This window comes from Bos javanicus, chromosome 15 (assembly GCF_032452875.1).
Source record: "Bos javanicus breed banteng chromosome 15, ARS-OSU_banteng_1.0, whole genome shotgun sequence".
Classification (NCBI taxonomy): domain Eukaryota; kingdom Metazoa; phylum Chordata; class Mammalia; order Artiodactyla; family Bovidae; genus Bos; species Bos javanicus.
The window spans coordinates 37,421,478-37,565,656 of record NC_083882.1 but is presented as its reverse complement, the minus strand read 5'-3'; the positions used below and the strand labels follow the sequence as shown (position 1 = coordinate 37,565,656).

Genomic DNA, 144,179 nt, shown 5'->3' with positions numbered 1-144,179 from the left:
CTATCTTATCTTTTTGATTATAACCACTCTAACAGGTGTGAGGAGATATCTCATTGTGGTTCGGATTTGCATTTTCTGATGATTGCTGTTAACCACGTTTTATTTCTGGGCTCATGATTCTTTTCCGTTGGTTTCTGTGTCTATTTTTATACTAGTCCCATATGGTTTGGATACTATTTGTTGTTGTTTACTTGCTAGTCGTGTCTGATTCTTTTTGTGACCCTGTGGTCTGTAGCCTGCCAGGCTCCTCTGTCCATGGGATTTCCCAAGCAAGAATATTGGAGTGGGTTGCCATTTCCTTCTCCAGATGATCTTTCTGACCTAGAGATCGAACCTGCATCTCCTGCATTGGCAGGAGGATTCTTTACCACTGAGCCACCAAGGAAGCCCTTGGATACTATAGTTTTCTAATATAGCTGGAAATCAAAAAGTGTGATGCTTCTAGCCTTGTTCTTTCTCAAGATTGCTTTAGCTATTTGGGGTCTTTTGTAGTAGGATTAAAAAAAAATATCTCTTAAAATTCCATTAGGCTTTTAGTAGAGATTACATTGTCTGTAGACAGCTTTGTGTCGTATGAACATATTAACAATGTTAATTCTTTTCCTCCATGAACATGGACCACCCATTTCTTTGTGTCTTCTTCAGTTTCTTTCACCCATGTCTTATATTTGTCAGCGTACAGATCTTTCACCTCCTTGGTTAAATTTATTCCTAACTATTTTATTCTTTTTGATGCTATTGTAAATGGGATAGTTTTCTTTATTTTTTAAATGGTTTGTAGTTGGTGTTAAAAAATGCAGCTGATTTTTTGCAAGTTGATTTTGTATCCGAAAAAAAAATTTACCCAACTCATTTATTATTGTAGTTCCAACAGTTTTTTGGTGGGGTTTTTAGGGTTTTCTATATGTAAGATTATATCATCTTGCAAACAGACATTTTCACTTCTGCTTTCTGATTTGAATGACTTTGTTGTTGTTGTTGTTGCTTAATTGTTCTGGCTAGGACTTTCAGTATCATGCTAAACAGGAGTGGTGACAGTGAGTACCCTTGTCTTGTTCTTGACCTTAGAAGAAAAGCTTTTAATCTTTCACCATTGAATATGATGTTAACTGTGAATTTGTCATCTCTGACCTATTATGTTGAGGTATTCACCTTCTATATTCCATTTATTGAGAGCTTTTCTCGTGAGAGGGCAACATATTTTGTTAACTGCTTTTTCTCCATCTATTGAGAGAATCATATGGTTTTTATCCTTCATTCTATTAATATGTATATTATATTTATTGATTTGTGTATGTTGAACCCTCCTTGCATCTCAGGATAAATCCCACTTGATCATTCAGACTGAATTTAGCAGCATATTAAAAGGATCATATACCAGGTCTTCTTAATTAACCTTCCATTTCTCATTTTCAGAAGCTTTCTCGTATGCTTGTCCTGGAGATGGGCTAGCCTTTTCTGTCTGCAGAAGGGCTGTCTTAGAGCAACCCTCTTATCTGTTTCTCTCTAGCAAAAACCAGCTCAGTCTTGCTCTGGGGCAGTAAGTGTGGGCAAGAAGGAGCTCTCCCCTAACATACCAGGCAGGAGCTATGGTGGGAATCACCCCCAACCCTCCCCAACTCACTTTCTGCTTATGCTTTGGGATATGAGTGCTCTCTGTCTATCTCTCCTGTTTCCCCCTCCTCTGTCATTAATCAAGTTTCTATACTTGCTTTAGTCTATTTTGGAGCGCCTATTCAATTCTCTAAGTTTATTCTAGGGTCAGTATCACATTGTATTTATTATTTGAAAATAAGTCTTTATTCTCTGGCAAGAAAAGTGCCCTGATTTCTTTTACTTTTTCAGGAATAATCTTGGGTTAACTCATCAAGTCCTAGGAAAAAGTTTTGTGGGGATTTGATTGGGACTGTGTGGAACCTCTAGGTCATTTTATGGTGAATTGACATTTTCCTGTCTATATACATGAAAAACTTCTTCATTTATTTTGGTCTTCTTTAGTATCTTTTAATAATATTTTATAATTTTCTCAATAAAGAACTTACACATTTTTTCATTTTTATATACTTTATATATTTTTGTTGCTCTTGTAAATACCCTCTCTTCTAAATTTCACTTTACTTTTGTGCTGGTGTCTAGGAATATATTATTGTTTAGTCGCTAAGTCATGTCTGACTCTTTTTGCAACCCCATGGACTGTAGTTCACCAGACTTCTCTGTCCATGGGATTTCCCAGGCAAGAATACTAGAGTAAGTTGCCATTTCCTTCTCCAGGGGATCTTCCTGACCCAGGGATCAAGCCTGTGTCTCCTGAATTGGCAGGTGGATTCTTTACCACTTAGCCACCAGGGAAGCCCATCTAAGACTCTACTTGACCTTCTTATATCTATTTTTAGCCCTCTTTCTAAGCCCTTTCATGAATTAAAATAATCTCTTTGTACATACTTTGGGTCTTTCTACATTGACAAGGAGAGTACCTTGCTAGTTCATGGCACATTTTAATAGAATAGGGCAAGATACCTTTTCTGGGAAGACACAGACCCATGGAGCTTGGGTTTGTCAAATGGACTTCAGGTTTGTGTGTGGTAGACTCAGCCCTGTGTAGGGTATACTGCTGGGTAGACACAGCAGAGACCAGCTGTAGCCTTCCCTCACCCCACTGGCTGTGTGCAATGGGGAAGCCCTATGGAAAGTCACACCAACCGTGAATAATGACAGTTTTGTTTCTGTTCTTACACATTTTCTTTCTTTCTACGCGAGCTAAGATTTGTAACACAATAATGAATAGAAGTTGGTGGGAGCTGGCATTTTAATTTTGTTTCTGATCTCACAGGAAATGCTTTCAACATGTCTTCATTACATATGTTGTTCGTGTGTATTTTTTCTTGATAGATGCCCTCTAATCAGTTTAAGGAAGGTCTCTGTTTTCCTAGTTTTCTAAAAAGTTTTGTTACAAATGGTTGTTGAATTTTATGAGATTATTTTCGTTTATCTGTTGAGGTGATCATAAGGTTTTTCTTCTTTAACCTATTAATGTAGTGAGTTTCATTAATTTATTTTCTAATGTTTAGGCATCCATGTATTTTTAAGCTAAACCCAACTTGGCCATTATTTATTATTCTTTGTATATATCTATATCTATATACAGCTGGATTCTATATTTAATATTTTGTTATATTTTTGTCTATTGTCTATACATGAGGTTGTCCTATATATGTCCTTTGTGTATTTTAGTTTCAGTATCAAAATTATGTCAATCTTACAAAATAAATTGAAGTATATTTTCTTTTAATTTTTCATAGTCTATTTTTTAATTGAAGTTATATTTGATTTACCATGTTGTGCCTATCCCCTGTTTTCTGTAATTCTTATTCTCTGGAAAAGCTTGACAAAGGAAGAGTTATCTTTCCTTTGAATGATGGGAACTGCTCTGTGAACTTCTCTGTGCCTGGTGGTTTTCTTAAGGGAAGAGTTTAAACTATTGGTTAATTTATTCAGTAGTTATAGATCTATTTCTTCCTCAGTCAACTTTGGTAAGTTGTATTTTCCTAGGAATTTGTCTAGTTTATGATTTCAGTAATATTGCAGAATACTTGTCCGTATGATATTATCCATCATATTCTCTTATTTCTGCTGCATTTGTAGTAATAAACTTGCTTTTGTTGTGAATATTGATTATTTGTATCTCCTTTCCTTTTTCATTTTTAATTGGAGGATAATTTCTTTACAGTGGTGTGTTGATTTCTGCCATACATATTGTTTCCTTTTTTCTGATCTTACCAGTAGTTCATCTATTTTATTTGTTTTTAAAAACTAATTTTAACTCTGTTGAGCATTTCATTTATGCTTATGTTTTGCTTTGCGCTTTTGTTGTGTTTTGCATAATGTTTGCTTCTATCTTAACTATTTTTCTTTTTTTTTTTTAACTTAAAAGTTTTTCTTCAATTGACTTTTGGTCATGCTGGGTCACGGTTACTGTGCATGGGCTTTCTCTAGTTGTAGTGACCGGAGACTACTCTCTAGTTGCTGTGCACAGGCTTCTCATTCAATGACTTTTCTTGTAGAACATGGAGTTTAGGGCATACAGGCTTCAATAGTTGCTGTGCTTGGAGTAAGTAGTTATGGGCTGTGGGCTTACTATTTGTGGCCCACAGGCTTAGTTGCTCCACAGACTGTGAGATCTTCCCAGTAGAGGGATTGAACCCATGTTCCCTGCATTGGCACATGGATTCTTAACCAGTGGGCCACCAAGGAATTCCTTAACTATTTTTCTTTTGCTACTTTCTTTGAAATTATTATTTTCTTTTTTAAAATTTCTTATGTTGTTGCTGCTGCTGGCTGCTGCTGCTAAGTCACTTCAGTCGTGTCCGACTCTGTGCGACCCCATAGGTGGCAGCCCACCAGGCTCCCCCATCCCTGGGATTCTCCAGGCAAGAACACTGGAGTGGGTTGCCATTTCCTTCTCCAATGCATGAAAGTGAAAAGTGAAAGTGAAGTCACTCAGTCGTGTCTTACCCTCAGCGACCCCATGGACTGCAGCCTTCCAGGCTCCTCCATCCATGGGATTTTCCAGGCAAGAGTACTGGAGTGGGGTGCCATTGCCTTCTTCCTTATGTTGTTAGAAGTTAGAATTATTCTAATTTTCATGTTTTCTAATTTAAGACTGCAACCTTTGCTCTTAATCCTGCTTATCAGCATACCATATGATTTTTATATACATGTTGTCATAATCATTCATATTTATTTTCTAATTTCTGTTTTAATTTCTTCTTTGACCTATGATTTGTGTGTTTAAATAATTGAGGATCTTTATATTGGGGTACAGATTATAGTCTATAAGATAACAGTCATTGGAAATTTGCTGAGACTTGCTTTAAGATCCAGTCACTACTCATTAGAAAAAAAATAGTGAATCACAAATCCTCAAAAAGATTGTGTATGCCTGATAAGTTGAATGCAGTGTTCTATTCATAACTCTAACTTTTAATTATGCCATTCATATCTTCTTTATCTTTACTGATTTTTTTTGATTGATTGAGCTGTCAATCAATGACAGAATTACATTGGAATCTCCATCTGTAATTCTTGATTTGTTCATTTCCTCTTCAAATTTTATCAGTTTTTACTTTGTATATTTGTGTTATTGTTTTTCAGTACATCCTCATTATTATATTTTCTTCTTGTTTGTTGTTTCTCCGAAATATATTTAGGTGCTAATCTGGCATCTCCCCACAAGTCCCCCTTTTTATGCTCTTCTTTATCCAAGTGTAACATACACTTCTTAAGTAGTGATTTCAATCTTCTTGATGGGCTAAATTGTTTGTTTTTATGCAGTGAAACTCTTCTCTGTAATGCATATTGTCTTAGAGTTTGTTTTGTATCATATGAATATATTAACACCAGAATTCTTCAGTAAATATTCCTATGTCCTATCATTTGTAGCCTTTAACTTCAAGCTGTTTGGGTGTTTTTGTTTTAGAGATATTTCTTATAGCCAGCACATAGCACACTTTCTTTCCTTTTCTCTCCCCCTCTCTCCTCTTTTGCTTTCTCTTTCTTTTTCTCTTTCTCTCTGTCTCTGCCTATAATGCATGTTTTATAATATTTGCTTACAAGTGGCTAGTTTAGTTTATCTCACCTTGCTGCTGCTGCTGCTAAGTCGCTTCAGTTGTGTCCAACTCTGTGCTACCCCATAGATGGCAGCCCACCAGGCTCCTCTGTCCCTGGGATTCTCCAGGCAAGAATACTGAAGTGGGTTGCCGTTTCCTTCTCCAGTGCATGAAAGTGAAAGGGAAGTAAAGTCGCTCAGTCATGTCTGACTCTTCGTGACCCCATGGACTGTAGCCTACCAGGCTCCTCCGTCCATGGGTTTTTCCAGGCAAGAGTACTGGAGTGGGTTGCCATTTCCTGCCGCATATCTCTCCTTAATCTGGTGGCTATAATTCATTGATACCCCCTCCACACTTTTGTCCCCTTTTGACTTTTTTCCCATCTACATATTGAATTAGAGATACCAAGGGAACATTTCATGCAAAAGTGGGCACAATAAAGGACAGAAATGGTATGGACCTAACAGAAGAAGAAAATATTAAGAAGAGGTGGCAAGAATACACAGAAGAACTATACAAAAGAGATCTTCATGACCCAGATAACCAGGATGGTGTGATCACCCACCTAGAGCCAGACATCCTGGAATGCGAAGTCAAGTGGGCCTTAGGAAGCATCACTATGAACAAAGCCAGATGAGGTGATGGAATTCCAATTGAGCTATTTCAAGTCCTAAAAGATGATGCTGTTTAAATGCTGCACTCAATATGCCAGCAAATTTGGAGAACTCAGCAGTGGCCACAGGACTGGAAAAGGTCAGTTTTCATTCCAATCCCAAGGAAAAGCAATGCCAAAGAATGTTCAAACTACCGCACAATTGTGCTCATCTCACAGCTAGCAAAGTAGTGCTCAAAATTCTCCAAGCAAGGCTTCAGCAGTACGTGAACCATGAACTTCCAGATATTCAAGCTGGTTTTAGAAAAGGCAGAGGAACCAGAGATCAAATTGCCAATATCCATTGGATCATTGAAAAAGCAAGAGAGTTCCAGAAAAACATTTACTTCTGCTTTATTGATTATGCCAAAGCCTTTGAACTGTGGATCACAACAAACTGGAAAATTCTTCAAGAGATGGGTATACCAGATAACCTTTCCTGCCTCCTGAGAAATCTGTATGCAGGTCAAGAAGGAACAGTTAGAACTAGACATGGAATGACAGACTCAGGAAAGGTGTACATCAAGGCTGTATATCGTCACCCTGCTTATTTAACTTATATGCAGAGTACATCTTGTGAAATGCCAGGCTGGGTGAAGCACAAGCTGGAATTAAGCTTGCCGGAAGAAATATCGATAATCTCAGGTATGCAGAAACACTACCTTTGTGGCAGAAAGTGAAGAAGAACTAAAGAGCCTCTTGATGAAAGTGAAAGAGGAAAGTGAAAAAGTTGGCTTAAAACTCAGCATTTAGAAAACTAAGACCATGGCATCTGGTCCCATCACTTCATGCCAAATAGATGGGAAACAATGGAAATAGTGACAGACTTTATTTTTGGGGGGCTCCAAAATCACTGAAGATGGTGACTGCAGCCATGAAATTAAAAGACACTTCTTGGAAGAAAAGCTATGACCAACCTAGACAGCATATTAAAAAGCAGAGATATTACTTTGCCAACAAAGGTCCATCTAGTCAAAGCCATGGTTTTTTCCAGTAGTCATGTATGGATGTGAGACCTGGACTATAAAGAAAGCTGAGTGCCAAAGAACTGATACTTTTGAACTGTAGTGTGAAGACTCTTGAGAGTCCCTTGGATTGCAAGGAGATCCAACCAGTCCATCCTAAAGGAAATCAGTTCTGAATATTCATTGGAAGGATGGATGCTGAAGCTGAAGCTAAAATACTTTGGCCACCTGATGTGAAGAACTGACTCCTTGGAAAAGACCCTGGTGCTGGGAAAGATTGAAGGCAGGAGGAGAAGGGGATGACAGAGGATGAGATGGTTGGATGTCATCACCGACTCAATGGACATAAGTTTGAGCAACCTCCGGGAGTTGGTGAGGACAGGGAAGCCTGACGTGCTGCAGTCCATGGGGTCACAAAGGGTCGGACAAGACTGAGTGACTGAACTGAACTGAACATATTTGAATGGTAATGTCTGTTTCTACCTCTGTGTATATTCTTTTGGTTGGTTACGCTAAATATTACAACATTAATAATAACCTAATAATGCTAACGTTAATTTACCTTTCTATTTTCCTCCTTCCAAATATAAGATTATTAGAATGCTTTAACTTACTTTAGTCATCCCCTTCTGAATTTATGAAAAGGTTGAGGTTTATCTTTCTTTCCTTATCCCACAAATGAAGTATTATGATTGTTTCTTACACTCAGTGTTTGCATTTACTCACATAGTGAAAGTAAGTTTGCTCATCATCCTTTCTTATATTTCAAACTCTCCTTCTGGCATTACATTCTTTCTGCCTGAAATCAATCTTTTAGAATTTCCTTTGGTGCGAGATTCTTACTGGTTTGAAAATGTATCTATTTCCTTCTTATTCTTGAAAGGGTTTTCCTGAGGATAGAGTTTAAGGATAATTATTTTCAGTAATCAGAAATTTTTCCACTCTCTGCTCACTTTTATCATTGTTATCAAGTGGTCACCTATAAGTCTGATTTCTCTTCTCTGTCTCTTTTTTCCTCCTTTGGATGCCTTCAAAGCTTCTCTGTCTTTTGTGTTCTTTCAGTTCAGTTCAGTTCAGTCGCTCAGTCATGTCCGACTCTTTGCGACCCCATGAATCGCAGCACGCCAGGCCTCCCTGTCCATTACCAACTCCCGGAGTTCACTCAGACTCACATCCAGCAAGTCAGTGATGTCATCCAGCCATCTCATCCTCTGTCATCCCCTTCTCCTCCTGCCCCCAATCCCTCCCAGCATCAGAGTCTTTTCCAATGACTCAACTCTTCGCATGAGGTGGCCAAAGTACTGGAGTTTCAGCTTTAGCATCATTCCTTCCAAAGAAATCCCAGGGCTGATCTCCTTCAGAATGGACTGGTTGGATCTCCTTGCAGTCCAAGGGACTCTCAAGAGTCTTCTCCAACACCACAGGTCAAAAGCATCAATTCTTCGGCGCTCAGATTTCTTCACAGTCCAACTCTCACATCCATACATGACCAGTGGAAAAACCCTAGCCTTGACTAGACGGACCTTTGTTGGCAAAGTAATGTCTCTGCTTTTGAATATGCTATCTAGGTTGGTCATAACTTTCCTTCCAAGGAGTAAGCGTCTTTTAATTTCATGGCTGCAGTCACCATCTGCAATGATTTTGGAGCCCCCAAAAATAAAGTCTGACACTGTTTCCACTGTTTCCCCATCTACTTCCCATGAGGTGATGGGACCAGATGCCATGGTCTTCATTTTCTGAATGTTGAGCTTTAAGCCAACTTTTTCACTCTCCATGTTCACTTTCATCAAGAGGCTTTTTAGTTCCTCTTCACTTTCTGCCATAAGGGTGGTGTCATCTGCATATATGAGGTTATTGATATTTCTCCTGGCAATCTTGATTCCAGCTTGTGTTTCTTCCAGTCCAGCGTTTCTCATGATGTACTCTGCATATAAGTTAAATAAGCAGGGTGACAATATACAGCCTTAATGTATTCCTTTTCCTATTTGTGTTCTTTAGTCTTATGAATTATCTAGGGTGTGTGGATCTTTTGCATTCTTCCTGCTTGGGATTCATTGGGATTCCTGGATTTGAATGTTGTTTTGTATTTCAAAAATTCCGAGAAATTCTTCAGCCACTATTTTTTTGGATATCACTTTTCCCCTCCTATTATCTTATCTCCTTTCAGAAACCTGACTAAATACTTGTGAGTCTATTTTACTTTTTATTCCTTAGTTCTAATTCTCTTGTATTTTGTCTTTCTCTCTCTGGGCTACATTTTAGATTATTTCATTTGTCCTACCTTTTAATACACCAATCCAATCTTAAGCTGTGATTAATCTGTCCAGTGAGTTTTTCATTTTAATTATTGTATTTTTAATTTATATAAGTTCTATCTGGTTCTTTCCAAAATCTGCTTGGTCATATTTTACAGCCTCTGTTCCTTGAAAATGTTTCCAAGACTCTTTTTTATTTCTTGAAGCTAAATTCTCTAATTGAGTTTTTTCTCCTCATAGATAATGTGAATTCAGGCTGCAAACCCTTTTCATATTGTGGTCATTAATTCTCAGAAAAGATTTTACTTCCCTTTAACCCAGCACCAAAGTTGGGATAGACAGCTTTTCTTACATTGTCTATATAGGAGATTTATTTCTCATTCACCCTCGCATTGGGTTTTTGGCCTTCTGGACCACTATTTTATTGTTTCTGTAACCTCCTAGGCTTTGTCCCTTGTCTGCTCTTCCCCATACATGCATGGAACAGAAGCTTGGGGAATGCAACATTCAGCCGATGTTCTCAGGGCAAAAACTCCCTTCAAGCCTTGCTTGTTACTCCTGTTTCCTGCTTTTGCTTTCCTTTTGGTTTCTCCAGATTTCTTACATTTTTGCCAGTTAAGTGATATATTTTAAAAAACACGGAAACATCTTTATCAATCCTTTAACATTCTTCTTATGAAGAATTATGTCATAATATATGTTGTACCATATTGCTGTATATAGAATTCTTATGTGAACTTTCTCTGTAAGAAGTATAATCAGTTATCAAATAATAATCACATGCTAAAAGATAGTGGCATAGTATAGATTTTCTTAAAGAGAGGATACAATCATTACCCTAGCTCAACTTACTAGATATGTATCATAGCAAATTATTGGATCTCTGGATCTTCATCTCCATGTCTTCAAAATGAGGATAATAGTAGTACTAATTATTCTGATGCTTTTTTGTGAAATAAATTTAGTTTTAAAAAGAACCTAGAAGTGTACTTGACATACAGTTAAGTGCTCAATACCATTTCATTAAAGTTAAGATGCCACAGATTGTATGATGCCCTGTGATTTTGTAGAAAAGCAAACATGTTTTCTTTTTAAAGTAATTACTTAATTAATTAATTTTTGGCTGCCCTGGGTCTTTATTGCTGCTTGCAGTCTTTCTCTAATTGTAGCAAGCAGGAGGCAGGCTTAGTGGCAGAGGGCAGGCTTCTTTTGTCATGGAGCAGGGACTCTAGGCACGTGGATTTCAGGAATTGCAGAATTCAGGCTCAGTCGCTGCAGCTTGCAGGCCCTAGAGCTCGTGGGCTCTGTAGATGTAGAGCACAGGCTGAGTTGACCTGTGGCATGTGGGATCCTCCCAGACCAGGGATTGAACCTGTGTCCTCTGCATTGGCAGGTGGATTCCCAACCACTGGACTACCAGGGAAGTCTAAGAAAACATATTTTCAGTTAAACTGTGACACAATACAAAGATGCCATTGACTGAAATTGCATTCCAGTTTCATATATTAAAATACAAAATAATACATCTTAGAACCATCTGACAATACTAAATTTTGGCTATTATGAATGGATACATATGAGCAAAGACAACAGTGAGTGAGAAATGGAACTTCAGTCTCAGAATTGGTAGGACCCAGGTATTTATATATTTGTAGGTATTTATTTCATTCTACCTCCTAACCTCATCTACTTCTGGACTCTGGCTGTTCTGTGCATGAATTAGAGTCAGTGTCCAGAAGGCTAATTGTCAGTAGACAAACACAATATTCCACCATCTTCTCCAAGACTGAGGAGGAAGGGGAAAAAACATATTTATTGAGAGACCTCTGTACCTAGGACACTTATGAGTACCTTAAATATCACATTTACTTTCATTCTCACAATTAGGTTAAGATTAATTGGCATAACAAACAACCCCCAAATATTAGTGGCTTAGCACATTTTGTTTAATTCTTGCTTGTACATTGACTGATGTGAGTAGGGTGGTTCTACTTTAAACTGTGATCCACAACTCACCTTATTCCATCTTTTGGCTTTGCCATACTGTGGCTTTCTAGTTGCTCTGTTATCACTGAGGAGACAGAAATGGGAAGAGAGAGGGACCATGAAGAAAGCATATGTTTTATTATAATATAATTTAAAAAATTTCAGGTTGTCAGAGTTTGATTTATTCCTAGGAAACCTGTTGGAGGGAGAATTTACTGTAGGTTAGGGTGGTTGGAAAAGGCCTCCCAAATGAAGTAGGATTAAAGCTACATCCTGAAATATCGATATTACCTGGAGATAGGTAAAGAGTGTTGAGATTTCCGTCTGGATGTGCTGAAGTGGCATGACCAATGCATAGAATTATGGAAGAGCTAGATGTTTTTGGAGAACCATGCAACCCTTTCTTGGAAAATAACCAACATTTATTGAGCTCCTATGCTGTGCTAGACACTGTTCAGATGCTACGGTGATACATGGCTTCCTAAACATCATTGAGCCTCCATAAGACAACATTCTGGGAATGGGCTCTTTTTCATGTTTGAACCACTCTGTGGCTGGGTTGATTCAAATAATCATATTTGGAACATGTGGTCCAAGTACCTGACACTGTACTCCCACATAAAGGATCTTTATCTGAGGATGTTATGGTAATGACAGCAGGATTTGTTGAGAATCGTGTGTTGAACTCTCACTCTGGATTATTCTGTCTACATTTGGTAGCCCTGAAATGGGTTCTCGTTCTGTGACTTTGGTGCCTTTTTTTCAGTGAGCTGCTGAGAATCCTTTGCCCTTGTTGCTGAATCAAGGTTCTGGTTCAGTATGTACTCTCTTTTGAATGCCCCACACTATTTAAGTCACACAGGGTGTGAGCTGGGATGTTAATTGTTTCTTCATGGCCAATGTTACTGATTATGGAAAATGTCTTCATGTTGTTATTTGGACTTATTCAAAGCATAATCTTTGTATATGAGATCTTTGTCAAATCTCCAGGGAAGGCTTGTCTTCTTCCCAATATATACAGTATATTCTGCTTTTTAATCCCTTTCAGTTTGAAGCAGCTCTTTGGGCCTGAGTTCTGGGTGGGAAATGGATCTTTCATTGGGTACAATGATAGATATCATGAGACTTCCTATGTGATACGGTTAACTTAGTTCCCTGGGTCAAAGTAGCCTATGGTATTGTTATTTCACTTGCTCTTATAAGTATCATGCAGGATACATGATCTTATGTGATTCTTATAACAATCCTGAGAATAGATTAAATTCCCATTTTACAGATGAAGAGGCTAAAGGTCAGAGAGGCCTGGTAAGAGACAAAATTGGGGTTGGAATCCCAATCCTGAACTTTTGGATTTCCATAACCTTATCATGCTACTTTCTAGATGTTATTGAGCATCCTCCAGTTTGGAGGATTTAAGAAGGAAATAAAATATGGGGAGGCTAGATTAGCATGGTTGTTGATGTAGTACTCTTGTCTACTCATGGCTTTAGAAGTAAGAGAAAATGGTATTTGTGAAACTACAAAAGATTGTAGTCTCTCTTCTGTCCTCTTTCCCAAGGGTATGTAGACCCCCCTCAATGCGGGCCCTCGTCATGACTCAGAGAGGGAAATAACTTGCCCAGCCTGACCTCCAAGAGTGATTTATGAAACAGGATATATCCAAATTTTCACCACATTGGAGCTATTCAATTTTCTCTAATGGCCTTTATCTGAGAGTTATGTCTATTCGTGGCAGCCACGACCAGTAAGTCATTAGCTTAAAGTATACTGATTGTTAATTTTAGCATCCTGGGACCTGGGCCCAGTGAGAGAGGACTCTCGCTTTTGCGAATCAAAGCTGAAGAACGTTCGAGCAGTTGGCTAACATTTATATCAGCAGAAGTTAGAAAGTAAGAAGAAATAATTAAAAAGTTGAAAAGTAAGAAGCAGTTGACTAGCTTGACATAGTTCAAGAGGTGGCAGAATGGCTTCCATTTGTTGGCCTCCCTACTGCTAGGTACTGTCCTCATCAGAAGAGAAAAATGGAACCAGTCTTTATATCAAGCACCCTTGGGTGCCAGGTACTTCACATATGTGATCTCATCGATCTGAACAGCAGTGTTATGAGGACGGGACCACCCCTTGCATTTTATCTTTACAATATACAAACCCCAATTTATAGACAAGGGCACATAATACCCGAGGTCACACAGCTAATAACTGACGGAACTGGGATTTGAACCCCGACAGTCTGCATTCTTAACCAACAGAATTCTGCATGGTGGTGGCTCAAAGGCCCAGCCAAGCCTCCCTTGAGGACTGCATGCCACTTAAGGTCTTGGAGGTCTGATGTACCATTTTCTTACTTATGACCCTTAGAAAATCACCAGCTCAGGGACAGCTCCCAGATGCCAGTAACTGCAGTTTCCTTGTGTGGTTCAGGGCTTGGGGCTCCTCTCATGGGCAGCTGGGCTTTGGGACCCCAGAGCTGGAAGGAACCTACCCTAGGTCACAAGATGGGAAGCCATGGCTTTCCTGGCTCCAGGAGCCTGTGTCCCCCTGCAGGATTGCTTCATATGCTCCTTCAGGAGAGGCTGCTGGGGTTTGGCTCTGACAAGTTGAGCCATTTGGGGGATGGGTGGTCGTGTTAATCAGGAATTGGGGCACATGGCCTCAGCCAGGAAAGTTCGACTCTGGGCTTGTTTTCCTCCAACTTTGGGGGACTCATGGACACTTCTGAGTCAACCTGCCTGTCCCATTCCAAGGCTGAGCCAAATTAGACCAGGAATCCCTGGAACCTCCCTGTCCACTGTCCATTCTTCTGTGCTTTGTAATTACAGCAAAGGAGAGAAGCAGCTGTAACTATCCCTGTTTTACAGATGGGGAACTGTGCTGCCATCGATTTCCTAGGGTAAATTACTCTGAGCCTGGATGGGGCTCTCTGAGCTCTCACTAGGACAAGACTTCTTTGGATTTCCCAGGGGAGTTTATGGGAATGCAAAGACCTGAGTGCTGGCCCCAGGAATAGCTCAGCTTACTGTGTGACATCAGGCAGATTTCTTCCCCTCTCTGGGTCTCGCCATCTGTTCACGCTGAGCTCTTTGTGCTTCAGTTTCCTCATCTGAAAATGGGGGACAATAATAGTAACTTAATTCATAGAGTTATTTTGAGGATTAACTGTAAAGCATTTAGAAGAGTACCTGGTACAAAGCACCTAATAAGTGTTTCTCCCTCTACTCCTCATTTTCTTATCATCATCATTATTATAAGGGGGTCTTCTCTTATGCTTTCCATTGGTTCTTATACTCTATGAAGTAAACTCCTCCAAGAAGCCTGCCTAGATTTTGACTGACCCTGGGGTTTATGGGGTCCCTCTGGGAGCTTATAAGTGTCTCTTAAATGAACTCCTGTTGCTAGTCTTACTCCTGTAAAGTTCACGGACATACTTGTGCATAAGTACATCCATGAATTTCGATGTCCTATTACTTTCCAGGACTTTGGGATTCTTGTTACTTTCCAGGTTAGGGCTAGAAAGTGTCAATAGACATATTAGGTTAATCAGGTGGAGGCTTGGGACCTTGTCTGTGTCTTGCTGAAATTGTTCTGGCTCCAGAATTGAAGAGCAGGGCTGAAGTCTGGGTGGACCCTCTCTACGTGATGCACAGGCCACCTGGGTTGTCCAGCCAGGCTTTCCAGGGCCTGAGGGGACAAGGCCAGCAATATGAGCCCTGAGGTTTGTTCTGCCTACTTGCTGGGCTCTGTTGCCTGACAGCTGTGAGGGGCCCTCAGAGCCTCCTCCAGGGAGCCAGCGCTCTCTATATTTCATGAGACTTGGTCCATTCAGCAGGGCTGGTGGCAGCTTGCTTGAGTTCTTGCATCTCCCCTGGGAATAAGGGTTTTTAGAGTATCTGATTGCTGCAGGAGACTGGCCGCCACAGCTAGCAATGCACAAGGATCTCTGATCCTACTGCCACCTGTGGGAGACAAGTCACATAGAGGCCCAGAGTGGGGAGGGGGACCCATTATCCTTACTTCACAAAGCTCACTGAATCCCTCCTTTCCACTGTGGGTCTCTACTTCTCCAGCCCTGGGGCTTTCGGGGTTCTGCTAGGAGCTTGTGTTTGTCTCTTGAATGAATTCCTGCTGCTGGTCTTGCTCCCTGAGGCCTGTCCACTCCATTGGTCACGATGGAAGTGGAAATTCCACTCTGATTATTTTACTCTCCTGCTCATATACCTTCAGTGGTGCCCACCATCTACAGGATAGAATCTAAGGAATCAGCTCCTTTTTTTCCCTTCCCCACCTCTCTGCCCACTGCCTCCGCCTCCCCTCCCCACAACAGGAGAGACCTGGGTCTCTAATACCTGGTCCATTTTCTGGTCTCCTTGCCATGGCTCTCCTGGCACTGAATGTCATGTCCCATCTTCACCTGGCAAGATCCCACTCTGCATTTAAGACTCAGGTCAGATGTCTCCTCCTCTAAGAAGTCTGGCCTGTTCTCCAGCTGAAAGTGACCCCTTTTTTTCTGTATTTCCTTGCCACTGGGACAGCTTACTCCTGACTCCACTACCAGCCCTGAGGTCCCCAGCCTTTCTAGAAACCCTTCAAGTTCCCTAAGTGTATCATGCTCAGGATTCTGTGCTTTCACACGCCCATCCCTCTGCCTGCATGCTCTTCCTTTCTGCCCCTTCTCCTTCCCACATTCTTCTCTCAGTTTTGGGGTCATGTCCTGAGAAACTTCCCATGACCCCCTCGCTCTACCTTCCATTCTCACCTACTACTGCTTGGAGGTCCTCTGGACTCCTTTTAGCACGCCCTTGTGTGTGTGTGTTTAGTTGCTCAGTCATGTCCGACTCTTTGCGACCCTTTGGAATGTAGCCTGCCAGGCTCCTCTGTCCATGGGATTTCTCAGGCAAGAATACTGGAGTGGGTTATTTCCTCCTCCAGGGGATCTTCCCAACCCAGGTATTGAACCTGAGTCTCCTGTGTCTCCTGCATTGCAGGTGGATTCTTTACCCACTGAGCCATCAGGGAAGCTCTTGTTATTGTAGTTTTTGTGCAGTTTTGGGATTGTCTATTCATCCATCTGTCTTGAGCATAGAGCTGGTGGGAGGGAGGGAAGGTACCACCAGGCAGTGAGGACAGCAAGAACTAGAGAGGGGCAGGTGGCTCTTTCTCATGGATTTAGGAGGCAGAGCCCTTTCCATGCAGTGTATATGGTTGCAAAAGGCCCTCCCAACTATTTCACTGAATTCTTATAACCATGTGGTGAAAATAGGTACCTTCATCTCTGGTTTCCCAGTGAGGAAGCTGAAGTTCCTTCAATAAGAACTCACCTAGTCAATCAGCAAGTGTTACTTGATCTATGTACCAGGCAGTGTGTCAGGAGGGAGATGGTGTGGTGAGGAGTGGCGAGGAGACAGAGCCGTCAACGGGGCAGACCTAGTCCACACCCCTGGTAGGATCCTCAAGGGAGAAAGACGCTAAGTGTTAATTTCGCAGTTAATTGTTTAATTACAATTGTGATAAATTCCATGGAGGAGAAATAATGAGGGGATAGGGGATGGTGTAAGGAGGGACTTGACTGAATTCCTGGGTCAGTGCCTCTCCTGCCCACCGCCATGCCCAGCTCCTATTTCTCTCTCTATTGGTGCTGCTGCTGGAGCTTAACTGCTTCCCACAGTAGTTACTGCCCAGCTCCTGTTGACAGCCCTAATGGATTCTTCAGATTAAACAGTCCCAGCCCAGCCTTGGCTGTACTTGGATTGGCCCATTAAACAACAGCAGAAGCAGCCCCCACCCCCCCAACCCCCGCCTTGCTCCTGGTTCTAATTGAATAATTTACTGTAAATAGCTTCCATTTCCTCTAGAGCCTAAGCTGGCTCCTTAGCCAAATGGAGGTGAGCAAGGGCTTCCTCTAATGGGACGCAGGAGCAGAAATGAGCTGTCCAAATGAGCAGTCGTCGCAGCAGGCGTTGAATTAAATCAGAGACACTTAAGACTTCAAATCCTTCTTGTAAACGAACCACTGTGGTGGGGAGACACCACCAAGAGCCCTGCAGAACCCAGGCTGCAAGCTCCAGGGTAGGATTTCCCATGAATTAGAAGGCCCTTGGGCAGAGAGTGGAGGTAATGGAGTTTGCTGTTTCCTGCTCACCCCTACCTGTGTCCTTTTCCCATCTCTCATGAGCAAGATAGCATCTCTCCCTGAGATATATTGGGTTGGCCAAAAAGTGTGTTCAGGTTTTTCCATTACACCTTGTGGAAAAACCCAAATGAACTTATTGGCCATCCCAGTATTTCTCAGCTCTTTCTTCTATGAGGAAGAGTGCTCCTACTCTGAGGCTAGCATGTGCCAAGCACAATATATATTATTTTGAACTAAATTATCTATCAGAGAATTTTATGAGTGATCTCATTTAACCCTTATGAGGCTTCTGGGAGGCAGGTATGATTGAGGAAATCGCATTCATGCAGACTGATGCTTTTCCAAAGGTCACATATTTATCAGACATGGAATCAGGATTTGAATCCAAATCTATTAGACTCCAAACTTTAAATTCAGTCTGCAATACCAGTGAAGACAGATGGCGTACCGCCAAGGGGTTACTTTGAGTCCATTCTTGGTTTCCTGACATGCTCAGCAGCTTCGGAGGGGTTCTATTCTAACTCTCTGTTCAATAGGATGAGTCCAGCTTAGGTCAGTGGGAGGGGGAAACCACCCAGCAATCTGTGGAGACCTCCCCGGAGGCTGCGTGATTGAAATGGATCTCTCTGCAAATCTGGTGACACTTTAGACTTTAGCTGGGACTGTCGTTTCCCATCCCCTGACCCCTTTGGGACCCGTGTGCATGTGCTAAGTCACTTCAATTGTCTGACTCTTTGTGACCCTATGGACTGTAGCCTGCAGGCTCCTCTGTCCATGGGATTCTCCAGGCAAGAATAATGCAGTGGTTTGCCATGCCCTTGTCCAGGGAATCTTCCTGACCCAGGGATTGAACCCACATCTCTTACATCTCCTGCATCGGCAGGCAGGTTCTTTACCTCTAGTGCCACCTGGGAAGCCCTTTAGACCCACAGCTTTGTCCTAATGACTCACTAAAGGAACCAACCAATGAGGAACAGGAGATCTGCTCCCCTTACTCCCATTGGTGTCCCATTTCCTTCTACCACTTGGTGCAGTGTTTGGGGGCTTCCTTTTTCCAAGGACTCTTCTGTCCTCTGACCGTGTCACTGAGGTCCGATACTCAGTGAAGCTGCTGATCTCATGGGTTGGGAGGCGCTGGTGAGAGGAAGAGGGCTCTGCAGTGTGTGAAGGGTGAGGGCCGAGTGTGGCCCCCAGGGAACGGAGTCAGACTTACTGTTGCAAACGCTGGACTTGTGTTGCAAGTCCTTTGTTGCGCTTATCATCTTCACCTGCTGCAGCACCTCACCTCCTGTCTGATCATAAAACCCAGAGACCGGTCCTCTGTCACCTACTAGCTGTGTGATCTGGGGCAGTGCACGTGCTTCCACTGAATTTCAGAGGTCTTATCATCACAGAGGGATGCTGATAGTTTTAAAGGTGCTAATACTATATGAAGCTCTTAGGTGCCTGGAACATAGTACACACTCAAAATGATACAAGCAATTATTAGTATTCTTTGCACTTTATAAACATCAACTAGGCTTATTCTTGATAGTCCCCATTTCATCTTCCAGATCTTCCCAGGTGGCTCTAGTGGTAAAGAGCCTGCCTGCCAGTGCAGGAGATGTCAGAGACGTGGGCTCGATCCCTGGATCAGGAAGCTCTCCTGGAGGAGAGCAGGGCAACCCACTCCAATATTCTTGCCTGGAGATTCCCATGGACAGAGGAGCCTGGCCTTCTACAGTCCTTAGGGTCACAAAGAGTCTGATACAACAAACGACTTAGCACACATGCATCTTCTAGATATGCCCTTACTTGTTCCCCGTCCCCAGTGATTATGAGCTGTGGCTCCTCTGAAAACTTATCTGACTCACCATCTCAGCTTCACCATGTAGGTGCCCAGCTTCTCACTGAGCAAGATGGGGCTTCAGACATCCAGGAGTTTGTCCCACTGGGGAAAGGAGGCATGAATAAAATAGTCTATGCAGAGGGCAGTGATACATGTCTTGCCTGGATGTCCCTAAGCAGGCTCTCCAGCCTCTGGGAACGTGCATAGTCATGTGAACCAAGGTTTCGTTAGCAGACAGCCTCCACTGGCCTAGCTCCTGAAAGGCTGATGAAATAGGGCAATGAGGATATCTCAACTGGGTCTTTCAACAAAATCAAGATATATTAGGTTTATTGCATCCCCCTTCAGCTGAGAGCCCAGTGGTTTCTAATGAAAAGGAAGAAATTGTCTGAGCATGATTTGTTCCATCTGGGCTCTAGCTGGCTTCTGCCTAAAGGGCTCACAGATCAGTGATTAGGAATCTGTTTTAGAATTTTGTGGTCACCAAGTGTTTCTAGAATCTCTTGGAAAGTCAGAACATTCTCCTGCCTTCAGGGACCCTTTCTCAGCGTCCCTCAGATACAACTTGATCAGATCTACACGGGTTCTCTAATGTTCACGGGTGTGCTCACAGAATCCTAACTCGTTCACACTTTCAAGGGGCTTGGAGCTTTGTGTGTCCTTAAATTTCCCTTAGTGTCGCCTGCCTTAAGCTGATTTCCTCTTTAACTTTTACTTTGCCCCTTTCTTCTCCATGATGAAGATGGAGCTAAAATAAGATCTGCTAGCTCACTGTGCTCTGATCACGTCAGAGCATTCACTCTGAGATGCTGGTATTTCCCTTTTTGCTTCTTTCATCAGAGATATCGAAAAGGGAACAAATACCTCATTTTGTTGTTTCTAGCTTTTTTTTTCTTTTGTGCCTTTCTTTTCAGGTTGCTGACTCACTGGGTTCCAAAAATATACCTTCTCAATAATGAAAATAATAAAAGTAATAAAAATTGTGATGCTCCTGATGATAAAGAGCCCTCATGGAGCACTGTTATTGTCCTGGGTTCTTTAGATGCTGTGTTTAATAGCATCTCCCCCGGCAAAGCTGACCACAGGGCTGAACACACCACAGACTCTTAGGACATAATAATAACTATTTATTTAGCTCTCCACCTGGCCTGACATTTCTGCATTCCTTACCCTATGTCATTGTTATAATAGCCCTGTAAAACAGATACTATTATTCTCTGTTGCAGATGAAGAATTAGGGCTCAACATAAATATATTAAGAATTCACTCCACTCATTATTTCTATAGACATATCGAATGTTTGCTAAGTGCCCAGCCCTTAGAACCAAGTGGTTCCTGCCCTCCACGGTCTCACAGTCTAGTGGGGCCCAAAGAGCAGGGAGCAGGCAGTGGAAGTGAATCTCTGGAATTATCTAAAGCCCTAATTTGTTCTGGGCTCCTGCCTCCCTATATTTTCAGATTCACTCTTTGTCTTTTGTTTCAAGCATCACAAGGGGGCTTCCCAGGTGGCACAGTGGTAAAAAATCTGCCTGCCAATGCAGGATGCTGGAGATGTGGTTTGATCCCTGGGTTGGGAAGATCCCCTGGAGTAGGAATTGGCAACCCACTCCAGTATTCTTGCCTGGAAAATTCCATGGACAGAGGAACCTGGTGAGCTATAGTCCATAGAGTTGCAAAGAGTTGGACATGACTGAGCACTCATCACAAGGGGTACTTCATGTCCAGCCACATCACTATTAATTAAAGTCCTCCTCCATTCTTCTCTCATAAGGGTCACTTGTAACCATAAGAGTTTAATTTTTCTGGACCTGAGTTGCTGCCCTCCTCAGCTGTATCCTCCCACAAGTTCATGCCTGTGTTTTCTCTGAGGGTCTTGATCTGTTGTTCTCAAGCTCAGAACATGATAGGTGACAGTCAACCCTGTCTTGACTATTGCTTTACTCAGATGAAGGGGACAGAATCTTTATTTTCACCAAGGAGGGCTTCTTATTGGCTTGGAAAAGGAGATGACAGAGAGAGGAGTGGGAAAGGACGGGCGAGGCAGGAGACAACAGGTGGGCAGCTGATTTTATGGAGGAAGAAGGACACTATTTGAGTTGGTCTAATCTGTGAGGCACAGGCAAACCAAGTAGGTGCTCAGTGCTGGGACTGGAGGCCCCGGAACCTGGATCACTTTTATTTATTAGACTATTTATCGAACCAGAATCCTCACTGAGACAAGAACTTTACTATCTTACATACTGGGAAGCCCAGAGGTGGGCCAGACCCAGCACTGGTTGATTCAGTGGCTCCGTGATCAAGGATGCAGGTTTTTCCCTGTGTGCATCCACTTTCTTCTCTAGCTGGGTCCCTTCTCGATGGCCAGGTAGTCTCTGGCAGCTGTGGAGTGATGTGCTTCCTTGTTCAGGTTCAGTGGGAGAGATACTATCTCACCTTGCGACTGGCTTGTAGTTAAGGAGAAAGTAAATTTTTCCTAGAAACAGTTCTTTCATGGCTCATTGGCTTGAATTGGGTCACATGCCTATCGCTGAACCAATTCCTGGCAGTTTGGGTGAAATGACATCATCTAAAGTGGAACAGATTTGGGGAAGCAACCACCGTGCCATTACAGGGTCACATTTCCCAGACATAAGCAAAGCGAAGAACCCAGTACTGTGACAGTATATGGTTAAGGAATTAGTATGCAGAGTCGCCAGATTTAGCCAAGAATACAAGGTGCCCGGTAAAATGTGAATTTCAGGTAAACTACAAACTTTTAAAGTATAAATATTTCCTGTGCAATATTTGCTGGTCTGTATGTCCCAACATTTGGTACAAAGCAAAATGGGTTAAGTATGTGTTTGGCGATGAAACCTAAGAAAAATTCTAGGGGTTGATGGTGCATCAGGGACTTAGAATCAAGGTCAGATCTGAGTCTTGCATGGAGTGTGAGGTCAGTGATTCAAACAGCAGAGGAGGGCTGGGGGGCCTTCTCTCCACACATAAGATGACCCCCTGTGGCCAGGATTTGGGAGAGGAAATGACTGGGCCTCCTCACTTGGGGGCCCTGGTTGACCCCATCCTGCCTTCTGTTTGTAGGGCCTCGATCGCTGTCGGCAGGCTTTGCTGCGGATTGGCGTCAACATGATGGCGCTGCCTGGAGGCTGCCACCTGGACTCCATCCCTCTGCCGGGTCAGCGGTAAGTCCCACTGCTGTGTCTCAGGGCCTGGCCTGCCCCATCTGGACTCTGGCAGAGGCCCAGACCCAGGATCCTAGGGTTTGCAGGTGGCCCCATCTCTCAGCACACTGTGCTGGGAGGAGGCTTAGGATGAGGTATCTGGGATACTGCAGTCACTCAGCAAATACAAATGGAACTGGGCTCTGAGACACAGAGGAGTCAGCCACATCCTGCCCCAAGGGGCTACTTTAAGATCCAAGCAGACAATGAAGCAAAGGATCAAGTGGGAAGTGCTGCTCACAGAAGGGGCCCCAAAGGAAGCTCTGGATTCTGTTAGCGACAGGAGGTTGGAGCCACTGGGGGGACTTGGCCTCTCCAAGCCTCTTGGAAGACATCAGACTACCATTAGATGTCTTTCTCTCGAAACACCAGTGGGAGGAGTGGGCACAGAGCTGATCCTTGGGAAACGCTTGTTGCCCTGAGTTGGGCAGTGTGGTGAGGGGGAGGAAAGAATACACCAAGCAGGGAGTGAGGCCTGGATGATGGGCGAAGGAAGATCTAGGGTTCCAGAGCTGCCTTCACACAGGTGAAGGGGACGGGGAGGCAGGTGGAGATCTGACTGGCTGGTCCTGGTGGCCCTAGACAGAAGCAAAGGTTGAGGCACCAGGGCAGCAAATCTCTGATGACAACTATCCCAGTTTGCCTGGTACTGTGCTGATTTTGGCACTGACAATCCCATGTCCCTGGAAACTCCTCGGTCCTGGGCAAACCGGAATGGTGGGTCACTCTAACTTAGGTTTGGTCTGTGGAGGAACTTTGCAGTTTGAGGCTCAGAGCTTCCTCTTAACCTCTCACTTCCTGCTTAGACATTTTGATGGGACTGTTTTGAGGCAGCAGAATCCAAGTAGCCCTTCCAAGGTTGTTAAATCATTGTTTTTTATTGCTTTATATATTGGGGGTTGGCCAAAAAGTTCATTCAGATTGTTCCATCCAATATTATGGAAAGACCCAAACAAACATTTTGGCCTACAAAAATATTCTGATACCACTACCATCTAATCTCTCTTTTCAACCCCCGCTTGAATTATAGGGGCTTCAACTATGTACAGCATTCATTGCTACATTGTTTGTTCTGTTTTTGAGTATTTTGGGTGTGTGTGTGTATTGCTTTTAAAATCAGAAGGATTTATTAAATATTTGCTAAGAGTCTACTGGAGTTGGATTAATCTCTATGACAGTATCGGTCTGCTCCCCCAAAGCCATTATCATAAAGAGGTTTAAGAAGATGAACATTCCTGAGGGCTGAGAACACTGTTAGAAATGCAGTTAAGAATTTCCTGTGTGGCCTGACACTGGGAGTAAGGTATAATATGAGACCCAAATATTTTTCCACGTGGACTGTAAGGTAGAGCTCAGAGATGGTGTGATGCAAACCTGTAAGGATACATGCATAGTCTCAGAGATGGGATTTCATGATTTGAGCAGATGTTATCACCTCTGAACACATGACTGACTGGCTTCAACTAATTGTGTGGTTTTATGTGAACTCCTCAACCCCATGGCTTCTTGGCTCCCTCATGTATAAAACAGGGGTAATAATAGTATCTAGACATAAGGTTGATGTGTGGATTAAATGAGCTAATAATACATGCAAAACGTCTGCCATCAGGTGAGAGCTATATAAGAAGGGCCCTTGTTTATTGGGTGCCTGCTACATGTTGGAGGCCCTCTGTGTCTCTTCATGTAGGTGATCTTAGGGGGTTCTTCTAGAAATACTTCGCTTGACCCCTTACTATAGGCAAGTTACCTCTTTGAGAAAATAAGAAATCATGGGCAGACACTCCCATCAGCCTAATATTTTATAATCAGAAAAGAGTAGAAGTGTTCTAGATGCAGAGGAATCTGTCTTTCCATCATCTGTCCTGCCCAGGTTGAAAACCGTATATTCAGATGAGTAGCAACATCTGTGGCAATAGGGCTTTGGGACCCCTCTACAGATCTCACAGGGTTGGAATTGTTAGACCAGAGCCTGTGCTGGGGTTCGGGAAACTGACATCACAGGGCAGTTTAGGACAGTGGTTAGGAATCTTGACCCCCCCCCACCCCCCACAAAAATTGATTCTTGGTTCTGCTGCTTATTAGCTATAACCTTGGGCTTCAGTTTATTGATCAATGAAATAGAGATATTTATGCTTACATCATCGGGTTGTGATGAGCCTTTAATATGTATATGTTGTTACTATTCACATATAAACTGAACAACAAATTGTTGCTGTATGCAAATAGCTATTATGCTTTATTTTTGTGTAGAAGAAAATGCTTGAAAATAAATCCAAAGATTAAAAAAAGAGATAATATATAAAGTGCCTGTCTGAAACATAGGAACTGCTCAATCAATATTACCATCTCCTTTAGATAAAGAATAAGACCCTGGAGTAGAGAATATGAGCCAAGGTAGATCACATTCTGGAACTCTGTCAGCCCCTGGGAACCACTGGTCTCTCTCTTCCAAGCTCCTCAGAATTTTTAAAAATAAGAGAAAATTAAATTACATAAAAATGTTTAGGAATCAGATCATTATGCTTTTGGAGTCGAGACAGGCTTTCTAACTGACATTGTACAGCAAATATTGATACCTTGGGAGGAAAATACCAGACTAACATGATTCCACAAACACTGCAACCTGCAAAATTGTTTGTTTAGAATGTCTTCAGTCTTATTATTCTGGTAGGGGAGGCAGGCTGCAGAGAGAAGGTGGCAGCGCCTTTACTGTCATCACAATCTCATATTGCCGGGCCAGGCCTACCCAGAACAGTGGGGGAATATAATCCTATTAATCATCTACCACCCTGTTAATTGTCTGTGTTCTGGAGTGTGTGCCTGGGCCACATTCACTGTTGGGGCTCATGTGTATTTACAGCATGTCAGAGGAATTCATTTGTCCAATCTGATGCTTCATTATGAGCAGACAATAGCAGCCGCCTCTTCTTTCCTCTTGTTCCAAGCTGCAGAGGCCTCTCTCGTGGGGAATAACACCATGGTTATTGTCTCCAGATAAATAATTAATGCTGGATAATTGACTTCTTTCTGTTGTGTTCCACTGAGCCTGAATTTCACTCTGGAGTGCCATTGTTCACATCGGTGTACAAAGTAAATAAATATTGTCAAGTTGCATGGGATCATCCCACAGCCTGGGTTAGACCTTTGGTGTTTGAGACCCTTTTGAGTAAATAGCATCAGAAGAGCTTTTCTAGGTATTGGCTCCTGGAAGAGTACAGAAGGTGGGGAACAGAGGTGTCTGAGGCCAGGGGTTGGGATTGTGAACTGAATTGGGTGATAGGAGGGGGTGTGATGGTTGTCAACTATGACCATGTCTGAATATCCGGGGAGGTTTTCATATTTTAAAAAATAATATAATAATAAAAAGCCCATACTGCTGATTCATGTTGCTATATGGCAGAAACCAACACTGTATTATAAAGCAATTATCCTCCAATTAAAAATAAATTTTAGAAAAGCGATAAAATAAAATAAACAAGCCAAAGAACAGGACCCTATTCTTGAAAACTTTAATGTAGGAACCTGAAGATGTTGAAAGCATATAAGCCTTGGGATCAGACTTGGGCTCTAAGCCCAGCTCCACTTCCTACCAGCTCTGTGACTCTGGCTGCTGCCTAATCTGTCTGAGCACCAGTTTTATCTTCTATAACAAGGTGACCGTGGTCATTGCTTTAAAAGGTCGTCTAAGTGCTGGGGTCTAAGAAGGAAGGTCTCTCTAGGCCTCTGGATGCCAACATACATTTTACAAGGCCATCCTGGTAACAGTAAGGCATCCCCCACCCCCAATCTCCCTCCCTCAGCAGTAAAAACCCTTGCAAGCTTAGGTTCAGATACTTCCCCAGAAGTTCATGAATTTATTGCTGGCAGTAAAGGGGACAGCGGATCGGCTCTCTGGGTAGCTAGAGACTGTGGTGCTGTGTCTCTAGCTGATTTTGTTCTTCTCGGGTCTCTGGGCTCCCATCTCTACGATTGGTACATCAGTTCTTGCTGTTGGCTCTGAGCTGCGTGGTAGTGGTTCGGGGATCCAGACATGGTGGTCAGGGTGCTGCCACCTGTCTGCCTGCTCCCAGGATTGTGCCCGCCATCATCGTGCCTCCTCTTCTGCAGGAGGCCCAGGCCTTTGAATTAACAGTCTCTATGGTGCGGTTCCTGCAGGGTGGACTGGAGGCCAGTCTGAGGGATGCACACAGGGCCACATCCAGACATGTCTCCCGCTCCCCCTCCCTCCCACCCTCCCTCCCTTTCATTGCTTCTCTTACCCACAGATCAAGCTGAGACACTGACATTTTCTCTTTGGTTTCCTGCTTGTGAGGGTGGGAATACTGATGAAAGGACTTTACTAACCCCCGTAACAAAATTGGCTCACTCTCATTCAGCACTTGCTATGAGCTGGTTGCTTTTACACATAGCAATTCACTCAGTCCTCATCACAGCCCTTGTGTATACTTACTATTATCTCTGTTTTGCTAATGAGGGGGCCATAGGTTGGGTTCCCTGGGAAGGAGTAATTGAGATGGGGTTGAGAGTCCAGAATGGTCGTTAGGGAGTGCCTTTGGGATTGACACTTGTGGCAGGAAAGGAAGGAAGCAGGCATGGCCGGTGGTGTGGGAGTGAGGTGGGGGCAGGGTGCAGATGGTGAGCTGTGATGCCGGCTTGATGACAACTCAGCTGACCTCACAGGGACCTTTGGGATCAGAGTTGTTCATTGACCAGACAGGCCAGGACCTTCATATCCCACCTTCATTCTGTCAGAGTGGGCGACTTTGGGCAGAGCATGACCTCAGGTAAGGTAGCTCTGAAAGTCCTGCCAGCTGGGGACAGCAAGTCTTTCCTTTGAGGAAGAACCCAGATGCCACATACAACATCCGTCCCATGAGAAAACTGAGGCTTGAGGAGCTGAAGCTGCTTACTTGTCCAGGACAGGCTGACAAAGAACAGAGCCAGGATACATGTCCTCAGATGGTGCTTGAACCTGAGTGCCAGCCAGTACTCTATTCCAGCTGTCTTTTCCATGATGTTCTTGAGGGCATCACATGAAGAAGTCATTCATTCATTCAGGTGGTTGTTTATTCATTGTTGTCTTTGTTTAGTTGCTAAGTTGTGTCTGACTCTTTGTGACCCCATGGACTGTAACCAGGCTCCTCTGTCCATGTGATTTTCCAGGAAGAATACTGGAGTAGATCACCATTTTCTTCTCCAGGGGAATCTTCCAACCCAGAGATTGAACCCGTGTCTCCCATGTCTCCTGCATTGGCAAGTGGGTTCTTTGCTGCCAAGTCACCAGTGAAGCCCCGTTTATTCATTAGTATTCATTAAGTCTTCCACAAAATTTCTCTACGAGTACGTATTAAGTGCAGATCACGTCTCTGTATGGGGCTGTGTGCTTAAGGACATGATGGTGACTGAATCAGATGTGGTGCCTTTCCTTGTGGAACTTGTTAATTTATCTCAAGTGATCAGGCTTGGATTGGAAGCAAGTATACAACTGGGAGCTTTTCTTTGGGATGTCTCACTGGGAGGGAGAGATGTCTCACTAGGTTTCTGTTCAGCCTGGAGTCTGAGATGAGTCAGCTGAAGCCTGTGGCAGGCCGGCGGCCTCCTGGGTCACCCCTGGGCTGCTGGCGAGGACCCGCCCAGCTTCCCTGAGCCAGTGAGGCTGTCGCGGGCCAGCCTGTCTCCAAGTAGATAATGGCTTGCATGTGTACGCCCTTGCTCTGCGGCTGGTTTTCTGCTGCCGGTTGCTTTCTGTGCCCGCGGTGAAATGTGCAGACTGTAATTGTCAATGGGATAATTGGATATTTTCCTGTTTAAACCTAAAGGAAGGCTAGAATCAAATTCCCTTCCTTCTCCCATCTCCCAAGAGAAATCCACAGAAACGTAGGGTGTGACCTTGTAAAGACATAGGAATAATGATTCCATTTTTAAGAGAGGAGGTTGGATTTAAAATCCCTTATAGTGCCGGGAACTGGGATCATAGAGGTATCGAATGTTGTTGCTGGAAGTTTCCTTAGAGCTCCCTGTATTACGAGATGGGGAAATTGAGACCCAGAGAGGGGAATGGAGCTGCTATAATACTCTCAGGCCCCCTGCTGCTCTCTGTGGAGTCCTGCCTTCCCTGAGCTGTGTTTCTTAAGTTTATTATCCCAGCTAGCCTCCAGTGATTTCTAACAGCTCTGTGTCCTAGCTCCAGTGGAATCCTCTTATTAGCAGTGATCTGTAATAGATTTCAATTTCATTCATTCACCCGTTCATTTGAATGAAATTTACTTTAGGCTAAGAACTTACTTTGGGCCAGGCCATGAGTAGAACTATAATGAATTATGTAAATGTCATCCTTCTGACTCAATAAATATCCTGAGGGTCAGTCATTTCTGATTCATATTTGTGCTCCTGTGGTTAAAATGCACACGAAAGAAGCTCAAAAACTGGTTGTTGAATGAATAAATGTTTAATAAATGACAAGTGACTAACCACTGAGGCGTCTCAGGTGACTGTGAGAAATTTAATTCCTTAGCTCAAAGTTTGTTCCTTTCTCCAAGCAAGCTGTTTTCATTCTTTATGGTAGAAAACTGCCTCATGGAGGGAAAGGATAAGCTAAAGTTTTACCTTGATTAATTTAAATACTGTTTCTGAGTGGCAGCCAAAGATTTAATTGGTTGAAGAGTCAGATAGTTGGAGAGACTTTTTCTTCTCCTAAAGGATAGCAATTCAGAAATATTTTTAATCTTTTGGTTTTATGTTCATTGGAAAAAATGTCTCTGCGATTTCATCATTTAATGTCTTGCAGGAGAGCACGGTGCAGTGGGGAGCAGTGACCAGGGGCCAGAGGCTGGCCTTCCTCCCACCCTGTCTTCCTTCCTCCCTTCCTTCCTTCCCAGCCCTGGTTCTGCACTAACCTGCTCTGTGTCTGCAGACAATCATTTCCCTCTCTGAGCTTCGTTTTCTTCATCTGAGGATGAGGAGGTAGGCAAAAGTTTCCCAAGGACTCTTCCAGTGCTAATGTTTTAGGACTTTGTGAGTGAGTTTTGGATGGTCTTTTCCCTTTTCTGGACAAAAAGGATCCCACTTTAGTGCCTCAGGGCTGTGAAAGAATCTCATTGACCAAAACAAGCAAGGTCTTATTCCTTTCAGTGAAAAGCATGAAAAGGTTTTGTGTTGGCCTTGTAGCTGGGAAGGAAATTGTAAGACATTTTAGTTTGGGAGCCCCTTCCAGCATCTGAGGGTGTGCCTTGTCCAGGTTTTATGGAAGCCCCATGGTATAGCCTGGAGAAGTGCTTTATGAGGGGGTGGGTATAGAGCACCCAGCTTCGCTGGAATAAAATACAGATAAATCCATGAATCCCAGCATTCCAACACGCTTCTTGATTTGAAGTTCTTACTTTTGACTGAGTCCATTCCACCCCTCTGACTACTCTTAGCAACTCGCCATCTTCCCAACATGTGGCTCCGTGTCTCCACTGCTTTGCACACGCTGATTCCTCTGTTTGAAATCCTGTCGCCTTCCAACTCTGCTGCTTCTAGTACACTTGAGGGCATCCTTCTAGCGTTAGCCTGGGACACTTTCTCAGATCCCCTAGCTTGAGCTGAACTTCTCTGTGCTCCCCAAATTCCTTCTGATTACTTCAAAATGCCACATGGAACATACTGAGCCATAATTGCTTATTTAAAACCGTTCATTTATTCATTCAGCAAATGTTCGTCGAGTGCTTATGACACGCCAGGTGCTGTGCGAGGTCCAAGGATCATGTCACACTGTGATGGAAGGTCCTGCCCTCTTGGAGATCACATTCTCACTATCTCTCCTATATAATCCCAGCACCTAGCTTGGCCCACTGGGATGCTCAGTGGAATTTGGAGGTCATTACCAAGTGTTCTTGGCATAGAAAAGTATTCTTTTACAGAAAAGTCTCCGCTTCACATTAGCAGGTAGAATAGAATAAGGCAGATCGAAATTTCAGACTTAGAAGGAATAATTGAAGTTTCAGTCCGAGTGAAAAGAATTTAAAAGGAGCCAACAAGAATGTAGACAGAGATTTCCATAAACTATTGCCCCCCGGTGTTTTGGGGGAACCCTGGATGCCAGACCTACAGGATTATCTGGCAATGAGACATTGATATCAGAAGTTAGGGGCCAGGGCATGGGTCTGCTGGACTGCGGAAGGCTGTTCCCTCTGGCATCTGAATGGTGTGGTGCTGTTACCTTCCCCCAGTGATGGGCTTTGAAGAGTGAGGCAGGATGCCCGAGGGGCAGGAGCAGAGGCAGAGCAAGGATGGGGAAGAGTCCTCAGAAGGGCACTCCTCACTTTGCCCCATCTCCCTGGCTTCCCACTCTGGCAGTTCTTCTGGTGCAAACTTGTCAGAGATCTGTGATGATGGGGCCAGTGGCCCAGTAGTTCTGTCCTGAATTTAAATAACATACACCTCATTCTGTCTCAGAAGGAAATAAGGCAGGATTTGAAAAATGACTAGGCATACTGTAGTCTTTAAATGATCATAAGCTTTAAAAAGACTTATATACGGTAGCAATGAACCTCTTTGCAGGGCAGGAAGAGAGGCATAGACACGGAGAAGGGACTTGTGGACACAGAGGGGAAAGGGAGGGGGGGACGACTTGACAGAATACAGTTTACATGTATATAGTACCACATGTAAAACAGTTAGTGGGACGCTTCTGTATAACACGTGGAGCTCAGCTCAGTGATGATCTAGAAGGATGGAATGGGGGTTGGAGTTGGAGGGAGACTCAAGAGGGAGAGGATATATGTATACATGCAAGAGAGTGGAAGTGTTAGTCTCTCAGTTATGTCCGACTCTTTGCCACCAGATGGACTGTAGTCTGCCAGGCTACTCTGTCCATGGGATTCTCCAGGCAAGAATACTGAAATATGTTGCTGTTCCCTTCTCCAGGGGATCTTCCCAACCCAGAGATCAAACCCAGGTCTCCTGCATTGCAGACAGATTCTTAAACACTATCGCCATCTGGGAAGCCCATACGTATATTTATGAAAAAAAGGCATTGATAGTCATGTAAGAACGATTTAACATGGGAGAAAGAGCCCCAGCTATGGATTTGAGGGTGTGAATATCAGTAAAATTGCTGAAGACTGTTAAAAAACATATTATTTAGGAAAGAGCAAAGCTCTGGTCTCAGACTGCATAAATTCTTGTTTCCACTTAACTCAAGATCTCCACCTTGAGATCTTGGCCTAGTTACTTCACCTCCCAAATCTCAGTTACGTGACCTTCACTGGATTGTTTTTGTTTGTTTGTTTTAATTTTTACCGAATGTAGATGCTTTATAATGTTGTGTTAGTTTCTGCTGTACACCAAATTGAATCAGCTGTATATATAGATATATCCCCTCTTTTTTTGTGATATCCTTCCCATTTAGGTCACCACAGAACATTGAGTAGAATTCCCTCTGCTCTATAGGTTCTCATTAATTATCTATTTTATACACAGTAGTCTGTGTATGTCTATTTTGAGGGTAAAGTAAATAATTAAGATTGGACCAAGCATTTAGCACAGTGTCCAGAATTTAATAAGCACTCAATTCTAACTTCATTATGATTATTAACAGTGAGGTCTTAGGCGAGTTAAGTAATGCTTCTAAGCCTCAGTTTTTACCTCTGTATAATGGGTGGGTAATCACCAACCATCGAACCACTGTGTGGGCTGAAGGAGAGAGTTCTTGGTTCCCAGAAGGTGTCCTATTGTTGGTAATTCTTCCTGCTTACTGTGTGGGTAGTTAATTCCTTCTGATTTTAGACACAGCTCAGGGAACCCATTGTTTCATTCTGTAATTCTTTGGTATATGACTATGCTACTCCCTTCCCCTACTCCAACTCTACCCTGGATAAATTCCAGCTTAAAAAAACCTATCTGACCAGTAGCCTGGTATGTGGAGATAACTGTGGTTACATCTGGCTTTGGGTTTTGGAATCTGCCAGACTCCACAAAACCCAGATTTGGGGGCTCAGTCACCTCCTTCCAGATGTCCAGGAAGGCCACCATCCAGAAGCAAGGAGCAGGGCAACTGGGGGAGTAGGCAGCTCTTGGGAACTCTGCTGGGAACTGCACAGGCTCTTGTGAGCCTGGTTCACTGCTGGGATGCCCGCCTGCTCCCCGGGCACAGGGGCATCTTCCTAGCATCAGATTCCAGCTCACCATGGAGACAGAGGAAATCCAACCTCGGTCTTGGCCCCTGGCCCCTCCAGCTCCTGACTGTGGCGATTTCCACCATGAAGGGTATGTGACTCATTGCCAGTCCATCTGCTTTGACCTTGGTTTTCATTTCCTCCCTTTGTATGAGAAGTCAGACCATCTGTACTAGGAATGGGAAGATTTCATGTCTAGTGTGATGGCAGCTCCAGGTTCACAGCTGAGGATGGTTCAACCACTGGGAGCTGCGAGGTGTGGGGCAGCAGACAGTCCCCACTGCACAGCAAGAGCTGCCCTGTTCAACCAGACTTTTTATCTTGGGGGTCAATCAGCAAATACAGTAGGAAAGGTGGCGCCCTGGGAACCGGAGAGCTAATGACACAGAATCTGACGAGCTCTGCAATTATGGGATGCTCAGTCCAAACCCTAAGGAGCCGCAGTCCCCGGACTCCAAAATTGAGAAGAACATCTCATTATGTGGCGGCACGGTGACCGCGGCTGGGAGTGGACCGCCCTGTGGCGGGGCCGTTCCGGGCTCTCCAGGCCTGCTCTCCTCCCTGGGAAGGCGTGGGGCTCTTCGATAGACCCCTCTGTGAGGCCCCACACCCACTTCTGCTCTGACCTTGTGAATCCTGCTTGTCATCGTGCCCCACCCTGAAACCAAGCAAGATGAAAACTGACCCCTCCCTGGATGGGTTTCCCGTCAGCCAGGGCAGCACCGGGCACCCAGACCAGGCCCCAGGAGCCAGCCTTGCTCCTTCTCCTCCTTCACCCTCGCATCCTCTCGCCTCGCCTCACCATCCACTTCTTCCTGGCCCATGCCATGGTCTTTGTGCAGCCTGCTGTCCTCTCTCGACTGTACAACCTTCATCTCCTGGCAGGTCACCTCCTGTACAGTATTTAATCCACTGTGGTCCCTTTTCTACTGAGTCTCTGCACAGTTATGTCACTGCCCTGCTCTGATATGTTTTGAGTGGCTCCGAATTGCCCTCAGGATTAAATCCAAATCCCTAATCATGGTATTCAAGGTCTTTAATCAACTGATCCTCCTCTCTATCCTTAGGCCCCTTCATCGGGCCCTGAATTGAGTCTAGTGAAACTTCTAGTTGTATTACTATTTCTGTGTCCCCAGGCGTTTTTGCATTTATGTGGAAGCCCTTTGGCCCTTGTCATCCTGGCCAACTCCTCTCCTCTAAGAACCAGGGCAAATGTCATTTCCTTTGTGTACATATTCCCAGGCGAAGTCAGGCCCTCTGTCTCCTGTGATCCCAGACTCTCCTGCTCACAGCTTCTTCCTCTCAGTGTGGTGTTTAGTTGATATGAGGAGAAGGTCTGTGCTCTAGAGCATGGGTCTGAGTCTTGGCTTCACCACTTACTGACATGTGACCTCTCCCAGAAGAAGTCTCTTTGTCTGTAAATGAGATTAATAACAGTCTTCTCTCCCAGGGCTGTGGGGAGGATTAAGGAGATAATATATTGAGAGAGCTTAGAACACTGCCTGGCTTATTGCTGGAACTCAATACATGAGCTACTGTTACAATTATGACCAGATTGGATTCTTAGTGCTTTCTTCCCTGTTCAGGGTCTTGCCTGAGCTGTGTGAGCACTGGGATTTTCTTCTATTCAGCTGTGTCCTCAGCTTTTAGAACAGACTGGTGATGAGAATGCACACAGAAGACACCAGGGCACTAGGGCTCCCAGCCTGGCCCCAGCACGTGCTGCAGGACCTGGTGGGACAGGCAGCCTCTCCTGACCTCTGCGTCTAGGGTCCTTTTGAAGCCAAAGCCTAAGGATGCCTGGAGTCTGCCCAAAACCAGGGACAGAGGACTCATGGTCTCAGCCTAAGGCTGGAGCTGCTGTGACAGTGGTGGAAGAAGGGGGTCAAGGTGCTAGGGGCTAGAGTCCACAGCGATGGTATAGATCTGCTCTTGGAAGCCCTCTAGTGGTGACTTCTGGACTCTCACCTCCCTTTCCCGGAACCCCATGGAGGTACCAGGATGGCAGCTGTGATGTAGGATCTGTGAATTCTCCTAAATGTTTCACTTTGGCAAATGAAAATACTCTCCTTAAAGTGAAGAGGAGAATACAGTGGGAAAGATAAAGCTAAAACCGTCTTGTCTATACTTCAGGTCCTGTGTTACAGCCATGAAACTTGAGGCCAAGCAAGGACTCCGCTTGGGGATGTGAGAAGGCATTTATATCTTTACCTGACAGTCCTGAACATGCCACCTGCACAGAGCATGGCCTTCACAAGGCGGGTTAGAGTGGCATTTAAGAAAAGACAGGGTCTAGAGTCTAATGGGCTGGGTTCTGAGCCAAACTTTGCCACTGACAATCTGAGTGATATCTGATAGTTCATGTAACCTCTCCGAGCTTCAGTTTCCTCATTTGTAAAAATAAGATAATTATGGCGCCCTGCCCTCAGGGTCACAGTGAGATCTGCACAAAGCCATCCCCATGGTAGCTTGGCCCAGGGCCCAGTCTCAATAAATGTTAGCGGTAATGGTTATGGAGCTTATCACAATAACCCCGTGAGACGGTACAGCAGTGCAGGTCATTGTTATTCCCATTTGATAGATTTTTAAACTTAATTCAGTTCCATAAATATATACACTGAGCATTTTCACTATATCAGGTCCAGTGCGAGGGGAAGCGTGGAGGGCAGGCATGACAAACAGAAGCCCCGCCCTGCTATGGACTAGTGCAGGGGTCTCCTACCCCTGGGCAATAGACAAATGCCAGTCAAAGGCCTGTTACATGGATTTCACAGCAGGATGTGAGCAACAGGTGAGCAAGTGAAGCTTCATGTCTATTTATAATTGCTCCCTATCGCTTGCATTACCACCTGAGCTCCACCTCCTGTCAGATCAGTAGAGGCATCAGATTCTCATTGGAGAGGGAACCCTACTGTGCTTGAGTCATCCTGAAACCATCCACCCCTCACCCCCAGTCCATGGAAAAATTATCCTCCATGAAACTGGTCCCTGGTACCAGAAAGATTAGAGACCTCTGGGCTAGTGGATAAACAGATAGTTGAATAATTGAGACCTGTGTCATGATGGGGGAAAGACAGGGTGCTTCAGACACACAGGACCCATGGGAGGTAAGCTCATCTAGGAGTCAGAGACACCTGCCCCAGGAGAGACATTTGGGACAAGATTTCAAGGATGTGTGGGCACCAGCAAGGTGCAGAGGAGACAGGGCGAGAGGGATCAACAGCTGCAAAGGCTGGGGGGCTGGAAGTCTCAGGAAAGGCACTGAAAGAACTTGGTGAGGCTGAGACAGTGGTTGGGGAATGAGGGGGAGAGCAGGTCAGGGAACTGAGGCTCAGAGAGGGCAAGTGTCACATGCAAGGCCACACAGCTGTTAAGAGGTGGAGTGGGATGAGGACACGTGATGGAGCCTCATCACGTTTTCTTGCTGTGAGCAGCATCATGCCAGTTCTTATATGTGTGCTGACAGTGTGCACACATACATGTATCCTTTTAAGAGGTTCAAAAATAAGTTGTTCCTGAGTTAAAGAAAGACCAGGGATTATTAGTAGCATCTTTCTCTGGGGGCTTCCCTGGTGGCTCAGATAGCCAAGAATCTGCATGCAGCCCAGGAGACCCCGGGTTCTATCCCTGGGTTGGGAAGATGTAGGAAATCCCTGAGTAGGAAATGGCAACCCACTCCAGTATTCTTGCCTGGAGAATGCTATGGACAGAGGAGCCTGGCAGGCTAAATTCATGGGGTCACACAGAGTCAGACATGACTGCAGGACTAACAACAGTTTCATTCTCCGAGGGCGTCTAAAATGCCAGGGTTTCATAAAGTTAACAAGATGGGCTTGCAATCATCAGAGAGGAGGCAGCTGTGAAATGTACACATGAAATTGGCTGCCTGGACTGGAAATAGTCACCTGGAGACAAATTCCTGTTCTTTGGCTTTCTGAAAGAGAAAACAGCAGTGCACCCCATAGGTGCTGGACAGACTAGAGGGGGTGAGTCTCAGTTTTCCTCCTCTGTAAAATTGGGGATGATAAAATAGGATCCTAAAACTGCAAGACGGGCTTCCCTGGTGGCACAGCAGTGAAGAATCTGCCTGCTAATGCAGGAGACATGGGTTTGATTCTTGGGGCAGGAAAACCCCCCTGGAGAAAGAAATGGCAACTCACTGTAATATTCTTGCCTGGGAAATCCCATGGACAGAGGAACCGGCAGGCTATAGTCCATGGGGCTGCAAAAGAATCGGACACTACTGAGAGACTAAACAACTGCAACAAGTGCAAGACAGATACTGTACGTCAAGCACTTGATATGTGCCTGGCATGCAGAGGTACTCAAAAAATATCTCCTTTACAGCATGCTTGGAACGAGGCCAGACTTTTTAAAAATTGACTTAATGCATCCAAATCTCTTTCGTACCTTCAAGTCCTTCTATAGGTCAGTGGAAGCCACAACCTGGAGAAACAGATGGGACAGAGTGACTGTAATGCCATTATCCACGTCCCCTTCACAAATTACTCCCTGGTATTAGCTTCAAGGTATATTGGTGGGCCATTACTCCTGTGAATATCTGAAAAGTAGGATCAACTCTCTAACCATGTTATACTGGACAGTTCAATTAACAGAAAGAGTTGTGGAACACATATGTCAAAATGGCTAGGATGAATAATGAAAATGAGAACATCTCTACCCTTAAAATGTGAACTAGGAGTGGTCAGGGATGGAGAGGTAGAGAATTGTCTGCCCCTTTCACAAAAGCCTCAATGCACAGAAAGGCCTGTGCTGCTGCAGCCCCTCGTGGGTCAGAAGCAGGGCGATGAAGATGCTGGAAGACAAACAAGATCAGGGAGCAGCATTTCCTTGGTCTCAGCTGGCTGGGCTTCACTGGTTCACCAGTGCCTTAGTAAAGAGGGACTGGAAGTTAATCTCCTAACCATACTGTAAATTATTTACAGTTTGTTACCTAAATAATTATGCTTGAATTAACTGTTTAGTAAACAATTTATAGTTTACTGCATAGCAGAGGTTGTCATTCTAAATTAATCTATGTGTTGTTTTTATAAAACCCTTAGTGAGAGAGTCTTCCGGGTTGGGTTGTAGAATGGTGTGGGGGCCGGGTAGACCCAGCTGATATCTGATGACAAAACTCCTCGGATGTCTCAGGAGGAATCCTCATGTTTCCTCAGAGTGAAATCCCAGAGTGCCTGCAGTGGCTTCCAGGGGCCTCCAGGATCTAGCTTGAGTCCCTTCTCACCTCTTCCTGATCTTTCCTTTGTTCACTCCATTCTAGCCGTGTTTATTTCTGTGCCATTTCTCAAACACCCAGGCCTACTCCAGCAGAGGGTCTTTGTACCATCTGTTCCCTCTGCCTGGAATGCCCAGTACCTGTATTTAACCATGGTTGGTTTTCTCTGAAGCATTTACTCAAATCCTACCTTCTCAATGAGTCCTGCCCTGATCCTTTAAGTGGCAGTTACCTTTCTGCTTCCCACATGAACGATCTCATCCCCACGTATTCTTACATCTTTTGAAAAGAAATTATCTGCGTTTGATGTACTGCATGTGTCCTTAGCTGTGTTTGACCCTTTGTGACTACATGGACTGTAGCCTGCCAGGTTCTTCTGTCCATGGGATTTTCCAGGCAAGACTGCTGGAGTGGATTGCCGTTTCCTCCTCCAGGGGATCTACCAGACCCAGGAGTCAGAGCTGCATCTCCTGCAATGGCTCTGCACTTTTAAATTTATTACAATTTATTGCTATTGTCTGTTTTCCCTGCTAGAAAGTACCTTCCATGGGACAGGGATGTTTTTTGGCTTTTTCACTCTGTATCCCAAGTGGCTAGAAGAATTCCCAGCACATTGTAGGCACTAAGGAAATATTTATTGAATAAATATTCAGAGTTGAACGTGTGAGGGTATGGAGGCCACGCACTCTGCCTGGAGGCTGGAAGTGCCCAGAATTTTGGAGAATGAAGTTCGATGGGAGGAAGTCCAGTGAGAAGGATGAGCCCTCTTCAAAAAAAGAGACAGTAGGTCCATTGGATTCAACTAGTCTCAAACTGAACCCATCTTCCTATTTTCTGACCTGGTTTTGCCTGTCCATTCATCTGCTCAAGTCAAAAATCTGGGTCAACTCTTTGACTAGTTCCTGTCATTCTTCATCCTTATGATTTGGTATCGAAGTCATATTGATTTTATCTTAATTGTTCTTGAGTGATTGTCTTCCAACACCACTGCTGCCACAGGAATCAGGGCTCCTTCTTATACTTGAACGTCCTTTTGGCTAAATATAAAATCCTTGGTTTCCCTTAGTGTTTTGTGTATGTTACTTTACTTTTTTTTTTTTCCTAGTAAAAAGGATTGCTCTAAAAATATTATTATAGCCTAATTTTGGTCCTTTATAAGTAACATGGACTTCCCCAGTGGCTCAGCAATAAAGAATCTGCCTACAATGCAGGAGTCACAGGAGATACAGGTTCGATCCCTGGGGTGGGAAGATCCCCTGGAGGAGGGCATGGCAACCCACTCCAGTATTCTGACTTGGAGAATCCCCATGGACAGAGGGGCCGGGTGTGCTACAGTCCATAGGGTTGCAAAGAGTTGGACATGATTGAAGCAATTTAACATGTACACAAGCATAAGTTAACATGCACTTATTTCTAGATGCACAAAGGATTTTCTTTTTTTTAAATAAAAGTCCAATCTTCCTAGGATGTGCTTTGTATGCTTGTTTTCATTTATGTAGTATACTCTGTATCTATAATTTTCTTAAAAATTTAAACTCATTTTTGTAATGGTTACTGAAATAGTAAGTTATAATTTCCTTCTGTTTTGTGAGTACATTCTACTGGCATTTTCTCATTGTTATTATTCTGCTCTTTATTCTATTTCTAAAATAATTGTACATGGGATGATACTTCAATAAATTTTTGTTGCTCATTTCTATGTCAAATTAGATTTATGAACATTTGCGGGGGGGTGGGTGCATTTAGGAAAGCTGTTCTAACTTCATAGAGCTCCATCGTCTTTTGTTTTTGTATAGGGTTCAAAAAACATAGTGATCTGCCTCCTAAGGTTCCTAGCTCTGTTCTGCCCTTCACGTTGGACTGAACATCTCCTCCTCTGTCTCTGTTGTCTCTGTCTTGCTCAATTTTGATCTTACTCCCAAAAGTTTCTTCTTAACGTGGCTCTGTGTAGAAGAGATTCCTGTTGGTTCCGTTTTAAGAGTCTAGTGTAGTTGCCTTGCACTCACCCCAGAGAGGCAAACCCCTTCTGATTTCAGTTACTATTCCTAAATTGTCACACTGTCCTTTGCATTAAATACGCAGTGGCTCATCCAAGTTCTCATCCTCTCCAGATGCCTCCTTACTGCTGCTTCTCGTACAGTTTTGTAACTGCAGGTGATTTGTCCCCAGCCGCTTGCAGTTTGAGTTTTGTAGGAATCCTTTACCGTCTAGTTTTGTTGTAAATATTATCCATGGGGTTTTGGCTCTCTTATCTAGTTACTCTGCCAGTTTTTATATGGGGAACTGGAGTGACTGAAAAACTATACTGCCACAACTGTCATCTTTTCAGAATTCTTCCTTATTTCTCTTACTTTTAAGCAACTAAGTTCTGATGATACAGCTGCTTTAATTCAAATCACTCCAGAAATAATGAACACACACAGTATTGCCTATCAGAAATTATTCTAAGCAAATATTTACATATAGTTATAATATACTTATTACACTCTGGATACTACAAAAAACATGATAAAAAAGTTTTGTGTTTTAAATAGAAATACTTAAAGCAGATATCAGCAGAAGATAATTTTCACTTATTAATCAAAAAATGCCTAGGAGTTAGGTACTATCATCACTCCATCTTGCTAGTGAAGAAGAGGAAACTCAAACATAAAGAGGCTTTCCCAAAGTTGTAGTTAGCAAGTGGCCAACTAGTAGTTAATCCAGGCAATCTAGCTCCAGGATTCATACTTGGAGGGGAGTAGTGAGTAGTGGTACCCAACAGAAGCCACCTGATGCCTGGAACACCCAGTGTCATGCCAGGCTCTGATGCTGGCACAGTGGTACCTAGAAGATGCAGCAGTAAGAGAAGAAGCAGTGACTGTGATAGTCCGAGATGTCTAATAGAGATCAGAGAGCATGACGTTGCCCAGAAGGAAAGGCAACCATGCTGGATGGACCTGGCAGGGCCTGGCAGTTAGAATAACAGCCAGTGGAAATCTGCTGAAGGAAGAAAAGATGACAGCATGATCCAATGCTGCCATGTGGTTGACTGAACCTGTCTTTTTTTAGGGGGTAAGGAGGAAATATATAAGAGTGGAACTCTAGGGATGCCTGGAAATACTTGACACTATGGTACATCATGTTGGAATGAGAATGAAGTTGGCTGTATTTGTTTATGTCTGTTTTTCTCTTGGGCAGTGTAAGGGCAAGGGTTGCCAGAACAAAGCCTGGTATATGATCAACATCTGTAGCGTTTCACTGAATTGACTAGGGATTGTTTTAAATCTTATGAAACTGGTTGAGACTACTTTATGTTTATTACAGGTATCATATGGGGACAGGCACTTCCTATGGGAGCTCAGACCTCCCTTCAGCCACTTCGCCAAGGCTTAGATATATATCCCCATTCCTCATTGGAAAGCCATTTGCCTGTAAGTTCTGAGAATCTGGATAATGGTTGGTTAGGGTTCAAGCTCCACCCAATCAGAGCATTGCTTCGTGGAATATAAGAATGTCTGCACAATGCCTTTTACAAAGGTCTCTCTGATTCTGCTGACATCTGCTTTAAGTACTTCTATTTAAAACACAAAAATTTTTATCATGTCTTTTGTAGTATCTAGTTACTTGGTCAAACTCAAATTTTAGCCATAGGTTGATCTACACTTTTTCTGACATCTAAGCCAAAGACAGAGTAAACATTGTCTGAAATATAGCCCCAGAACAGAAGATGGAGTGATGTCATGGATTCCAGTCTATGTTCCCAGTCAGGGCACTCATGCTTATCTTGCATGACACTCTGCAATTTCTGGAAATATTTTTGGTTGGCAAGGCTCATAATCTGTTTTCCAGAAACTCTTTGGTTTACTTGATTCAAATAAGTATTTATTAATACCTGCTGTGTGCTGGATACTGGTGATGCTGAGATAAATCAGGAAGTGCCTACTTTTGAGGGGAATCTCAAAGTCTAGTGAACAAGAGAGACAGGTGGAGAAACTCTTTAGTATGGCCAGGGTGCACACTGTCTATGAAATCAGGCTGCCTACATGGAGTTCTGGCTCTCTTAAGTCTTGTAAGTGTTGTGCACCTCTATTTTCATCTGGAAAGTAAAGGCAATAAGAACATTCACTTAACCAGGTTACTGTGAAAATAAAATACTGCATGATAATTGTACAGCTATGGGGCACAGTAAGAGTCCAATAAATATTAGTTATAACTGGTGGATTTTGTCTACTTTCTCTTTCCCCGTGACTTCAGAACTGCTTTCCACCCAATTATCTATTTTATTTATTTATTTAATGCGATTATATATTATCCCAATGGCTTAGTTGTAACTTGAGTAACTTGGGGGCAAAGCAAGCTGAGTAAAGTCAGGCTTTGTAGGTATATACATGCCTTGATCTTCAACCCATTTTGACCTCTACCTGCTGGTGGGCCAGAGCCTCCAATGTCCTCCCATCCCTGGTCAGAGTTGGCCTTGGACCTGAGTGGGATGTGCCTGCTTCTTGGGGCCTGGGGATGAGCCACGGAGTGGGGTTAGGAGGAGGCAGGAGGCAAGGATCCATGGGCTTACTAATCTGCTTGTTTATTCTTCTCTGTATGTTCGGTTGCTGCTGGGAGAGAAAGAGGAGGTATCTGTTTAAACAATCTCTAGAAACGGAAGTTATTTTAAGTTCATTCTTAAAGAAAACCAGATTCTTCTTGCCCCGCAGGCGCCCCTTGTCTGTCTTCGTCTCTGAGGCTGTCACCCGGGAAGGCAGCTCCTGGAACTGCGTGGCCAGGAGTGGGTTTGGCCTGAAAGCAGCAATTCCCTCTCTGGGGCCCGTGATCCTGGTCTTCCCGCTACCCAGAGCTTCAGGCAGAGCCAGTGGCTCACAGTTTCCCTTCATCTTCTTGTTGCCAATAAGCAGTCCCTGAAGTTCTTCCTTGAGAAAATAGCCCCACTTGTCTTCCTGGGTTGAGGCATCTCATCCTACTCTCGGATCTTCTTCACATTTTTTGAAGGGGTGGGCAGAAGGTGAAACAGTAAAGCAGAGCAGTGAAGAGTAGACTCTGGAACCAGAGAGACTAGGATTTACTGCTTTTGACCTGGGTGACTTTACTTCTCTGCATCTCAGTTTCCTCATCTGTAAAATGGGGATGATGATAAGACCGGACTCAAACAGTTGTTCTGAGGAGTAAGCCGAATAATTCATGTAAAATACTCAGCACAGCTCTCAACACATGAAATGTGCTCACTAAATCCTCACCATTATTATAGTTATTAGAGGTGCTAATGGAGAAGGCAATGGCACCATTCCAGTACTCTTGCCTGGAAAATCTCATGGATGGAGGAGCCTGGTATGCTGCAGTCCATGCGGTCGCTAAGAGTCGGACACAACTGAGTGACTTCACTTTCACTTTTCACTTTCATGCATTGGAGAAGGAAATGGCAACCCACTCCAGTGTTCTTGCCTGGAGAATCCCAGGGACAGGGGAGCCTGGTGGGCTACCATCTATGGGGTCGCACAGAGTTGGATACAACTGAAGCGACTTAGCAGCAGCAGCAGCAGAGGTGCTGAAGTGTTGCATGTGGGGAAGGGCAGCCAAGAGAATGAACATTTTTGAGCATCTTCTTTGTGTTATGCAATGTCCTTTCGTGTTCACCATTTAATCCGTCCATCAACTCAGTGTGGCAGGTTCTATTATTATCTCAGTTTTACAGATGAAGAAATTGAAGCTCAGAGAGGTTAAGAAACTGACTAAGAAGGCTAATGTATGTTGTGAGGGTCAGAACACTGGTTATTGTGGTGGAGGAGTGACCAGAAAGGGGTGCAAGGGTGACTTCTGGAATGCTGCTAATGTTCTATTCCTTTGTCTGTTTTAGGATACCAGGGCACATTGATTTTATGAAAAGTCATCAAACTGCAGCTTGATATTATTTGTTTACTTCTAAATACATATGCTGGGAAAGACTGAGGAAGGGAGGAGAAGGAGGCAACAGAGGATGAGATGATTGGATGGCATCACCAACTGAATGGACATGAGTTGGAGCAAACTCCAGGAGACAGTGAAGAACAGGGAGGCCTGGTGTGCTGTAGTCCGTAGGGTGGAAGAGTTGGACACGACTGGGCGACTGAACAACAACAAATACGTATGTTACTTCAATACAAATATCAGAAAAGGGGGAAGAAAGCAGCAGCAGGGCCAACCTGGCTTTAATCCCTCACACAGATTATGAGCAGCAGGCCCAGCTCTTTCTACCACCGTGTGCAGAAGTGCAAGCCTTGTTGGCCTGGGCCTGCGGAAGCCCCTCTTATGCTCAAGGCCTTTACACAATAGGCTGTTCTGTCTGAGGAAGCTCTGCTTCAGGGTCTGTTCAGGCGATTAAGGAGGGATCAGGATCTTCCTGAGCCAGTCTGTGGGCCTGGCTGCCAGAGTGAGGCCTCCCTGGGATCGTTAAGTGCAGAAGGCTCAGGTCTAAGAGTCTGGCCTGGGATCCAGCCATTGCTGGGCTCTAGGGTGGGTGATGGGGTCGACTGAAGACAGAGCCAACTAGGCTCTCCCTGTTTCTCCCCACTAAGAGGACAACTTCTGTCTCCTAGCTGAGCCATACACCCTCTCTCCTTTGGCTTCAGCTTCGTAGCCAGCTTCCATCTTCTGGTCCTCTGGAGCTTGGATGCACTAAGGCTTCCTGCTGTGAAGCTCAGGACACAAAGTCAGAGAGACGTACCGTCTCCGCCTGTGTTTCCGGTTGGGGAAGAAGCACGGGAAGTGAAATTCTTTCTAGAGGGATGGGGTGGAAAATCCTTTGGCTTGTCATCTGAATTCCACCTCCCTGCCAAACCTCATCTTTTAAAAAGAAACTTAAATTATTTTTTGCTTAATAGTTTTGGATTTGCAGAACGTTGCAAAGATAGTACACAGTTTTTCTATATCCCATATACCCAGTTCCTCTGATTACTGTCTAATACCCACTTGGTCCATTAGTCATGACTAAGGAAGCAGCATTGGCCCTTTACCATTAACTAAATTCCAGACTTTATTTGGATTTCACTAGTTTTTCCGTGAATGTATTTTTTTTTTATGGTTTCAGGATTCTATCCAGGGTATCCTGTTACACTTAGTCATCACCGCATCTCCTTGCTCCCCTCTGGTCTATGACGGTTTCTTGGTCTCCCCTTGCTTTTGGTGGCCCTGAGGTTTGAGGAGTGTCACTCAGGTCTTCTGTACATGTGTGCCGTGCGCTTAGTTTGTGTGCAAACCCTTAGGTTGGTTCCCTGTTGTTTTTCCCATGATGAGACTGAGTTACGGGTTTAAGGGGAAAATTCACAGAGTTTGAAGTGTCTTTTTCACATCCAATCAGAACTGTGCTGAGCTGTGCTGTGTTTAGTCACTCAGTTGGGTCCGACTCTTTGCCATCTCATCAACTGTAGCCCGCCAGGCTCCTCTGTCCATGGAGATTCTCCAGGCAGGAATACTGGAGTGGGTTGCCATACCCTCCTCCAGGGCATGTCAAGACTGAAAGTGAAAAGTGAAAGTAAGTCACTCAGTCGTGTCCGACTCTTTGCAATCCCATGGACTGTAGTCTACCAGGCTTCTCTGTCCATGGAATTTTCCAGGCAAGAATACTGGAGTGGGTTGCCATTTCCTTCTACCTGCTATCAATGTGGCTTATCAGCAGTGAGGTTGATCTCCTGGTTAAGGTGGTGTTTGCCAGGTTTCTCCATTGCAAAGTTACTTTTTTCCTCCACTTTCTGTTCTCTTTTCTTTGGAACTGAGTCATCAGTCGCAGCCCACACTCAAGTCTGACGCCACCGCCATCCATTTTTAATCTTCAAGTTTCTCTGACACAAGACCAGTAAACACACAAACTCATCTGAGTATTGACTCAGGTAGGGATGCACAGACTGTCACCCAAACACCAACACACAGATGATATAGACAGACACCGAGGTGAGTTCATATCTGCCAACACGGACAGACACAGACACAAATATACAAACACCGGGGAAATCAGTAGTTTTGTCATTCCATTTCTCTTACCAGCAGAGTGATAAATCAACTAGGATTTTAATCAGCAAAGCTTCTGAAATCCCACTTTCCTTCTAATTTCTAAAGACCTTAAAGAGCAAGAACTGAGTAATAACCTCCATGCAAGTTGGGGAGGAAGCGGGGAGTGATGAAAATCTTGGTTTGGGGATCTCATCAGACTGAGATGGGTTTCAGGGAAAAAGTGACAGAGGTGAAGTGTCTTCATCATATCAGAAGTACATGCTATCAACGTGGCTTATCAGAAAGGAGGTTCCCTTGTAGATGGGCCCAGGTCATTGGCAAGTGGTGGCTTTGTCTTTCTTTTTCTACCTGGTTTTTCCACGGCCCTTTCCCACCCAGACCAGAAGTGAGGGGTGTGCGTATCTCCCCCTGAGGACCCCAGAGCTCTTCCATGGGGAGATGTGCCAAGAGCCCATCTTAGCACTGTGGGTTTCCTTTGTGCTGGGTGCTGGTCTCAGCTGCTGTGATTTAGGTAGGAATCTTTCAACTCCACTGGTCTCCTCCTGTCGTTGCCTAGCCTGCTGCCCTTGAATAGCTTTTTGGGGCTTTCAGCATAAATGCCCAACCCCTACTCTGGCTTCAAAGCTTCTCAAGCTCAGGGCTTTCCTCCTCCTCCAAGCTTTTCCCTCTCTTTGCTCCCTCTCTTTCAGAATGTTTAACTCTAACCCCACTGACCTACTCATTGTCCTTTCATCTGCCACACCCTGGAAGATGCTCCCACTGTCTTTAGGTGTTCCAACTCTGTTGCTAAGTTGTGTCCCAGCCCTACCCATCTCTAAAGCCACCTTCTACATGAACCTACCCTGATCTCCAACTGGAATGAAAGGCTCCCAGAAAACCATTTTTTTAAGGGATGGCACTGACTGAACTCTGCTTAATTATCTGTGAACTTGTGCTTCAGAAAAGATTCTTTTGCTTGCAAGCAATAAAGATTAACTCTGGGCCTTGTTCCCCAATCTTCAGTTGATGCTGGAGTTCCTCATGGAACAGCTGAAGTTGCCGTCATGGAAGTGACTCACATCCGGCACCTCCAGTCTGTTGTTAACTCTTGGTTCTAAGTCTCATAGTTTAGGGAGAGGGAATCAGATTAGTGCAGCTTGGTTCAGGAGCCCACCCATGGATTAACTACCAGCCGTGATGAAGAGCATCTTCACGAAATGCAGACAGGGCTCCTGAGGGACCACCTTATGTTTGGGAGCAGGGGCCCGCCCAAATGCTGAAGCCTACATTGCCCCACCAAGAGGCCAGGCAGCTAATGTAGCTTGCCTTTGCCAATGATGGAAGGAGGGAGGGTGCTGGGAAGACAAAAACAACAGATGTCCCCTCCTAAGTATTTATGAAGAGAATGAGTCAGTGAGTGAGTGATTGGTTTATTTGTTGCCCCTTAAAAGCCCCTACGTCAGTTTGCCTCCCAGGTCTGTATCTCTAGAACATGATGGGCATATATTTTTCCATCTCCTGTATCCCCTTTCCTATCATGTTGTCATGAATGGAAAATGTTGCCAGTGTATCAGTAAACAAAGGATGCTGCAGCCATCAGGCCACTATAGCCGCCCCTGAAAGTGAGCCCCGAGGGAACTCAGAATGGAGACAGATGGGCCGCCTGCTGCCACGCCCTCAGCCTCTGCAGCCTCACTCTGCAGCCAGTGGGCTGCCCTGGGGGAACTCAGGATAGAAAAGAACAAGGTACCAGGCCTAGATAGCTAGATAGCTGAGATGCATATCAAAAGAACGATTTCAGGGAGTCCTGACTCTTGCATCTTCCTATACATAAATAGTGCTATATTCATGAACTTGAGATGTCTGGCTTTCTTTATTTAACAGTACTGTTTTGATGTTCTGTCTACTTGGCCTTTGTTGCAAAACCCCCTATATATCCTGGCTCCTTCCTTACCTCTTCGGAGCAGTCCCTTGGAGCTATTCTGAAAGGCTACCCCCCAGACTTGAAGTGCTCAGTTTTGTCTGTCAAATAAAACATAATTCTCAATTTTTCAGTTGTGCATTTTTTTGTCAGTTGACCTTGTTCTTGATGCCGTTCCCTGGGAGGTGGAATAGTGGAGTCGTGGAGAGTCCCCCTGCAGAGGTAGAGCAGTAGATGCCTGCCACTCATTCTAGGTGGAGCTGGGATCTGTCAGGCACTGGTGAGAAACCAGATATGAGGGACTGTCCCTCATAGGATGTACAGGGTGCAGACAGATATACAAATTGCAATAGAATGTTATTAGGCTCCAATGGAGGAAGCATGGAGAGGTGGGAGCTGCTGGGGGGCAGCTGATGAACTCTGACTGAGGCTTTTCAGAGAAAGTAACATTAGAGTCCAGTATCGCAGAGTGAATAGGAGCTTGCTGGGTCAAGAAGAAAGAAAAAAGATTCCGGTCTAAGAAACTATCTGTGCAAGACAGGGGTATGGATTGTAAAAGACTGCCGTACTTGGGAAACAGGGAGGTTGAGTGTACCCTGAGTGTAGTGTGTTTATGGTGAGAGTGCTAAGATTGGAGGGAAGATGGAAAAGGGAGCTGTATAGAAAGGAGGCTGAGGCTAGATCTAGGAAGCTCCCCATCTGAGCCTCGGGAACTTTAACTTATGGAAGGAGGCGGTTGGTAGGGGGGACTCACATAGGGGAATAACAACATATATGTATAGAAAGTTCTCCTGCATTGTTGGGGAATGCATTGCTTCTTTGGGGACCTAATGTGGCAACTTACTGAACTTTGCTCCTTCCTACTCCTGGGGTCTATGGCATAGAATGAAAATACTGATATGTAACGGCACATGTATAATGGGGTCTGTAGTGGTCAAGAACTAGAAACAAATGAGTGCCCAAGAATGGGAAAATGTTTAATAAATTGTGGTATATCCATAAAGTGATTTTTCATCCATCTATCTTCTATTAAAATTCTTTACAAAATATAATAGCTATTTTTCATGAAGGGAGAGGGAGATAGAAAGGTCATTGGTAAGCTCTTATTTTTAACAATTTAAAAAGCTGTAAGGAACCACATGTATAATTTGCATAAACAGTGTAAGTCTTGTAGTTAAAACTTACATTTAAAAGCCTTATAGACAGCTGCATCATTGAGAAAGTCCTAGTCCTTCTCATTAAAAATGAAGATGTGATTTTAACCATGATAATTGGAGCATGCCTTTATCATTTCAGTCCTCCTTGGTACCTTGGGCCCACCTATCCACTCTCCTCCATGCTTTCTGTGTGCTGTGATAACTCAGAATAAAAGCCAAGTCCTCACCTTGTCCTATACAACTCCTCAGGGTCTGCCCACCTCCACCGTCCACTCCCCTCACCTCAAGTCCTCCGTCTCTCTCCCTGTCAGGCTAACTCTGGCCTCCTTGCTGTTTCTCACACATCTCACAGACATTGTGTGCCCCAGGGCCTTTGCTCTTGCTGTTTTCTCTCCCTGAAACAATTTGCCCCCAGATATCCACACGGCTCACTCCCTCATGGCCTTCAAATCTTGGCTCACATGTCCCTTTCTCAGACAGCCTTCTCTGATCCACCTATTTTTACAATGCAGTAACTACTCCCCTTCCACCTCCACAACTCTCCAGACTTTTTTCCTGTTCTTTTCCTTCATGGTACTTACTACCTCTAGTATACATTGCTTATTTATTTTTGTTTATTTGGAAATTGCTTTGGAAGTTGACTCTTGTCTCACTTGAATGTAACTTTCACAAAGGAAATGGCTTTTTTCTACCTGTTGTTATAGCCCAGAGCTTGGACAGTACTTGGCATGTAGTAGACTCTGAGTACTTACTTGTGGGATGAATGAATGACTCGTAGTAGATGGAGAATGGCTGGAGGCAGGTAAGATGCATGACAAAAGACTAATTAGAAGCCTGTTACAAGCCAAGGGCTAAGGGACTCAAACCCAGCCTTAAAGTTTAGCTGTGCATATCTTTTTCTGTTGTAACTTTCAAATGATGTTGAAGTCTATTATTTTTTAACTTCTCATTAGTATGTCTTGTTTATTTAGGCAGATCCAAAACTCCAGGAGAAGGGAGGCTTGGCATGTTGATCTCCACTTTTCCCACAGTGCCTGGCAATTACATGCTATTAAATATAATTCACTCAACCAATGCTCAAAGCTTCATTAATGATCTGATGTTACTTACTATTATTTGACTAAGTGATTTTTAGAGTGAACTTTATTTGACAAAGATTTTAGGATCTAATTGATATTCTTATGCTGTTGTATTAAATAGAGTTAATTTTGTTCCATTAAAAATGTAGGATGGGACTTCCTGGCAACCGGGTAGTTCAGACTCCATGCTTTCAAAGTAAAGGGAGTGGGTTTGATCCCTGGTTGGGAAACTAAGATCTCACATGCTGCATGGTGAAGCCATCAAGTAAGAAAAAATAAAAAGAAAAATATCTAGCTTAAAAAAAAAAAAGTCATATACATGCTTATGATAGAAAATTTAGAAGTTAGAGAAAAGTTGAAAACAAATGAAAAATTTTTTTCATTTCACTACCCATAAAGAACCACTCACATTTTAATATTCCTTTTAAATATTTTTCTAGACATAGCTTTTTAACATAGTTATAATAGCTGTGTTTACATTTCTGCATACTGATTGCATACTTTGTGTTTATTAATGCTATAAACTTTTGGAAAACATTATTTTAAATAGGTTCACGTTATATAATTATGTCACTGTACTATAGCTTATTTGACATAACCAGTACTTGATACTTAGGGTTTTTCTGTTTTCTTCTTACTGTAAAAGTTATTTGTTACTCTGTCAGACTTCATGGCCTGGTTTGTCTGGTCATCTGCCCTCAAAACATCTTATTATCTATAAGATGGGCATAATGAGGAGCAAGAAGTTTAAGGTAAGTGAATGCAAGAAACAGTGGTGAGCATAGAGTAGGTGTTTAGGAAACATCAGATGGCTTGGGATTGAAACTGTGGGAACTTGAGGAGTGCTAGGAGCCTTCATGATGCTGTGCCCTGGCTGCAGGCCGCACCTGATGCAAGTGGACTCAGTCCAGCGCTGGATGGAGGACCTGAAGCTCATGACGGAGTGTGAGTGCATGTGTGTCCTGCAGGCGAAGCCCATCAGCCTGGAGGAGGATGCCCAGGGTGACCTCATCCTGGCAGGTGGCCCTGGCCCTGGAGACCCCCTGCAGCTGCTGCTCAAGCGGGGCTGGGTCATCAGCACTGAGTTGCGCAGGATCGGGCAGAAGCTGGCCCAGGACCGCTGGGCGCGCGTCCACAGCATGAGCGTGCGTCTGACCTGCCATGCCCGCTCCATGGTCAGCGAGTACAGCGCTGTCAGCAGGAACTCTTCGCAGGAGATGAGCCAGGTCGGTTGCCTGGCCTGGGCATGGGTGGGCACTCAGAACTGGGAGTGTCTTTTAAAAGAGTGGGTCTGAATTGCTTAGAGTCTGAAGTCTTCCTGCCCCAGGGACCTTCCTCCCCTTCCAATGAAGCAGGGAAGACAGTGAGGACCTTTACTGAGTATCTGCTTTGTGCTAGGAACTGTGCTAGATGTTTTTATACACATCTCACTTAACTTATACAACCTGTGAGGCCAACATAACTTGTGAGGCCACAGTGCAAGACACTGAAATGGTTAAATACACCCACTTTAATGCCAGACTCCCTGGGTTCAAATTTCAGCTCTGTGTGCTGTGTGACCTCAGCAAGTTACTTCTCTGTGCTCTAGTTCCATCATCCTGATGAGTATAATAATAGAATTTATTTCATAGCTCCGTTGTGATGACTGAGTTCTAATTAAATTAATTAAAAATATTAGCTAGTATTATTGTCCTCATTTTATAGATGTGGAAATAGAAACTCAGAGAGTCTAAGTAACTTGCCCAAAGTTACGCGTGAATGGTATAAATGGGATTCAACCTACAGCTTTCTAGTTTCAAAGCCCATGATTCTGAATCTTCTTCAGGTCCAGAGTGAACCACTGAAAATCCCCCTTCATATCTATTTCCTCTGGCATCACTTTGCACCTTAGTTCTCTACTCTTTTCCTTGCTCCACTTTGCACAGTATACTTCTCTTCACTCTTTGAAACCCAGCTCAAATGCCTCTTCCTCTCTGAGACTTCCCAGATCCCTCAGCACAGTTAATCACTCAGTTTTCTTTCCCTGAGCAGCTGACGATGAACTCTGTTGCCATCCATTTCGCACGGTTGTAGTTTATGTGCCTGTTTTCCAAATCGGATGATTTGATTCTTCATCTTTATGCCGCAGAGCGCCCAGCTCAGCAGTTGGTCTTCGACCAATGCTTATTGAATTGAATAAAATTGATCTATTTTTCTGCAGATTGAGAAGCTGCTAATGGAGAAGTGTTCAGAGCTGTCAGCGGTCACAGAGAGGTAAATCTGGCCCCTGGGTGAATCTGGACTGCGTCTGCCATCCTTAGGCAGAGGAAGGTCCTGGCGTCTGTCTCCTTCCATGGGAACAGTGGGGCTGGGGAGGGCTGGTGGTGACCTGGGAGCTTCCTTTTGCAACCTTAAGAGACTCCCTGGGGATTTTCTGCTCTGTTTTCAGGCATGGGAGAATGTAGAAGGCAGAGGAGAGGCCTGGCCATAGGAAGAAAGAGGATTCATGAGGGTTGGTAGCAAGGAAAGGTTTCTCACAGCTTTGAGAAGCCCCCTGATCTCCATGGTCAAGGCAAAGTGAAAGTGAACACACACACCTTATCCTCACATCCACACTGACCACTCACACAGTCACAGGGGTACACTCACACCTTCTCCATATCTCACATACATAAACCCGCAACGACACTCAGACACATACACACACTCAACCTGGCCTGTTTACATACCCAAGAGTGTGTTGACACTCTCCCTCATGCTTTACAGCTCCCAGGCCCTGGAAGAAAAACCTGCAACTTGACATTCCTAGGGCTGTGTGGGCTCTTTGGACTTCCAGCATCAAACATTCTCAGGCCTTAAAGGTGGATTTTATCTTGATCTTCCTGGGTGAGGAGAAAATCCTCAAGGCTCCTGTCTGCACTGCTGCAGGCAGCCATTTCTTAAAGGGGCACGGGCATCGCGATACACCTTCAGAGTGAGCATGGCACACCAGCATCCCTCCTCTGCAGCTCTCATCCCCCATCTCTAGACACTGATGGTTGATTCTCCCAGGGAGAATCCCAAAGGTATGGATTTAGCCACTTTTGGGTGGCCTTTCTTCCTGGTGACTTGCACTGTTAGCTCCCATTCTAGGCCAGCTCTTCTCGGAATGCTAGGAAGCCGGAGGATGAGCCAGTCTTGGAATATTTCCATTTTGGACTCCCCTGGAGCTGATATCCTCTTCCCAGGCCACTTGTTCCACCACCAGGCCTGCGACAGGCCCAGATTTGGCCCCGGAAATGGCTATGACCGTCTGCTCCTTCTGGTGGCCCATCGAGGGTTTCTTTCCCTAGGTGCCTCCAGGTGGAGAATGAGCATGTCCTGAAGTCAATGAAGGCCTGTGTGAGCGAGACCCTGAGCACTCTGGGCGAGCACTTTGGCCAGCTGCTGGAGCTGGCCCTGACCCGGGAGGTGCAGGTCAGTGCTGGCTGGGCGGCGGAGGAGGGCTGAGTGGTTCTGCTAGGCTTGGGGAAGCTCCAGAGTGGCCTTTCTTGGGGGCCATCCTTCTCAGACTGCCAAAGTGAACTCCAACACCTTAGAGACAGGACTGTTAGAGCTGAGCAGAGGCTTGCTGAGCATCTAGCACAGCTCTGCATTTTCCAGATGTGAAAATTGGAGCCAGAGAGGGCAGAAACTGACCTAAGGTCACACAGCAAGGCTGTGGCAGAGCACACCATCTCCTAATTGTACTTTCAGTATTGCTCCCACCACCTTAACTCTTCTCTTTTGAGTTATTGTTCACAGCACACACAATGAATCTTTATTGTCCCCAAAGACTTAAGGCACCTGCAGGGAACAAGTCAATTCTGGATATCCTGGCAATAGAGAAGAATCTAGAAAGGTCAGATAGTCTAGCTCCTGCCTTCAGGCAGTCTGGTGCTTGATTCCAGAAAGAACGTAGGCTTTGGAACCTGACAGATCTACTTTCACGGCGTGGTTCATGGCGAGACCTTGGTCAGGTTCCTTAATCTTGTAGCCTCCCTTTCCTCATCTATAAAGTGAAAATCTTCCCCAGAAGAAAAGCGAGAGGGCTAAGTAAACAACGTTTGAAAAGCACTTAGCACATAGTATAGGTTAAATATGTGTTATTTCCTTCTCTTGCCTTTTCCTATTTTAAAAGCCTCCAGAAAAGCTGATTCCATACGGTTTTCATTAGGAAAGGTATTTACATGTTATTTATAGTTACAGAAATATTGTGTTACATATTTGCCATTCTTTTCCCACCATCAAGTAAAAGCTTTCCACAAATAACAAATCCCTTCCCGTATCGGCTTCTATCCAAACTCAGCCTTTTTACCTAACCCAGCATTTCCTTTCTCTTTTTCCTGTGTGTCTGGCTCGTTTTGCACACAGCACAGGCCCTTCTGATCTGGCTCACTTGCTGGTCAGGGTAGCTGGCCCTGTGCAACCCAGAAGGGTCTGTAAAGTTCACTCTCCCTGTCCCCAGAGCCTGGGACAAGGGGAAGGAAGGACCGGGGCTCTGGTGCTTAAAGCTGATGAGCAAATGCTGACAGTCACATGTATGGTCAGGTAGGAGTTCAAGCTGGGGCCAGTGTCCCAAATGGAACCATCAAGAACCATCAAGTCCAGAGGGACCCACTGGAACATGGGAGCTAAAGTGGGTGTAGAAGTTGGAGAAGTGATGAGCTGGGGTATTGAAGTCGGTGGTAGGGACGAGGGGAGCCTGAAGGGACGCCTGAGCAGGAGCACAGGTGCCTGTTGACTCTTTTTATACCATTTTGATGCTCTTTTGCATCAAAGTACCAGGAAGTACCAGGCTCACACTTTCATGCATTGGAGAAGGAAATGGCAACCCACTCCAGTGTTCTTGCCTGGAGAATCCCAGGGACGGGGGAGCCTGGTGTGCTGCCATCTGTGGGGTGGCACAGAGCCGGACACGACTGAAGTGACTTAGCAGCAGCAGCACTAGGCTCACGTAAAAGGGCTGAAGTGGAGGAGTTCTGCTGGATTGTGAACAGAAGCCAGCAGGGTTTGCAAGCAGTCAGTCCCTAGCTGTTTCTACTCGCAGGCAAAGGGTAGGATGTCTTTTTGATGCTCTAGATCATAGAATCCTGCGGAAAAGCTCCTTAGGCTGTCAGGAACCTACCTGGGCCTTGTGGACTATGTATCTGATTTCCCGGGGCACCTGGATCCATTCTGTTTTTCCTCAACTTGACCTTGTTCAGGGTGGAATTCCTGATCTAGTGCTTTGGGAAGGCTTAATTTTGAATTCATGTTGGATCTGCTTCTGTGACTTGAACCCTCATCCTGCCGCTATTGTTACTGTAAGCATACATAATGACCTGCCTCAGGGAGATAACCTGAGCTGCCTGACAGTAAGGAATTGAAACTAACACATTCCCCTGCCTGAGGCTCGCCCATTCTTGGGAATGTTTGCTAGGATTGAATAGTCTTTTTACTTGGTTTCCTCAGCCCCTTCCCATCTCTGGTTCATAAAAGAACCTGACAACCAGGCCCCTTTTCAGCGCTACCCTACCATCTTCTCAGCCAGCCAGCTCTCGAATAAAGTCCCTTCCTGATCCCAGCACCTTGTCTCAGATCCATAGACTGATTGTGCTGCTAGTTTGGACTTGGTAACCCTTCTGCTTCCCTGCCTAAATCCTGCCGCATCCTCAGATCTGCCCACCTGCATCACTGATACTCAGCCTGAGAGCTGTTGTATCAACTGCTCCTGTCTTAGGACTGAGTCCCTCACTGATCCCCCTCCCCTGGTGGAGGGGGCAGTGTCTGTCCTCCATTCCTCTGTGTACTTGTTGGTTTCCTGACAACTCCTCCCTTCCTTCCCACATGTCCCATGGTGTCCTCTAATCCCTCCTATGGGCTGAGCTTGCTGTGCTCATAATATTTCTTGGCTCATCTTTAGCTTCTTTTTACATTAGAAAGTTTCCAAACAGGACAGTGGTGACATAAAAAGATACACCACCTGAAGGCAGGGTAACCCGTGTGCGGTGTTGTGAGCATGTGTTTCCTAAACGGGTGACTAAAATACTGTTCTCTAGAAGTTAGTAATTATACCAGGATCCTATGTTTGCCGTTGTTATTAGTCGATAAGTTGAGTCTGACTCTTGCGACCCCATGGGCCCCCAGAGGGCCCCTGCCAGGCTCCTCTGTCCGTGGGATTTCCCAAGAAAGAATACTGGAATGGGTTGCCATTTTCTCCTTCAGGGGATCTTCCCAACCAGGGATCACACCCACATCTCTGGCATTGTAGGCAGATTCGTTATTCTTTATCATCTTGACATAATTAAACTTAAGTTTATTTCTTTATATTAGGATTTCTCTTATGATATGCTACTGTGAGTCTTCTTAAAGGTCCTCACATATTCATAGTATTTCTTGTCTGAACTGTAGTTTGCATAAACACGGAATTTGGTTTGTTTTGTTCACTAATGTAATATCTGCTCACAGTAGGCATCCAATAAAGATTTATTAATGCATGAATGTTAAGCAGTGTGTTCCAAACTTACATAGTTACAGCTCTTTTTTTATTCTTAAAGCACCCATTCACTTATTCTGGGATACTGGTTTTTAGGAAATGCAATTTGGGAAAATTCCCTTTGTGCACCAGGGAGCCACGTAGGCTCTAAAGCAGAGAAACAGTGCTCTTTCCACCACAAATTACAATACACGGTAGAATGGTGCTTGTAAGGAGGGCGGTGATAACCCAGCACTACTTTGCATTGGTCTGCTCCGTCCTGGAATGTTCTGTCAAGCTCCAGATTCTAGATGTGTTATTGCCAATGATTGTGTTCAGGGAGGTCCCTGGAAGGATGAGAATGGGCCAAAGATTAAGATATGTGGGGACTAGGTGGAGGAGCTGGGACGCTTAATCTTGAATGGACACTGTATTACCTCCAAAGAGAGGAAGCGAATTTATAGGACATTCCATGAAAAAAAGGAGTTGGTAAAGCAATAGGGCTGCCCCATAGTAAAAGGTCTGCTTTAGAAACTTCCCATCACTGAGTCGTGCCAGGAAGGGTATTGGCAGTAGGTGGAGGTTGGATTAATTACTTGCAAGGTTTCTTCCGATCTTGATAACGTATACATCTATGAATGTGAGCCTTGTGGAGTGGTGAAATGAGCATAGCATTTGGAGGCATCAGGGTTCAAATCCTGTGCTGCTTACTGGATCTGCAAACTTTGAGCCAGTTGCTTAACTTTGCTCAGTTTCCTCATCTCGACAGTGGCTTGTTGTCGGCATTAAATAAGACAACACAGGACTATGGGTGGTACTCCTCTGATTGTGTCAGTAGCTTTACTCACTAGAGACCTAGCTACCTTAAGAGAAGCTAACAACAGGCTTTGCTAAAAAGAGCCTCCTAATCACCTAATTACTATTTCTTGAGATAATTTAACTACTTGGTGGGCATAGAAATTTAAGGCTTACCTGTTAGGAGTCACCAATGGAAAATTAATGAGTATTAAGGATTAGACTTTCTTGGCTTAAAGGATTAGCTGTGTGGGAGGTAAGCGGAAGAGACTTAACAGAGGTTGATTTACTTGAAGACGACTTCTAGGGGACTCTATTGAATAAATCACCTCTCACCTGTACTTTTGAATTTCTTGACTCAGCCTCATGTGGATAGATGTTTTATATTCATCCCATCAATCAATATTTATTTTAGTTTAAAATATCACCTTTATTCTAGTAGAACTGGTTCGTGAGTTTATCTCTGACTCTGTGGCTGCATGAACTTAAAACTTCATCTCGCCCCTAAGTTTCCCCTCCCAGTGCCAGGCAGACCTGGGCAACCTCAGACCGCACCTGGGGCACAAGTACCTATCTTGTGGCAAAGGTCAGGTCAGAGGGACGCTTCCTAAGAGAAGAGAGGCAGGTGCTAAGCTGAGTATACCTGGTTCCTTCTTCCAAACTCACTAATGCATCCCTACCCTCTTGGCAAGTGACATAGAGGTGTGGGGAGTGAGGCCAGCAGACGTGGTGTTGCTGAACCCTCCCTAGCAGAGCAGGAGGACTGGAGACCAAGCATCACTCCTGAGTGTTCACAGTTCTTGTCCTGTAACCTTACTGAACTCATCCATCCACGTGTGGTCAGGCAAGGGTATGGCTGGGCCCTTTGGAAGAGGAGGTCAGCTCCCTATGAAGCCATCTTTTCCCACCTTCAGGAAGCTATCCACCCTGCTTCCCCCCCCCCGCGCCATAACAAACTCTACTCCTTTGTAGATCCTTCTGGAATCCCAGTGGGCAATTTAAACTTGGAAATGACTCAAAATACTACATTCCTTAAATTGACTCTAAGGAGATTTTGTAACTAAAGGTTATAATTTGCTTTCCTGTTCTTTTTCCCACTCTCAGATTTTGCTCAGCTATGGTACCTAATACAGATAATCAGAGGCTGCAGGGCAATTCAACAGCAAGGTAAAGGTAATCCAAACATAACTGCCAGGAGGAGAACTATCAGGATGTTCAAAATTTTTAAATGGTCTTCTATCTCATTTTAAAGTTCCCTGAGAAAGAATAAAGTGAAAGAAAAAAAAAAAAACCTGAAAGCTGAATCCTTTTACTCTTAGCAATAATTCAAAGCCCCCAGTTCTTAGATTAATAGGATTCTCCTTAATTTTCTTATTCAGCTCATCCTAGTCAGGAGGGTCTCATCCCAGTGTGTGTGTGTGTGTGTGTGTGAAATTATGTTTCCCTGGGTAACTACAGCCCAGGCTGTTTCCCCAGAAATAGGAAGGATTTCTTCAGGGCTTTTTGATTTATACTGGTCTTTCCCCATGATACTTGAAAGGACCCAAAGAGTTGGTACCTTGCATACACTGTATTATCATAGCATTGCTGCTGTACTCACAGAAAGTTAACACAGGCCAATCAACCCTAACAACCGTTAGGGTGGGAATTCCAGTCAACATGTAGTCCCAAGACTCTCTTTAGGGTTGCCAGAGACCTTAATAGGCACTCATTTGTGGTTGAGAGAAAGAGGGTGGATGACAGGTACCGTCTTGGTTGCATATGCAACAGGATGACTATTTCAGTTGTCCATAGTCCACAAGGATTCCTGAACATACATTCACTGGAGGAAATGAGAAACCACAGGTTAATCGTGATGTGATGGTTACCATATTTGGGAGAAAAATGTCTCCTTTTTCATGGACGGGTATGTGATATATTTCTTCTTCGTAGCAAAGCCAGGTATTTGTAATTCCTCCTCAAGGACTTGCTCGATTTGTATTCTTCCCCGCAGTGTTTTCAACATTTGTGAATTTCAGGCTCTCCTGTAAACGTTGTGTTTCTGCCACTCCAGGCTGCATTGATTTGGACTGCTTGAACCTGGGATCTACCACTTCGGATGCATTGCATCCTCTGTGTTCCCAAAGATTTCCTAGGAGAAGTGCAAGCACACGTATTTTTAAGGACATCAATTTCTAGATCTTCAATTTTCATTTGTTTTCTTTTTTAAAGACAACCCAATGATACGTCGTTTTTAGTAGCTCTTCTGTTATTTTCTGAAAGAAAGGCATACTCCTCACTCATCCCAAAACTTATAGTGCATTGCCACCCCCCCACCCCCACTTTTTAGCAAAAACCTTGGAGGGGGAGTGAGGAGAACAAACAAAAAAGAAACCTATATTCATGAACCGTAGATCTTTAGGCTTCCATGCATTTCCATGTTTTAAATATTTCTGTTGAGAAAAGCATTATAAATTGTGTATTTTTCCCAGTGTGGGAATTTTCTGAATCTAGAAGTGTGGTAGAATGGTAGAGTGTGTGTGTATGTGTGCGAGTCACTGAGTCATGTCCAACTCGTTGCATCTCCATGAACTGTAGCCCGCTAGGCTCCTCTGTCCATAGACTTCTCCAGGCATGAACACTGGAGTTGGTTGCTATTTCCTTCTCCAGGGAATCTTCCTGATCCAGGGATCGAACCCTGGTCTCCTGCATTGTAGGCAGATTCTTTACAGTCTGAGCCACCAGGGAAGCCCATCTTATCCATTTATTCTCAAATTGTGCAGAGCTCTTGAGGGATATTCTCCGTAGACAAAGCAAAGATAGCACAGGTAGGGCAAATCAAACACTAACAATGGATTTAGGGGAACTTTTTAAATGCAAGCAGTTCTTTTCAGCTCTGTGTTATGCTCAGCTCTAAGAGATGTCATTGCTGCTGCTGCTGAGTCGCTTCAGTCGTGTTCGACTCTGTGAGACCCCATAGACAGCAGCCCACCAGGCTCCCGCGTCCCTGGGATTCTCCAGGCAAGAACACTGGAGTGGGTTGCCATTTCCTTCTCCAATGCATGAGAGTGAAAAGTAAAAATGACGCTCAGTTGTGTCCGACTCTTAGCGACCCCATGGACTGCAGCCTACCAGGCTCCTCTGTCCATGGGATTTTCCAGGCAAGACTACTGGAGTGGGGTGCCACTGCCTTCTCCGAAGAGATGTCATTAGCTGGAAAGAAAAGTATCTTTAAAGAACCAAAGACTTTAAAGTTTAATGATAATGATTCTTTTAAATGTAATTGAAATATTTTTGAGAAAGACCACATTTTTCGAGATATACTGGATAAAATTCACAGAATCAAGTTTTGCATGGTTTTCCTATTCAGATTTGATGCATATTATTTAAGGCACCAGTTAGACTATTTTGTCTAAACACTTTGTGAGATATTTACACTAATTTCTACTTACTGTTAGCAAGAGATATAATTAATTTCTGGCAGCGGGACTAATTAGATTTAAGTATAAATACTTTTCTTCTTCTTTAAACACATAGGGAAAATTGATCATAAGAGCTACTAAAAATAGTCAAATGATATTTTTATTCTCAGATCTTATTTAATTATTCCTTGAAATAAACACAAAAAGTTCAATACACAAACACATCTATTTACTGAAGGAATACAGTGCCTTTTATATTTCCAGATTTATAATTAATTTACAGTGTAAGCTATGTATTACTTTGCATTTTGAAAAGTTTAATAGATTGTTTCATCTTGGCTTTAGAACATATACAACTAAATCAAATTTTATTTTAAGTCTATATTATTTTAATATTGGCAGTTTTTAGCATTTTCCCTTATAAAATGATTTCCATAATTATTTGTCAGCATTTTTAGCATTTCTTGGAACACATATTAAAATTTTTTAATTAAAAATGAAGTCAGGTCTATATTGAGAAAAAGCTAAGTTGACTTGGCTGATTGGGTTGGCTTAAAAACAGTCTTTGCCAGTTAGGTCATAGGGTGGGTATTTTCCATAAATTAAATATACAAAAGCTGCAGATTCAAGCTTTTTATAAAACATATTTGAAACACACAAAAATATTTGATTAAAATTGTATTGGTGATGAAATTAATAATATTTTGATTTTCTTAATCCTCTCTGAATAATTTGGATAATCCAAGGTGCTCTAAGTGAAGGAGTTGAAGGAGTAGTGGGTATAATTAAGAGTTATTTCATATGTCTTGGTAAAGTACTTCTGGATTTCTTCCCAGAAATTGAGATAAGTGAATGAATGAATCTAATGATTGGGTAAGAAATACTTTTGCAAGTCAAATGGTTTCCAATTTTTGCTTCTACAAATTTATATGCATTATCAGCTGGCAGATCATTAAAAAATAGTGTTTGATGATAGATCACTGAGTGACTACATAGCTCAGAATGTGCTCAAAGGGTGAACAACTTGTCTATACAAACTCCTCCCATTCTTCTTTTCATTTGATTTATAGAAACAAGATTTTTCAGGATTTATATCATTAAGTCAATATTTAGTCATGGATAAATAAGTTAGAAAGCCTAAAATGTTTGCAAAGCCTTATTTATCTCATTAGGAGATATAGTTATGATAAAATTTTAATTTTTATGATTTATAATTATTTTTCAAAATTTATAATCTATGTTGTATTGACCAATTGTACTGATGATAACTGTAACACTAGTTCAACTAAGAAGAGATTATTTTTAAACACTTGGAGCCTTATAGTCAAAGAAATAATAGAAGATTTCAAATTTCAATTATAAGCCTGATAATGGTGATTAGTAAAATTATTTGAAACTTAAATGTATTACATTAAGATAAAATTCTGAGGGAGAAATGGAATAAGAATGTAAATTTTAAAATGAAAAGATGCAAATGGTCCCATGTTAAAGAGATTACTCATGTATTTTTAAACATGATGATGGTATCAAGTTTTGGTATGTAGATTTCATGGAATACATCTAAAACAGTAATGCAGTCATTTTATTTTATGTCACTATTTATAGTCTGCTGGAAATCATATCATTTCCAAATTTGTTCTTTAAAGTTATGATGAAAAACTTACCTGTCAAATTAAAAATTTATAGGGGGACATATATTTTAAAAAGTTCTTTTAGGGCTAAATGAGAAAAAAAATGACATAGGATATACAGACACCCTAGTTCTATAATATGATGGCCATTGTCTCTGCCTCTTGCTGAGAATCGCTTCAGCCTTAAGACCCTGTCATCTTGGCAGGGTTTTCTTGTGATGCTCCTGAAGCTTGGTGCCTATGGGCCTAGTCAGAACCTTCCTTCTGCCCTGTGCTTCTCAGAACATTGTCTTCCCAAAGCTTTTGAATATTTTAGTCTTAAATAACATTTTTCTGCTACATCTTTATTTTTTTTTCCCCCAGTAATGAATTATGTCTAATTCAGTTTTCTCTGTCCTCTGTTAATCCCCAACTCATTTCAGGAAGACTCATTGATTTCCTTACCATTTGCCCTGCTTCTCATGTGGGTCTCTTTCCTTACTTAATTCATAGAATGAACACTATTTGTTGGATCTGAGCAGTGTTTCTGCTTTCACTTCTCTTTCCTTTCTGGCACATTCTTTTGTTTCTAAAAATACTCTTTTAGATTTTAGGATTTCCCTTATTGTGAAAAATAAATCTGCCCCAGACCTCTGGATTTAAGTGATCTTATCCATTTTTTTGTCTCTCTAAACTGGATAATTACACCTAGGAGATATTTTCCCAATAGACCACTAGCTAATCCAAGCCTGAATTCAGTTATTATTTCGCCTGTCTCCTGTTTAACATGTCCAGTCTTTCTGTGCCTTTCTTCAAGCCCTAATTCATGCATTTCTCAAAATGCTCTCTTGGGCACAGGCAGTAATAACTATTTATTTATTTTAAAACATTTTCCCTTGCAATTTATCTCATGATCCTTTGACTATTTTGTGCTGATGTCTGTACTTTTCTCCTGTGTTCCAGAACTCTATTAACACATAACAAACAACCCCAACAACAATTTTATTTACATCTCACAATTTTAAGGGTCAAGAATTTTGAGCTTGGCTGAGTAATTTTTCTGCTCCTTGTGCCATAGATAGAGGTCACTTGGGGATATTCAGCTGCCTAATGGTTCAGCGAATCTTAGAAAGGTTCCTCATGCATATGGTGCTTTGGAGGAGACGGTTGAAAAGCTGGTCTCAGTTGAAAGTATTGATCAGGGACCCAACACATGGCACACAGCATCTCTAGCATGACAGTCTCAGAGTTATCAGACTTTTTGTGCGCTCAGTTGCTCAGTCGAGTCTGACTCTTTGTGACTTCATGGACTGTAGCCAGGGATCAGAACCATGTCTCCTGCATTGCCAGGCAGATTCTTTACCACTGTGCCACCTGGGAAGCCCCATTAAACTTCTTACCTGGTAGCTTAGGACTCTGAAAAGAATGTTCCAAGAAGCCTGAGTGGCAGCATCAGAGTTTCTGATGACCTAGCATTGGAAATCCTGAAATGTTACTTCTACCACGTGCTGCCTTCTGTTGGTCAAGAAAGGTACGAAGACCAGCCCAGATTCGAAAGGCAGGGACATTAGAACCCACCTCTTTATAGGAGGAGTAGAAAAGAATTTGTGGCCATCTTTAATCTACTTGTGTTTATGTCATCCCTTTGCATGGCTTGGCTGCCCTAACTGTATCTATGGAGTCTCTCTCTGAACCTTTGAATGAGGCTTCACGATATTTCCTTTCTCCATCTGAGAAACTTATTCCAGGCTGATTTTTGAGAGTTTACTCCTCCTAATAAATTTCACTGGACTGTAGTCACTCTTTCTGATGGACAAACAATTAAAAATATACCCCCCTTTTTACATTTTTTATTTAGGGTAGTTATATTGTATGCATCTCCTAAACACTTAAAAAAAATCTCTATCTTGTTCTTCAAGATCTTCATTTTTGTTTCATATCTGCCTAATCTGTCTTAAAAAATTCTATCATTCAGTTTAATCGGTCTGTCTTTCTTTATCTTGTTTTCATTGTTTCACCACTCTTCTCATGAGAGGCTGAAGCATATTTTTGAAACATCTCTTTCCTCCTCGATTACTTGAAAAAACTTGATTTTGTAGACTGTGTTGGTTTGAAACTGACACCAAGATAGGATTTGATAAGAAACGTCTATGAAAGATAAAGGGAAGGAAGCAGGAGGAGGCAGTGGGAAAACTGCAAGTCTGACAGCTGAGAAAGAAAATGGAGATGGACGAATTGAATAGGAAGAGCTGGAATTTTCAAGCTCAAGTCACCTGTTAGTGAAGTTCCCTGCTGGCAGTCTTGGGTTCGCAGTGGAGCCCCTGCTGTGCTGAGTCACGGCTGGGAGTAGCTCATGGGGCTATGTGCCCCCTGCTGGAACACGGTGGGGGGTCTAACAGGGCAGCTGGTGGGGCTTTCAGTCAGCTCTGCCTGCTGCACGGAGAAGCTCAGGCCGTCACAGCGTAGAGCACTGTAGATGCTAATGGAAGCCAGGGAGGAGTACAGTGCTGCAGTTTGGTAAGAGCTGCTCATGAGGCTGGATTTTCTCCTTATCTTGAGACTTCCATCTCTAGTGCCCAGGAGATCCTGCTGGCACTGGGGGACATGGATTCACTGACTTTGGCAAGTAGGAAGTCACATTCACAGGGGATAAGGTCTAACTCTATCATGTACCACAAGTGTAATTAACCTTGGTCAGATTTCTGTGTCTCAGTTTTTCTCAGCTCGGAAGGAAATCTTGCACAAAACTTTTGAGAGCTCTTCTGGCTCTGACGCCTTCCAGCTCTGACACATTCAATACTCAGAGCCTTGATGATTCAGTAGAGCCTTTGATCTCTTATCTTTCCAAATTTATTCTTGTGAAAAGGATGCTTACAACTTTTCATTGTCAGAGAGCTGACTCACTGAGACAGAGCTGAGGTGTGACTATAAACATGGATAAGAAATTTTCCTCAGACATAAATGGTCTAATAGCAGCAGATGATTGCCAAAGACATTAGTTTTGAATAATTTAACATAATGTTATCTACTGCGAGTACAAACACTAATCAGGAACATTAGGTAATTCTGATTTAGGTACAGGACCCCAATATATGAAACGTGCATTTTCATGCTAGACCCAATAGCACTTACATAACTGCTTGTGCTAACGATGGGGAATGAGTCTAAGAAGTACATTTGCTACAGAGATTTGCAGTGCAAATCCTGGTTATTAATTTTACCTTTTGTTAGATATCTTACAAGACGCATCTACCCAATCTTAGGAAATAATTTTTATGTTTAATGTGTCGACAGATTAATTACACACTTAATCTTAGACTGGTGTATGTAGAAGATTAGCATATTGCTATGTGTGAAGCATTCTGAGTTTGAATAAAGAAGAAAAAGGGAAGAGCTATTTACCTTGAGCTTCAAGCCCATTTAATTTAAATAATTTTACAAATAGGGAAATTGAGGCCTAGGTTGTTTGTCTCAGCTGCCCAATATCACAAGATAATAACTCCTAAGAATTCTATTTTGCTTCTGTATACCAGATACCTTTATAAGTTCTTTATATATATGAGCAACTTTAAGAGATGGGTAGAACCACCAGAAGAGATGGACACTGTTATTTCCACCGTCTTACACATGAGGAAGCCGAGGTATGAAAGGGTTGAATTATCTCTAGGGCACTTAGAAGTGGCAAAGCCAGGATTTGAACCCAGGCAGTTTGGCTCCAGAGTCCATGCTTTTAACCCTATACATACTTTACATACTTCTCATCAGTATAGTGTGTTAAAAAAGGCAAGCCTGCACTGGAAATTGGATCTCTTGATTTCCTATGTGTCTTTTCCGTAACACCAGGGTTAATTAGAAACAAGCCTATTTTAATATTTTAAAACTAACACAGCAACTGAAACTGTACAAGTGGCTTCCCAGAAGTCCTACTTTCTCCCATGAGGACCCCAAAGGCAAGTCTCCCCAGTCTCTGCCTCCACACCTCCCAGGAGAAACTCGAGCAATGAACATTAATTAGCAGGTAGGAGTCATTTATAATTGATGAACCACATGCTTCAAAACAAATGACTGATTATGAAGTGGTTTCAGGTTACATGAAAAGCTTTTTCCCAGAAATAAGCTAAACTCTACTAGGAATAATCTCCATATCTCATTTGTTGATGAATTCTCCATTTGCTCCTCTTCCTGAGTCTCCTGGGGTCCTGTGCTTAATCATTCCCAGCCCTCTCACCACCAGCCCTAGACCCTTCAGCCTTAACCAGTGGCGTTCTCACTGAGTGACCGCCTCTTTGACAGGACCCTAGGTTGCTCTGTTGGCCTGGCTGACACCTAAGGCAGGTGTCCCCTTGTAGCAGGAAGTAGCAGGAAGCTACTGCAGAGAAGAACGCTTCTTTTGACTCAACTCCTGAACCCATCATCCAGCTGGACTTTGCATGAGCTTACGGACATTCGAACTGAGCAGCTTCTTTGGTCATCTGTGTAGCAATCCATTGATTTGCAACTTGATAGTTTATTTAACCAATGGTTTCTGTTCTCGTTAGGAGCCAGTAGAATAGCAAAAAGGTACTTGCTGAGACTATCAGTGATGAAAGCTGATTTTCTGATTGACTGAAGCAGAGTGCATTGATTGTCTCTGCCCCAGAGGGGCTGTTTCTCAAACATAGCTCAGACCTCATCCTGATTCATGTCTTCAAAAGTTAGAACCTCATCACCCCTGTCGTGGGGTAGTAGAGAAGGGGCGGGATTACAAATTTCAGGGGGCCCTTAGGAGTGTGGACCTACTGGTATTCCATTAAGGAAGATGCGCAGAGGGTAGATGAGTGAGTAACCATCAGACTTCGCTCTCTTTTCTTAGGCACTGGTGAGAAAAATCGATGCCTCGGACAATATCTACACCACAGAGTCCACCACGGGGAACCTGTTCAGCCTGACCCAGGAGGGGGCTCCCTTGTGCCGCATCATAGCTAAGGTGAGCGTCATGGTTGGGGGCCAGGGTGACAGGCCTCAGGAGAGTGTGAGGAAGCTAGTTTGGTGGGGACAGCTGTTTTCTGCTCTAAGTATCAACTCTCCTCCCCCATCTTCACATATCTTAACAAATCCAAACCAATCATATCTTCCAACTTAGGTTCTTGGCTGGATCTTAAAAATGCCCGCTGTCACTGAAATACTGCATGAGGAAAAGACAAAATTGAGAAAGACTGTGTTTTTTTTTTTTTTTTTCAGTTACCATGGGCGCTGTAATTCATTAGACTCACGGTCAATTTGCCCCTGAACTTGAGACTCAAATGCTTAGAGCAGTGGTAGGCAATCGGTAGCCCTAGGACCTCACTAAGGTCTTTGTTTTATCTTTGCCTTTTCTTTCTTCCTTTCCTCCTTTCTTCCTTCCTTCCTTCTCCACCTCCTTGCTCCCTCCCTCTTCCTTCTTTCCTTTTTTCCCCCTCCCTCTTTCCCTCCGTCCCTCCATTATTTCTTTCGTTCTTTCCCTTGAGAAATGGCATCACCATTGGGGATAGAATGATGATCCAACTGGAAGCAGTTATGTCCTCTAATAAACTTCAGATGTCAGTCACAAGAAGATGCTTGAGCTTGGTGGTTCTCAGTCCTCACTGGGCATCACAACCCCTCAGGGAGTTTTTGGAAAATAGCCGGTTTGCCCCACCCAAGGTTTATCAAGGTCCTGCGGTAAGACCTAGGAATCCACATTTTAAAAAGCTCTACAATTCTATCCCCAGTTTTTAAGGAATCTCTCTAGGACAACCCAGAGGGCTAGGGTGGGGAGAGAGGTGGGAGGGAGGTTCAGGATGGGCGGGACACATGTATATACATGTGGCTGATTCATGTTGATATATGGCAAAAACCATCACAATATTATAAAGTAATTATCCTCCAATTAAATAAATTAATAAAAAAATTTAAAAGCTTTTCAGGTGTTTCTGAGGCATGGCTACTCTCAGAAATAACTGCTCTAAGCCTTTATAGAAATCTGGAAGAGCAGGGTAAATGTCAACTTTGCTCAGGGGAGAAGTGGATTATATGGTACCTCAATAGCAAATGTTTGAGTGTGCTCTCCACTGAGCTTAATGCCTTGCAAACATTATTTCTTTTAAATCATAAGACCATCCTAATAAGTAGTTACCTTGTTTTCCCTCATCTGTGGTTGAGGAAATGACTTGAGAGGCTTACTCAAGGTCATACAGCTGATAAAGAGTGGAGTCAGAATTAGAACCCAAGTCTCTCTAACCTGGAATTCATGATCCAAAAGCCCGCAGTGGTGACTTCTGGTTCAGTCTTTGGCCCTTCAGCTCCTTGGGCCAAAGTGTGACTCAGAAGTTCTCAACCCTGTATGCATATTAGCATCACTGGGAAGCTTTAAAAATTTCTGCTAGTAAGTAACCAAGCTGAATTTGAACCTGGCTGTTTGGTAGTGAAGCTATGCTCTTGTTTGCTGTTCTGAACTTGCTCTCAGCAGCTAGGCTCTCTCTTTTTCCTCCTGCCTGCCTCCTCCTTCTCAACCCCCTCCTCCCATGCCCTCCTCGCTTCTCTACAGCCTTCATTATCTCCTGCATCCTTACCATATGTCAAACACTGTGCTAGCTTTCCCTTCATCATCTCATCTGATCCTCCTGATAATCTAATGATGTGTTACAATCATAATTCCCATTTTTAAGATAAGGGGACAGAGACTCAGAGAGAGGGTTATGTGCCCTGAATGCAGATGAGATTTTAACTAGATCTGCTGACTCCAGAGACTTAATCTCAGCCTTCCTCTGTCTCCAGTCCTTGGTTGGGGGGTGGGGGGGGGGGTGGGGGACGGTGGTGGTGAGTAGACAGAGGTTTGAAGCAGAGAGAAGATTCAGTGGTGAGTCTCATCTTCTGCCTCCAGCAGAATCATCTTTAGGTTTCTAGTCCTGACAGTGACATAGGGGCTGGGAGTCCCTGGTATGCCCTGCAGAGCATCCTCACCTTCGATGCTCAGGAAATGTGCCCTATCTGGTGACAGACGTGGGGCAGCTCCCCCCAGTGGCCTTCCTCACTCACCTCCTTGGGGGCCCAGGGTGTCTGTCTTCAGGTCCTTCATCCCTCTGAGCTGCGCCCATAAGATGGTTTGGGCAACCTCTTTGAGGTCTATCCTCTCATCCCTTAGGGTTCCTCTGACAACCAGGAAATAAACCAAGTCCTCCTTATGAACTGGTGGCAAGTCCCATCCCTTCCTGAATGCAGAGCCCAGAAGACTCCCCTGTGTGTTGTCAAATTACTCCCCCCACCCAGCCCAACTCCTCTATTATTCCCCCTCCACTAGTCTACACACCCTACAAGTGGCCTCCTCCAGCTTTATGACAGCTTATCCTGAGCCTGTCTGAATAATGCATGCCATTATACAGCTGGGCTCTGAGCCCAGAGCTCTCTATAAAATTAAACAAGCTCCAGCCAACATTGCAATTCTGCAAGCTCAGGCGACTCCAAGTCCCACTCGAAGCCGAATGCTGCTTTTCAGTCCTTGGTGGGTGGGGGCTCCAGAGTGGTCCCCGCAACGACTCCATCTCACTTCCTACCTCTTCTCCCTGCCACGCACGCCAGCCTCTGGGACACCTTTCATGAGGCTGTCAGTCACCCTTCTGACCAGGGTGACTTTCGTGGCCCGACCCCCTCCTGGCGGTCCAGGCCCACCCTCACTGCATGCTCAGCCCTTTCACAACCTCAACCTGCTTCACCTCTGACAGCTGAGTCATGCGGTTGTCCCCACCCCATTTTAAACCAAAGATACCCAGCAGCAGAAGTACGATTTGAACCAGAATCCTCTCAGTCTGGGTTCGGGATTTCCTTCTTCCTCTCCTAGTAGCAAAAAATGCTAAGAAGACCGTTTTTCACAGGCTTGGGAAAGGATGTAAGGAGAATCCAATGCAAATGGGTACAAAGGCTTAGATATAGTCATGCTGGAGCTGGCATCTCCCAAGCCAAAGGAAGGCTGCCACGTTGATCCTGGCTCTCAGCCTCTCATGCTTTGGCATCATTTCTTCATGGTCTGCTCCAAAAGTAACTATCTATCACTTTATCTATCTTTGTACATATATAAAGAATATTCATACTACCTATGATTAAATATAAATATATACATGTATAAATATGCATGCTTATGTAAACATATATGTATACAGATATTTACATCTGGTGGAAGGTCATTAATAGCTAGCAAGGCAGGCTGGGGAGACCTTAGGATTCTTGTTTTTTCTTTTCACTTTAAAGAGTAATTTGATTTTATGTCAGTGACTCTCTGAGTAAGGTCTTTGTGTGGAACCCTTATCAGATGTCCCAGGGGCCGTGGGAAGGTAGGCAGGCTGGGATAAAGGACTGTGGAGCAAGAAATCAGAGGGGTGAGTGTCTTGGCCCATACTAGAGCATACATTTAGTGAAATGATGATGTGGCTTTAAAATCAGAGTGCTTTTCTTTGACACTTCTACAGCCACCCCGCCCCCTCCCCAGATTGTGTCAGGAGTTTCTGCTCCATGCTTTTTAAACCCTGTACCCCATCCCCGTTTCAGTGCATCCCTACCCAGATTTCTTCCTGCTTTTAACATGTCTGCCAGACCATGAGCTCGTTATTGATGGAGACTGAGGCAGTGCCCAGCCCAGGGTCTGGCATATAATAAACCATTAATATTTTTTGCTTCATGAACAAAATTACCCATCCTAAGATATGACCTTTTCCCACCAAATAAACTATCCTAAAAGGAAGTAGGAATATAGAAGTTGAAGATCAGTCTTAGCTAATTATAAAATATCAGAAATCCTGAACTCCTCCAGAACTGGACACTTTCGTCTTGGTCCTTCTGTGATAGCTGCCAAACTCTTAGACTGCAAAGGGCTCGGAGCTTATCTTTGTGGGGTACTGGGAAGGGGAGTTCTGGGGTGACTGGTTTCGATGGGGCTGTGCTGGGCTGCGGTGGTCATTGCTGTTTCTGGTTGCTCACACACTATGCTTTCAGTTACTCCTTCCTGCGTCCCTAGGACACTCGACAGTGCTTGGTGCATAGGATAGTTTTTGTTGAGAGAGTTCTCAAAAATCTGATGGGATGGCAGTTTTGCTGAACCCAGCTCCTTCTTCCTGTAATGTCTTTCTCAGTTTAGGAAACAGCGTGATGGGCTCAGTTAGAGCCAGGAGTGGTGCAGTTAAAGGCAAGTGCTCCTCAGGACCAGGTGCAGACCACTTGTTCATGTATTCTTTCCTGCTACTGGCACCTCTGCAGCCCGCAGGGAAGGGAAGAGGGGGAAGCAGGGAAAAGCCAGATGTGGGGCGGCCAGCTTCCTCTGCTCTGGACGTGGACGTCCAGAGTAGGGTTGCCACCAGTTTGCTGGGCACGTGGTGAGTCACCGTTGTGATCTGTTGGCTCTTTCACTTTGCTCTGGGAGCCAAGGTGGCTTCAGTGATTTCTATAGAATTAATCTGTCCAGTTAGGGAGAGCGCTTCACTCCCAGCCTCTTCTCAGAAATCCTCCCAGACTCCTGGGAAGTCACCACAAGGTAAGGGAGTTTCCACGAACTGCTCTCACAAAGAGAAAAATACAGGTTCACACTCAAGAGCTGGGCTGATCAGTTCTAAAGGGTTTTATTTTTTTTTCCTTTTACAAACTGGAGTGAAGGAGTGAAAACAGGACCAATGTGGATTAGGGAGGGAGGTGTGATTATTTCATCCATCTGGACTTCCATTTTTCCCATCCCCAAAGTGGAAAGAAATTTCAGTATTGATGTAAATAAAGCCCCTTTTTGTGTTCCTGCCGTGGTGGTGGGGACGATCTGAGAAGTAACAGGTGGTCGCTGGCATAGTGAGAACCAGCATGAGGCATCTCGGTTTCAGCTCTCTCCATCTGCCTCGGGCTTGTTTCTAGAACTTATTTCTGACAGCTCCAGGCTTGTTCCCAGGCGGCTGCTGGGAGGGGGTTGCCAGGCGTCTGGAGCAGTGATAACTGGGGTTGACCCTGGTCCCAGCACAGGTGCCTCCCCTGGCCCCTCCCCTCCAGTTTAGATTTCCAAGGGTGACATTATTTCTGGAGCTGATATTTCACTGCAGCACGTGTGGGAGCTTGGGAACATGTGAGTGTGTGTCTGTGTGTGTGTGTAGGAGCTGGGCGGGGGGAGGGGGCGGGGGATTTTTGCTCCTACGACCTTTCTAGATTCTCTGGCTGGGGCCCTGTAGATTAGGCTGACAAAAGACAGTTTAACAAAGGAAAAAAAAGTTATTAGCGTGTGCACTGCACTTACCCATGGGAACTGTCAGAGATGAGTAACCCACAGGGTTGGTTACAACGTGGGCTTCTGTAGCATCTTAGCAAAGGAACAATACATTTTTAGAGATGTTATAAGATAAAGGAAGAGAACCTTGAGTCTCTGAAAGTGAAAGTGTTAGTTGCTCCGTCCTGTCCAACTCTTTGAGACCCTAAGGACTGTAGCCCACCAGGCTCCTCTGTCCATGGAATTCTCCAGGCAAGACTACTGGAGTGGGGTGCCATTTCCTTCTCCAGGGGATCTTCCCAACCCAGGGATCAAACCCAGGTCTCCTGTATTACAGGCAGATTCTTTACCATCTGAGCAACAAAGGAAGCCCCCTTGAGTCTTTAGGGGTGGCGAACTGTGGGAAGACATGTATATGGCAAACCAATAGTAGCTAAAGACTGAAGTTTGCTATATGAGTTTCTTCTGGTGCTGAATCCAGGCTAATAAGGGTCTAAAGTTGTCTCCAGTGATTAACTCTTGTCCTTCTTAGTAGAGAGGAAAGGGAGAACGCTCTTTTTAAATTTATGTCCTGCTTTTAGTCAAATAGGGGGAGAACGGATATGTTTTTTTTTTTTTTTTGTATCTGCTTCTTAATTGCCTTCAGCTCAAGACAATCCTTAGACTAAAGTGGTATATTTGGGGGTGGCTATTCTGCTGCCCTACAGACCCCAAAACGCACCAGCTGAGTGAGGGGGTGTCAGTCCTTCTCGAGTCAGCCGCGGGAGAGGTGACACGGTGAGGTCACGTGACATTTTCTTTTCCTTGCCAGGAGGGTGGGGTCGTCGCGCTCTTCAAGATCTGCCGGCAGGACACTCTCCGGTGCCTCTACCCCCAGGCCCTCCGCACGCTGGCCTCCATCTGCTGCGTGGAGGAGGGTGTCCACCAGCTGGAGAAGGTAAGAGTGCAGCTGGCCGGCTGCATGGGGACTGAGGTCCCCGAGGGGGTGGGTGGCTGGGGAAAGTGACCTCTTGGTGGACATCTGGACCTCTTCCTGGAGCAAGTCCCCTGAGTCCCTCCTTTCCCCAGCATCATTCAGGTGGGGCTGCTGTGACCTTGACTGTGGCTGATGAAGATGTGAAGGGGGCAGAGACTGAGGAGCTCAGCTGGAGAAGGCAGGGCCCAGAGGGACACTCAGCACTTCCTGGGTGGAGGTCCCAGGGTGGACCACTGCAGGAGGCAGACGAGTCGGATGGGGAGGGGGCGTCGAGGCTGAGGGTGGTTGGTCCTCCTCTCGTGGCAGGTCCCTGGCATGAAGAGAAGAGATTTCTCAGGGGACGGGATAGGCAGGAGCAGGGTGTGCGTGGATGCCTGGGTAGGCAGGTGGGCTTCCCTCCAAGAGGGCTTGGGGTAAGGGAAAGGCTTGAGTCCAGGGGTGTGGCGGGTCACCACTGCTGGGGTGTCTGGGGTTGGAGGGGTGGGGTGACATGGCAGTCCCAGGTACCTGGCTCCAGGCCAACCTAGGGCAACATGACGGGTTTCAGCCACCCCCTCCCCACCCCCACACCGCCCAGGTGGGAGGGCTGAGCCTTTCTCCCACTTGGCCTGAGTGGGCCCGAGCCTGCAGACAGCTCCTCAGGGATTCTAGCAGGAGGGTTGGGAGGCTACGGCTGACACTTGGGGATTTTTCAATCATGTTTCAAGAAAAGATGCTGAAATTATTTTTATGGAAGAGAGGTAGAAAGTCGTGGTATGTCCTGGTGACAGATGCCATGTCTGCAGGATTGGGGGTAGGTACCTTGAGTGTGTTCTCATAGCTTGGTCTAAATGGGGAGGGGGCAAGCAAACTGCTTCCTTTCCACTGCATCCCTGCCCCACAGTCTGGTCCTGGCTGCCCAGGAAACCTCCACCCTCCCCTCAGCCTTTTCACTTTAGTGTGGACTCCTAGACGGATGGTTGTTTTACATTCTACCCTGCCTCTTTCCAAATCTGCTCAGGTTGTGGGACAGAGTCACAGGGTCATGGGCTCTGAGGTGCTTTTAGCTGAAGATGGAGTGTTCATGGGCAATCTACTCATTTCACAGATGAGAAGGCTGTGACTCAGAATGGGCAAGTCATTTGTCTGGGGTCATACAGCAAAGTGGTGAAGGAGCGAAGGCCAGCCCTCTGGACAGAGTGTTTCCTTCCCATGGGTTCAGAAGCCTTTGTGTGTGCGCTTGCTTAGGTGGCAAAAAGGAGACGAGGCAGTGGCTAGACAGACAGACTCCATGAAGTAAACTCACTGAGCACATCCAGCTTCATGCAGGGAATAATCCTCTCTTCTCCAGTAAAATCTTCCTCCTTAGGGAGTGGAAAATGGCCAAATGGGTTTGTTTCTTGTCTTCTTTCACGCTGGCTGGCAGAAAGAAGAAGGGAAGAAAGCAGAAGGGACTGGACTCACCAGTCCTCCAAAAGCAGTGGATTTCTTGGCTTATGAGTTTGCAGAGCAGCGGGAAAACTTCAATCCGGGAAAGCAAAACAGCAGAACTTTTTTGTTTAGAGTGAAAGCCTGTGCAGCCAGGAAGGCTGGGGGCAGTTTTTCCTTCCACCTTCCTGTGAGGGTCCCAAGCCAGAAGGCGAAAATGTGTCTTTCCCAGGCCAGGTGGGCCGCTGGCCTGGGACTCAGACCCCAACCCACCAAGCAAAAGGGTGAGGAGAGTGCCCAGTGCTGGAGGGGTTACTCAGCAGCCAGAGCTGACCTAGCCCCTTACATGCAGCCCTTCATTAAGGCCCCAGGACCTCCCGAGGTGAGCGCTCTTCCTATCTTCATCTTAAAGAAAAGGAACTGTCTCAGCCAGTGTAAGTGACTCACCTAAAATCACGGAGTAAGTTTGGAGCTAGGATTTGGATCCTGTCTGCTTGCCTAATGCTCAGTCAGTATCATTGACTCACTGGTTTAATAGATACTCTGAGAACACCCCCCAAAAAAATTCCTTTAGCTAAACCCAGACCGCCTTGCTGTTTCTGGCCAGTGTCCTAATCTTCTCCCTCCCCTAACTGGCACAGGAGAAAGTCACCCTCTCTGGGCTTTCTCCTCCTCCAGGTCAGATTCGTTTCCATACACAGATACTTGTGAAACAATGCGGTGCCAGGCAGTGGGCAGGACGGAGACTTGTCAGAAAGGAGCCCCCTTGTGGTCAGAAACAGCAACTACAGCTCTGCAGTCAGAGCTTGCCAAGTGTCTCCATGGACAGCTTAGTTTCATTTGATGCTTACCTTGAACGTGCAAGCATACCCATTACACAGATAAAGAAACCGAGGCCCAGAAATATGAAGTGACATCTGCACAGAATCACACAGCTCATAATTCATTCATTCAGCAAACATCTATCAACTGTCTGCTGTTTGCCAGGCACTGTTTTATGTGCTGGGAGTATAGCAGTGAACAAAACAGACGACCACCCTGGTCCTCTTAGAGCTTATGTTCTAGTTCATGGGGTGGCAAGTTACAACCTGTGGGCCGAAGTCAGCCCGTTGTTTTTGGCATGTACAGCCCATGAGTTAAGTCATTTTTAAATGATTATAAAAATATGAGAGGAATAACATTTTATGTCACGTGAAAATTATGTGAAGTTCAAATTTTTGATCCATAAAGTTTTAATGGAACACCGCCAGGCTCCTTTGTTTAGGTGTTGTAAATGTCTGGTTTCTCTACAACAGCATAGTTGGATAATTGCAAGAGAACATGCAGTCAAAAATATTTACCACATGGCCCTCTACAGAAAATGTTTATCCACCCCTAATCTATCAGGTGATAAGGACATCATGGCCGTGGCTAAAAAGACAATGAAAGTGAAAATGAAGTTGCTCAGTCGTGTCCAACTCTGCAACTCCATGGACTGTAGCCTACCAGAATCCTTCGTCCATGGGATTTTCCAGGCAAGGGTACCATTTTCTTCTCCAGAAAAAGACAATAATTAACATTTATTGAGTGCTTGGTTTGTGCAAGCACTTGGCTAGACCACTCCTTTCATGGTGTCACTTAATCATTAACTTATCAGTGCTATTATCATCCATGTCATCTATAGAAGGAAGGAAGACTCAGAGAAGTGAAGCAACTTGCTCAAGGGCACACAGCTAATCGACGGCCTCATTTGATCCAGGATCACAAAGAGTTGGACATGACTGAGCAACTGAACATGCACTGATGAGCCGGAGCCAGACTGGGTTGCGAACCATCGTGCCCACCCAGGATTCAGCTCCAGTGTGTGAGGTCAAAGTCCATGCTCTTTTCCTCCATATCACACTGTTTCCAAAGTTGTGAGAAGTTCTAGAGACACCCAGGGGTCCTGGGTCACCTGCCCCTCCCCCAGGTCCCTCTCACACTCTGTGATCTGGGTGCCAAGTGCTGGCCTCAGACGCTCCGGTGAGGTCGCCACTGTCTGTGTTTAGGGTGGAAGGTGAAGAAGTCTGGGGATGGGCTGGATCGCAGAAGCCCTAGCACAACAGGCTGGGTGGAGGCATAAGTGGAGAGCAGGTGCCCGGGGGCTCTCACCCACTGCCCACTCACTAGGCACAGCTCATGCCTTCCTCAGATAATGTCACAGCCTCAGCCTCCCCTGATTTACTGGCCTCACCTCCTCCCTGAGGCTCCTGTAATTAATTGCCACAAGAAACGCGCTAAATTTGGTGAAATCCATCTTTGTCTGCAGCTACCCACCCCCTCCCCTTCCCGCCAACCTTGGAGCGGTTCATTAAGTCACGCACAGACCCCGGCAGAGTGTGAGTCTATCGGGTCACCAGACGCCCCATCCATCCTCAGCCCTGCTGTGTGATGCTAGAGCTCCGTCGGGCTTGAGGCATTCACATGGCCATAGATTCACTTAGTCACCTGCTTCTTCTTTCTCTGTCATCCAGCCGTTCACTTACTTTCAAGCCGCTTGCTTCCTTGCTCGCCCACTCAGTCCATCACCATCTCATCCTGCTACTAACTCATTCTGTCATTGCGTTTGTTGTGAACTGTCCAGCGTGCTGGGGAAACTGTGGCCTCTGAGAGTCAGGCTCTTCTGGATGCAAATCCAGGCTTGTCTACCTACGAACTTGGACACATTTCCCTGGGCAAGTTACTTAACTTCTCAGAGGTGCAATGTCTTCATCCATCAATGTGCACGATGAAATCTACCTCCCAGGGCCAGCAGAGATGGATAGATGCACAGCAGTGTGGTTCCTGGCTCCCACTAGGCACTGAATAAATGGTAGCTGTTATGATTATGGTACAGGTAATTCCAGTTTCTGGGGTTTTGGACATCAGTGGCCTCAGGGAAATGATGGTCTGGTGGAGAAGGGAAGGCTGTCCTGTCAGCAGGAAGCGCTAGCATGGCCAAAGATGCTGCCCCGTGCACTGTGAGCAGAAGTGTGGAACACGAGTCCCCACAACCTTTCCACTTTACAGGGGAGGAAACTGAGACTCAGCTCATGAATGTGGAGTTTTGATTCAAAGCCTGGCTGGTTTCCAAAGCCCAGTTCTTTACATTCTGTGACCCTGGGAAGAGCTGGCCCTCAGGGCAGTGGCTCCCAGGGAGCCAGGCTCTGGGTATTGGTCTGGAAAAGGGGGCAGGCATGGAAATTCCTGAGCGGGTATGGAGCTGAAAGATGTCAAGACAGAGCAAAGTCCTCTCCAGAGGTGTCTGAAGGGTCTTCCAAGCCTCCCTTCTTTCTTTCCAGAGGTCCGGTTCCTCCTGTTCCCCCTGGGGCAGCGGGTTTCAGGAAGTCTGTCTTCCCTCCCGTGTGCCCTCAGCAGACGGTCACCCCTCACTCCCCAGTCCCTGTGCTGGGCTCTGGGAGGAAGAGACAAGCAACTGTGTTCCCTGCCTCCCACCTGGGATGGCCACGGGGCGGCCCCATGGCTGTCAGAAGCCGCAGGCCAGTGGCCTCACCTGTGCCCGGGGAGCTGGTGTTGGCAGCGGCAGGAGGCTGCGGGGCTGGCCAGAGGACGGAGGCGGAGCCGCCAGGCAGGCCAGGGGAACGCGGCCTCGGCAGAGGGAGTCCACAGCTAGGCCAGTGGGGCTCTGAGTCTTTTAGGAGCTCAGTGAATTGGGGAAGCCCAGAAGAGAAGGCAGCGTTTTCTGGGACTCACTTTGGAGAAGATGGGATAAAGAAAATGAGGCCCAAAGAGAGAGTGAGGACCCCAGACCCACACAACCCGGTGAGAACAGATGGACCCAGCTCCGTCTGATCATCAGGTGACCCAGCCCACCTGGACTGGTCAGGGCAGCACTGGGGAGGATTAGAGCTGGGACGGTGGACTGGCATCACCAAGGGGAGGACTGCCAGTCTGTGGGGAAGCTGCAAGGGGGCTAGAGAGCAAGTGATTCCTCTCTGAACCTCCGTTTCCTCTTTATGGGGTTGCCATGGTGAGGTGATGCAGCAGTGTGGGTGGGGCCTGTGTGGAGGCAGAACTCGCCTTTGTCTGTGTCCCTTCCTTCTTTCCTGGCCTGTTTGTCTTCACTTTTTGGGGTTAGTCTGGGGAAACCCTGTAACACGACCAGAAATCCTGAGTCCTGGGGTTTGACAGTGACCCTGGCAGACTTCCAGTGTTCTGATTGGCTCATGAGATGGTCAGGGCACTGCTGGTGCAGAGGCCAGGGTTGGACAGGGCTAGGGGCCAGGATGGGGTTGGAGGTGGGTGGGGACTAGAGCCAGACTGGGGCCTGGGGTCCAGGTGAGGGGCTGGGGCTGTGGGGCCGGAACCTAGAGTCGAGGGCCATAGGGGTCTGTCCAAGCCTAATGCTCAAATGGCCCGGGACAACCTCCGAGAGAGTTCTGGTAATTGCCTCTTCCAGCCGTGATACCAGAGACAATCTTACTTTCGAAAGAGATTTCTTTTATTCCCCTCTCCCTCTTATTTCATTTTTTCAAATAAGGAGTTCATCCTGTGTTGGAGCCAAGAAGAGAGTTTAATGAAAATCGATGGAGAAATTAAAGATGAACAGCGGGGAGGGAAGGAGGGCTCAACTTCAAGTCTAAGAAGAGATCCATCAGTAATGAGGGATGGGGACACTGCTGCCTGTCTCCACGCAGCTCCCTCATCCCATTTCCTGGGGCAGCTTCTTGGGATTGAGTTGCCCTGACATCTGAAGGGCCAGGCTGGAGACAGGGAGGCCTGGACCCAGAAACCGTGGGCAGGAGGGAACTGGGTGGGGAGGCTCTGTCTCTCCAGCTGCTGTCTTACAGGAGTTTCTTTCCACTGCCTGCTTCTTGTAGGGCTCCCGATGGTCAGAAATAAGTCACATCTGTAAAAGAAAACAACCAGTTTTTCTCATCCTTTTGCTCATTTGATCCAAACAGTCATTTTACAAGGAAGGCACACAGAGATGGTTATGCCCATTTTACAGAAGGGAAAGTTGAGGCTACAAGGCATAAAGACACTGGCAGGGGCAGTGTTGTGTCTGACTCTTTGCGACCCCATGGACTGTAGCTTGCCAGGCTCCTCCGTCCATGGAATTTTCCAGGCAAGAATACTGGAGTGGGTTGCCATTTCTTTCTCCAGGGAATTTTCCCAAACTAGGGACTGAACCCGGGTTTCCTGCACTGCAGGCAGCCATCAGGGAAGGCCCCAGGATGTGGAGACGGGATAGAATTAGGCACTCTGCCCTGCTCCCCCTGTCTTTGAGATTCACTCAGAGATTATGTAGGGGCCAGTATTGTCCAGACAGAAGAAGGCCCTGCTGGCCCCGGGTCTGCACCGCACTCCAAACCTGAGTTTGAAGAAGGCAGCCTCAGTCCTGCATGTGGCAGCCGGGGAGGGCTCAGCTCAGCCGGGCCTCGGCTGGTTCCCATGTGCTGTGCAACAGCGCCACCTGGTGGACAAAAGCAGCAGCTGCCTCTGACGTGCGGCCTTGTGCTGTCTTCTCTACTTGTCAAAACTGGTCTGAACCAATAGTCAGGGCCACGATGTGTCCTGAATGTGGCCTGGTTTGCAAATTCAAGGCAACAGAGTCTTCTTTTTATTAAAGTGGCTTCCTCCCGGGGGAGTTTGGAGATACATCTTGTAATCTAGTGTTAGTTGCTCAGTTGTATCTGACTCTTTGCAAGGCTGTGGATGGCTAGGCTCCTCTGTCCATGGTATCCTCCAGGCAACAATACTAAAGTGGGTAGCCATTCCCTTCTCCAGGAGATCTTCCTGGTCCAGGGATCAAACCCAGGTCTTCTGAATTGCAGGCAGATTCTTTACGTCTGAACCACCAGGGATGCCCTCTTGTGATCTAACATGTCTCCAACTTGCAGTCTTCCACAGCGCTTGTCCTGTGCCCTCCTGGAGCAGAACCCTTCCTAAACCACCAGTTCTCACTACACAAAATCCACCCCTGCCCCTGCACCCCACCCCCAGCCCAGTAAAGGTGCCCTCTGAGCAAGCCACGGTCCGCACATTGCCCCTCCGACACACAGACGCGGGTTGATGTCTGGCTTTCCGCCCACTCACTATGAGTTGACTTTGCCCTGCTCCAGCCCTCTGCCATCACACGTAAAGCTCAGTGATAATCCCTGCCTTGCAGACAGTGAGAGCCAAATGAGTCAACATACCATAAGTGCAAGCTGTTTTCCCCTTCTTATCAAATTCTTCCACTAACCATTCTCAGGGCTTCCTTGCCTGCAGCACCTGCCTAGGTGAGGCCATCCCAGTGGAGTGGCTCAGCGGTACTTGCCCATGTCGGTCGATGCCCATCTCTGAATGGCCTTCCTGGCGGCCCTCTCCCTCTTGGAGCTCACACTGTACTTGGTGCGTCCCTGAGAGCGTGACCTATACCCCTGACCTCAGAGCACTGTCTAAGCTTCCCCACCAGCAGACACTGTCTCGCCTACTCCTTGGCCCATCAGGGAAGTGGCTTGCACACACAGATGAATCATTTTTGCTGTATGGATGAATAAATACAGTTGGAAGAGTTCTGGTGCATCCTTCCATTGCTAATGGCAGGACAGAGACTCAGAGAGGCAAAGCTCCTGCATCCCAGGCTCCCACTGTTAGCAGCAGGGCCACGGCCAGAAGGCTGGCTGCTGACTTCATGCGGATACATCCTGTGAGCAGTTCCGGGCCCCTGCGTGGGGTGGGGTGTGGGAGTGAAGACGTTGTAGATCCCTCGGCAAGGATGCACTAGCTGAAAATCTTTCTATGGGATTTGCCCTGAGCCCCTTTTTGTACCATCTGGCCCGAGTAGTTGGTTCCAGCTTCCTATCCCCTCCCTTTCTCTCCCTCCTGTCACTCTGAGCCCAAGCTCTGGAGTCCACAAACAGACCTTGTCCCTGGACTGGCAATAGTGCGGAGAGCCTGGGGCCAGCTCTTCCTTTGCTACTGGTTTGCTGGGGAACCACAGGGAACTTTCCTAATCCCCGTAAGCCTTGGTGTTCTCATTCGCTGAGTGGAGAATCTGTTCTGCTGGTATCCTGTGCCCGATGAAGTGATCTTGGAAGATGAATGTGTGAACACAACTTAGAAGGTGTTGAGCTGGCTGGGCTGGGGTTCTGGGGCCTCTTCCCTGCACACAGTGTGTTGTCAGAAGAGAACTGGACACCTCTCCCTGTGAGTCCATAGATGGAGACCTGTGCTTGTGTGTGTGTGTGTGTGTGTGTGTGTGTGTGTGTGTGTGTGTATGGTGGGTGAGGGGCAGTAAGCTCGGCAGGGTAAAACATCAGTAAAGTGCATTTCCTGGCTGTACCCCCAAGTAATCTAGTGCGAGCAGGGAATCTGCCCATAAGAAGTCAGATGTAAACATGATGCTTGTGTCAGGGAGAAGGGAAACTGTGCCACAGCGAAGCGAGGGCTGCTCAGGACCCCGGACGGGGTACAGAGGTGGGGCCTGTACCATCACGGCTTCCCCTGGGCTTCTGGAGCGGGGCCAGTGCCAGTTCAGAGGCAAGCAGGGGAAGGAAGCTGCTGCAGCAGAGACAGTGAGGAGACAGGGAAGGTAGAGTGTGGAGGTTTGGGGGCAGAATTTGACATGGGAGGACCCATTTGCTGGGAACAGCCTGGCACCAATGGCACAGGATCCACCTGGTGGCAGGTGGTGGGTACTCCAGTCCCACACAGAGACAGAGACAAGGAGAGGGAGGAGTAAAGGAGAGGGAGGAGTAATGGGAAAGAGGAGGAGACACAGGATAAGAGAGGAAGGGGCGACGGGAAGACCCACACAGATAATGAACACACAGTTTCCAAAGGAGTGTTTCATTCTCCCTTGGGCTACTTTAAAAGTACAAATAATTAGTTTGGGAATTCCAGTGGTTAAGATTCTGCTCTTCCACTGCAGAGGGTGTGGGTTTGATCCTGGCTGGGGAACTAAGATCCCATGTACTGCGTGGTGCAGCCAAAAAAAAAAAAAACAAACAAGTAATTAATCTGAAGCCTTGTGGTGACTGGACATGCAGTGCCCTGCTCCTGGCCTGCTTGGGCATATAGTGATCTCTCATGGTGGTTTTAATTTTCATCTCACTGACAACTAATACTTTTGAGCTGTTTTCCCATATCATTTCAAGCATTTAATGCAGCTCTTCAACCCCAAAAGGGTAGTGTCTTCAGATGGCAGGTCTCAAAAGGTCCACCGATCCTGTGTTTCAACTTACATGTTCATAAAATTCGTTGACAATGCCTTCTGTCTGTTATTAATGCAAGCTTCCAACTTTTGTTGGGCCAATTATATCTGCCAGTTTGCATATCTAGCATACTAAGAGGAGATCATTTTCATTACTCTATTCTATACCATTATTATTTAGGTCATTGACCTATCATTGGAAAAACAGAATTATTTTAGGGGCTGAGGGAGCAGGAGTTTTTTGTTGTCCTTTCTTTGGCTGCATCGTGCGGCTTGTGATTTTGTGGCATCTTAGTTCCCTGACAAGGGTTTGAACCCTCGCTCCAGGTGGTAAAAGCCTGGAGTCTTAACCACTGGACTGCCAGGGAATTCCCCAACTTTTGGTTTTTACTAAATTATCTTAAACTGTTTCCTGTCCTTTGGACAGGAAGGAATTTGAATAAATGCTTCCTTTAATTGGTATGTGCCATGACATGTACCTCTATGGGTTAAATTTTCCTTTGAAGTGTGATTAACAATTTTGTTTCAATGGAAGTAGAGCACTATATAAGCAGAACAAACCATGGGTTTCAGTATTTGTGATTATTGCAAAAAATTGAACTTGTGTATATTATATGTTATACACATTAATATATATAATAACATATATATACACATACATGCAAAACCAAGGGCTTCCATGGTGGCTTAATGGTAAAGAATCCACCTGTGGTGCAGGAGCTGCAGGAGTCTCAGGTTCAATCCCTGGGTTGGGAAGATCCCCTGGAGAAGGAAATGGCAACCCACTCCAGTATTCTTACCTGGAGAATTCCATGGACAGAGGAGCGTGGCAGGCTACAGTTCATGGGGTTGCAGATTGTTAGACATGACTGAAGCGACTGAGCACTCACTGACCATTTGGTTATTTTCTGTGAAATGTCTGTTTGAGACTTTTGCCCATTAAAAAAAATGAATTGCCTTTTTCTTATTGATTTATAAGCTTAAATATATGTATTCTACATAAAACTCTTTGTCAGATATGTGTATTAAGAATACATATTCTCAGTCCGTGGTTTGCATTTTCATTTTCTTAATGGTGTCTTCAGATGGATAGAAATTAACTTTGATAAAGCCCAATGTATTGATCTTTTCTTTTATAGTTAGTGTTTCTTGTCTCCATTTAAAAAAGGTTTATGTTCCCTCAAATCATGAAAAGAGTCTCTTATATTTTTTTCTAGGAGCTGTATTATTTAACCTTTCACATTTAGTTCAATAGTCTATTTTAAATTACATTTTTTTGATGTTCAAGATTCAGTGTTTTTCTGTATGATATCCAATGGAGCCAGCACCACTTATCAAAAAGATAATGTTTTTCACCGCTGAATTAAAATGGTACCTTTGTTGTAGCTAAAGTAATGACACAGGTATGTCTGTTTTTGGACTATTTTCTGTTCAATTAGTCTTTTTGTCCATCCTTGTACCAGTATGGCCTTGGCTGAGTCCCTATAATCTAAATAATTTTTCATATTTGGTAATATAGATTATCTAATATTGTTCTTGTTTAAGACTTTCTTGGTAATTCTAAGTTTTATGCTTTTCTATATATAATTTAGAATCAGCTTGTTACTTTCTCCAAAGATACCTGCAGAGATTTTGATTGAAATTTCTTTAAATTTGTAAATAAATTCAGGGAAATTTGACATCTTAGACAGTATAGGGTATTCCAGTCAATAAATGTAGTATACCTTCCCACTCTCTCAGCAATGTTTTGAGTTTTCAGTATTGATGTCTTACACATTTTTAAGATTTATTTCTAGATATATTTTTATGCTAATGTGTGTTATTTGAATTTTTATTTTCTAATTATTGGTGATATATAGAAAATACAATTTTGAATATTGTATTTAATGATCCTGCTGAATTCAGTTATTAATTTTAGTGGTATGTAGATTCTTTGGGATTTTATGCAGATTTGGATTATGTACATTGAAGAAGAAGTGAGTGCTCAGTCATGTCTGACTCTTTTGTGACCCAGAGGACTGTAGCCCGCCAGGTTTCTCTGTCCATGGAATTTCCCTGGTGAGAATATTGGAGTGACTTGCCATTCCCTTCTCCAGGGGATCTTCCCAATCCAGGGATTGAACCCACGTCTCTTGCATCTCTTGCATTGGCAGGCAGAGTCCTTACCAGCTGTTCCACAGGGATACAATCATGTCATCTATAAATTATGACAGTTTCACTTCCTTTTTTGGAGTCATTATACCTTTTTATTTCTTTCTCTTGTATTACCTAGGGCCATGACCAACCTAGATAGTATGTTGAAGAGCAGAGATATTACTTTGCCAACAAAGGTCTGTCTAGTCAAGGCTATGGTTTTTCCAGTGGTCATGTATGGATGTGAGAGTTGGACTGTGAAGAAGGCTGAGCGCCGAAGAATTGATGCTTTTGAACTGTGGTGTTAGAGAAGACTCTTGAGAGTCCCTTGGACTGCAAGGAGATCCAACCAGTCCATTCTGAAGGAGATCAGCCCTGGGATTTCTTTGGAAGGACTGATGCTAAAGCTGAAACTCCAATACTTTGGCCACCTGATGTGAAGAGTTGACTCATTGGAAAAGACCCTGATGCTGGGAGGGATTGGGGGCAGGAGGAGAAATGGACAACAGAGGATGAGATGACTGGATGGCATCACCGACTCGATGGACAAGAGTTTGAGCGAACTCCAGGAGTTGGTGACGGACAGGGAGGCCTGGCGTGCTGCGATTCATGGGGTCGCAAAGAGTTGGACACGACTGAGCGACTGAACTGACTGACTGTCAAGTATTAAGTAGCGGTGGTGATAATAGCTATCTCTGTCTTGATACAGATTTAGGGGGAATGCTTTTGATATTCATTAACTTTTTCCTCATTATCATTTTAAGGACTAGAATACTGAGGCTTAGAGAAGATGAATAACTTGCTCATTTCACCAAGTCAGCAGTTAACACAGTTGAGTTGTGAACCCAGGCTTTTTTTACTCCTTGGTTTGTGCAGCTCCCACTGCACCATCACTACCTCTAGAAAAGTGGGCTGAACCCAGGATCTCTGCTAGAGTCACTTGAGGAAGCTTAAAAATATTGATGACAAGACTCCATCCCAGACCAGCTAAATCAGAATTTCTGGTGGTGTAGTGCAGGCATTAGTGTTATAACAATCCCACATATGAGTCTAATCACCTGAGAACCAGGCAGATAACCGCTGATCTAGAAGTACTTTGGTACAGTTCAGATTCCAGCTGTGCCAGGAGTGCTTTGTGGAAAACTTGCTGCTTTCACATCACCACATGCCTAGCAACCTTCACCCAAAGGAAAATAAACTTTTTCTTAGTGACCTTTGAAACCTCCTCACAGACTCCACTCCTTCCACCGCCAAATGCCTCCAGAGCATCTTTTCAACAATCTGCTTTAAGGAAAATCACTTGCTTGATGGGGAAATTATTTTCTATTTATATTCTTAAGTGATTTAATTCTTGATTTCTTTCCACCTCACTAATTCACCTCCTTCTTCATCACTGACTTGGCTGCCAAACTGGTTATATAATCCCTTTCATCTTACTGTTCCATTCCCTATTTCATACTCATATTTGTTTTTGTCTGATTTGGCACTTGACTTTTAATCGAAGAGTCTTGTTTGAAAGAGTAAAAGAGGTTGAGTGGGGTCTGGGTATGTTCATTTGGGAGGAAGGTTATATTCTCCTCCTGAAGGTGTGTTTTACTTTCTGTAACTTTCTATTGGGCTCCCAGCTCTCCCACCACTACTTAAAACAAACATGTCATTTTATAAAGTAAGCCTCTAACCCCTTACTTTGTTCGTAGACTTTGTCCTGAACTTTGCCCTCTTCTGGTTTATATCGCACATTCAGATCCTGCTTCTGGCCTGTGGGCTCAATTATTCCACCAAATACCTTGCCCTGTCCCTTGGCCCACACTTGGCCTTGCTTCCTCGGAAGTGACCCTGCTTCCCTCTCTGACTGTGATTGGATTTTCCCTTTAGCTGTACCTTGGATATGCAGATCCATCAATGAGCAGGATTCCAAGTTCTTTGTGGTTCCCACTTGTCTTTTGTTTTTTCCTGCAGGCTTCTTGTGTCCAAATGGACAGAAAGGTGAAGGAGGAAATTCGGGGGGTCTTTAGGTCACGCTCCCCTTCCACCCCACAGCTGTTATAGCTGCTTTCACATGATTCTGTTAATCTGTTACAACAAGCAAGTCCTGACTTCCCCTAAAAATGAAACATGCAAAAAGGAATTAGAAAGTAGCAGGCGAATGCCAGTGATAGATGATGGGCCTTTGTATCCTGGCCCCTGTCCCTTAGATATTCACCCAAAAGCCACCGGTGCTGCTTTCCCGAAGGTCAGTGGAGGACATTGCTCATAAATCGGATGTGATGTGTCCAGTACACTTGGATCCCTCAAGGGCATGGTTTCCACATCCCACCTCCCAGGGAGACTTTCACAGTCTGCCTGTTCCCTCTTTGTTCAGATTCAGGGTGCATCAGTCCACCAACCCAAGTAGTGACCAGGCCAGACCATCCTCAGCATCACTTGAATGCCCTCCCATGAGGAAAGCTTGTCACCAGGCCCAGCCCATCCCACTCTACGTAAAAGCTAATTACCTCTAAGTGCTTCCAGCAGCAATCTCTTTAGGGCTGTGAAAGTGCTTTGATTAGATTGTTCTCTTGGCATCATTAAATTCACGACTGAGGATGGGAAGTGGGTGTTTGGGGATGGAGGCTCTCCAGAAATGGGACCAGTGTTGGAGGGAGCTGGTCTCATGCTGGGCTACCCCTCGGCCCACCACAGGAGCTGAGTTGAGCAGCCCCTGCTGAGCTGACCCTCTTGCCAGCCTCTTCCTTTCCTGCCCATGTCAAAGGCCCCACAGATGGGCCACAGGGCCAGGAGGGGGGAACCAGGATGGGAGTCTCGGCCGTGGCATCACCCTGCTTCGTGGTCTGTGCAGTCTCTTCCCCTCCCTGGGCCTCTGTTTCCTGATCATTCAGCCCAAACTTCATGCAGCTGAAGTTGTCTGTCAGGCCTCAGCTGCCTACTAGACACCAGAGAAGATTCAGTGCAGGAGCTGCTCCAAGCCGTTCAGATCTAGTACAGGGATGGGCATGTAAACTAGGCATTTACCAACATGATGGGGCTTCCCAGGTGGCTCAGCGGTAAAGAATCCGCCTGCCAATGAGGAGACATGGGAGATGCAGGTTTGATCTCTGGGTCAAAAAGATCCCCTGGAGAAGGAAATGGCAACCCACTCCAGTATTCTTGCTCAGAGCATCCCATGGACAGAGGAGCTTGGCAGGCTATAGTCCAAAGGGTCACAAAGAGTTAGACACGACTGAAGCAACTTAGCACACACGCGCCAGCATGGTAAGTACTCTAGTTGTGGGCAGCCAGAGTGTGTGGAGGACAGAGACCTTCTGACTGGGGGATGAAGGCGCATGTTCACAGAGGAGGTGATTTCTTACCTGGGTCTGAGAGGGAGTGAGGAGTGAAGGCAGGGAAGAGGAACACTTCAGCTGTAAGTGAACTGTGTTTGAATTGTCTATGAAATATCTGGGATAATTAGTTTTGGAATTGAACATAAAGATACCCAGTAGCAGGTTGGAAATGTGTATGTGGATCTTGGGAAAGGAGGTCAGAGCTGGAGGGCTAGGTTTGAGTCATTAAGGTCACTTGGGTTTGAGAGGTGTTGCTGACGTGGTCCAGAGTGGGCTGATGGCAAAATCTGGGGTTAAGAAGCAGTTAGCTAGGAGGAGATGGGCCCCAAAGTGGGTATCCTGGAGGCCCAGGAAGAGGAGAGGCCCAGATGGAGAGAGTTCTCAGCAGGGGGAGGTAATTCTAAAGGCCAAAAAAGAGGGGAATGGAGAGGCTGGGCTTTGCACCAGTCACGTTCCCAAATCCTTTTAAGTGTATGACCTCTCTTTCTGCTTCTCCCTCTCCCACCCCTGTTTCTCTTTGGTTTCTGTATCTCTGTTTCTCCGTCTCTTTCTTTGTTCCAATTGATCTCTGTGTCAGTCTGCCTAGTTCAGCTTCGGTCACAATGTAAATGCTCAGTTACTGTTTGCTGAACATTAGAGATGCATGGGTGGTACTTTTTCTCTCAGTTCCCTTCTGAGGAATGTAATTGTTCATCTTATCGTTCCTGGTTGGGCATTAATACAGGAGTCACTGACCTTCGCAAAATTCTAGTTCTGGCCTGCATGATCCAAGGTTGTCAAGCCAATGAGAAAACTTGTAGGCCCCAATCCGCAGAGCTGAGGTTCCCCACGGGGTCACAACCTCAGAGGAGCCTGCAGAAGGGAGCCCTGGAGAGAAGTCCAGGTGGGAGACTAAGCCAGGGTAGGGAAAGTGAAACCAGGGCCCTAAGTCTCGGAGAGACAACTGTACCCGCTGGATGGGGCTAAGGTGGAATGAGGGTGCCACCGTGTGGCGGCCACTGCATATGCATCTCTTAGGTAATGCAGATTTCAGCACCCTTTGGGGTTTATCCATTATATATATATATATATATATATATATATATATATATATATATAAAGAGAGAGAGAGTGAGCGAGCGAGCACTTCCCTGGTGGCTCAGATGGTAAAGAATCTGCCTGCAATGCAGGAAGCCTAGGTTTGATCCCCTTGGAGAAGGAAATGGCTACCTACTCCAGTATTCTCGCCTGGAGAATTCCATAGACAGAGGAGCCTAGTGGGTTGCAGTCCATGGAGTCACAAAGAGTCGGACATGACTAAGCAAAAAATTAAAGGCTCAGAGTAGGTACAAAAATATTCCAGCTAGTAAATATAGAGGCAAGATTCAGAACAGCTAGGTGTGACTCCAGAGGCCGTGCGTTTTCTGAGACTGTACGAATTGGTTCATACACTGGGAAGCCCACAGCCCATTGGTGGGGGCCCTTCAGGGCCTCCTGATGATGAGCTGGGCTGGACTGAAGTTGCTGAGATAGTAATGGATATGGAGATCAATTTTGGTTGGTGGCCGCTTGCTAGCAGGAGGCCATGTGGCCAGTCACTGGCATCAGGGCCAGAAGCCTGGGAAATTGACCCACTCAACGATTCAGGGTCACTTTCCAGGGGTCAGGAATCTGTGGGATCCAGTTATACATGCTGTCATGACAGTAGATGTGCCTAGATGTGAGCTCTGAAGAGGGTCTCCCTCTCTGATCTGGGGGTGCGGGCCTTAAGTCAGAGCGGCTTCTGGGAGATCTTCCCGGAAGTCAGGCTGTACAATGGTCATTTGTGGATGAGTCACTTGCCCTTGCCCCTCTGCTCCAGTACACAGCCTGGCACTCGGCATGCGCTCAGGGAGGCTGTGCTCAGTGGGTTTGCCAAGCGGGAGTCTGGGCTGATGAGTGGACCCTTGGGGACCGTCCATTCCCTGACCTCTCTAGTGTATTCAGATTGGCCCATCTCCCTGAACCTGCTGGGGATTAGGTCTGAATCTAGTTTGGGACTGACCAGCATTCCCAGCTGGGGCTGGGATGCAACTCCATGTGCACCCAAGATGAGATTAGGGAGTTGGACTGGCTGAGAGAGTCCCTCACTAGAGACCCTGTTGCTCTCTAGCCTTGGATGGTGCTGGAAGTGGGGAGGCGACGAACCAGATAAGCTTAAGAGGTGTCTTAGGTTGCAGTAAGAGGGCAGCTTCCCATTTCTAGGCCCAGAGCAGCCCCCGTTTCTTCCCTGGGCCCCGGTGAGGTCCCTCCCAGAGGGCCTGTTAGCCGAACACCTGGCAGGAGCCCAGTCCTGCGGGGACTGCTGGCTGCTGTTTGCTCTCTTTTATTGAGCACATCCAGGTGAGTTTTATTGCAGACGGTTCCCCAGGCTCCTGTTTCCACATTTGTCTCTTTTGAGTCTGAGATTGCCAAAGGCTTTCACTGCTAATGGCCCTTAGGGCTCCCAAGAGCATTTAAGGGAGGCCTAGAACATGACTGGGTAATTAGTCAGACTAAACGCAGCCCCTGGAGCGTGGCTGAAGCTGAGTGGCAGGAAGTCATGGTGTGGGGACAGGAGCCCAGGCCCAGGGCAGCTGCACAGGCTTCTCCTCGCCTCACCTCACCTCACCCTGCCTCTGTCCCTGCCCTGAGCCCGAACAAGGGTAGGTCTCCCTGGCCCTTGATGGCAGGGTCCCCAGGCAGGTGGGTGTCCTGTCATCTGAGGAGGACTGCTGAGCTGACCTTGGCAAGTTACTGCCTCTCTTTCTCTGAACAAGTCTCACCTTGCTGGCAGGCTGAGCTCAGGTGTCACTTCTCAGAAGGCAGCATGACACCTCTTCAAAACCATGGGCTTTGAGACCAAGCCATTTTGGTTCAAATCCCAAAGCAACTGGTTTTAAAGTCTGTGATCTGGGGTAAGTCAATGAACCTTTGTGTGTCTCAGTTTCTTCATCTTTAAATCGAAGATAATGATAACACTGACCTCAGAAGGTTATTAAAAGGATGAATGGTATAATAACGTATGCACTGTGTATCATAGCACCGACCTCGGGAGGCGGTTATGAGGATTAATGGTGTAATAACACTTGCACAGTGGTAGCGGGCATATATTAAGCTCTCAAGAAGTTACAGTACCAAGAGCAGGTCCGACTGGAGCAGAACTCAGGGGGTTGACATCTTTCTCTGGCATTCAGGTGCCCTGTGCCCAGGTTTGCTTCTCTCTGGCGGGGCAGAGAGAGCAAGGCCTCTGTAGGGGAGGGCGGTGGAGGACAGGATGGGGAAAAAGGATGCTGAGCTCAGCCTGCTGCTGACCTAAGGAGGGGAGGAGGGAGCCAACATTTGTCAAGCATCACTTCTGGCTGCAGCATCTCCTGCTTCATGTCTTTAACTCCTCACACCTTATTGGTGGGTGAGGAAACAGAGTCTCAGAGAGGCTGAGTGACCGAGCAGGAGGGAGTGAGGAGGGGCGCTTAGGGGTGTGAGATTCCTAAGGGACTGTTCTTTCTACTAGAGTTCGCTGTGGTGGATGCCCTGGCCTAGCCCCTGGACACCTGCTGATGCCTGCTATCTAAGAAGCCCATGGGAAGTCACTGATCTCTCTGGAGCCAAAGGATAAGCCCCTAGAGTCCCTGGGGATCCAGTCTGGGATGTGAGTCTGTTTCATTATTGTCATGAGCATGTGCTGTCTCTCTGCTCGCAGGTGGATGGTGTTCTGTGCTTGGCTGACATTTTGACCGACGACAGCCACTCAGAAGCCACGCGGGCCGAGGCTGCGGCCGTGGTGGCCCAGGTCACCTCCCCACACCTGCCCTTCACCCAGCACCTCAGCAGCTTTCTGGAGAGCATGGAGGAGATCGTGACAGCTCTCGTTAGTGAGTCATCTGGGGTGCGGGGGTGCCGTTGGGTGAGGGGGGCCTTGTCACGGTTGTCTTCAGAAAAGGCTCCCTGGGCCCCCTCACTACTCCCCACACAACTCCTCCACAGAGATCACATGTGCCAAATCCCAGCGGTTAAGGATCAGAGTCAGACTTGGAAGAGCTTTGTTGTCAAGTCTTCTATTAGAATGCTTGCAGCCCTCTGAGAAACTACAAGCACTGACTTGAGTTCAGGCTAGGATTAATTGGCCTTTCTGGGTGGAGACCAAGACACGCCCCAGGGAAGCGTGGGGACTCCAATGTTGAGGTTCAGATCCTTGGCCAGAGAGACTGATGGGCTTTGTTCCCGAAATCTCCCATCTGTGGTACCCGGGGAATGTGGCAGCAATGCCTGGCGACAAGTGGCTTCTCAGAGAGCAGCCATTCCCCACACCTGCTGCCTGCAACCCCAGCCTGGCCTCGCTCCCTGGGACCCTGAGAGCTTTGACTCTTCTAGAGTCCCCTATTCAGATGTGTGTGTTCCTGGCAGGAGAATCAGAGCCTGATATCCAGAATATACTCTTTCTGCCAAACTGCAGGAAGTAGAAGAACTCACCTGGAGAGCAGTCCTCAGGAAATTTGTTTTGCAGACCTCAGCCGTTCTGTGTTTCTATTTCAATCCCTCTCTCTGTCACTGTCTCTATATCTGTATCTTATTGAAACAATGAAAATTGATTTCATCAGATAATGTAGGGTTGGTGTCAGGGCACTTGGGCTTGGATTTTTGTCTTTGATTCATCCATCTGACAAAGAGCTCTTGATCGGTAGCCCTGGGCAGGCTGTGTGGGATTCCACCCCTCACTTGCCGTACTGCATTGCAAAGCTCCCTTTATGGTGTTCCTACTGTAGGAAACAAGAGGTAAGGACCCGTTTCTCCCAAGGGTTCTCCTAGCTTTAGAATTTTCAGATCTGTAAGTACTTTGCACTCAGGAGGTCTTAGTTAGAGTTGACTTAATGGCTGATTCTAGTTTCTCTGGTCATGGCACCTCCAGGCCAGGGTGGGAGAAATCAACTTGTTAAATATCTACATTGATTCAAAGCTGAGAAAATACAGAAGTGGACTGTTGAAGAGCCTTGGCTGGAGGGAACTCAAGAGATCACGCCCACCCTATAAGAGAAGAAACCGAGGCCCAAAGCGGGTGAGAAACTTTCCCAAGGCCACATGACAGTGTTAGGATTCCCTTCTGCCAAGGGTGTTATACTCAGGCATAGCACCAGAGCCTGGCAGGAAACAGAAATGAGGTGAAGAAGCCAGGTGGAAGAAGAAAATAAGGAGATTTTGAGTCCTGTATTGAATTTAAAAACATGTACAGTGGATGATGTTGTTGTTCATTCGCTCAGTCGTGTCCAGCTCTTTTCGACCCCATCGACTGCAGCACACCAGGCTTGCCTGTCCTTCACTATCTCCCGGAGTTTGCTCAAATTCATGTCCACTGAATCAACGATGTCATCCAACCATCTTATCCTCTGTCAACCCCTTCTCCTGCCCTCAATCTTTCCCAGCATCAGGGTCTTTTCCAGTGAATTGGCTGCTCGCATCAGGTAGTCAAAGTATTAGAGCTTCAGCTTCAGCATCAGTCCTTCCTTCCAATGAATATTCAGGGTTGATTTCCTTTAGGATTGACTGGTTTGATCTCCAGATTCACTTCTGCCAGGGGTGTCATGCTCAATCATGCACCAGAGCTTGGCAGGAAACATAAATGAGGTGAAGAGGCCAGATGGAAGAAGAAAATAAGGAGATGTGAGTCCTGTACTGAATTTAAAAGCATCTGCAGTGAATAAAGAGAGGCAATCCCTGATAAACTCCAGTTGATTGTTGCCATATAGGAAAGAGCAATTTTAAAAAAGACAAAAATTCTAAGTTTTATAGAAAATCTCCTAGTCTATAAATGATAGCAAATAATAAATCAAAACATATATATTCCAAGTGACCTTTCACTATTACCATATGTCTATGCCAGCTTCTTTGCCTGGTCTGGATTTCTCCCCAGAGAAGAGTTTCCTTATTTGTTTTGCCCTGATGAAGATACATTGTGGAGTCGGCTCTGAGAGTCAGCAGATGGGATGTATCTTCTGGGCAGGTAGCCAGGGCTCTGTTCTTTGGTGGGAAATAGTCCTCCAATTTCTTGCCATTCCCTGGAAACATTTATAAATGAGTCACTGGGATCCTCAGTTTAATCTTTCTAACATATCCCAGGTGACTCAGCCTGTAGCTCAAATAAATGTGCATCATCAAAATTAAAAGGCACTTAGACAGTTGTGTTAATAATTGCTATGTCTGCAGCAGTGGTGGTGGTATAAGAATGAGGGTGGGTATTTGGACTAGAAATTGTAGCAAAGTGGACTATGGGTTGTGTGATCACACCCCAAACCCTGGACATAGGCAGGTGGCCTGGAAGGGCTGACCCTAGTGGTTCCCCCCAAATCAGAAGATAAAGCCATCATTGTAAAGGGCTGGTCATAGACTTCTTATTTGTTGCTGTTGTTCAGTCGCTCAGTCATGTCCAACTGTTTGTGACCCCATGGACTGTAGTTCACCAGGCTTCTCTGTCCTTCACCATCTTCTGGAGTTTGCTCAAACTCATGTCTATTGAGTCAGTGATGCCATCCAACCATCTCATCCTCTGTCATCCCCTTCTCCTCCTTCCTTCAATCTTTCTTAGCATCAGAGTCTTTTCCAATGAGTTAGCTCTTCGCATTAGGTGGCCAAAGTATTGGAGCTTCAGCATCAGTCCCTCCAAAGATAGAGTTCTTAATTCCTTGGCTAATGTGCAGCCCAGGGAGGTTAGATCAAGATGCTAGGTCTTGTTGTGGCCACACCTGGGCTGTGGGGAGCAGTGCTGCCCAGAGGGTAAGCATTTTCTCGATGAAATAAGATCTGCAGGAGCATCACTGCAAATGAAGCAAAGAAGCCTGGAGACAAGAGGCAGCCTAGAACATAGAAAGAGTGGGGAGTCTGGGGTCAGGCAGACTTGGATTTGATTCTCAGTTCAGTTTAATTCAGTCACTCAGTCGTGTCCGACTCTTTGTGACATGAATTGCAGCACGCCAGGCCTCCCTGTCCATCACCAACTCCTGGAGTTCACTCAACTCATGTCCATCGAGTCCATGATGCCATCCAGCCATCTCATCCTCTGCTGTCCCCTTCTCCTCCTGCCCCCAATCCCTCCCAGCATCAGGGTCTTTTCCAATGAGTCAACTCTTCTCATGAAGTGGTCAAAGTATTGGAGTTTCAGCTTCAGCATTGGTCCTTCCAATGAACACCCAGGACTGATCTTTAGGATGGACTGGTTGTATCTCCTTGCAGTCCAAGGGACTCTCAAGAGTCTTCTCCAACACCACAGTTCAAAAGCATCAATTCTTCCATGCTCAGCTTTCTTCACAGTCCAACTCATGAACCCCCAAATTACCATCAATCCTCAATTCCACAGTTTTTGGAAAATCATTGAACATTTGAGTCCTCTGTCCCTTCATCTATAAAATTGTCACAAAAAGTTGGGTTGTTGTGAGGATGGAATGAATTAGTGAGATAGAGTGCACAGCAGGGCCTGGCACAGAATAAACACTTGATCAGAGGTGGCTATTGCTACTAGCTTCTCTGAGTCTCAGCTTCTACATTGTAAATGGAGGCAACTACTTTCTGCCCTAAAGGTGCTCAGAAATGAATGGCATTGTGTAAAGCACACTGCAGGAGGTTCAACTAATGCTATTTTCTGTCCCTTTATAGGCAGGGACCAGAAATTGCTTTCACTAGAAGGTGCCAAGAGGTGCCAGTTCTAATATCAGAACCTAAAAGTAGATTCTTTAGGAAGCAAGAACTAGAGAGCAGGATAGAACACAGCTCAACTCTTCCCAGTCTGGCTTCTTTTCATGTACTTTCATAGAGGTACTATGTAGGTATCCACATCAGTAGGAGGGGATGTGGACCCAGGAAGCCCCTTGATTATTGGTCATGTTGTAACTGAGGGTCAGAAGTCAGGCCCATTCGGATGGGTGGGCAGTACCGTGGACCCCTTTATGCCTTCTCCAAGGCAGGAGCCCATGGGGGGAATGTGTTAGATGGTGGAGGGGTGCAGGTTGGGGTGGCCCTCTCTTCCTCAAAGAATCCACCAGAATACTGGAGTGGGTAGCTTTTCCCTTCCCCAGGGGACCTTCCCAACCCAGGGATTGAACCCAGGTCTCCCACATTGCAGGTGGATTCTTTACTAGCTGAGCCACAAGGGAAACCCAAGCATACTAGAGTGGGTAGCCTATCCCTTCTCCACGGATCCTCCTGACACAGGAATTGAACTGGGGTCTTCTGCATTGCAGGCACATTCTTTACCAACTGAGCCATCAGGGAAGCCCCAGAGAACCTTTAATACAATTACAGATGGTAGTTGGGGGGATATTATTAGGATTGGGTTATGGCTCCTAGAATCAGTGAGAAAGAGCCTGACATTCAGGGACATGATGTAGGACTTTTATGCAGCCAGGTGATCCTTATCCTGGGACCCAGAGGAAATCCCGAAACTGTGCTGACGACAGTTGGAAAAGCAGTGTTTTTATATTTTAACTTCAGCTTCTCCCTCAAGGCTAACTTAGCAGCAGTCTAGTGCAGTCACTAGACACACATGGACTAGAGCTCTTTCCTGCCCCAGGGCCTTTGCACATGCTGTTCCTTTGGTTTGGAACATGCTCTTCCCCCCACATATTCTAATGACTTGTTCATTTCCCCCCAAGGTCTCAGTGGGAAAGTCACTTTCTTAGGGAGACCTTTCCTACTCACCCAGTGGGCCTTTAAGACGAGTGCTAATTCTTGTCTTAGCACCTGTTTATTTCCTCCCTCATATTTATTAGACTTTGCAGTTATATATATCAACTTCTTAAAAGTTTGTTTTCTCTTGCCCAGTTGTTTAGTCAGTAAGTCGTATCCAAATCTTTGTGACCCCATGAACTTCGGCATACCAGGCTCCCCTGTCCTTCACTATCTCCTGGAGTTTGCTCAAACTCATGTCCATTGAGTCAGTCATGCCATCCAACCATCTTATTCTCTGTCACCCACTTCTCCTCCTGCCCTCAATCTTTCCCAGTATCAGGCTCTTTTCCAGTGAGTCAGCTTTTTGCATCAGGTGGCCAAAGTATTGGAACTTCAGCTTTAGCATCAGTCCTTCCAATGAATATTCAGGGTTGATTTCCTTTAAGATTGACTGGTTTGATCTCCTTGCTGTCCAAGGGACTCTTAAGTCTTCTCCAGCACCACAGTTTGAAATCATCAATTCTTTTAGGATGTAAGCTTAACAGGGGCAAATATCTGATCTGCTGTGTTCACCAGTCCATATGAAGACACTAGAGTGCCCAGTACACAGTGTTCACTCAGTAGATACTTGTTGGATGAACAAGTAATTAGAATGCACACATCAGGTTGCAAATGCTAGCTCTGCAACTAAGATCAGATCAGATTAGATCAGATCAGTCGCTCAGTCGTGTCTGACTCTTTGGGACCCCATGAATCCCAGCACGCCAGGCCTCCCTGTCCATCACCAACTCCTGGAGTTCGCTGAGACTCACGTCCATCGAGTCAGTGATGCCATCCAGCCATCTCATCCTCTGTCGTCCCCTTCTCCTCCTGCCCCCAATCCCTCCCAGCATCAGAGTCTTTTCCAATGAGTCAACTCTTCGCATGAGGTGGCCAAAGTATTGGAGTTTCAGCTTTAGCATCATTCCTTCCAAAGAAATCCCAGGGCTGATCTCCTTCAGAATGGACTGGTTGGATCTCCTTGCAGTCCAAGGGACTCTCAAGAGTCTTCTCCAACACCACAGTTCAAAAACATCAATTCTTCGGCGCTCAGCCTTCACAGTCCAACTCTCACATCCATACATGACCACAGGAAAAACCATAGCCTTGACTAGACGGACCTTTGTTGGCAAAGTAATATCTCTGCTTTTGAATATGCTATCTAGGTTGGTCATAACTTTCCTTCCAAGGAGTAAGCGTCTTTTAATTTCATGGCTGCAGTCACCATCTGCAGTGATTTTGGAGCCCCCCAAAATAAAGTCTGACACTGTTTCCACTGTTTCCCCATCTATTTCCCATGAAGTGATGGGACCGGATGCCATGATCTCAGTTTTCAGAATGTTGAGCTTTAAGCCAACTTTTTCACTCTCCACTTTTACTTTCATCAAGAGGCTTTTTAGTTCCTCTTCACTTTCTGCCACAAGGGTGGTGTCATCTGCATATCTGAGGTTATTGATATTTCTCCCGGCAATCTTGATTCCAGCTTGTGTTTCTTCCAGTCCAGCGTTTCTCATGATGTACTCTGCATATAAGTTAAATAAACAGGGTGACAATATACAGCCTTGACGTACTCCTTTTCCTATTTGGAACCAGTCTGTTGTTCCATGTCCAGTTCTAACTGTTGCTTCCTGACCTGCATACAAATTTCTCAAGAGGCAGATCAGGTGGTCTGGTATTCCCATCTCTTTCAGAGTTTCCCACAGTTTATTGTGATCCATACAATCAAAGGCTTTGGCATAGTCAATAAAGCAGAAATAGATGTTTTTCTGGAACTCTCTTGCTTTTTCCATGATCCAGCGGATGTTGGCAAGTTGATCTCTGGTTCCTCTGCCTTTTCTAAAACCAGCTTGAACATTAGGAAGTTCAGGGTTCACATATTGCTGAAGCCTGGCTTGGAGAATTTTGAGCATTACTTTACTAGTGTGTGAGATGAGTGCAATTGTGTGGTAGTTTGAGCATTCTTTGGCATTGCCTTTCTTTGGGATTGGAATGAAAACTGACCTTTTCCAGTCCTGTGGCCACTGCTGAGTTTTCCAAATGTGCTGGCATAATGAGTGCAGCACTTTCACAGCATCATCTTTCAGGATTTGGAATAGCTCAACTGGAATTCCATCACTTCCACTAGCTTTGTTCGTAGTGATGATTTCTAAGGCCCACTTGACTTCACATTCCAGGATGTCTGGCTCTAGGTGAGTGATCACACCATCGTGATTATCTGGGTCATGAAGATCTTTTTTGTACAGTTCTTCTGTGTATTCTTGCCATCTCTTCTTAATATCTTCTGCTTCTGTTAGGTCCATACCATTTCTGTCCTTTATCGAGCCCATCTTTGCATGAAATGTTCCTTTGGTATCTCTGATTTTCTTGAAGAGATCCCTAGTCTTTCCCATTCTATTGTTTTCCTCTATTTCTTTGCATTGATCGCTGAAAAAGGCTTTCTTACCTCCTCTTGCTATTCTTTGGTACTCTGAAAGATACATTTCCCTCTCCAGTAACTACTTTTTTTTTCATCTGTAAAATGGAAATTATAACAGCTTTCCAAAATTTCTCCCAGAGCTATTGTGGGAACCAGATGAGGTAACTGATATGAAAGCGCTTGGCAGTGAAGCTGTTTTCTTCCTCTTCACCATCTAGAACTATGCCAAGAGGCCTCGTCTGGGGAAGTTTTCCTGCTGGCCTCGGCGGCCCTTGCCAACATCACCTTCTTTGACACGATGGCCTGTGAGATGCTCCTGCAGCTGAATGCCATCCGCGTGCTGCTGGAGGCCTGCAGCGACAAGCAGAGAGTGGACACACCTTACACCCGGGACCAGGTGAGCCGCTCAGGGGGCCATGTCTGGAGCCTGTACGTGTGAAGGCAGAGGGCAGGGGCCAGGGCTCAGGTTCTGGAGTCAGCATGGCCTGCAGCACAGAGTCAGTGCTGTTAGTTGTGTTCTTGGGGAAGGTGAAGGAATGTGTTCTCCACGTGCCTCATGCCCTTGGAGCATCTCCACAAGTCCCCTGCTCATCCCCTTTCCCATCCCAACCTCTAGAAGGCCTTCCTCCGTCTCCATCTGTCCATCCTAGGAGGCAGAGAGGCACCATGGGAAGGTCCCTGAACCTCCTCCAAAGGTCTGGGTCCAGCTTTGTGGGCTCCTGGCTGTCTGATCTTGTACCTGCTGTGAGTTTCTTCCTTTCCTGGCCTCCATGAAACAGGGTCTTGGAGCAGACCCTTGATTCTGGACCTCAGCCCCTGTATCAGTTTCTCTCTCTCTCTCTCTCTCTCTTTTTTTTTTTTTTTGTATATTTGAATTCCATGAAAAGTTTTGTTTGGGGAAAAATGATTTTACTACTATATATGTTTGAAATATTGAGTAAGGGGCTTTTCAAGGGCCTTTGCCCTCTGAGGTTATGGGAGTCGGTCTTGACCCACCTCTGCTGTGTTCAGCCTCCCATTTCCCTATCAGAGGTGGGGGTGGTGGATCTGGTGCATTTTTGTTCTCTGTGAATCCCACCAGATGCCTGAGCTCCGTGTCAGATGACCCTCTAACCTCATCCTTGTCTGTGTCCCAGCTCCCCAGTCCTACCTGATTCTTCTAGCCTTGCTGCCTGGTCAAAGCTGCCATAACTTCACGTGCCAGCTCCCACCCCAGCAACTCTGGGAAAGCCTTCCCAGACAGCCCTGGCTCTCTGGGATCCTCCTTTCCTTGAAGGCCACACCTCACAATGCAGTGTTGACTTTTCCAGTGATATTTATTCTTTGCCAGTTATTTCAAGTCAATTTATCCCCCTGAGGGCATGGTCCATGTTCTGCACTTCCCCAGGATTTCTTGGGCCCCTAACCCAGAGTGGGCACCCTTGATGCTTTCTGTAAATGTTTGTCTAGGACATGAAAGGGAAGAAGCAGGATGGTACTTCATCAATTCTTTCTTGTCTTGAGAATCCCCTGTGGAAGGGCAGCCACAGAAATCCCCATTCAGAGAGAACTCTGAATATAAGCATTTGCATATGAGGGTTCTGCTAATGCTGTGAGGCTGGCAGTATCTGCCCCATTTTACAGATAAGAATATTGAGACTTAAGAGAGTATCTCCCATATCATAGGGCTGACAATCAGTTCAGTTCAGTCGCTCAGTCGTGTCTGACTCTTTGCGACCCCTTGAATTGCAGCACGCCAGGCCTCCCTGTCCATCACCAACTCCCAGAGTTCACTCAAATTCATGTTCATCGAGTCAGTGATGCCATCCAGCCATTTCATCCTCTGTCGTCCCCTTCTCCTCCTGCCCCCAATACCTCCCAGCATCAGGGTCTTTTCCAACGAGTCAACTCTTCTCATGAGGTGGCCAAAGTATTGAAGTTTCAGCTTTAGCATCATTCCTTCCAAAACACCCAGGACTGATTTCCTTTAGAATGGACTGGTTGGATCTTCTTGCAGTCCAAAGGACTCTCAAGAGTCTTCTCCAACACCACAGTTCAAAAGCATCAGTTCTTCGGTGCTCAGCTTTCTTCACAGTCCAACTCTCACATCCATACGTGACCACAGGAAAAACCATAGCCTTGACTAGACGGACCTTTGTTGGCAAAGTAATGTCTCTGTTTTTGAATATGCTATCTAGGTTGGTCATAACTTTCCTTCCAAGGAGTAAGCGTCTTTTAATTGCATGGCTGCAATCTCCATCTGCAGTGATTTTGGAGCCCCCCAAAATAAAGTCTGACACTGTTTCCACTGTTTCCTCATCTATTTGCCCTGAAGTGATGGGACCAGATGCCATGATCTTTGTTTTCTGAATGTTGAGCGCAAAGCCAACTTTTTCACTCTCCACTTTCGCTTTCATCAAGAGGCTTTTTAGTTCCTCTTCACTTTCTGCCATAAGGGTGGTGTCATCTGCACATCCGAGGTTATAGATATTTCTCCCGGCAATCTTGATTCCAGCTTGCGCTTCTTCCAGCCCAGCGTTTCTCATGATGTACTCTGCATATAAGTTAAATAAGCAGGGTGACAGTGTATAGCCTTGACGTACTCCTTTTCCTATTTGGAACCAGTCTGTTGTTCCATGTCCAGTTCTAACTATTGCTTCCTGACCTGCATATAGGTTTCTCAAGAGGCAGGTCAGGTGGTCTGGTATTCCCATCTCTTTCAGAATTTTCCACAGTTTATTGTGATCCACACAGTCAAAGGCTTTGGCATAGTCAATAAAGCAGAAATAGATGTTTTTCTGGAATTCTCTTGGTTTTTCGATGATCCAGCGGATGTTGGTAATTTGATCTCTGGTTCCTCTGCCTTTTCTAAAACCAGCGTGAACACCTGGAAGTTCACGGTTCGGGTATTGCTGAAGCCTGGCTTGGAGATTTTTGAACATTATCTTACTAGAGTGTGGCTATTTAGGGCTGACAATAGCCAGCACTAAATCCTAGCCTGACATAGACCTTGGTCTTTGACTCTTATCTGCTGCCATCTCTGAAAATAAAGAGGAAATAGTGGGACTATGGGGTCAGACTGAATGTTGATCTTGTCTGGGACCATTTTTTAACTGGGTGACTTTGGGCAAGTCACAGCCTCTTGGGTGTTGGTCTACCTTGCACAATCATTGTGAGATAAAATACATGTAAAGGACTTCATATGATGCTTTGTCCTTACTTAACAAGTGATGAGTATCATTGTTTTTCAAACTTGATCTTATAAGGAAGAGCGTAGATAGCAAGTTATCCAAAATCCTCACTTTGTCCTTCCAAGCCTTGCGTGATGTAGTTCTAGACTTCCTTTCTGGTTTAATCTCTCACTTCTTAGTTGGACAACCTCCATAGAGACCAGGTAAGACAGTGCAAATAGATCGAGTGGTGGCTTATTGGGCCGGCTTTTGGCTGTTTGGCTGATGAGGCAGGGCCAGCCATTTGCAGTCACTGTGCTCGGCTATGTGGGGGGTGGAGGCCACTGGAGGGCTAACTCTGTGTCATCTGCCTTGTTCCCCCTCTTCTTTTCTTCAGCTGGGTGCCTCCAGTTGCTGGGTCTCTCACCTACCGGACACAATTTTAGGCCCCTTTCCTTTCAAGTGCCTCTTCTATAGCCAACTCTAGCCATCTCATACAAGATCCAATAGTAAGGCAGAAAGAACAGGAGTGAGGGGTTCAGATGACATGGCTTCAAAGCTTCTCTGCTGTATAATCATGTAACTGGGCAATTCACTTGGAGCCTAATTTTTATCATCTGTGAATGGGGTTGAACAATACATATTTCCTAGAAATAAAATAAGAATTGAGTAAACTAATACAAGCTTTTAGTACCATTCCTGGCACATAGGAAGTATTACATAAATGAAAGCCTCTGTCCATGTGATTGTTATGATTGGCCTTTGAGTGTGTGGTACTCAGCCCTGAATGGGGCACCTTCAGAGGGGAGCATCCTAATCTGTAAAGGGGGATGGTCTCTTCCAGCATAGACATCCTGTGGCTTTATGTGCACAGACCCTTTTTCATCATGAGGAGTGATAGTCTATCTCTTGGAACCTCACTGATCCCTAAGAAGGAGGTGCTCCAAGTGGGGTGAGAATGGAGAATGTGGTCAGGTTCTATGATGATGACATTTCTTTCTGAATCTGGATTCTGACGTTTTCTGGCTGTGTTTCCCCTGTCTCCCCCATCCCCTACCCCCAACCCCTTCTAAACTCCCCACAGCTGAGCCAGGCTCTTCTCCACCATCCTCAGGACGGCCTCACCTTCCGCCCTGACTCAGAGCAACCACTTAGCTAGTGAGAGAGGACCCATTAAAGAAACAAATGTCTCTTTCCTGTGGCAGAGGGAGGATTAAGGTGATCTGAGGGCTCCCAGTAATGAAGACAAAGAAGACGAATTAGACTCTGAAGTGCTTACTGCCTCCTGAAACACTTAGGAGATTAAATGCCCACGAGGCTTCCGGTAACGCATCTGCCAATGACGCCAGTGCTGTGCAGAGCCTCTGGGTCTTGCAACTGTATTTGTCCACCTTCCTCTGAACACCTCAGCAAGAACCCCTCCATCATCCCAGCAAACTGAGTCTACTTAACTGGTCCCCAGAAACCACGATAGCCTCAGTTTGCCTGTCCTCTACCCACTCTTGGAGTGTGGATGGGGCTGAGGGCCGCCTGGGGCCTGGGCTCTTCCACTACCACCATCTGCCCACTGCCAACCCCTGCTAATGGAGGGGGGTGGGATGCAGTTAACATTCAGAAGCACTCCCTATCTAACAAGCCATCTGTGTGGATTGTGTTTTCATCCCTAGAAGTATTTTCAAGGGGTCACGCTGCCCAGGGTAAACGGTTACAGGCATGACAATAGGGTGGGTACAGGGCTGGCTCACCTCTGCCTACCTGTCAAGATGTGACAATCTAGGCTGAAAGGGATGTGGTTATCTTGTCTAACTCACAGCACAGATTTTCACTGAACATGACTTTGTAACCTTTAGAGATGAATTGCTTTCACAGAGGTAAAGGGTGCTGGTATATTTACTTTCCATGAAGATACACTATCTGTTTGGCATTTTAGAATGTCCAGATTTTGTAGCATTTCTGAGCCCTTGCTGTGAGTATCATTATCATGCCTGCATGCTCAGTTGCTCAGTTGTGTCTGACTCTCTCAGTTGCGTCGTGACCCTGTGGACTGTAGCCCACCAGGCTCCTCTCTCCATGGGATTTTCCAGGCAAGAATACTGGAGTGGGCTGCCACTTCTTCCTTCAATATAATTATCAGAAGTCCATTTATCAGAAATGCCAGTTACTGAAGATTACAATTTTGACTTACATTTTAGAAGCTCTCTGTAGTTTATACAGCCCTATCACACACATATATGACATGGTAGAAACAGTAACAGGCTTTGGGTTCAGGCAGACCTGAATTCAAATGCTGATCCCATTTCCTAGCTGTATGACCTTAGACAAATTGCTTAACTTCTCTGAGCCACAATTCCCTCTGTGAAATAAGGATACTAATATTTCCTCCCTTCTTGTGTCATTATGATGATTAGGTGGCATAATGCTTGTAAAGTAGTTGGAAACAAAGTGATACTCATTGGGATGGGTCCACGGAAGTGGAGTCAGGAAATGTGGTTAATGTGGAGGTCAATGTAATGTGGTGTGAGTCAATGCATGGTGTGTGATTGTTTCAATCTGTGTGTGGGTTTCTGAAGGTCGTACTGTGTGTGTGTGTCTGTGTGTGTATGAGAGAGCAAAAGAAGAGAGAGAGTGGTGTAGGGGACTATAAAGCAATTTGTTTGTATTTGAATATATGAGCGTATCTACTATCCAGAGAGGCTTAGATTAAGCCAGGATCACAACACCCAGGCCTGTTCGGCTCCCAAAACCCTTCCCTATAAAGTCAAGGGAAAACTAAACCCAGAGAACATGGTCTGGTGTTCACATGCTTCTAATACTGTGAGGCTGACAGCCCAGCCTTGATGCAATCCCTAGGCAGAGTGTTTTGGTTCAGTTCTCCTTTAACTTGGGACCTACATCTAAGGCATTTCTATGGCCTTTGTGACTCTCCCTGCTGAGCCCAGAACTCAGCCCTCCAGTCTCACCTCTTTGGTCGTGAAAGGATCAGGGACCAGAGGGTGGGAGCAGTGTCTGTCTTGGGAATCAGGCAGGTGCCCTGCTGGTCTCCATGCCTATCAGAGGGAGAGAGAGGAGGGGGAAAAGGGCTGGGTCTTCTCCTGAACCCCTTGCCTTGCTGGCCTTGAAGGAGAAAGTGTGTTTCAAGAGCCCACACTCTCTCTCTGTCAGACCCCTTCATCCTTCAAACCACTGTTCTTGTCTTGATTCTTTCTGTTCTTTGATGGAGGGAAGTGGTGTGGAGGGAGGGGAGCAGGGCAGAGAAGTACTTCCTTAGAGGCCATAAAGGGCTTCTGCTGGCTGGTCTCAAGGCTGAAGGTGACATGGTTGTCAAAGCTTTAGAGAGTTATCTCAGTGACCTGGGCTTCCCAGGGGGTGCTAGTAGTAAAGAACCCGCCTGCCAATGGATGGAACTCGCATTTCCTGCATTGGCAGGCAGATTCTTTACCTGCTGAGCCATTGGGAAGTCCCAACAGCTGCTCTGAGTGCTTGACAAAACATTAATTCACTTAATACTCATCACAGTCTTATGAGTTCTCTTGTTTTTCTCTTCTGCAGTAGGCCAAAAAATGCCCCCTCCAAGAATGTCTACATCCTAATCCCCAAAACCTGGGTAGGCTCCCTTACATGGCAAAAGGGATATCTTCAGATATGAGTAAGTTAAGGATCTTGGTTTAGTAATAATATCCTGGATTATCTATGTGGGCCCAATGTACCACAAGGATTCTTGTAAGAAAGAGGCAGAGGGTCAGAGTCAGAGGATGAGATGTGACTGAGGAAGCAGAGGTCAGAGTGATGGGCCAGCAGAGGCTAAGGAGTCTGAGCAGCTTTTAAAAACTGGAAAAGAACAGGACACGGATTCTCCCCGAGAGCCTCCATGCAGAAGGAATGAAGCTCTGTCAACACTTGACTTTAGCTCCATCAGACCCACTAAAGGCTTCTAACCCCCGGAATTGCAAGATAAAATTATGTTGGGTTAAGTCACTAAGTCTGTGGTCACTTGTTTTAGCAGCAATAGAAAACGAATACTCCTTGCTCAACAAGGCAGAGAAAGGTTAAGTAACATGGTCAAGATCAGATGGAAAATGATGATAGAACCCAGATTTGGAAGAGGTTGGTCCATGCATTTAGCTGCTATGCTATACTGTCTCTTACCTAGGGCCTCTCTTGAGGGTGATACCCTCTGTATTCACAAATAGCTATAGAGGGATCAGTACCCTCTCAGGAGGAATAAGACTTAATTAAAAAATCATCAGACAGGAATGAATTGGCTTGGGCCAGGGGGAAAACTGTCATCTGGCTCCTGTCTTCTGTCCCTTGACAGCATTGCTACTGTATAGCTAACAAGGTAAACCAGTTGTCCCTAAAATCCCAACTCTGGATTCAACTGTAAGGAGGAATGTTGTGGATCTGCCTTTTCCTTTCTATCACAGTAGGTACAGACAAAGATGTTTCAAAGGCGGGGGCTCAAGGCAGGGCCTAATTGGCATTTATTCAAATTGTGCTTAATTGAATACTTCATCTGCACCTCAGAAAACCACATGGGGTACAGGTTCTGTAAAGAGGAAGTAATTTTCATTAACAGGATCTAAATTAGTCTGACACAAAGACCAGCCTGTGCTGTGACACAGCTAATAACTGCTGTGTAATGAACCTGATGCTGCAGACAAAGGTTTCCTTTTTTATTTTGCCTTTCTTTCCCTTCTTCCCTTCCTTCCTGGAGTCCTCTCTCCCTCCCTCCCTCCCTTCCTCTCTTCTCTTTTGGTTCTGTATGTCAAGCAACCACCTTTATTCAGCAGCCAGGCTGGTCATGGTTGGAGGATCACTGTCCCCATGCTGCAGGAACCAAGGGCGTGCACCATACTCCTACTCACATCCCAGAGAAGGCCAGGTGAACTCCAGTCTGGCACAGGCTTGGCCTTGTGTCTCCTTCCTCACAAGACTGTGTGCTTTAGGCCTCTTAGGAGCCTTCTGCTTTTGGCTGCATCTTCTACCTATATTTTTCTTCTACCTCTTTCACTTAGCCCACCAACACTCATAATCCTGAAAGGGTGGGGAAAAAGAGCTTCCAAAGACAAACACTTCTTTAGTCCTATTATCTTTCAAAAATGCAAATAGGAGTTTGTCACTCCCCTCATGAAATACTTCCTGGTGCAGAGTGACCTTCAGGATGAAGGTTATGGCACCTGTCCTGTCCCTCCCCTGGCTACCCTCCCCATCATGCTTACCCACCCAGGCCCCTGGCCGGGTCCAAGCTGGGATGGCGGATATGACAGCCTAAGGAGACATGTCCCTTTCTAAAATGTGTTTAGTGGGAAATGGAGAGGATTGATACTCTATCAATGTGTCATACTTTTCCCTTCCTGTTTAAGAGATTTGTTATCTGAATTTATTATCCAGAGTAATATGCCAATATTGAACCAATTAAAATCTAGATAATACTCTTTGTTAGTCAATACCATGTTCAGTTCAGTTCAGTTCAGTTCAGTTGCTCAGCCATGTCCGACTCTTTGCGACCCCATGAATTGCAGCATGCCAGGCCTCCCTGCCCATCACCAACTCCCGGAGTTCACTCAGACTCATGTCCATCGAGTCAGTGATGCCATCCAGCCATCTCATCCTCTGTCATCCCCTTCTCCTACTGCCCCCAATCCCTCCCAGCATCAGAGTCTTTTCCAATGAGTCAACTCTTCGCATGAGGTGGCCAAAGTACTGGAGTTTCAGCTTTAGCATCATTCCTTCCAAAGAAATCCCAGGGCTGATCTCCTTTAGAATAGACTGGTTGGATCTCCTTGCAGTCCAAGGGACTCTCAAGAGTCGTCTCCAACACCACAGTTCAAAAGCATCAGTTCTTCAGCACTCAGCCTTCTTCACAGTCCAACTCTCACATCCATACATGACCACAGGAAAAATCATAGCCTTGACTAGACGGACCTTTGTTGGCAAAGTAATGTCTCTGCTTTTGAATATGCTATCTAGGTTGGTCATAACTTTCCTTCCAAGGAGTAAGCATCTTTTAATTTCATGGCTGCAGTTACCATCTGTAGTGATTTTAGAGCCCCCCAAAATAAAGTCTGACACTGTTTCCACTGTTTCCCCATCTATTTCCCATGAAGTGATGGGACCGGATGCCATGATCTTTGTTGTCTAAATGTTGAGCTTTAAGCCAACTTTTTCACTCTCCACTTTCACTTTCATTGAGAGACTTTTTAGTTCCTCTTCACTTTCTGCCATAAGGGTGGTGTTTGATATTTCTCCTGGCAATCTTGATTCCAGCTTGTGCTTCTTCCAGTCCAGCATTTCTCATGATGTACTCTGCATATAAGTTAAATAATCAGGGTGACAATATACAGCCTTGATGTACTCCTTTTCCTATTTGGAACCAGTCGGTTGTTCCATGTCCAGTTCTAACTATTGCTTCCTGACCTGCATATAGGTTTCTCAAGAGGCAGGTCAGGTGATCTGGTATTCCCATCTCTTTCAGAATTTTCCACAGTTTATTGTGATTCACATAGTCAAAGGCTTTGGCATAGTCAATAAAGCAGAAATAGATGTTTTTCTGGAACTCTCTTGCTTTTTCCATGATCCAGCAGATGTTGGCAATTTGATCTCTGGTTCCTCTGCCTTTTCTAAAACCAGCTTGAACATCAGGAAATTCAGGGTTCATGTATTGCTGAAGCCTGGCTTGGAGAATTTTGAGCATTACTTTACTAGCATGTGAGATGAGTGCAATTGTGTGGTAGTTTGAGCATTCTTTGCCATTGCCTTTCTTTGGGATTGGAATGAAAACTGACCTTTTCCAGTCTTGTGGCCACTGCTGAGTTTTCCAAATTTGCTGGCATATTGAGTGCAGCACGTTCATAGCATCATCTCTCAGGATTTGAAATAGCTCAACTGGAATTCCATCACCTCCACTAGCTTTGTTCATAGTGATGCTTTCTAAGGCCCACTTGACTTCACATTCCAGGATGTCTGGCTCTAGGTGAGTGATCACACTATCGTGATTATCTGGGTCGTGAAGATCATTATCCCATTTCAGAACTTAAGCTGCTTGAACTGTGTCAGGAGACTGTCAGCTGCTTCTCCAGAGGTGGGGCACGGCCTCCACTTCTGTTATACCGTGTGACAGGCTTTGCAGAGAAATAAGCCTCCACCAAGGAAAAGTGTTATTTTATGATTTATTTTAATTACTACTTGAGAGTACTGTCCATTTCCATGGAAGCGGGTGAATTTTCATTTTGCTAAATTTAATGTTAGGCTCAGTGTCATGAGTGGCATCTGGGTTAACAGGTGCCCCGTTTCCAACATATTCCAGTGGTGTTTGGCACCCTTTACAGTTTGGGGTCTACAGGAAGTCCCTTACTGGCCCATCCCTTATTTCAGTTTTGAGTTCTCTGTACAACCTTGACTATGCCAGGGGGTAGGGCTGGGGTGGGCTGTTGGCTGCTCAGCCCAGAAGTTGTAACCAAGGCTCAGTGTTTACCTGGCATCAGCATTCCTTTCCTACAGGCAGAGTCCTTCAGCCATGACTGACAAGCAAGGCTTTGCAGTCCACAGGCTTGTAAAGTGTAGCAGAGCATGAATCCTCATCAGATTCCATACAATACCTGAAGTTTATGGTGCAATGCTGCCTTTAGTTTCCTTGTCATGATCTCTATCTTAACCTTAGTCTCCATTCATTTCAGGTTTAAAATAGGTGGGGCTTAGTATCAGGGCAAGAAGCTGGGGTGGAGAGAACCCAATCCAAGACAGGGGCTAGCCAGGAACCTGCCAATTCTGTCTGCATTCCAGGGTCTGGGTGCAAAGGGATCCTGCTGAAAGGTGATTGAGGCTCCATCTTCATTCAGGTGATTCTGTTCTCTCCAATGGTGTCCTGGGGCCCCTGAGGGCTGTCCTAGGGCCACATGCTGATGAATGGGCTTCAGTCACTAGGGAAATACATCTGAGTGCCAGAAGCCTGTGAAGATGGAAGAAAATACCATGGAAGGATGGGCCAGGTAGACTGTAAGGAGTCATGGGCTAAAGGAAAGTTTTGTAGCCCCTGACTCACCTACCTATACAGAGTACCTTTGGCTCAGGAGTTCCCATTTTCTTAGCTTCTCAATTCTCTTTTTCAGATTGTGACCATCTTGGCAAACATGTCTGTCCTAGAGCAGTGTGCCTCCGACATTATTCAGGAGAACGGTATGTCTTTTCAGCGGCGTGCATGCTGTATGGGTTATGCGGCTCTGTGGGCCCTTGTGCCTTTGTGTTTGTATGAAGGCCTCTGTGTAGGTATGTAAATTTGTACACGTGGGTCTCCCCATTTGCAAGGGCACATGAATGTGTGCTTATGTGGGCAATGGGCCAATAGGTAAATGTTTGCTTGCTTCCATAGCACTTTGATCTAGTGGGAGGCAGACATGGAGCAAAAGATAGGGAATGTCAGGTGTAGAAAGCAAAGCAGGGAAGAAGATAAGGTAAATCCAAGGTAGAAGCATGGCAGCTGCTATTTTAATTAGTGTGTTGAGGAGAAGACAGAGACTTCATTAGGATCCAAAAGTAAAAACCTATGCCCGTAAAGGATACATTCCAACTTTAAATTATTCTCATCATACTGGGTTTGGCCACGGGAGAAAGCTGATGGGTGGGGGGTGGGGTCAGGGCAGATGGATCCCTGGATGCCTCACCTGAGATCATCTGTTTCCTCTTGTTCCTTTGCTCCCACCTCGCGCTGAGAGTGTCACCATGTCCAGGTGAGGTGCCCAGGATCTGATCTAAATGGTCTCTACTGGAAAGCAGATCAGCTGGCTGCCTTGCAGCTGGGATAGGAGTGGAGAGGGCTTCCTGTGACTGAGAAATAATGGAGCAATTAGCAACCAGTTGGAAACCAAGAGATGCTAATGAGGAGGAGTGAGCTGGGAGCCTGGACAGCTGCCTCTGCTCCTATTAAGCCCCCTTCTCCCAGGTTGCCTTGCTGTTTTAATACATGTATACATTCTCCATTCCCCTTACTCTATTGAAAAAATATCTTTTTGTGTTAATTTTATGTGATCGGGCTAATAATGAGAAACTTTTTTTTGGCTGCATTGCATGGCTGTTACTTACTAGTGACCTCCATTCTTCCATCTGCAAAACGAAACAATAGTAATATCCACCTCACTGGGATGATGTGAGGATTAATAGAAGGCTTGTTAGAAGAGTGTTAGGCACAGAATGAGCTCTGTGCTATGGGTATATGCTCTTTCAGGAAACAGTGGTCATCTCATAGGGTTTAAGTGAAGAGAGTTTGATGAAGGAACTATTTACAAAAGTGGGGCAGAATTTGAGGGTTCAGCAGTGGTGGTCGTTCAGCCCGGGACCACTGGAAGACTGTAGAACTCCTTGGTCTGGAGAGGGCAAGCCTTGTGCTGTGAAAGGCAATCCTCCACTCAAGACACTTGAGACTCTGACATGCCTTGCCCTGAAGCCTGATGATTTTGTCTCTGTCCTGCCCTGAATTGTGTGTGAGTGTTGGTGGATGAATGGGCCCTGCTAGAAGGTCAGAAACTGTGATCACTGGTCACCCTTATACTGGGAGGCGGGCCAGGGCAGTACAAGCTCATTTTTATCAGTGGTATCAGTGGTGTCCTTCCAGCTAATTTTGCTTCTCCCTCAGTGGCTGGGGCTGAACTGGAGTGAATGTTGGGGACGGAACATGGCTTTGGGACCTGCTCTCTAAGCTGTAACACCGTTCAACTCTTGGGCGACTCTGTGGCACTGAGCCTGGCTAGAACTTAGAAAACACATTCTGGATTTTTGTTGGCAGCCCCAATTTCATTGCATCTTATCTTTCTGTAGATAAGATTTATATATATTTAAAGGAAACTTTGTGTTTTGTACAATTGCAAGACTTCTCACATGAATACATCCACATTCATTCATTTGATGTTCATTCACAAACCTTTGAGCTGAGCACTATTCTGACACTTAGGAGACACCTGTTCAGGAAATGGACGAACACCCTTGTCCTCACAGTGCCCACCTGCTAGCATAAGAGAAACTGTTTTTTTGTCAGGCTCCAGGTACGAAGCCGGGTTAGGGTTAGGGTTTGGAAAATGGCTTCTTTATGGGAACCCTGACCATGAGGTGTCTGTAAAATTTCTTAATCTTGGTGCCCCCTGTTTATGTCACCACAGGTCACAGTATACACCCAGGACAATCAGACCACAGCTCTGGTTTCAGGGGAGAGGTTCTCAGCTGACCAAACCTAAGCCTAAACATCTCAGTCCGATTACTCCACCCTCTTCTAGTCATGAAACCCCTCTAAGACATCTGATCTAGTGATTATCCAGCCTAGGGGTAGGTCACCTCCCACCAGGGAGACCCATTACCCCTGGACCTGTCTCAGATGCTCCAGCATCAGAAGTGAAGCAGTGATGGAGGGTAACTAGTTATCTGAGTTCTCATCCCTAGCTACTTACTGCGCGACCCTGGGCAACATACTTCGCCTCTCTCTGGGCCTCGAAGGGAATTATAATAAATAGTACTTAGTCTCTGAGGCTGTTAGGAGGTTTTAGGGATCATGCATTTACTGTGTATTTAGCACAGCATCAGGGATGTAGTAAAAGCTCAGTGATAGCATTAAAAAAATGTTAAAAGGACCAAAGGTCCCTCCCAAGTATAGTGTCTTGGTATGTGGAGGCAGAGACACCCTCAGGGCAGATGGAGCAGACATGGCCTTGTCCAGGTTCCTCCTGTGGTTGAGACCCCTGAGTCACCCCAACAGCCTTGGCTTGAGCCTACAACTCCATCCAGCTGGCCCTGCTCAGGCAGCTACCAACTGTTTCTCGCTTTCCACTCAGGGGTCCAACTTATCATGGGCATGCTGTCTGAGAAGCCACGGTCTGGGACCCCTGCCGAGGTGGCGGCCTGCGAGAGAGTCCAGCAAAAGGCTGCAGTGACCCTGGCCCGTCTCAGCCGAGACCCAGATGTGGCACGGGAGGCCGTGCGGCTGAGCTGTGAGTGGTGCTGGCTGGGGCAGGGGTGGTGGAGGGGTGGTTCGGGCTGGGAGCAGTCCTGATTTCACAGTGGTGGTGGCGATGGATGACTCAGAGCAGGGCTGGCTGTGCTAGGAAACGCTGGTGTGGGGCTCCAGGGTGTGCCCCAAGTGACCTTCCTTTCCCCTGGGGCTGAGGCTGGAGAGAAAAGGAGTCTAGAGAGGTTTAAGTTGGTCAGAGAGTGACTGACTTAGGGGCTTCCTGTTAATGAGGACCTCATTCTTTCATACTCTCATTCATTTCCTCATTCATTCATTCAGTTATTCACCTACTCTTACTTACTTAGCCACTCATTCATTTACTCATTAATTCATCCTTTTGGTCATTCATTCATTACTTCATTTATCCACCATTATCTCATTCATAACTTACTCATTAAATCCCTCACTCATTCCTTCATTCAGTTAGTCCGTCATTTATTTACCCAACAAATGTTTCCAGAGCACCCACTCTATGCTAGGCTCTGTTCTGAGTGCTGGGCATAAAACACTGGTTATAACTGCAACCTGATGACAGTGGCTTATAATCTAATGCAGGTAACAGATACGGAAAGAAAAGTTTGCACTTGAATAGCATCATGTAATGCTCAAAGGATGTCGATGGCATGATTGGCACACAGAGGAAGTAGTCTACATTTACCTGGGTGGGGCAAATAATGCTTTAACACAGAAATGAATCCTTAGCTGTAGTTTGAGGAGTTATTCTGGTGTGAAGGCTAAGAAGGAGTGCCCCAGGTGGAGGCAGGAGATGGCAGTGTTCCTGACCATCCAGGCACTGGAGGACAGCAAGAGGTGGCCCTGGGGCAGCATAGAGTCCTGGCTCCATAGTGACTTTATGGAGAATAAACATCAAGAATCTGTCTGCATACTTTTTATTACTATCTTATGAGTTTTTCCCTGTTGTTTTTAGAATTTGAGAGAAGTCATTTTGTATTGAAGAACAAGATCATTTATTTTACTTTCCTCTGTAAAGGCTTAGGAAATATTAGCCTACTCAATCTGTAGTCTTCTTTAATTTTAGCCACAATATATTTTCTGACTCAAATAGGCAATTAGGGAAGAAAAAGGTACTAAGATGTAAACATTGAGTTTAGCTCTGATAAAGTACCTGCATGGGAAGTTCTTTCTTAGAAGGACCTGCAGTATCTCCTGTGGCTCGTCCCTCTCCACTGTGGGGGAGCTCCATCCTGCCAGTGTGCTGATGCTCAGGGAAAAGGTTTTGATGCTGCAGCTAATTCTGGGCCTGACCAAGGTTCATTTACACTTGAGGGAGCAGAAAGTCTCCCCCACAGACTCCTCAGAGGGGTTTATCCCTTTCCCTATCAATTGGCAGCCACCTGCCTCTACCCACCTGGCTCCACGCAGAGGGCTGTGGTAAGAGACTGGAACACCTTTGGGTCAGGCCTGGCCGCACCCATCCTGACCCAGGTGTGAGGGTCTCCCCATGTCTCTTGCAGGTATGTCCCGCCTCATTGAACTCTGCCGCTCGCCCTCAGAGAGGAACAGCAGCGACGCCGTGCTGGTGGCCTGCCTGGTGAGTTCCCAGTTTCCCCGCCTCTTCCTTCCTGGGCTTTGGGGTTGCAGACCAGGGACCAGGGGATCAGGCTATGCCACGGTTGACTTGGGTACAGGCAACTTATTCTGGGTTTCCACTTTTCTCTTTAAAATGGTAGCAAGAATAATACTTGTTTCACTAAGTTCATAAGATTGTGATGAAAATTATGCAAGGTCATATAGGTAAAAGGAGAACCTCCATTACACATGTTTATAACCTTTGGGGTTCTGGGGGATCTAATAGCAGGTCAAGACCAGAGGGGCTGGCTGGCAGGATGCTGGTGGTGTTGGTGATGCTGTGGTGCTTGTAGCATGTGGTTGCTAGGGTCTGATGTCTTCTGCCTGTTCCAAAGAGGACACTGTAAGAAAGCCTCCTTTCCTCCTCAGGTAGAGCCCCTCTACTGGTGCTCTTCCAGCTTCGTAGCTCCCTTCTTCTTTGTGGAGCAGGGCAGGGCAGGGCAGGACAAAGTATTATTTGGCCTGTCCCCAGGATCTTCACCCAACCAAGCTAGCACGTCCTGAGAGGTCCCTACCCAACTTCTTGATGCTTGGGTCCACCGTGAAAGTACCAACAGCACCAGATGGGGAACAGATGCCTTGTCTCTGTAATCCTCCCTGCTAGGCTGCATCGAATTCTAAAGCAGAGCAGCTGGAAGCATCCAGGAGCAGGAAAGCCCATTGTAAAAGCCCTTTAACTTCTAGAAGGGGGTGCAAGATCTTTGATTGGCCCTCAAAGACTGTGTAGGAGAAGGGATGGACCTAGAGGTTCTGCAAGCTGTTTCACAATAAAGCCCCTCCTCACCCCATCCTTTTTTTTTCCCAAACTGATCCCATCCCATTTCTGGGAGCTCCTAACAGGCAGTGTGTGGTGGTAGGAATAGCAGGCATTTTAGTCAGACACACCTGTCTTGGTTTTGCCATTAATGAGCTGTGTAACATTGGGTAGGCCACTAAGTGCTGTAAACTTTATTCAGTAAATATTTGCTGAGTGATTATGTGGGCCATGTACTCTTCTAGGCTTTGGGGATGACAGATGTGGGGAAAAAAAGAAAAAAACCTCAGCTCTGATGGGGCTTTTATTTTGGTACATGCAGAACAAACTTCATCTCTTCTGTGCCTTGGGCAAGCTGGTGAAGCTTATGGACCCCATTTCAGTATTAGTTTTTATCATGCATAAAGTAAATATATATAGAATTAAAAGGAGGGCAATCATATTAAAATAATTATTAGACTATTTAAACAGGTGACATAGTAATAGCAGTTCAGTTCAGTCACTCAGTTGCATACAACTCTTTGCGACCCCATAGACTGCAGCACGCCAGGCTTCCCTGTCCATCACCAACTCCTGGAACTTGCTCAAACTCATGTCCATCGAGTTGGTGATGCCACCCAACCAACTCATGGATGTTGGAGTTGGACTCATGGAGTCTTGACTAGCAATGAACATAAATAATGTTGAAAGTACCTCCAGAAACTGTAATGGGATGTGAAATTGTTACTGAACCAAACTTGGGTCCATATGCCCATGGGCAGTAAAGCCATTCCACTGACACTGGCTTGTGGAGAAAGAAAGTGCAGTGTTTTTGCAGATGCCAATTAAGGAGGCCAGGTAACCAGTGCTTAAAAGGCCCAAACTCCCCAAAGGCTTTCAGGGAAAGTTTCTCAAGACAGGATAAGGGAGGAGGGCTTGTGCCGTGTGTGATCAACTAATGGACATTCTCCTGATTGGTTGGTGGTTAGGTTATCTGGAGTTAGCATCATCACCCTTCTTATTTCAACTGGTTGAGAGTCTACGTGGGCAGCATAGAGTTAACTTCTTCCACCTGGTGGGGGTTTCAGTATCTGTAAACCAGTTCAAAGGACATGGCTCAGAATATTACACACATCCACTGAGGAGAAACTAAAGGCCTTTGACTTTGTTTAATGGCTTAACTATCATCATTTTGTCTTGCTTAACTATTTTCCTTTTCTTTCTGCATTTCTCTCTTCTTTGATTAAATGTACTCTTTGGAACTCAGGGAAGTCTAGGAGACTAAAGTTTTTCTACAGACAAGAGGCAGATAGAGGATATGGGGGGAGAGATGTGCTGTTCCACAAAGGCTCCATAGGGTCCTGAAGGTGAAAGTGTTAGTTACTCAGTCATGTCCGACTCTTTGCGATCTCACGGCCCGCCAGGCTCCTCTGCCCATGGAATTCTTCAGGCAAGAATACTGGAGTGGGTTTCCATTCCTTCTGCATCTGGATCTACCTGACCCAGGGTCCTGCTCAGTTACAAAAGTCCCTGTGATTGCTGTTGGTGAACAAGTAACAGTTATTGCTGAGATTTCTTGGTTTGTCACTGCATTCACAGCTGAAGGAAAGGCTATTTCATTCAACTGGAGGGCAGTGAATGTAAAGATATAATATTTTTCATTGCTTTTTCCTCCACAGACTGTAATTCTATCTGGTCTGCTGAATACGTGGAGAGAGTTAATACCTGCAAATGCATAGTCATTGGTCCCAACTGCTGCATCTTCACAACTTGGGTGGCCAGCAACTGCCTGACACTGAACAGACCCTAAAGAAATGTTGAGCAGTTATAAAGCTTCATTCAGACATGGGGGCTTATTATGACTCATTTTCCATCTTTATCATTAGGTTGAAAAAGAGCACATAGACGGGCTTGGCCTCTATTTTCCATCACTTGAAGGACTTTCCGGTGGAAAAGGGATTAAATTTCTCCCTGTGGACAGGTTTTTGGATGTGAATAGAGGCCCTTCCTCCAGAATCCATCCTTAACGTGGCTGCTGGCCTAATTTTCCTCATGACAGTTTACAATCAGGACCTTTCCACGAGCAGCCCTTCCCTGGGGCCCCCTTCCCTGTGGCCTACTGTCCATGTGCTCAGCCTTTGTAGCCTGGCTCTGACCTCTGAAGACCTCCAACTGCCTCCAGGCCCTTTCCAGCTCAGGTCTGAGTGCCCTGAACCACCCTGACACTGAGCTTTGTCCCTTGTCCCAGGCAGATGCCCTCTCTACAGCTCTGCCTACACTCCCTTCAAGGCTCGGATCAAAATCCTCCTCTGTGAGGCTCAAATGCAGGGAGTACATGGTGTGTGCCTGGGCTGGCCTGCTTGGATTTTGTTTTCCCCAGTAGAAAGCAGGCTGTGTTATCCTGTGTTCTACGTGTTATGAGGGAGGCCCTTGGAATTCCAACAGAGGCTTGCCTGATGCTGAAGGTCTTGACTTTTTGCCCAGACCTTCTTGTTTCCAGCCATGCTTTCTCCCCTTATGCCTAATGGCCCAGTCATGCTACCTTGGCTCATGGGAGGGGTTCTGTACTTCTCACCCTCTACCCTAGAAGCTTCTCAGGGCTGGGGTTCTTTCCCAGCTCTTGTGTTTCCATAGGACCTTAGGTTTGGTGACTGTTGCTTGCCTGGCTGAGGAACCAGTGGACTTGTCTGCCCACCCCCGGTCCCCAGTGTTGGAGGGTGTTCACTATTTGACCCCCAGACGGGGCTCTATGCCGCCTGGCTGGTGAGCTGGGGGTCACCTGGAGCCTGGCCTAATGGGTGGAGTTGGGGGTACCTCTCTTGGCCCTCCCTAAGCCTTCTTCCCAGTTGCAGAGGCACTCTTCAGGTGAAGGGAGGACACCTCATTTATCATCTCCCACGTCTGGAAAAGCAGCCACACAGACTGCCTCTTGCAAACAGAATTGATTTTTCTTTATTGAAGCAGCTGTCAGAGGGCTGCAGGGCTTGTTTAAGACTTGGCTGTTTTCAGACTGTCTGGGAATGAGGTCCTGGGAATATTGGCTATTAACAACCCTCCGAGGAAAGGAGAGGCCAAGGAAAAGGCTTCAGGCAGGAGAGGTCCTTTGAGCTCCTGGACCCTGAGGAGGGGGTGCTCTGGGGTCATTTGGGTCCATGCCCTGCACACTTTCTGAGGACCCTGGGGAGTGGAGGATGTCTATTTGCCTTTGTGGTTTTTTGGGTCTAATTCTCTCTCATATTTTGTTTTTGCTTTTCTCTTCCTCTAAAGGTTGCCTCCTCCCTTAGGGATTTTTCTCTCTCTTTCTCTGCTCCCCCCATTCTTTTTACCCCCCTGGTCCTCTCCCCTGTCCTCTCCCATCTCCCTCCTCACCTCCTCCCACTTATTATCCTCTTGTTTCCAGGGTGTGCTCTTTTTTTCTCTGATACCATCTCTTTCTCTCTCCATCTCCCTTTCATGCCTACTTTCTTTTCTTTCCAAGTTCATCTATGTCTCTTTTTATAGTTCCTTCTTGTTCTGTTTTTCTGATGCTCTTTTTCTCTGTGTGTAATTTCCTCCTTCTACCTCATTTTTTCTTTTCATGGATCTATTTTCTATTTCTTTGTCTTCCTTTTGCTTTATTTTTACCCTTGATAATGTAAAATACATTGATGGCTGCCGGGGTCCAGCCCCGGTGGATCCAGGGAATTCAAAGCGGGGACGGCGTCGGCGAGGATCAGGAAACAACTGCTTAATTAAACTTTAATTAAGGATATAAAGAGTAATAGAATAAGGATAGCTCAGTGAGGAAATTCAGTGGAGAAAAGAGGCTGAAATAAGGATAGCTCAGTGAGGAAATTCAGTGGAGAAAAGAGGCTGAATAATTCAGCCAGAAGGTAAGAGAAAGAACGACATGGGGAGACCAAGTTTCGGTGAACAAGGCCCGCACTTTATTTTCCAAAGTAGTTTTTATACCTTAAGTTGTGCATAGAGGATAATGGGGGAAGGGGTGGAGTCATGCAAGGACAGCAGTTCCTGGTTCTAATCGAAGCCAGGTTTTCAAACTTATCATATGCAAAAGTTCAGGTGATTTACATCATCTTCTGGCCAGGAGGCCTGTTAACATTTTAAGAAACTTATTTTTCTCTAAAGGTGATTATTCCAAAGTCAGGCACCAGCCTCCAAAAAAGCACTGGACAAAGCTGCATTCCTATAGGGCAAAGGTGAGGTGAGCTCAGTCAAGAAAAGATTTAACTCAAGGGTCCAAGGTTACAAACATTGAGGCCATTACTTACATTTCTATACACACATTATATCAATCAATACACTGCCAAGGACACAGTAGGTAAGGAGTATGGAGACTTAGCAGCAAACATTGGCCCAATAAGTGAAAAACCCTTCACCAATACAATTTCTAATCAATCTTTTAACTACTCAAAGGAATCTGTGTTTAGACAGTTTAGAACATCTCCTGCCTCTCACAGTTGGGAGGCTCTGAACAATCACGTGTGGCCGGAAAAACCTATTCAGGCAGGCTAGAGGATTTCCAAAGGAGTTAGTAGGTTAAACACTGTCATACCCAGGAATTATTAACTGGAGCTGTAAGCTAACTCTTTTTTCAGAGAGAGGTAGTCGGAGACAGCCCCCCGTAAAGTCAGAGATGTAGGTGAAAGCACAAAGCAGAAAGTAGGCAGACTCTGGTTTTGGGGATAGATGCTCGGGAATTTCCAGGGGGGACTCCTGAAGCTCGATCCCGGAGCCTTTGCGTATGCCGAGCCTCCTTCCTCATGACCTTTGTCATGGGCGGAGTTCCTCATGCTGGCTCCTGGCAGTGATAGAATTCCAGTTGAGCTATTCCAGATCCTGAAAGATGATGCTGTGGAAAGTGCTGCACTCAATATGCAATATGCACTCAGTATGCAATATGCCGGCTCCCGGCAGATGGCCTCATATTCTTGCATCTGTGGAAGATCCCTGATTCCATTTTTTACAGTGACACCTTGAAGGCAGTGGGGTTATTTCTCCCAATTGGAGCCAAGAGGAATCAGAAAGGGTAATGGAATTCAGCCTTTAGCCCTTGGGGACATCATACCCAGGAGGGGCAGGACACACTAGTTAGAGACAGTCTCCTGGGATCTCCCTCCTGCCACCAGTGGCTAAGACTCTGCTCATGAGCAGAGATGCATGGCCCTTATCCTTGATCCAGCTTGGATATGGCAATGCCTGTTAGTCCAATAGACAAGCCATCCTCTCTTTACAGTAACTTGGTGATTTCTCAGCACTAGGTTACCTCTTATGTCTAGGTAATGAGCTACATGTTTGCTCTGTACTCAGTATAAGCTAGTGTTTTGGGCTTGCAGCATCCTGCCTAGGTTTAGGTCTGAGGGCCCTGGAGTTGGACTGCTGTGTGGTCTTGGGAAGGTCAGTTTCCCTCTCTGAGTCTTAGTCTCATTTCTAAATTGGAGATCATGATACTTACCTTGCTGTATCCTATGGGGATGAAATGCAGTACTATGTAGATACTCAGGAAGAGTTTGCATTCTTCCTCCTCTGCTTCTCTGCCATTCCAGATAGTCTCCTCTTGGTTTTCCAAGGGAAGGGCATCCTTAAACTCCCATCTTGTTCCCTGCTGCATTTAGGTTTGAGTAGAGGGAAAGAATTAATATTCATTGAACACTTAGTGTGCATGGCTTCAGCTAACCAGCAAAGAGGTCTGGGTAGGTACACAGCATACATTTATAGTTTAAAGGTTGCTCTAGCAGTAAAACTCAGTTTAACATTTGTTCATTTTTTCCCCCCAGCAAACATTTATTATTTATTTGAGTCCTGTAGCAAGCCTTGTTCTGCCTGCTGTAGATGGAGCAAAAAGTACAACAGTCTGTGTTTTTGAGGAGCTTAGAGTCTGGTGTGGTAGATGAACACCTAAATAACAATTGCAGTCTAGTGTGAGAAGGTTGAGGTAGACAGAGGAGGGAGGGATTTTCTCTGCTTCCAGGAATCAGGGAAGGCTTCACAGAAAAGGTGACGGTGGGCCAGGCCTTGCAGGATGAGTACACCTGCTGGCTAGAAAAGAGTGGGTAGGGGTTTCATGTCAAGAGGAAAATCGGAGTAAGGGCACATGGACATAAAATAGGATGGCATACTCAGGGAAGAGCGCGACACTCAGTGCATGGGGACCTGGTTTCACTCTGTTTGCACCTCTTTCTCCTGTTCATCCCCATCTTGGTGGCAGAATTTCCATCTCCTTCAACTTTATGACATAGTTTCTTCTCTCTCTTCCCTCCTCTCCATTCCAAATACTTTAGAACCTTGCTGAATTCATGGATGAATGAATAGTCCTTGTTGTTCTAATGTCCCTCTAGGGACCTGGAAGTGAGAATATAATTCCACTAATGCTTCTGGCAGTTCTAGTCTCTAAGATAAATAAATCTTGAACTTAAATATGTTGCTAAATTGACCAAATCCTTAAAATGACAAATCTTCAAAACAATCAGTTTCCTAAGATGATTGAAAAACCAAGATGGCAAGATCATTAAGACCATGAAAACTTTCAGAAGACATCCACCCTAGAGATCAAAGTACCAATGAAGCAAGGTGACTGTGTCATAAGGTTGCTATGGTGACTAGGTGACCAAAAGGACCAGCCCACTAAGGTATCAAGGTGACAGTGAGCTCAAATTGGCTGATAAACAAGCCACATACTGAAATGCATCTCTCAGGGAAGTTGCAGGCCTACATGAACCTGAGCAGACCCAGTGTGACCTCTTCTGTTTTCTCATTAGGCTGCTCTGCGTAGACTGGCCGGTGTCTGTCCCGAAGGCCTCCAGGACTCTGACTTCCAGCAGCTGGTCCAGCCCCGGCTTGTGGACTCTTTCTTACTCTGCAGCAACATGGAGGAGAGTTTTGTGTAGCAAGTGTGTGAGACAAAAGACATTCGGCATCATTCTCAAGACCCTATCTGAGTACATTCTTGTGAACGTACCTGATTATACACCAGCCCTTCACCTCCTTATTTATACTTAATTTATTTTTTATGTGAAATGAACAGAGGGCTAAATGTTCTGGCAACATCATCAGGCAGTCTGTGGTCTTTGGGAGTCTTTTTTTTTTTTTTTAATTTTTTGACTTCTGTGACCTTTTAGTTGCAGATGTTGAAATGCATAATGTCTAATATGACAGATTGTCATGGGTGATTTCACTTCCTCTTGCTTTCTCTACTCTCAATATGTAATCTCGCATCCTTTTAAAAAAAAATTTGAGAACCAGAGTATTTTAGCTGCCCAGCAGTTTTTTTTAAAGTTAGATTTGTTCTTTCTAAAATATTGTAAATGAATTTCATAGTTGGACAGACTATACTGGAAGGAAATTCTAGTTTTATTCTTAATAAATGTAATATAAAATGTTTCTTGAATTTTCTGATTGTATTATGTCTTAGACTAAGGTCTTGCTCCCCAAAGTTTCATGCCACAAAAACTTTCTCAACTATTAGAACTGCATAGAAGCTTATATGGTCTTCATAGTTGTGTAAATGGGTCAAGTTCTGAGTGATTTAGTGAGAAGGCAAAAGATTTCCAAAGCCCCAGGAACTCAGTTTCCTTTGGCTTGCTTTTTTTAACCTCATGGTAAATGGTATCCTCAGATGAGGTATTAAGTAATCAAAACTTAACCCATTGACACCAAAACAGACATATGGGTGGATCAGTGGAACAGAAGAGAGCGCCCAGAAATAAACTCACATACCTACAGTCAATCTTTGACAAAGGAGGCAAAAATATACAGTGGAGCAGAGACAGTTTCTTTAATAAGTGGTGCTGGGAAAAACTGGATAGCCACATGTAAAAGAATAAAATTAGAACACTCCCTAATACCATATAAACAACACAAAAATAAAATAAAACACAAAAATAAACCCAAAATGGATTAAAGACCTAAATGTAAGACTGGATACTATAAAACTCCTAGAGGAAAATACAAGCAGAAAACTCTTTGACATAAATTGAAGCGATACTTTTTTGGATCGGTCTCCTAGAGTAATGGAAATTAAAACAAAACTAAACAAATGAGACCTAATTAAATTTAAAAGCTTTTGTAAAGCTAAAGAAACCATAAGCAAGATGAAAAGACAATCTACAGAATGGGAAAAAATATTTGCAGACAATATAATCAACGAGATTAATTTCTAAAATATACAAACAACTCATAAAGCTCAATATCAAAAAATACAAACAACCCAATCAAAAAATAGCCAGAAGATCTAAATAGATATTTCTTCAAAGAAGACAGATAGATGCTCAATTGGCGCATGAAAAGGTGCTCAACATTGCTAATTATTAGAGAAATGCAAATCAAAACTCCAATTAAGTATCATCTCACACTGGTTAAAATGGCAATCGTCAAAACGTCTACAAATATATAAATGTTGGAGAGGGTGTGGAGAAAAGGGAACCCTCTTACATCGTTGGTGGGAGTGTAAACTGGTGCAGCCACTGTGGAGAGCAGTATGGACAGTCCTTGAAAAACTAAAATTAGAGTTACTAAATGATCCAGCAATCCCACTCCTGGGCATATCCAGATAAAACTCCAATTTGAAAAGATACGTGCACCCCCATGTACATTTCAACACTATTCACAATAGCCAAGGCATGGAAGCAACCTAAATATCTCTTGGCAGATGAACCGATAAAGAAGATGTGGTATATATGCACAATGGAATATTGCTTCTCCATAAAAAGTAATGAGCTAATGCCATTTGCAGTATTATGTCAAAAGAGCAAGACAAATACCATATGGAATTGCTTATATGTGGCATCTAAAAAAAATTATACAAATGAACTAATTTATAGAACAGAAAGAGACTCATAGACTTCAGCAACAAACTTATGGTTACCAAAGAGGAAAGGGAGGAGGGATAAATTAGGATCTGGGGTTTAACTAAATTGGGGATATATTAATTATATACATATACACTTTGCTGTTGTTTAGTCACTAAGTTGTGTCTGACTCTGCAACCTCATGGACTATAGCCTGCCAGGCTCCTCTGTCCATGGGGTTTCCTAGGAATAATACTGCAGTGGGTTGCCATTTCCTTCTCCAGGGGATCCTACCACTACTATGTATAAAGCAGATAACCAACAAGGGCCTACTACTGTACAGCACAGAAAATTAAACTCAGTATTTTGTAATCACCTATAAAGGAAAAGAATCTGGAAACGAATGTATATGCATATTACTGAAGTACTTTGATGTATAGCTGAAGCTGACACACATTGTAAATCAACACTATTTTAATAAAATAAATTAATATAAAAAGGAATAAAACTTTTAAAAAATGATTCCATTTATATACTCCATTATAGATGGGGAAACTGAGGCTTGAAGAGGTTAAATATATTGCCGAAATTAAATAGTTATTACTAATGTGGGGACTGAAATCACATCTCTCTGATTTCAGAGGCTAACTGGGAAGAAAGCAGGAACTTAGCACCAGGTCCTTACTATAAGGTAAATATGGATCTGGACCCATGCTGAACCATCATCCTCTAGCAAACATACTATGAGGGTCTGTTCTGGGCCCAGGGAAGGAAAATAGAAATGAATAAATGATGGTATCACCTGTGAATTTGGACTGGAGGGTGGTTGGTTCGTTGTCAGTAAACCAATCACTTAAAAACCTGTAAAGTATACTGGTTAAAAAAAAGTATGAGCTCAGCAGCCCACCTTGTTTGAATCCTGGCTCTGCCACTTGCTAACTGTTAGGTAGGGCTCATATCCTCTCTGTGCCTCTGGTTTCTTACCTGTAAGACGACGTAATGATGGTGCCTTAATCCTAGAGCTGCTATGAGAATTAAATGTGTTCATACTTGGAAAAGGCTTAGACTAGTGCCTAATGACAAGAGCACAGTAAATGTGGCTACAGTTAAAGTCAACCAAGTCCCATGTTTGCGTTTACACCAGTTCTCTGAGCCATCGTACAGTGTCTCAGATAAGGGACTTATAGCTTGTTAGAAACAGAGACTTTATCCTGCAAAAGGTGTAGGGACCATCTAGTCCCATCTCTACATCCCTCACGTAGGAGTAAAGACACTTGCCTAAAACAACACAGCAAATTACTAGAAGAGCTGGGACTTGGGTCCCAGCAAATTATAACAGCTATCACCACAGCTGCCTATTTTGAGCACCTGCTCTGTGCTAGGCGCTGTAACATTCACAACTTCATTAAATTTCTAAAATGACTCTAAGTAGTTATTATTAACCTCTTCCCACATATAAGGAAACTGATATACAGACTCTGTGTCCTGCCCAATATCACACAACGGTAATGGGAGACAGGACTGAGCAAAGACTGTCTGACGCTAAAGCCATGATCATTCCTCTTTAGTGAACAAATGTTTTATGCATAAACCCAAACATCATGCTCTATCTTAAAAACAGAAGTATAACACTCTGGCAAATTCTGAACTTTCTTTTTATTTGAAAAATATATATTAATATTTTGCATTTAAAAAATTTAATTGAAGTATGGTTGATTTACAATGTGTTTAATTTCTGCTGTACAGCAAAGTGACTCATTATAATATATATATTCTTTTTCATATTGTATGCTATTATGTTTTATCCCATGATATTGAATATATCAATAGTTCCCTGTGCTATATAGTAAGACCTTGTTAGTTTGCATTTTTAATTAAATAATTTTAATCTCTGATAAACTTTAGTTATTCATTTGTTAAAATTATAATAATAGATGTGAAGATTATTTCAGAGAGCAAGTGAATAGGAATGAGACAATGAAATATAACTTAATCAAAGCAGAAATTCTGTGCTATTTCTGATCAATACCAGGAAAATCTCCAAAATAGCTTCTCCTTAGCCTAGTTTCAGAGTAAAGCATCAAAGACAAATCAAAGCAGATGCTGTATGTTTTCATTTCCAATTTTAAAGCAGTGACAGCTTTTGGGAACAATTGTTTTAAAATTCCTTTTTGTTAGAGATTTCTGATGTTCCCTTTGTAGAGATCCTGTTTATGTCCACATTCTCTGTCTCCTTCGCTGTGATTTTTATCTGTGATTATTTACACTGTTTGGGGCTACCCATGACTGATAAAAACAGAAATTAGAGGATATTTACATGTGTGTATTCATGAGTCTCCTACCTGAGGCCTTGAAGAAAGCCAAGGAGTCCAAATAGAAATCCATAAAGGGCTATTTGCATATTTTCACTTTCAACAACACATAAAAATGAGATTGTCCATTTACTCACATCATTTACACGGTATTTTCTTTAAAGTCCATGGTCTCTCTCCATCCTGGGACTAAATTGGTTGCACTGCAGGCATATAAACCTTTGAAACGGAGTCATTTCTCACTTTGGTGGGGGCCATGATGACCTTGAATGACATTCAGGATATGGGGGTAACACTCCAAGTGAGGCTCCCTGGGTTTCTGCCCTCAGGGAAAGTTAGGAAAGAGAGAAAGAGAAGCTCTCAGGGTATTTTTCAGCTCCATTTTTCAGGTTCGGTTTCTGCCACTGCTCCAGTCATGCGGTGCAGTCCCCTGGACCCACAGTTGCCTTGAAGTATGAGGTGGGGGAAGGGCATGCTAAGTTTTGAGGTCTTTGAAAAAGTTATTCTTTACTTTTCAAACATATTAAAATTTAATAATGAGCTTACCTATACTTCTACAGCGCTTCTCAAGTTAAAAGTTCATTTGGGAAGTTCCATTTTGATGGTTTGTCTTGAGAAAAGCATCATGTGACCCATCTGAAGAAATTCACTGTCTCATACCAGGTTGACACTTTCCTTATGGATGTCCTTGCAGAACAGTTTCCAAATTTTGAATAAGACATTTCAAAGGCCCACATAGCAGACAAGGAAAGTAGAAGTCTCTCTTTAAAATTCACATCCAACTTCACTTTCCACCTCCAGAAAGCAAATTCTGATTTTCCAGCATTTTCCTCAAGAGCCTAGTATTTGGATCTCTTCCACAGCTGTTCTTCAGAGAGTAATAAACACAGAGGAGTGCAAAAGCAGAAGGCACCTTTGTATACTAGATGTCACACCACCAAAAAGGAAGAAAGTGACCCTTGGTAAAGGCAGTCAATCTCTCTGCCATTCCTCCTCAGGAAGGTTCCCATCACTCCATCTACGCTGGCAGCTCTGAGTCAAATGACCAGTGGATGTTTTCAGTTTCTCTCAGAACTTGCCCATGTTAGCCATCTGTTTTATCTCCTGGCACCTGAGTTTGATGGCCTTGTGGGGTACTTGCATGTACTGGTGGGCTTTCTTTTCCTCCCTGCAGTTGACCACATGAGCCTGCTTCAGCTGCACTGTATCTTTTGCCTTTAAGATCAAGACTTCCTTCCCTTTGCTGAATCTCATGTCAGCCATGGCACAAACCATGGAGACCACAAACAAAGGAGACCACAGAGCTGATGATGGTCTAGGCTGTTCACTTGCAAAAATATCTGGGAGCCTTTCTGTAGTTTACAAGTTACTATTTAACTCACTTTTGTAGGATTGGCTACTCACTGTGACTTCTGACCAAAGGACAGTGGTGTCAATTTCCTGTCCCAAAGACCTGTCCAGGAGAGTCAGGGAGTAGGGCACATACCTCATCTCCAGCCTCTGCCTTCCTCCTACAGGCACATCCCATGTGCTGGCATTCTAGGGCTCTCTCAGACCAACCTGAATTTTTAATACTTATTCATCAATTAAAATATCTTCCCTCTCATCTTTGTTGTTTACTGATAGTCCTTAATAGTTGAAATGGCTCTCCTTCTACTGTCTGAAACTTCCTTAGCAATGGAACCTGCTACACCCTGAAATCATAAAATTGCAGAATCACAAAATACAATTATTGATCTACATAATCTTTGCAAAGATGGGAACCAGAGAGCTCATTAGTGCAAGCCCAATACTCACATATGTGTGTGCTAAGTTGCTTCAGTCGTGCCTAACTCTGTGAGACCCTATGGACTGTAGCCTGCCAGGTTCCTCTGTCCATGGGGTTCTCCAGGCAAGAATACTAGACTGGGTTGCATTTCCTCTTCCAGAGGATCCTCCCGACCCAGGGATCGAACCCACGTCTCTTATGTCTCCTGCATTCACAGGCAGGTTCTTTACCACTAGCGCCACCTGGGAATCCTCAAGACTCATGTACCAATTGTTATTTACTGTTCAGATGACATTTTGAACGTACTTTATATTTTGTATAGAGAGAATAGTGGTACATTCTTACAGTGAAGTACCTTATTTTTCATTTTTAAAATATTTATTTATTTTAGCTGTATCAGGTCTTAGTTGCAGCATGTGGGATCTTTTGCTGTGGCATGTGAGCACTCTAGCTGTGGTATGCCAGCTCCAGAGCACACATGTTCAGTAACTGTAGTGCATGGGCTTAGTTGCCTCATGACATGGGGGATCTTAGTTCCTTGATCAGGGACTGAACCTGTGTCCTCTGCATTGCAATGCAGATTCTTAACCACTGGACCACCAGGGAAGTCCTGAAGTACTTTAAATGAAGTCCTGGAAATTTGTCATACTGATACATCTCAAAAGAACAATCCATGTTGTTGGATTAAAAAAGGAATTACAAAGATACATACAGTTCGATAATGTTTATATAACAGTTTATACAGACTGAGAGACAAGATGGCAGAGTAGAAGGACTTGAGATCAACTCCTCTCATGAAAACACTGAAATCACACCTAACTGCTGAACAATCATCAACAACAGAGACTGGAATCTACCAGAAAAGATATTCTATATCCAAAGACAAAGAAGAAGCCAGTGAGATAGTAGGAGGGGCATGTTTGTGATAAAATCAAATCCCATACCTGCTAGGTAGCTGACCCACAAGCTGGTGAAAATGATTATATCACAGAGATTCTCACACAGGAGTGAGAATTCTGAGCCCCACATCAGGCTCCCCAGCCTGGGGGGTCTGGCATCTGGAGGAGGAGCCCTCAGAGCATTTGACTTTGCAGGTCAGTGGGGTTTGCTCAAAGGAACTCCACAGGACAGGGGCAAGCAGAAACACCACTGTTGGAGGGCACATGGAAGGTCTCACTCATTGACATGAGCTCTCCTAGAGACTGCCGTTTTGTCACCAAGACCTGGCCATTCCCAATTGGCTGGTGTCCTGTCTCCAAGGCTGGGACACCTCAGGCCAAACAACCAACAGGGCAGGAACACAGCCCCACCCATCAGTAGACAGGTTGCCTAAAATCTGCCCATAGCCACTTCTAAACACACTTCTTGACATGGTCCTCTCCACCAGAGGGACAAGACACAGCCCTTCCCACCAGTGAGCAGGCGCCAGTCCCTCCCACGAGGAGGCCTGCCAAAACCTCTTAGACCAGCCTTACCTACTAGGGAGTAGAAGAGAAAGTATAACTCTGAAGCCTGTGGAACAGAAACCACAATGACAGAAAGTTAGATAAAACGAGACAGCAAAGGAATATGTTCCAGATGAAGGAATAAGGTAATACCTCAGGAGAACAAGAAAGTGAAGTGAAGATAGGCAATCTACCCAAAAAAGAATTTAGAGTAATAATAAGATATTTATGTTGTTATTAAAATAATATTATTCAGAGTAATAACATTAATAAGATGACCCAAGATCTTGGGTGGATCTAAAGATTATCATTCTAAATGAAGTGAGACAGAGAAAGAAAAAATATCATATGATATCACTTACATGTGGAATCTTAAAAAATGATACAAGTGAAGTCATTTGCAAAACAGAAAGAGACTCATAGACTCAGAAAACAAATGTATGTACCAAAGGGGAAAGGATGTGGGGAAGGGATAAGTTGGGAGTTTGGGATTAACATATACATATTACTACATATAACGTAGATAATCGAAAGGGACCTACTATATAGCCCAGGGAAATCTACTCAATATTCTTTAATAACCTAAATGGGAAAAGAATCTGAAAGAGAATAGGTATATGTATATGTATACCTGATCACTCTGCTGTATATCTGAAACTAACAGATTTTTAATCAGCTATACTGCAATATTGGAGAAGGCAATGGCACCCCACTCCAGTACTCTTGCCTGGAAAATCCTATGGAAGGAGGAGCCTGGTAGGCTGCAGTCTATGGGGTCGCTAGGAGTCGGACACAACTGAGCGACTTCATTTTCACTTTTCACTTTCCTGCATTGGAGAAGGAAATGGCAACCCACTCCAGTGTTCTTGCCTGGAGAATCCCAGGGATGGGGGAGCCTGGTGGGCTGCCGTCTATGGGGTTGCACAGAGTTGGACACGACTGAAGTGACTTAGCATACTGCAATATGCAGTTTCCCTGGTGGCTCAACGGTAAAGAATCTGCCTGCCAATGCAGCAGACACAGGTTTGATCCTTGGTTTGGGAAGGTCCTCTGGAGAAGGAAATGGCAGCCACTCCAGTATTCTTGCCTGGGAAATCCCATGGACAAAGGAGCCTGATGGGCTACAGTCTGTGGGGTTCCAAAGAGTTGGACACAACTAAACAACAATAACAACATGCTCCAATACAAAATAAAAATTTTTTAAAAGCTTATACACACATAATACTATATCAGTTTAGTTCAGTTCAGTTGCTCAGTCATGTCCGACTCTTTGTGACCCCATGAATCGCAGCACGCCAGGCCTCCCTGTCAAACACCAATTCCCGGAGTTCACTCAGACTCACATCCATCGAGTCGGTGATGCCATCCAGCCATCTCATCCTCTGTCGTCCCCTTCTCCTCCTGCCCCCAATCCCTCCCAGCATCAGAGTCTTTTCCAATGAGTCAACTCTTCACATGAGGTGGCCAAACTACTGGAGTTTCAGCTTTAGCATCATTTCTTCCAAAGAAATCCCAGGACTGATCTCCTTCAGAATGGCCTGGTTGGATCTCCTTGCAGTCCAAGGAACTCTCAAGAGTCTTCTCCAAAAGCATCAATTCTTCAGTGCTCAGCTTTCTTCACAGTCCAGCTCTCACATTCATACATGACCACTGGAAAAACCATAGCCTTGACTAGACGGACCTTAGTTGGCAAAGTAATGTCTCTGCTTTTGAATATGCTATCTAGGTTGGTCATAACTTTCCTTCCAAGGAGTAAGCGTCTTTTAATTTCATGGCTGCAGTCACCATCTGCAGTGATTTTGGAGTCCCCCAAAATAAAGTCTGACACTGTTTCCACTGTTTCCCCATCTATTTGCCATGAAGTTATGGGACCAGATGCCATGATCTTTGTTTTCTGAATGTTGAGCTTTTTTTTTTTTTTAAACAATGTATGCATTTTTATTTAGAGCTTATTGTGCAGCAATAGTATTAAATTGTTTCACCTCCCCTTTTTTAAAAAATATAAATTTATTTTAATTAGAGGCTAATTACTTTACAATATTGTATTGGATTTGCCATACATCAACATGAATCTGCCACGGGTGTACATGTGAATGTTGAGTTTTAAGCCAACTTTTTCACTCTCCTCCGGCCACAGCCAGGATTGTCTCACACGCGCTGGCTGCGATGGACCGTGCAGCAGAAGCGTGGCCGAGAGGAGCAACCCCACGTCCAAGGAGCAATGGCTGTGCCAGTGTAGGAGGGCCGAGAGGAGCTACTCAACGTTCAAGGTCAGGAGGGGTGGCGGTGAGGAGATACCCCTTGTCCAAGGTAAGAGAAACCCAAGTAAGACGGTAGGTGTTGTGAGAGAGCATCAGAGGGCAGACACACTGAAACCATACTCACAGAAAACTAATCAATCTAATCACATTGACCACAGCCTTGTCTAACTCAATGAAACTAAGCCATGCCACATGGGGCCACCCAAGATGGGCGGGTCATGATGGAGAGGTCTGACAGAATGTGGTCCTCTGGAAAAGGGAATGGCAAACCACTTCAGTATTCTTGCCTTGAGAACCCCATGAACAGTATGAAAAGGCAAAATGATAGGATACAGAAAGAGGAACTCTCCAGGTCAGTAGGTGCCCAATATGCTACTGCAGATCAGTGGAGAAATGACTCCAGAAAGAATGAAGGGATGGAGCCAAAGCAAAAACAATACCCAGTTGTGGATGTGACTGGTGATAGAAGCAAGGTCTGATGCTGTAAACAGCAATATTGCATAGGAACCTGGAATGTCAGGTCCATGAATCAAGGCAAATTGGAAGTGGTCAAACAGGAGATGGCAAGAGTGAACGTCAAATTCTAGGAATCAACGAACTAAAATGGACTGGAATGGGTGAATTTAACTCAGTTGACCATTATATCTACTATTGTGGGCGGGAATCCCTTAGAAGAAATGGAGTGGCCATCATGGTCAAAAAAAGAGTCCGAAATGCAGTACTTGGATGCAATCTCAAAAATGACAGAATGATCTCTGTTTGTTTCCAAGGCAAACCATTCAATATCACAGTAATCCAAGTCTATGCCCCAACCAGTAACGCTGAAGAAGCTGAAGTTGAATGGTTCTATGAAGACCTACAAGACCTTTTAGAACTAACACCCAAAAAAGATGTCCTTTTCATTATAGGGGACTGGAATGCAAAAGTAGGAAGTCAAGAAACACCTGAGGTAACAGGCAAATTTGGCCTTGGAATATGGAATGAAGCAGGGCAAAGGCTAATAGAGTTTTGCCAAGAGAACAACACTGGTCATAGCAAACACCCTCTTCCAACAACACAAGAGAAGACTCTACACATGGACATCACCAGATGGTCAACACTGAAATCAGATTGATTATATTCTTTGCAGCCAAAGATGGAGAAGCTCTATACAGTCAGCAAAAACAAGACCAGGAGCTGACTGTGGCTCAGACGATGAACTCCTTATTGCCAAATTCAGACTTAAATTGAAGAAAGTAGGGAAAACCACCAGACCATTCAGGTATGACCTAAATCAAATCCCTTATAATTATACAATGGAAGTGAGAAATAGATTTAAGGGACTACATCTGATAGATAGAGTGCCTGATGAACTATGGACGGAGGTTTGTGACATTGTACAGGAGACAGGGATCAAGATCATCCCCATGGAAAAGAAATGCAAAAAGCAAAATGGCTATCTGGGGAGGCCTTACAAATAGCTGTGAAAAGAAGAGAAGCGAAAAGCAAAGGAGAAAAGGAAAGATATAAGCATCTGAATGCAGAGTTCCAAAGAATAGCAAGAAGAGATAAGAAAGCCTTCTTCAGCGACCAATGCAAAGAAATAGAGGAAAACAACAGAATGGGAAAGACTAGAGATCTCTTCAAGAAAATTAGAGATACCAAGGGAATATTTCATGCAAAGATGGGCTCAATAAAGGACAGAAATGGTATGGACCTAACAGAAGCAGAAGATATTAAGAAGAGGTGGCAAGAATACACAGAAGAACTGTACAAAATACTATATATGTGTGTGGAAAAATCATATGTAGTTAAAGCATTAATAATGGTTGGTGGTATAGGCTGAATTCTGTCCTCCCTAAATTCATATGTTGACATCCTAACCACCCCTCTACCCCTTGCTCCAGGTTCTCAGACTGATATTTGGAAATAGAGTCACTGCAGATGTAATTAGCTAAGGTGAGTTCACACTGGAGTCATGTAGGTGTCATTATCAAAGAGGAGGAAAGAGGTGCTGGTCTGGCTTCCAGCACCATCAGGCAGTGAAAGTCTACTGTATAAGCTAATCAATTTGTGGTCCTTTATTATGGAAACTGGGAAACTAAACAGGTGGGAAGGATACACACGAAGTTCAAGATAATGCTTATCCCTGGGGAGGAAAGAAATGCGATTGAAGAGGGAATTTGTGAGATCTTTATTTCATGAATAATAAAATATCTGTAGAATATATGGTAAAAGGTTAGTAGCTGTTAAATCTGGGTAATGAACATATGGGTGCTTGTATATTATTCTCTGTGTGTCCATGCTAAGTCACTTCAGTCTTTTGAGACCCCATGAACTGTAGCCCACTAGGCTCCTCTGTCCATGGGATTCTCTAGGCAAGAATACTGGAGTGAGTTGTCATGCCCTCCTCCAGGGGATCTTCCCAACCCAGGGATCAAACTTGTGTCTCCTGTATGAGAGGCAGGCTCTTTACTGCTAGCGCCAACAGGGAAGCCCATTATTCTCTGTACTTTTCTTAATGTGTAGAACAGTCCAAAATGAATCAAGAAGATATTAAGAGGAGTGTATCAGCGTACCTAGGACAAGCATGGCCTGTTGTCTGGTTGCTGATTTTAAATCTGTCATAAACCCAAAGCCCTGCCCCATCTTTGGTGATAAAGGGAGAGGTTGCTGGTGACTAAAGATGCTGAGGATCCATCCAGATGGGCTTCCATCCAGAAGAAAGCCAATAGCTGGCTTAGACTATTATTTATTTTTAGAAACAGTGACCTTATTCACCAGTTCACCTTTTGAAGTTTTTTTATAATTGAAAATATATCATTCGTCCTGCTCTGGAGTCAAGATATAAGATCAGAATGTCACCAATTAGAGGAGTAGGTCCTTCTGGAAAATATCATTGCTGATGCTAACAGTCATACAATACCCATCCTAGAGAGAGCTCTCCAGGGCAGTGGCTGATGTAATTTGATGTGTTAATACTCGACCTGGACAGACTCAAGAATTCATATTGACATCTGCTGAACCCTTTGAATACTTCCCAGACTAAGTTAGAACTAGAATTCTGAAGCAGAACTCCCAACAGTCTGTTCCAGGTGCTCTCTGCCCTGGGTCAGGTCTGGCAGCAGGCTAAGATATGCAACTTGAAATCAAATTTAAGATCTTTTGCTCACTGCCCACATTTAACATAACACATCCATGGCAGAATGAGGCAGGACATCTAGGGTATAATTAACAATCACTATTCCGTGACAGTCTCAGCCACACAAATGCCAATTTGCTCGTCAAATTCCAAAGAGAGAGGAAGGGGCCATGTGGTAAGCATACAATACAAAGTCCTTGTCGTCTGGGCCCAGCTCAGCAATTGCTTTGTCCTTGTGTAGCAGGAAAGGAAATCTGTCAGATACTGGTCCACTGGGCTCTAGATCACTTTCTGAACAGCTCTCAGTATCAGATTCTGATTCAGTAGGGTTCTATGGGTCCATTGGTGAATCAGTAAAGATGTAAATGGAGATCATGAACCCAAGGAAAGGCAGTTCAGAGAACTGACACAAAGTTTCTTTATTTGGGGCTTGCTGGATACAGATTGAAAGCACTAATAGTCATTAGACTTTGTTATTGCTTAATAAAGACAAGAAAGTGAATTATTACTTAATAATTGCACTTTGATAGGATAATTTTATCTAAAAGTGAGGTTACTTTTACAAATGAATGAGGAGAATTCCACTGTGGTATAAATGTTGAAAGCTACTTCTGTAGCTAATCATGAAATTATTTCTTTTTTCTCTGAAAAGGAATTGATCATGCCATAAATAACTAAAATTTTACCTCTTTTTACCTCATATTCTCTCAATGTAAAGAAAGAGTTGTATTACTTGAGTTGAAATGAGATTTCTAAGCAGATTTCATCCATATCTTTCCTATTGTTGGATAAAAGTCAGTTCTCAGATAATTGATCGTAGCTTCCTGTATGGCTATATTGGTGGGAATTCTGAGAAGGGCACAGTGGTATACTCTTCTTGTAGAGGCAACACCTCAGAGTAGCTGAAGTCTTGCTTCTGCAGCCAGGCTGTTCTGTTGCTTGATTAATCTTGGACAAGTTTTCTCTTCATGTTTTAGTGTCACTAGCTGTAAAATGCTAAACAACACCTTTATCATGGGATTATTGTTAGGAGTAAATGAATGAATTTGGTAGAGAGCTTTAGAAAAGTAACATATTTAGCTATTATTACTATTTTCATCATCATTAATTAGTAGTGCCTGCCAGTGATGAGGGCGGGAAGAGTACTGTAAGAAACGACAACGATTTTACCATTTGATCCTAAAGGGCAACATTGGCTCCTCCTGCTGATCTGAGTTTTCATTCTGCCACATTCTCAGTTTTGGTTTTCGTTTTTTCCACACTAGGCCAACTTCCACTTTGCCTCAGATAGTTGATTCTACTTTCCTATACCAGAACTGAAGCCTAACAGCAGACTTCTTGTTCTTTCTGTAATTACTCAAAGTTCAGTCTTCACAGTACAGAGCAACACAGACTCAAGCACAGAAACCCCATCAACTTGGTATCTTTTGTAGTCGCCTGCCATTTGGTACCTAACTAAATACCTGTTTTACATTAGATACTGAGCAACTGAAGTGACTGACTGTATATATTCGCAGTGATCTGACAAAGATTATTTACAAATGAGGAAACCGAAGTTTAGAGGGTTTAAGTGGTAATTCACCTACAAGAGAAAGATCTGGGTTGTAAATGTTGATATTTTTGATCTGTGAAGTTTGCGCTTCTTTCTTTCTCATAGCATGCTGCATTCTGAAGCCTACAGTTGCCAGCACTTGGTTCTAGTACAGGTTAGGATATACGGGGTTCTGCAGTGCTTGTTCCAGTGAATATTGGGAGAGATGGAAAACAGGGTAGACCTCCCAGAAAGAAACAAACAGCTAAAGATGGAGTGCAGTCAGGTGTAACCCACTTCTGTGTCGGGTGTGGGAATCAGGCTAGGTGTAACCCACTTCTGTGTCGGGTGTGGGAATCAGGCTAGACTGATTTGGGTCAGCAGAGAGGGAAAGGTAAGGAAGATCCAGAGCTCCAGATCAGGTGTGGCAAGAACATCAGATACAGCAGGAACAGTGGGACTGGACTTCAGTGCAGGGGACAACGGCATGAATCGGACCAACCTATCCTGATTACTGGAGGGTAGGATGCGGTCCTGTCTTACTGGGCCCTAGAGCCTCGGAAGCTACAGAAGAGAGGAAAGAGGTGGCAGTTTGCCCTCCCCTGGGAAAATTCATCTTGCAGAAGGGTAAGAGCACCCAGAACTTCCATTTCTATTAATAGCAATGTGCCAGATACAGGGTACTCACTGAAAACAGTCAATACACTATAGACAACACCTTATTAAAGGCTCTAATGAGCTGGCGAGGGAATAAGAAGCTATGAACTTAGTGAAATTAGAAACCCAACTGGCAGGCTTTTACCAGGAGGGTATTTGCCAAACCAGATGAAAACGAGCTATGGTTTTCAGAGCCTTGCCTGGTACTGCTGAATTAAAACCATGTCTGGAGCCTGCCTCAAGTACAGAGACTAGAGAGAAGCTGCCAATGAAAAGTTGGGGCTCTCAAGTATTGCATCTTCAGTATAAGTGTGAGCTAGAAATAAGCCTAAACTTCTGACCCACGAGACTGAAATGAAATTGCCTGTCTTGATTCTTGGCACCAATATATATGGAAGTTTATGTCACAGGTGGTTCTCACATGAATTTGCCACCTGAACTTCTGTTATTTGGATGAGTCAAAAAGAAAAAAAAAAAAAAAGCAATCCAAGGATTTAAAGTGCTCCTTTAATGAGATGAAAATACAGTTTTCTCTGAATGAAACGATTTCAAAGACCTCAAAGCCTCTCCATAGACAAGGTTCCAAGATATATAAACATAGTTTTAAAAAAAAAAAAGTCCAACAAAACAAAAGGAAATTAAGCACTCTAAAAGGGCCAGAAGAAAACAATAGAAGAAACAGACCTACCTTGAATGTAGATATTTGAATCATCAAATACAGAATATAAATGAGAATATTTAATTTTTAGAGAAATAAAAAGAGGGTTCACAGTTTTTGAAAAGAGCAAGACAAATGATGAAATGGGTTTAAAACAGATACAATAAAGCTTCTAAAAGTAAAAAATGAAACTGAAATAAGAACTCTATAGGTGGTTTTTAAAAAGTGATCATCTTGAAATGTATGATGTGTTTTTGTTATTGTTTAGTTGCTAAGTTGTGTCCAACTCTTTGCAACCTCAAGAACTGCAGCACTCCTGGCTTCCCTGAGTTTGCTCCTGGAGTTTGCTCAAACTCATGTCCATTGAGTTGATGATGCCATCAAACCATCTAATCCTCTATCATCCTCTTCTCCGAACCTCAGTCTTTCCCAGCATCAGGGTCTTTTCCAGTGAGTCAGTTCTTCACATCAGGTGGCCAAAGTATTAGAGATTCAGTTTTAGCATCATTCCTTCCAATGAATATTTAGGGTTGATTTCCTTTAGTATTGACTGGTTTGATCTTATAGTTCAAGGGACTTTCAAGAGTCTTTCCTGCTGGCTTAGACAGTAAAGAATCAGCCTGCAATGCAGGAGACCTGGGTCCAAACCCTGGGTCCAGAAGATCCCCTGGAGAAGGGAATGGTTACCCACTCCAGTATTCTTGCCTGGAGAATTCCATGGAAAGAGGAGGCTGATGGGCTACAGTAAATGGAGTCACAGAGTCAGAAATGACTGAGCGACTAACACTTTGAAATGTGTAGAAATCCCAAATTGCTGTGTTGTGTAATAGAAACTAACAGTGTTATAGGGCAATTATATGTCAACAAACAAACAAACAAATAAATTCATAGTGATAGCTTACGGTGAACAGTGTCAGATTCTTGACCTCCAAAGAAGAAGATTTAGCTTCGGGACCAGGGACCAGACTTGATCACTCTAAAGCTTTTGTGTAGCAGAGTTTTATTAAGTGAAAAAGGGACAGAGAAAGCTTCTGACATAGACATCAGAAGTGGGGCAGAGAGTGCCCCAATCCCTAGTCTTAGCAAGGGAATTACACACTTTTAAACTGGTTATTGCTAAGTCACTTCAGTCGTGTCCGACTCTGTGTGACCCCACAGACGGCAGCCCACCAAGCTCAGCCGTCCCTGGGATTCTCCAGGCAAGGACACTGGAGTGGGTTGCCATTTCCTTCTCCAATGCATGAAAGTGAAAAGTGAAAGTGAAGTTGCTCAGTCATTACGATAAATCAAAAGAATGTCTCAAGGTTGAAAAGATCTTACTAGACTCATTCCCATAATATACATTTTAAGATTAACAGGATTAGTCAAAAGGTTTTCAGGAAGGAGAAACCTATCCTCAAGCAGTATACATTATTGTTATATAATCCTTACTAAGGAATGTAGAAAAAAACGTTTTTCCTTTCCTCCTCCTTGAGAATTCCAGACCTTATCTTCTCCTTGAGAGCCCCAGACCCCTTTCTCCTCCTCAGGGACCCCGGACTTACCAACCTGCCTAAGAATTGACTTTCTCAATTGAAAAAGATCAGATTTGTTACCATGGTGGTGGTGGGGAGGGGTTATTGGGTGAAGGCAGTCAAAAGATACAAAATTTCAGTTATAAGAGACATAAATACTAGGATGTAATGTACAACATGATAGATATAATTAACACTGCTGTGTGTTGTAAAAGTTGGTAAACGAGTAAATCCTAAGAGTTCTCATCATAAGAAAATTTTTTCTCTTTCTTTAATTTTTGATCTATATGAGATGATGTTCACTGATAGCTTCATAATGTATGTAAATCCAATCATTGTGCTGTACATCCTTAAACTTATACAGTGCTTTAAATCCATTGTATCTAGAGAAAACTGAAAGAAAAAAAAGCAGAGTAGAAGCCACTAAAGAGTCAACGGATAAACTGAAAGATATATGTGAAAAAAAAAAGTGTACTTTGGAGTGTCTTTGATCGACAATATGGAAGTGAAGTTAAGAAAAACTAAATACCGAGTCAATTGGTTCAATATATACCAGACTGGAATTCCAGAAGAGAAGAGTAAATATTTGAAGATGTCAGGGCGCAAAATTTTCCAACACCATTTCATCATGACTTCCTGGCAGGAAAATAAAGTACACATGCAGATACATGAAAATGAAATCAAAGACAAAGATCTTACAGGTAGGCAAAGAAAAAAATACTTTAAAAATAATGGTCCTTAGAACAACAGATGGTTTTTCAACAACAGAAGTGAAAGCCACATGTGAAATGATATTGTCAGTATACTGAGTATTCGTTTCCTACTGCTGTCATAACAAACGACCACAAATTTAGCAGCTTAAAAAAACACAAATGTATCATCTCTCGGTTCTGTGGTCCATAGTTCAAGTTGACTATGCCAGTTTCTCTGCTCTGAGTTCCATAAGGCTGAAATCCTCCTGTCAGCAAGCCGGCCTCTTACTGGGAGGTCGAGGTTGTTGATTATATAAGCTAGTTCCTGGCACCTGTAAACAAAGTTTCTGTTTTCCTTGCTGGCTGTTAGCTGGGGGCTGCTCTCAGATCCTAGAGGCTCTCTCTGGTTCTTGTGTATGCCTCCCTCTATCTCAGAGCCAACAACAGTTTCAAATCCTTCTAATGCTTAGCATCTCTGTCTTCTTTGACACAACTCTTTTCCCTCTTCTCTTGCTTATCTCTGACTTCTAGCCAGTAAGTCTTCTGCTTTTAAAGGCTCATGTGATTAGACTGACCTCACCTGGATATCCCTGGATCCTCCCCACCTCCACCTCCACACACACACACACTTCTCCCCATTTTTAGGATCAATAACCTTAATGGAATCTTCAGACTCCCTTTTGCCATGTGATGTAAACTAGTCACAGGTTCTAGGCATTAGGATGTGAGCCTCTTTGGAGAAGAGGCATTATTCTGCCTTCTATGCACTGCAAGAAAATAGCTACCTGAAAATATTTTTCAAGAATAAAAGGAGAGCTAGCAGAAAAAAGAATAAAGGCAGAATAACACTTTCAGATAAATAATATCTATGAGAATTTGTCATCAAACAGCTGTCACTAAAGGAAATTCTAAAGAATATGTTTTAAGCAGAAGAAATGTGATCCTAGAAGGAAGGTCTGAGGGATAAAGGATAAAAGGTAAAGAAACTGGCAAATATGTGGGTACATCTTACCGAACATTATATAAAATGATAGTAAGAAACTTTTGTGGATTATGAACACTACAGTTAAAAATATCTGTCAAAAATAATGAATAAGTTGGGTGAATGAGTGTATTATTAAATCTTTGGGTTCTTTGCAAATAGACTTTGTGTAGTCTCTTTTCCACCAAATTTCTTTCTTGTTTTATCTATATAAGGTTTTTTTGTTTTGTTTTGTTTTTTGACGTGGACCATTTAAAAAGTCTTTATTGAATTGGTTACCATGTTGCTTTTATGTTTCAGTTTTTTGGCCATGAGGCATATGGGATTTTAGCTCCCTGACCAGGGATTGAACCCACACCCCTGCATTGGAAGGCAAAGTCTTGACAACTGGACTTCCCAGGAGGTCCCTCCATGTAACATTTTGAAATTGAGGTCGTGTTATATATCAATGAAAGTTATATAAATTTCTTTCTGAAATAATTTTTTAAAATATTTTGACTAGTCAGTAAAACTAATCAATAAGACATTTGTGAGATTGTTGTTTTTGGATCACCATTCACTTTGTTTAAAAATTATTTGATTATTCATCTTTAAAAATTTTTTTTCTAGAGTCAAGTTTGGTAAATTGTGTTTTTAAGAGTTTTATAATTCATATTTCAATTATTTATTGGCATAAAAATTTCAGAAAATCTTATCTTTTAGATTTTACCAAATTCAAATTATGTCCTATTCTTCACTTGTAGTATATCTGAGCTTTTATTTTTTATATCAATCAAGTTAGCAGAAGTTTATAAACTTTATTAGCATGTTCAAAGAACTAATTTTTGATTTTATGTATTCCCTTAATTTCATGTTTATTTTGTATTTCATTGAAAAAAATATTATTCCTTTAGTATGGTATTTGTAAGACACATTTTTTCTTCTTTCTTTTTTCCCTTAAACTTTAATCTATTTGTATTCTTATAACAATTATTTTTTTTCTTTCAGCCACCATAGTAAAATTGATCTGAAATTTAGAAGTAGATGATATCCTTTGCTAAATGAAATTTTCCAAGAGACTCATGATTTTCTCAGTCTAGAAGTATCTGCAGGGACTCAGGAACAAAGTCCATTAGGTCTGAACACATGCTTGTTCAAGTTCTAACATGATTTCCAGGAAATGGGAGGTGTTCACCAGAATATGAGGATAATGTCTCAAAATGCTTCTTAAATGTGGAGAAAAAGTGAGAATCCACCCAAGAGTTAATTTTATCCTCAGAGGCAGATTTTTTTTTTTTTTTTTTGGAGAAGGGAATAAAATAGGCTAAAATAAAGATCTTTCTAGAATGGCACCAAGAGCAGAGAAATTTGTTGTGTAGGTTCTAAAGTTATACAAAAGGTGCAGTCTAACCAACCTATAGTCTCATGGTGAATATAAGATGTGCTCTTTTGAGTCACGTGTCTGTACATCATGTGTGAAGAGACAAGATACTCTACTACCAACAAACGAAGAGATAAAAGAGATATTGGGACCTCTGTTCTTTGATGAAATGTCATCTGATGTTCTTCAAGGCCCACTCTGATATTTTCAAGGCTATATACAAGCATTTCCAGGAATATTTATACTATTAAGATTAGAAGAGGGAACATCACAGTTTTATCATATATCACACTGAGCCAAATGCTAAAGCAGCATCTTATCAACTGTTCATCAAAGAAGTATTATCAGGGCTCACATGGAAGTAAGATGTTTTATGAGGTAGTTTGGATATTTCAGCACCAGGAGAAGATCCACATAATGAACCTAGATCATCTCTTGGGAATGTTTTTTCCAATTCAGAGTAGAAGAGTGAGACATTGCTTTTCTTTTTTTTAAATCAGTGATGGGGGATTTGAATATACTATGGGCTTCTCAGCTGGCGCTAGTGGTAAAGAACCTGCCTACCAGTGCAGGAGTTTGATCCCTGGGTCGGGAAGATTCCCCTGGAGGAGGGCATGGCAACCCACTCCAGTATTCTTGCCTGGAGAATTCCATGGACAGAGAAGCCTGGTGGGACAGTCTTTAGGGTGGCAAAGAGTTAGACATGTGAAGAAGGCTGAACACCGAAGAATTGATGTTTTTGAACTGTGTTGTTGGAGAAGACTCTTGAGAGTCCCTTGGACTGCAAGGAGATCCAACCAGTCCATTCTGAAGGAGATCAGCCCTGGGATTTCTTTGGAAGGAATGATGCTAAAGCTGAAACTCCAGTACTTTGGCCACCTCATGCGAAGAGCTGACTCAT

The 144,179-nt window shown here is 44.5% G+C and overlaps 1 protein-coding gene and 1 long non-coding RNA gene across 3 annotated transcripts; one reads left to right on the top strand and one right to left on the bottom strand.

Annotated features, from left to right (window-relative positions):
- Positions 1-26,468: 26,468 nt before the first annotated feature.
- LOC133261908 (uncharacterized) lies at positions 26,469-27,670 on the bottom strand. 2 transcript variants are annotated; one of them, XR_009741166.1, is made up of 2 exons: positions 26,897-27,670; positions 26,469-26,810 (listed from the first exon to the last, which is right to left on the bottom strand). It is a non-coding gene; the product is annotated as an uncharacterized LOC133261908 (long non-coding RNA). The 2 variants fall into 2 exon arrangements; XR_009741167.1 differs by having other exon boundaries at positions 27,088-27,670.
- Positions 27,671-50,735: 23,065 nt separating this feature from the next.
- INSC (INSC spindle orientation adaptor protein) lies at positions 50,736-123,578 on the top strand. The gene is made up of 11 exons (XM_061440715.1): positions 50,736-51,366; positions 52,341-52,393; positions 53,452-53,575; positions 67,253-67,366; positions 73,437-73,562; positions 92,323-92,494; positions 99,948-100,126; positions 110,987-111,053; positions 113,693-113,848; positions 115,344-115,420; positions 122,950-123,578. Exons 1-11 carry the CDS (start codon positions 50,998-51,000, stop codon positions 123,076-123,078), a joined length of 1,566 nt encoding a protein of 521 aa, XP_061296699.1. The 5' UTR covers positions 50,736-50,997; the 3' UTR covers positions 123,079-123,578.
- The last annotated feature ends 20,601 nt before the right edge of the window (positions 123,579-144,179 follow it).

Excerpts from the sequence above, each read along its gene's own strand:
- INSC (XM_061440715.1), top strand. The coding sequence starts at position 50,998 with ATGATGCTGTGCCCTGGCTGCAGGCCGCACCTGATGCAAGTGGACTCA. Across the intron at positions 67,367-73,436 it reads TGTGCCGCATCATAGCTAAG|GAGGGTGGGGTCGTCGCGCT; the intron begins GTGAGCGTCATG and ends TTTCCTTGCCAG. Across the intron at positions 111,054-113,692 it reads CGACATTATTCAGGAGAACG|GGGTCCAACTTATCATGGGC; the intron begins GTATGTCTTTTC and ends CTTTCCACTCAG.